Genomic DNA, 139,475 nt, shown 5'->3' on the forward strand with positions numbered 1-139,475 from the left:
TTTTGTGAACCAGAATTAGTTCGATCTCCATGTTATCAGTACTTTCCTTCATGTTGGATAATAGTATAATACCTTTGTTTCTTTAATTATCACTCTTGCGTCACTCTATTTATTACTCCCTACCTATATCTCATTCTCTTTCACTCACACAACTTATTATGTACGGTGCCATTACTGGTTTTTTGACATCAGGGTTACTTTCTACTGATAACCACCACATGTATTTCTAGCTCCTCACCTATTTTCTAAAGTTATTTTTTCATTATTCACCTCTCCTATTGTCTCTCATTGTCAATATTGCAAGTGTTAATGATGACGATGAAAAATACCCCATATATATTGACAATAGCAGAGTAAGAAATTTACTTGTTAGGGCCATGATCAAATTTCTGGATACACTGCACTAAATTTATATGGGATATGGTGGTATGTATTTGTCTTTTATGTGCAACCAGCAATCATAAGAATAACATGTAATATTTGGCAAATTGAACATAAAGACAATTTCAATAAAAAAAAATAGCAAAACCTGCCGCGTGCAGTTAATATATGGAACAAATTGATTGGTCAAAGTGTACCAATTGCATACATCAATATAGTATTTCTATTTAAATACTAAATCATCATCCATAAACTCGTGAAAATTAAAAATGCACAAATGTGTGATGCAATTAAGATGTCACACTTTTATCTCTCTCTCCATGTGTGTGTGCGTGCAAGCTTATACTCCCTCTATTCCTAGTAACCGAGGCGTTTCTTTTTGACCCAGAGATTAAAAAAAAATTGTGTTAGGTGAGTTAAGTAAAAGAAGAATAAAGTGAAAAATAAAAAAAGTAGAAAAAATAAGAAAAAGTACAGTAAGTGTGGAAAAATGTGTTTACTTTTACTAAAATGGAAAATGACTCTATTACTATGGAACGTACCAAAAAGATAAAATGACTAAATTACTATGGAACGGAGGGTTAATTTTTTCTCAAAATTAAGCGCTTTGGCCTTTGGCCCATCGTTTTCACATTCCAACGTTCACTTTAATTTTTTCTTTGTCTCTCTAATTTGTTTGTTTTTCAATCATGTTTCCCAAATTTAGACCTTAATCACACCTCAACTAACACTCTTTTATATTTTCCCTCACTATATAAATTTCTCCATTCCTCACAACTATCAAGAATATTCCCACCCTATCAAAATAAATAAATGGCTGAGCCGGCCGAGTCGACTCACGAGTCAGGCGAGAGAAAGAAGAGGAGCGGAAACAAGCACCCAGTTTACAGAGGGGTGAGAATGCGGAGCTGGGGGAAGTGGGTCTCCGAGATCCGCCAGCCGCGGAAGAAGTCCCGCATTTGGCTCGGGACTTATCCCACGGCCGAGATGGCGGCGCGGGCCCACGACGTGGCGGCCGCGTGCATCAAGGGCGACTCGGCGATCCTCAACTTCCCCCAGCTCACCGAGTCGCTGCCGCGGCCCGACTCGCTCTCGCCCCGCGACGTCCAGGCCGCGGCGGCCAAGGCGGCGGCGATGGAGGGCCTCGCCGGCGCGCTGCCGTCGCCGTCGTCGTCGACGGCGACGTCCGCCGGCGGCGAGGGGGAGGGGTCGGAGGAGCTGGGGGAGATCATTGAGTTGCCGAGTTTGGACGAGTCGACCGAGTCGGGGGGCGAGTTGGCGGTGGTTGACTCGGCGGAGGGGTGGCTGCAGCCGCCGTGGTGGGAGTTGGATAGGAGTTTTTATGAGTATTTCTACGACGAAATTGGCGGCGGCGGCGGCGGCGGGGGTTTGATCTCAGTCAGCTATGAGAATCTCTAGTGGACTTGCTAAATTTAGTAGGTGTGCCTTGTGCTTTGGTACTTGTACATTCTTGTTTTTTATTACTATCAAAATTTCTATATTGTTTATACTTTATAGATATATTACTCATTTTTCGATCTTTTTTCATTACTTTTCTTAATTTTTCTAGTTTCGAGTGGATTAGTATTTACTTGTTCATTTTGCCTATATGAGTGTATACCTCTTTTTCTCTATTTTTCATAAATAATTAGTACCTAAGAACGTATTTGTTTGGTTGGTTACATAGTTCTTTTTTTTTAACAGAAATAGTTAGTAGGCTTACTTTTTTAAGCTTAAATTATAATGCAATTTTAAGGTTAAGAAAAAAAATTGATTTATCAAGATTCATAAGCAAAATGTTAATGTTAATGATTTTTAGTTAGAAGTTGGAAAATGAGGGATGATGATTGTTGAACCGGTAATTACCTTATCTACTCTTTAACACGAATTAATTATAGAAATCACTTTTTATCGTTTCAGAAAATTCTTACATAAAAGGATCTCGTAGATAATATTGTTTATTTATTATCCTCGTATGATCGATATCTTTTCCTTTAATTAATATCACTACCGCATTATTCTAATTGAATTTCATAGAAAATTCAACCAAATTAATGTAAATTTTGGAAGTTAACCTTGACAGCTAGAAACCTCGATGACGTAAAATAATTTTAAAAAACAAAAGAAAAGGTTAGTGGTAAAGATATAAATAAAGAATTGTCATTTCTAAGATGTCTATTTTTTTGAAGATAATATTTGTAGGACTAATGATCGATGATTATTGACGTTTCCAAATTGCCGCCACGTAAACATTTCGTTTATTTGTCAACATTATTGGTGAAATAGACACTTCTACAATTCTCTTATTATTGGGCAATTCACATTATTTACCTCCTCGTGACAATTAAAGAAGTAGTCTTCACCGAGCATATAATTCATGGGAAAAGGGTATATGCCCGAGCACGGCGTGTACTCTGTACTAGTCTCGTTAGATTTTTTTTGATTGGGTACTTTCTGAGTACACGACTGAAGAACTTTTTAACACGAAATTGTGCCAGGTAAAACGTCATCAGATGCACAAGCATCAAATTTTAAAATATTCCGAGCACCTAAACATACTCGGAGACCAGTAATCAGTAACGTCCGGCTTTTTTTGCAAATTTGATAATTTGAAATTTTAGTTTTACCCCTAAATAAAATATTAATATGCTCTAAGATAATAGTATATGGAGTAACATATTAATGATAAGATAGTATATATAACATTTTTTCGTTGGCATAATAATGATCACTCACCTTTATATTCATTTTCCCAATAATTATTTTATATTTGCAATTGCAGTTATGATTAAGTTATAACACAACTAAATAAATGTTATTTTAGACAAAAATATGAAATGTAGACTAATTAGATCATATTCACTCACCTTTCTGTTACTCCTATAATTTTCCCACTAATCCTTCTTTTTGTTACCCTTCTCATTTTACACTTGTTATAATCAAATTAAGTTTACTTAATTGCACTTAAAAAGGCTAATTGATTGTTTTAGAGGGATTAATTTTATGTCAAAAAAAGGTCTCTCTCCGATCCCTTTCATCCCAGTGATTGTTGTTCTTGCTTTGAATTTTTTTCCTTTTTATAGTGTTGTATAATTACTTTTATTTTTTTGCATACTTGTTGAAAAGAAATTCCTAATATCTAAATATTTTATGAGTCGAATTTATCAATGGGGACATGCGCGTATTGTAATTATTGTTGTTGAAAAATGCACGATAGTTGGAGTAGATATTTTTTTTTTGTTATAAAAAAGTGATCTATTTTTTAAAAAGTTGTTATAGACTCATAGTAAATTCAGTTACTTTTATCAAAAAATGGTATTGGCTTAATTCGAAAAGAATAACAATACACCAATGAAAAAATTTAATAACAATAACAATACACTGAGCTGAAATCTAAATAGCTTATTTAGAATTCTAATACTCCCTCAGTCCCCGATTAAGAGTCACACTTTTTTTATTTTGGTTCGTTATCAATTAAGAGTCACACTTCATTTTTACCAATAGTAAGTAGGTCTCACGTTCCACTAACTCAATTCACTCACATTTTATTATAAAACCAATATAAAAAATGGGTCTCACATTCCACTAACTTTTTCAACCAACTTTTATTTACATTTCTTAAAACTCGTGTCCGGTCAAAGTGTGACTCCTAATTGGGGACGGAGGGAGTATATTACCATAAGGTAAGAAGCTCTATATTTAAGAATATTCTTTTGCTTGATAGAGATTAGAGATATTGAAATAAATAAATAAATAATTGATGAATTAAATGTGCTTTAAAATTGCGAATAGCTCATTCGTCCACCCATCAATCAATCGTTCTAAAAATGCTGGCAATAAGCTTTCGAGGGACATTCCACAATTGAGACCAATTTGAAAGTTACAATTATTTCTTTTTTTGGGTATTAGGTTGTTAACATCATACTAGTACTATTAAAAAAACTCAATTTTTATTTTCCCTTTCATCCTCATAAAATAATTCACGAGTTATTATCCACTTTTACTTTTTTGACCCAAGCTAGGTGAACATTGAGATTTGAATTTTACATTTTATGAACCCATAAGATATAGCTAGGTATTACTTCTTGGTTTTTTAGAAATTATTTTAGATTATTTTAACAATTTAAATTATTTTAGAAATTTTAAGTTAAAACTGTGATTATATAAAAAAAATATATAATTAGTTAAATATGAGAGTTATGAATTTGTTTCATATATGTGAAAACTTTAATCTTATGGCTAATTTATTTCTATATATTGGCTATTCCTTTTTAAATGTTAATTTTGAGAAATCATAAGAAAAATAAGTTGTTCGTTAAATAAACTATGAAATGATTTCTTGAGGTCCCAACTTTAAATATTTGGCTTTGTCATCATGCCACTACTAATAGTATTCATCACTTTCATACAAACGACAGAAGATACTACAAATATCATATCCTATTTCAAGCTCTGAAACAAAAAACAAATAAAAAAACAAAACAAAAAAAAAAAAGATATGCAAAATCCGAAAATGGAATATAAATTTGGTTGGATATATATAAGTTCATTAATAATGCAAAATGATAAGTTTTGGAATAGGAAAGCCTGGTTTTTCAATTTCTCTCCATGTTTGAGAAAAGTTATGGTTTAAATATTGGCCAACTTTAGGTAGAGTAAATGTTTGAGAAAAGTTATGGTTTAAATATTGGCCAACTTTAGGTAGAGTAAATGTTTAAGAAAAATATATAGGCACGTGGTAAATAAACATTTTAAATTATTTGTTTTATGAGTAAACAAATATTATTAATATACGATGGCCAGTCTTGATTTGTTGCAATTACAACCATTCCTAAATTCAATCGATTTGTAAGCTTTTGATATCAAACAAATAGGGTCAAGGTGAGGAATGTCAATGTATTGACATAAAATAAAATATTTCCAATCCTCAATAAACACGAAAATATTAAATTGAGTAAAATAAAAGTCCAAACCTGAATCACGTTCTAATAAATAATTCCAGACTGGAGATACATCGTATCATATGGGATATATCTTGGGATTTCAACAATAATTTGCATGAAAAAATCTTGGCGTTGACCTAATAATTAAAATACATAAGAATAAATCAGTTATTTAATTATATATTTGATGATAAAATTGATTTATTAATAAATCGCTCCAAACCAATTCATGATGAAGTAGCAACTATACAAAACATAATCAAATTATTTAATTTTGAAGGGTATGCAGAAAATTAAGGTTAAAACGATGTAATTAATTATCAATTAATTAAATGGAACACTATTAAGTATTAACCCCTAATTTACATCACCAACCAAACTCGGATGAAGTAATGCATGGCCATTTTACTTTTGACCAATTATTAAAATTCTAAAATCTAATTAATTCCAACCAATAACTGTGGCTAATGACAATTCAATTTAGTATTAGTTTGGTGATGACTTAGTCATTTCTAATTGCAAGGATTTGCAAGTTATTGAATTGTAACAAATAAACAATCTAGACTCCTAACTTTTTGCATCCACGAGCAACACAAATTATTTTCAATTCATGTTGTTTGACTAACCGACAACATAAAATTATTTTAATATTTTGAATAAATTATACCCATCTAGATCATAAAACAAAAAATATTTATACATACATGTGGTAGCAAAATGATTAGAAAAAGTCGTATTATAGTTGAAGTTTAATTAGCTGTCAAATTATAATTAGTCATAGTTGATAGTAAATAACAGCTCATGATTTGCTTATAATCTTTTGTATCATTATTTTGATTTGTTCAAAAATATGAGTGGAATGAGTTAGTGGGAGGTGAGACCTTATTACCATTTATCATAAAAGTAAACCGAAACTCCTATTTGCAGACGGACTAAAATGAAAAAACGAGACTCCACAAAAATAAGAGAAGAAAGAAAGAAAAATAGTTATTTTCCCTAAAATAACGTCGTTGAGCACAACTAAAAGGCATCATTTTATAAAAGGATGAGATAATTAAAAAAAAAAATTGAAACTTTGGAGCATGTTCACGTGGCTTAAAAATGACCACACAAAATCTATCTTAGATTTGTTTGGGTGATTAGTTTTCTTGTCAAATGTATTAAAAGACTATCAATAACTTAGCTCACGTCCATTAGTTAGAGTGTAATTATCATTAAGAACCAATTAATTAAAATGATCATGGTTTCTTGAAAAGACTCATTACACAAGCCACCATTTCTTATTTAGAATCATTCTCTTTTTTCAACTTTCTATTTGCGATGTCCAATAAATCTCCTAGTTAGTCTAATTAGTCATAGAATTTCTAGATTAATAGGACAAATTCTCTGATTGATTTAACGTTTAAACTCCCTTCTTCTATTATTGTATTTATAGTAATCCTCATTTCTTCATTATACTATACTCCATTCGTTCCACTTTAGGAGTCCCGGTTGAGTTTGACACGGGTATTAAGAAATGTAAAGGAAAGTTGGTGAAAAAAATAGTGGAACGTGGGTCCTACTTTTTTATATTAGTTTTATAATAAAATGTGAGTGGAAAAATGTTAGTGGAATGTGGAACCTAATACCATTTGTGGAATATTTTAACCAGGACTCCTAAAGTGGGACACCCAAAAATAGTAAATCGGGACTCTTATAGTGGGACGGAGAGAGTAATATTCGTCGCCTATTGAAAATATACCCAATCGAATTAATTTCGTGCCACACTTGCACATAGTTATCATTAAAAAATTAAGCATAATCGATTAAGGTTTTTTCCAATTTATGATAGCATTAATTAAATTGATTTTTACTCGATCTAATGGGCTAATATTAAAGGCCCAATATAATTCATGTATAACTTTAGCCCATTAGAAAGGCCCAACTTCAATGTAACCAAAAAACCACAGAAAAATCAAAACATTCAATCGAACCACAGTCGCATCCCCAATTCTCATCGGCGATTTCGCACACAAATTCGCCTTCTCCGCCGCGGATTCCCGGCGAGATTTGTTAATCCGTTCGATTTCTCAGCGCACCTTCGGAAAATCGTAGATCTGCTAAGTCCGATCGGAGAAGGAGGCGATGAATGCTTCGATATGGGGCTATTTTAGGATTATCTCAGGCACTCTAGTCGGTGGAATTGCCGGATTCTATTTTATGCACCGCGCTGAGCTCAAGTACAAGGTTTGTTTCTTACGTTTCCGATTCTCTTCGCTCTCGATCCATCGGTAATTCTGGTATATCTGTGTTGAAATTGCATCGATTTGTGTTTGCGTAGGAGATGTGGGAGGAGAGACTGAGGAAGTACGAAGAAGAGCTGAATAGGAGAAAGAAGATTGAAGAGGCGAATTCATCGAATGAGTTTTCTGAATCTCTGTAATTTGCTCTTTTTTCCATTTTAGGATTTTTCTGCTGTGTTTGTAGCTTATTAAATCATGCTTTGATTTCCAGAAATTTGAGTTTTTTGTTCTCATTTCATCTTTATTAAAACTATACTCCGAATATAAGAAATTTTGGCGAAGAATTCTTCATCTACTGCATTTTTATAAACAGAGGATTTTCCTAAAGAAAAGGCAAAATAAAATATATCAATGCTTTTGAATTATGCTCTTATTTTCTTATTTATTTTTTTCAGTTTTTTGTTTCCTATGATTTTGCATATATTGATACACTTTATAGTGTTGCTAATAATGTTTGTTTAATCATTCGTGAATTCATGACTCAAAACATCGAATTTCATGCTAAGTATGCCTAATTTAAAGTAGGGATATTGACATCTAATATCACGGAACTTTCAAAAAGTTGTGTTTTTTCCACGAACTTTAAAACTGGCAAATAATATAACGCACTTTATCCCGGGTTTGTTTTTCCCACGAATGAAAAAATTCATGTTATTTTAATAGATTGAAGAACAATTTTGGAGGGTGTGCTTCAAGAAAAACTATCTTCAAAGATTGAAAAACTTGAAGCTTTCAAAATTATTGTCGAGAAATTACGAAAAAAAATCCTTATCATAATATTATTTGTGGGAATTTTTTTATTCGTAGGAAAAACAAACACGGGGTAAAGTTCGTGATATTATTTGCCAATTTTAAAGTTCGTGAGAAAAATTCAACTTTTTGAAAGTTTCGTGATACTAGATACCAATATACTTTTAAATATATAACTTCAAATCCATTTTTCGGAAACTAGATGATAGTAATAAGGCAATTAAAACAAACTCAAACAGCACAAAACCATCAATAACGAAAAAACACATATCAAATATTCAAAACACAATTACAACAAACAAGTTAAATAAACACATTTTCCAAAAACACTAATTCACCAGATTAATACTACCAACTTAAACATGACTAGAAGCAGCAGCAACAACAAGAAGATAGAGCAAAACCAGTTGAGCCACAACCGATGTGGACCCCACAGCTCCAGACGGGGACGGTGCCCGGGGCGACGACCCGGAAATCGGGTGCAGCGTCACGACCTCCACGAGCAACCTCTGCCCGTTCTTGCAGTGGCCCGGATCTCCGCTCGCGAAATACGCCGGCCCGGTTCGCTCGAGACCGATCACCGTGTTCCCGTCCTTGAAAACCGAGGCCGGCTTGCTCGAGTTGCAGTGGTAGTATCCCGATTTCTCCACCACCATAACCGAATCATTCTTGTACACAAAACCTTACATGATTTTTCCAAACAAGATTAGAAGTAGCATCGTAACATATTTCATCAAATGTAGCATCTACTTACGTAGAGAATCTTGGACATGGAATCTCAAGGTTTCGGCCCACTTTTTGTACATGCCGGTCTCGTTGGCGACAGTGGGCTCGCGCCAGCCCTCGTCGCCACCGACCTTGAACTCGTCCGCCGCGGCGGAGATGATTAGTAGGAGCAGAGTGGAGAAGCAGGAAACCATAGGAGAAGCCATTTTTTGATCAACAAAATTTTGCAGAGGTTAATGTTAATCTGTGGAGTTTTGGCGTGGTGTAATCATAGTGGTGGTTGAGAGTTTCTGAAATAGGAGAGGGAGGTGGTGGAGCACGGCGGTTACTGGTGGTTTTCTGTAGTGGTGGAAGTTGTGAGTCATGGACCACAGAGCCAATGAAAATGTTAAAACCAAATAATTTAACATTTTAAAAATTGTTTCTGAAAATGAAAAATGGGAATCGAAACATCAGTTTTCAAAAATTTCCACATCTTCTTCAAATGGGCTACCTTTTTACTGGGCCGCTTCTTATTGGATGGCTCAGCCCAGCACAGAATATTGATTTTGAATTTATTTTATATTTATCTGAATAAATAAAAAAATACTACTACTTCTTTCGTATACAAAATACTAATCTATTTTGTTAAATTCTCCAAATCCTTGTTCCACATCGGCTTGCTGATGATCCTAGCTTCTCTATATAAGTGTGGATAACCTTCCCCCTTATAAGGCCTTTTAAGGGGTAAGTGGCTCATTTCTAATATGGTATCAGAGCAGCCCAAGTCGATGATAGTTTATCTCTTCTCTTGCCTACTCACGTGATGGAAGTATCCACCCTGGATAAGGGGTGCGTGACACATTTATAATATATTTTAAATTGTATAATACGAATTTCGATTGACATTTGTAAGAGATTATAGTGTCAGTGAAGTCTGTGAAGACTTCATTTTACTCCTTGATTTCATAATTTCATTTTTCCATAAAATCAAGTACTTTACTAGTAGTAATTAAGACTAAATAAAGTAATTATGTATATTGATGTCAAAGATCACAATTTCGAATTTTATGAACGTCTTTAGAGATTGATTCTGTGGCAACTGATTTTCAGATATTTACATCTAACGTGATTTATAGGCATGAACATAATTGGTGGTCTAGATCGTATTAAATAAGTACCTAACTAAACATAGGCATGTTATCGAACTAAGAATCTTAAATACTAGATATTATGAAGCATCAAGATTGAATATCTCAACAAGCACGTTTTTAACTTAAATGAAGGTAGATAGACAAGATGGAGAATCCAAATTAATAAGACATTTGGATAATCGGCAATGATACATTTAAGTACATCAATAGTTATAGCATCATCAAACGGCAACTGCCAAATCCGAATTATTGCAGGTTAATTTAGTAGTTAGAGAGGCGAACTACGTCGAGGACCACAGAAACGGCGAGCAAGAAGCACGTGAAAAACGTGAAGGCTATGGAAACCGCCACCCGGTCGCAGAAAACTTGCAATGGCTTGCAGAAATTCGGCAAGTCTGAATGGTGGATCCCCGTCCGGTTCAAGCTTGTCACACCTGATGCTGCTGATCCTGCGCTCATCGCCATGTATGCAAATATCTACAACAAAATATAATTTTGTATTCAAAGGTGCCATTTTTTTTATATTCCGGTGATTTAGGGCTATTTATGTAAGACGGCTAGATGAATCAAGATTCTAAGGATATCTTGACATGTCAGACCGTCTTAAAAAAGTTTTCAAGCTATGTAAATACCTGGTCTCCAGCAAAAATGAGCCATGCATGATTTCTAGACGGAACGAGAGGAGATTTACGTAGCATCCTCGTGACATTGATGAGCAATTGGAGCAAGGAATGAACGGCCACAGCTGCCGATACACCAACAAGATACCTATACATATCGTGCCACAAACATTGTTATTACTCCCGTTGTCCACGAAAAATAGTCCAATTTCATTTAAACTTTAAATATACCATCTCTAGGTATATTACATCAATAATTAAACTCATTTTACCATATATAGTAACATAAGTACACAATACATTACTAATTTTTATTAAAACTGAAGTAAGAAAAATTGGTGAATATAAGTCCAAACAAAATATTTGTACTAGCTGGTGGTTCACGGGCCCTTGTTTTTATTCAAAATCTTGCCGCGAATCTAGCAAAAATGAAAAAACTAACTGAATTTGTCTCCACTCAAAATAAACAAAGCCAAATAATAATGTTAAATTGTTTTACTCTTATACCACAATTTGTTCAAAGTATAATATTGGGCCTGAGTTCTACTTACCAATAACAAAACAAAAGGATTTTAAATTATAAACAACTTAAAATCATTTTTTTTTTTGAGAAAACAGTTATTTAAAAAATACTAGGAGTATACAGAAATATAGAGAGTATTCGTGATTTATTTCTAAAAAATAGAAATAATGGATAAAATAAAAGAAATATTAGTAGTAGTTCTTTTTGAATGGGACAGAGGGAGTAGTAGAGTTACTCGAAGGTAGAAAAAGAGTTTTCTTTACATTATTCTATCCCTTACTTTACTATTTTTCCACATTAACTATTTATTATCATTTTTACAAAAAATGAGTGCAGAAAAGTAAATGTGACAGTTAATGCAGGACGAAGGTAGTATTTTTTTTGAGAAAACAGTATATAAATATACTACTAGGACTACAAAAAAAATAGTAAGTATTCATATAATATTTCTAAAAATAGATAAAATCTCGTGTCACAAAAGAAATAATACTAGTTCGTTTAGAACGGGACGGAGGGAGTAGTAGAATTACACGAAGGAGTCGGCGAAGGACCACTTGGAGTAGAGCGGCAGGCTGAAGCCGTAGAGGGAGATGGTGGAGGCCTGCTTCGCCGTCGTCATCACCGCCAGCGCCGTCACGCTCGTCAGCAGGCAGACCAGCCGGATCACGCCGTGCATGACGTCGCTCCTCCGGCTGCCGGTGCTCGGCGGGGAGACCAACGGGCCGCTCTCGGCGGCCGTCTTCGCCTCCGGCAGCTGGATTGTCACCTCCGGCGCGTTCTTCATTGTGTTTGGAATGAAATGAATGAATCGGTGGATTTGATTTGTGTAGTTTGTTGGAGTGGAAAGGGAAGAGAGTGTTTACACTTTATAGAATGAAGGAATGGAGGGAGGGGACACGTGGCGGGCGGTGAGAGGGGAAGGAGGGGTCAAATGGATTTTGACTGCTGCCCGTGAACCTATAGTGCTCAATGCTCAGTGTGGCTTGTGATCGATGACACTTTGTTTTATTGCTTCTTTTCCTTATTTTGTTAACCTGCATCAACCATTGTTGGAGTGAGATGGGCTTGTATTTATTCAGAATAACTTGATTTGACAAGCACAAAAGTCGGAAGAGCTGCATTGCTTTCGTTTCAACGTCAGTGGTTTATATATTAGAGAGAAATAGAATTAACGGAGAAATGGGTGTGGTTGTAGAATCTACCATTTCTACAAAGATTGCAGGAGAATGAAACAAAAATTAGTTGCAGACCATGTGTATAGAAGACGAAGAGACGCATAGAGGGAGAGAGAAGAATTAAATGTAATTTCTTTATTACTATTTCACTTTAAGAGATAAAGTATCCAATAAATTTGAAATAAGAGTAATATAGCCATGAGTATTATATATTGGGTGAAGATTATAATTAGATTCAGTCATATTTATGCAATATATTGGATGAAGATTATAATCAGATTCAGTCATATTTATGCAATTACACGAATGGACATAGTGCTAGATATTTAGTTTTATATTTAACTAATAATATACTTATTTGTTTTATTTTCAAAAGAAATATTCTTACAAATTTTAAAAATCTGAATTTTATTAGTTCATTTATAAATTACTAGTACAAAAATATTTCGTAGTTTTTGCAATTACAAAGGACATTTTTGAAATTTTCAATATGGAAGAAATAGTGGATAAATCGTTTAAGAATTATTATAGATTAATAATCAACTAATAGATGTATGCGAACATTTTAGGAAAATGAGGAATTTTTTCTTTTGGGTTATTATGGAAATAAGCCTTTTAAATTGGTAAGCTTATTTTTTAAAATTTGGTAATTAAGGTTTATCATTTTGTGATTTTGTTAAAGCTTCATCTTCAACTTTCATCTATTTTTTACTGTATCTTTTCTTATTTTTACGGCCAAAATAGACACGAAATACCAGTGGGAGCGAACTCTCATAGGTTGAGGTCATACTATTATTTTATCGTGGAAACCCCTGCAATAATATAGATAGAGGTCATAGTATTTTTGTCATTTTTAAGCATGATATTGTGGTATTAAGGGTGGAACCTTTTACTACTAGTGGTTTTTTAATTGAACATTATCGTATGAGTTCGCCCCCTCCCTCTCGGGATCCTGGATCCGCCACTGGTTACTAGTATTGCTACCATATTAATACTACTATGTTGAGCAAGCAAGTTTATGAAAACACTTTTTTCATGCATGTGATGTGCTTAAAATTCGTGTATTTGCTTCCATCTCTTAGGCACAAGTGTGAGGCCTTGGGAGATAGGCTTCTGGAAGCCGGAAGCCAGTGGGTTAAGGTCTCCCCCTTAACGAGCTACTGCGTAGACTGATTGAACCCTCTCACATGATGTCGAGCCGGAATGTGGGGGCTGCCAAGGCGACAGAATAACCTTTTTTGATGAAACGAGGGTTCATTTGTTTGTCATGAAAGCAATGTTGCTCGGAAGTACTCCATATTTTTGAGAATCCATATTTTTGGAATATGATTTACGATGGATTTGTTATTGCTATAAGTTTTGAAATATGAGAATATTATTAATGCTCTCAAATTATATCGATTTTAAACTAAAGTAAACAATTTATTAATTAAATATAATAATATCAAAACACTACAACATAAATAAAATTCACAATTTATTTAAATTACATTAAAATTTATTATTATTATTATTATTATTATAATTATTAGTATGTATGATTCATAAATTTAAAATACTGTAATAAAAATAAGAATATAAAATTTAAAGACTAAGTTAGACAAAAAATAAATAATGTGATATATTAAGGGACTCAACTACTTGGTTGTGTCCAAATGAGGTTTGCGCGCATACTCACATTTTCCATTCTCTAAAAAGAACCAAGATGGGCTGAATCTGTGTAGATGTTGGTAAGGTCGACAATTGCATTATAAACTAGACACCAAACATCAAATCCGCAATTTTTGACACCATTGATTTTGCAGGAGTGGCCATGGTTCCAGAAGATTGCTTAGCATTTGAACTGCCATTCTGCAGATAGTATGGGTATGGAGAGACTTTGAAACCATTCGACTCCACGTTTCTATTGGAAGGGGCCGGTGGTAATGTCATGAATCCTTGATTGTTGAGTTTCTCATTTAGTGCTTGGCGCTGCCTTGGATCCACGGGCTTCACTCCGATGATGAGAACTCCATTTACTTCCGTTCCATTTTTGCTGAGGGCTCGTTGTGCATCTAACCGATTCTACAACAACAATTTACTATGCCATTTAATCACAGTGAAAGTAGGCAAGTCGAGATGATAAGCATAACAGCATGGCATTCTCTCATGAATAGCATGAAAAACAATGAAGTAAATACATAAATAAGCATATCAGTTATCTGGAGGTAGGAAAGAACCTGATACAAAATGTGCATCCAATTAGCATCACGTGGGCCAGGAACATGTTTCAAGATCACCCCACATTTTTCAAACTCCCGCAATATAAGATTTGTATCAGCGGGCAAAAACCTGGATATAAAGTTCGAGATTAACATCAAAACTCTAGATGAATAGTGGTTGGATACTTTATGTTTGATCTCTATGAGATCATAAATGAAAAGGTATTCTATTCTGAATGCAACCATGACACAAAGTTGAACATGGGACAAACAAGTTGATGCAATTGATAGTACTACTAAAAAGAGCTGCTTAAATGTATTCCTAAATGCTCATATTTCCATTGCATTTTGTATTAGATACAGGAAGATTCTTGTAGATAGTATTAGAACAGTCGACAAAGAAACATGACAGCAAGTGGGGAAATGACTACAATTACAAGAAACAAATTGTGTCACAGTAGCAATAGCAAGTTATTAAGATATATGCACTTTATGTCACAGAGGAAATGTGCATGACTAAGCTAATTTAGTTGTGCAACGGCAAGATATAAGTAACTATCAGAACAAAAAACAGTAGACCATTTTTATCGTATAGAGGTATTATATATCTTATGTATTCCCAGTGGTTCTTCAGCACCTAACCGGTTATTAGTCTAGCACAATTTCCACTTTAAAATTCAGTACACACAAACAAATAAAGGATTAAACCATACCCGTAGACAGTGACCCATTCCTCCTCATTCATGTTCCCATTCATATTCCCAACAGGTACAAGACTTTTCTGCACTTCAGGCCTTGCAACTTCCCTAGGCGGTGGCAGTGTTATCAAGGCACCAGGTTGAACCACACCATCAACAGGTGAACCTTTCCCTTTATCGTCTTTCTCAGCACTACCTCCAGTCTTGGCAGGTGACCACCAGCTTGAACTGACCATAGGGCTCTGCTGACTCTGCTGCTGTGACTGCTTGCTAGCTCCACCATATGAAGTGCTCGCATCCGGCTTGCTCTTAGGAGTTGAAAGATCCCTGCCAAAACTTTGTCCAGGGGTTCTAGGATCGGATTTTACTTCTGCTGACATAGGATAGTCAGAGATCCCTGACTCTGGAGTAAAATCAAAGCGGTCTTCAAGGGTGAAAATGGGAGGAGGAGGGAGATCAGAGTTGGAGAAATTTTCATGCCACAGCGCTGAAACAGCAGCCGCCTGTCCGGGAGTTGTGAAATTTCCCCCAGACCGTCGAGATGAGGGCGTTGCTAAATCTTGAAACAACAGGGACTGCCTCCCAGATCTGGGGGTTCTGCGGACACTTGAACTCATTTTGTCTATGTGCCTCCCTGCATAAGCAACATTCATAAAATCATACGGAGCCCAATATGATCGAATCATCGAGCAAAATCTCAATTATACCCCGTAATCATTTGTTTACCATGAATAATCACAAATTCACAGTAACTAAGTGCAGCATCACAAAATTAATCTCCTCGACTGATTCTTATACCATTTCACCGTACCACGAATCTCTATACCGATAGATTATTGAAGAAGCTAAATATAATCAATAATTTCCATCCACATCGCGCACATAACGAGCTATAACATAATTCATCAAGAAAAAAAATCACTATTACACGCTCCACGAAATCTACCTAAAAGTATGATAATGCACAAACATAAAATCTGAGCTGAAATAGATCCAAAACAATTGAAGCAAACATCTCACATAGCAAAAATTAGCAAACGGAAAGCCAGAAACTTGAAACCCAGCACCATTTCAAATTTCCAGAAATGTAATACTATCATCCAATCGAACACATTACGTGAATAAGCAAAAACACGATATCTAAAATGAATTGAACAGAGAATCGATTACCTGATTGTTGCAACGGCAAAGATGAGTGACAGGAATTTAAATTTGGAGGGTTTTAAGGAAGATTTCCCAAAAAGTATGATAAACCCTAATTTTATTTTAAATTATTTTTTTCATATTTTTATAGAGAAACGCGTGCGCTCGACGCCTAAATTTTTGAAATCTCACGAGTTTAGGTTAATTACTGAAATAACCTTCGTCGAAATATAATAACTCCCCTGTCTGCATACAACCAATTTGAGGGTAATTTCGTATTTACATCATTATATAACCGTTGTTGAAAATTTGGATATATGTGAATATTGAAGTGAATGAAACTAGTTTATGGATTATTTTGGTAATTATTTAACTTTGTCACAAGGTGTCATGAATTTGAAAATTTGATAGATTGAACTTTCGATTTCAAATACTCCTACATGTTTGTTTTGAATTAGTATTAAAATAAAACCAACTATTCTTTAACCAAATAAAATTGTAGTAATTGATAATCAAGTATAACCAATTTGATTATATGATTGATTGCAATCAAGTATTACTAACCATATTCTCCTAATAGTGAATATAGCGTTGTTGGAATCGTAACTTAAAATTAAATTGATTTCTATTTACAAGACAAAGACTTTGGTGCGTGCATCTCCACTAGTTTTTTCTCCTTGTCCGTCCTCGACTCCTCTTCTTCCTCCTCTCGAGATATATGTGAATTATATATGCTATGCAAATTTTTATTTGAAATATTTAGCTAAATGTGTTGACACCAACCAACCACATGCAAGTTTGCTAATTCTATATTATTAACTACTATTACTACTATCTAAAGGGGTAACTAAGCTTCTTGTATTGGCCCAAACGTTCCAAAACATGACAAGCACAACTATAGTAGTAATTATCTTCATAATATATATGGCCAAATAGGCCATGTCAATAGGCTTAACTAAGTAGACTTTTTAAATAATGACATTCCACTTTGCCCACAGTTTAATTTGACATTCTACTTTGTTCAAGGACCCTAGTTTTATTAGTGTGCACTCACACATATCTCCACATTAAAATAGGTTGGAGCCAAATAATATTCCATTCCATCATCTACGAAAAAATGATAAAAAGTAAAAAATTATCTAGCGGCAAATATCTTGTCACATATAGCCGACAAACAGTTAGAGCTTGTAAAGATCCTCCAAATTATTTGGTTAAATTATATAGTTTGGTCAACCACCAAGATGATAGTGCTAGCTCATATTTCCCCACAAATTTGAGTATTTTCCTACCATTCAACCCATGATTAAATATAATTAGTTCCACAAAACCATGTCAATTGTTCCTTCATTGTATATTCATAACTGTCAAACTAGCTTAAATAAAAAGATTGGACATCTTCACACCTCCTAAACTAATATTCACAAGGGATAGAAAATGAATTGATGGAAGTAAGTGTGAGAGGTATGAAGGTGGAGGCAAGAATAATAGCAAATAACATGGAAAGATCCCTAGACATAGACACACTGCCATTCCATTTGGATATATTATCACAACCATCATACTTCACACATAACTCCATGTGCTTCTCTTCCCCCACTCCACATGCATGTCTCTCTATACCCCCACCCCACCCCCCATACAAACATTATCTACAATTGCATGTATAGATATGAGTTTGTTGTATGCATATGTATTGTACTCATTTGGGTTCACATACATTGTACTTGCAAGTACATTAGTTTCTAAAGATTAGAAATGGCTAGTTCAACTAGTGGCACAATGTGTGTTGGAAAGGCAAAGATATATAGTGAAATAGATAGATTGCTTTGGATTTAGTTTAGATGTCCACTTGGAGTTATGTGTGATGTGTTTGATTTCATTGAGTTTAGGACAATATATATGTCACTATCATAAAAAAAGGAGCATTATTGCCACGGAACGGAGGGAGTATCATTGAAGAATCAATATATTAAGCTCCAAGGGAAGTGTATATGTATGTGAGTGATGTGAACTTAAGTATAGCTCATCCACTATGAATAAAGTTTAACTTTATTCACTTATAAAATAGATTGGTCCTTCCATCTCTATATATTTATAAATATTGAGCCCCTACTTTGATTTACACTAATTTAATTTGGCCTTTATATAACAAATTCACCCACTAGAAAAATGTAGAACCGAAATTGTGATGGAGTTCCTCGTGTGTAATTGCAAAAACTAAATTTTGAAGCCCATTAAGATGCCATATTGCCAATAATTAATTAAACTTCATTGCAAAAAAAAGTGTACACTTAACTTATATATACAACCATACTATAAAAACCTGATAAACCCAACTCATTTCCCTTGGAATGAGAAGTTATCTCATGAGTTATAAGTACATTAAATTGAAGTAAATTGATAGCACCACTTTATATTCTATTGAGTTTATCGAATGATTAACCGATTGAAAAATGATTATACTAGTAGTAAATTATCTACGCACATGAAAATATGATTATTTCTCATATTATCATATACGAATGTTATACTACTAATATAACGATAGAATCTGTAATTTACTATAGTAACTTTTCAATCAATTTTTTTACTATTACTATTTTCCAAGGTGGACATAACGGGCCCCACTGTAGGCAAATGTCTAGCAATGGGCAGACAGGTAATTTGGCCCAATGTTACTTCAAATCACTCCTTAGCTAAATCAATAATTTTAAATCAAGCAAGAAAAAAAACAAATATTACAATTTTAAATACCATCAAATACCTAAGCAAAATCTTTAATGCTACTAATATTCTTAAATATGTATCTCGAAATGTTCCCACGTTTGATTGTGGACGCACTTCCATGCACTATACATCGTACACCACACGATGTCCTTCGATTCTTTCTTAATTACTCTTCTAAGTAATTACTTTAATTAATCACTGAAATCAATGTTAACGTTTACTTTGTTAATACTAGTATTAAATGTATAGTGAGAAGATTAATCCAATGAATTAATTACACTTAATATTTATAGTGTATGTGCTGACGTGGCGGGAGAAGGTTGGAGGATTGTTGCCCATACTTGTTGGGAGTAACACATGGGGATAAAAATCTCGAAGAAAATGAAAAAATTCACTCTTTTTCATGTTTTTAATATTTTTTATCTTTTAGTTTGAAGCATTCTTTTTCTCAAAGCCAAAGAAAATGGCATGGGGGATGTGAGAACCAAGAAAAGTGCAAATCTTGGGGTAGAGAAAGTTCTTTAATTTAGAAAATATGTGTTCAAACGCCACCCTTTAATTTTTTCATATCCATAGAAATGAATTTTTAATTACATATATCCAAAATTTATTGCATTCATCATCTTGACTTTACGTAGTTTTCAATCCACCACACCGCCTGAAAAATGTACGACTATAAGAATCATTTACAAATACATTAGAATCAATTAAGAAATTAAATAAAGGATAAGTATATAAACGTAAACATATAATCTTCTAATCTTAGAACATAATAAATATACTATACTTGTTTTTTCTATGAGTTACTCAATAGTAAGTAGTAATACTAGGAGTAGTTGAAAGGTACATTGAACATAAACAAAAAAGGGAAATCATAACTTACTAGGCAAAATTCATTTACTTACAATCAAAATTAAAGTTTTTATGTCTTCAACATGGGGTGAATTGGTAGATTGTTAGCCTTAAATAAACTCATAAATACTAACCTTTAATCTTGCAGCAATAAAAAACTGAAGATTGAATTACTTGATTTGTTGGTTTCTTTTTCTTTTTGAGTGGTGGCAATAATTGGAAGCATTTATGATGAAAATATTGCTTGAAATTGAGAAGTGATTGTGGGATTGCATATTTGGTTGAGGTGAAGGGGGCATCCATGTGCAAATTCCCAAACTTTCAAGAAATAGACCCCTAAATGGTCCCATGCTCTCCTTGAGATATGCTCTACACCCATTCCCATGAATACAATTAGCATTAACTACATGCGTTGTCCGGTTGTCGTATGCTATGCGCTGAAGGTCTCGAGTTCGAATTTATCTGTAAAATTTTCAGTTTATTTACTCATCAAGAGAAAACTAACATCAACTACGACAAATTGTTGGTAAGAATTTGCATCTAACTAATAGGTCGAGGATTCGAGTCATCACATTGATGATAATAAATGTGAAATATGAGTATTTATTCATGATCTAAGTTGGTATTTCTTCATCCACACTTTGTCTTGCCCTCCAAAAAAAAAATATTCACCCTCTTACTTTTTCAACTAACTATTCTAAACCCTAATTTTCACCCTCTTTACTTTAACCACTAAGTTCGGTATGAACTAGTATGATTCCTCCGGACTCCAAAATAGCGATTCTCATTCTCAATACTTGATCAATATGAGCTCGAAACCTCCTTTGTATTGGCTTAATTTGTTCCCATGTCTCAAACTACATTTCACTAATATTGTTGTATTTGTACACAACCAACCATAGAAACTAAAATTGTGCAAAATCTAATATGGAAAAAGGGTAATTAAGTGTGAATTCAAAATTTAGGAACAAAAATATGCATTACATGTTCTACAATTGAATTGGAATTTGGAACCATCTCCTTCTCCCTCCAACTTCTGTTTTTTAAAAATTCAAATTTATCTAAAATTTCGGGGTTATGACTTAATTAATTAAGACTAAAAATTAGCAAGGTGGGGCCCACTAGATCACGTGCCTCATATCCTGGCCGTTGATGCCGCTCCGGTGATGGATGAGGAACTCATCGCAGCCGTTGAACACCGCGTGGCCGATCATCTGCTGCCTCTGCATCACATCCTTCTGCCGCCGCAGCTCCATCACCTTCCGGTGCGAGTTCGAGTGCCGCGCCGTGACGAACGTCGGGCTCGCGGCGGGCCGGTACTCGGGCACGAGCCGGCCCGACTTGAACCGGACGCCGCACGCGTTGCACAGCGTCTTCGGGCCCATCGGGCCCGTCCTCCACTGCGGCGTCTTCTCCGACGCGCAGTGGAGGCACTTCCGCCCCGGGGCCTCCGACTTCGCCGGCGCCGGCGCCGGCGCGGCGAGGTGGAGGAGGCGGCTGGACCAGTCGCACGGCGGCGCGCGGGAGCGCTTGCTGCGGGCTTTCCCCGGCACGGAGACGTCGGAGGGGAAGTGGCCGGCGACGGCGGAGGAGGAGGTTCCCGGTGATGCGGTTTTGGCGGCGGCGGCGGGGAGGAAGCGGTGGTCGCCGGTGGAGAATGATTCCTCCACGAAATTCGATAGCCATTCCAGCTCAGCTAAATCATCATACTGTTTTTTTTTTTTTGCCAAAAAAAGTAAAATTAGCCCTAATTCATTTCCGGAAATGAAATTCAATCGGAAAATTTCTAAATTACAGTACAATTAGTCGCCGGAAATTTGTCGGCGAGTTAAAAAAGAAAAAGGAAAAGGAAAAGGAGAAAAAAAACACACAATACTGGTGCACACGTTTCAAGGAATTCCATGCAGAAAAAAGCAAAAAAAAAAAAGAAAAAAAAAATCGAATTGAAAATTGGAAAAGGGGGAAATTAAATTACCGGAACGCAGAGCTCGTTGCCGGAGAATTGAGGCTCATTGTAGCTGCGGCAGCTGATATTGCCGTTGAATTGGCCGTCTCCGCCGCCGGAAACGGAGGAATTGCAGCTGTCTACCGCCGTAACAGTGGAGGAATCGCCGGAATTCACCGGCAAGCTCTCGAAAAATGCGTCGGTCATCGTCTCATCCTCTTTCGAAAAATCGAGCAAATCATCCACCGTGAAATGGACGCCATTGTTGAAATTGCCATTTTCCGCCGACGAGAATTCAGCGTAATCAGCGGCGAAATACTCCATTTCTAATCACGAATTCGAACAGTTTAAAAGCGGAGTAACGGTGGAGAGAGGTAAAGAGATAAAGAGAGAGAGAGAATTCAGCTTTGAAATGGTGTCTGTGTTGAAAGCTTGAAAGTGAAGGTGAGAAGTGTGGGTTTTTTATCAGTGAAAGTGTGGGGCGCAATCAAAAGTACATGAAAATACCGTGGTCGAATTTGAATTTATGGTTTCTCTTTACATTCTAATTTATTTATATAAAAAAAGATTCATTATTGATGAATGAATTATTTGTCACTTCACTTACTAATCCTGTAAAGTCAGTTGCTTCTGTTTCCTTTCCTTTTTGGTAAATTCCCATTTTTAGATTTTATCATTTTCATGATTCTTTTTCCTTCTTTCCAATTCTTGCTATCAATCTAAGCAAAGAATAACTACTCGAAAATAGATAAATACTAAACCATAAATTGCCTCGAATTTATACCAATAATAGTAAAAAAAGGTAGTAACATTATTTATCGCCATTCTACCCTTCGGAAAAAAATACTCCCTCCGTCCCATTAAATATGCAACATTTGGAAATCGGCACAGATTTTTATGTAGTGTTATTTTGAGAGTTAATGTAGAGAGAGTATAGCTTACAGATGAAAAAGTAGAGACAGAGATGTTTCTATTATAGGAAACATTTCATTTTTAATAGGATAAACTAAAAAGTAAAACGCTTCATTTATAATGAGACGGAGGGAGTATAAACGAATAATAAAATAAATAATATTGTTGGAGGAGTATTATTTATTACATGAATTTTTTTCTTTATTTAGATATAACCTTTTGAAAAAGAGCTAGCATTGGGATTCTCATTTTCAGAAGCCTATGATATGTGAGCAAACATTTTCTGATGAGTAAAAATATTAAAAAAATCATGCTTTATATGCTTTATTGATAAGGCCAAAATTTATTACAAACTTGCATGTTACTATTGCCATGTTCATGCATTACTGCTCTCTTTATTTAAGTCCAATATATATTAACAGTTATAAATAATAAAACAGTAAAGAGTGTCGCATTCACGATCATAACATATTTACTTCAAAATTTTATTTGATAATTCAAGTTTATAGCGATTAATTCCAGTTTCTCTCTCTAATTATTTTCTCATCGGGAATGGTGATTTGGGCCTATATTTTAAAATTTAATTTTTACAACCCCAACTTAATTTATTAATCCACAATTTGTACTTCACTTTTTAACCTCTATTAAACATGTTATTATATTCCTTAACCCACGTTTAGGCACGACGGATACAGCTCGGATTTTATCTTACGACGGCTACGATGGCGCCACGTGTCACCCCAAGGATTTGAAAGATTGTTACCTTGAATCTTTACTATGCTTTGAGTGGAGTTGGTTAAAATTTTAGCTTTAAGTGACATGCAATTATTTCATTGCCCAATTTTAACACTTGTAGTTGTATGTTGTTAAAAAAAAGGATAAATTGCTAGAAAAAAAACATGAATTTTGATTTATTTTGTAACTTTAAAGGTTATTCATGGAGTATAAATTATGAATTTTATATTTTTCAGTTTTTCACCGGGGTCTAATTTGGGTAAAATTGTAAATGTGACATCCAAAACTAAGAAGATACCATCCTGAATTTTATATATTTTTTTCAATAAATTAGTTATAATTTAACTATATTATTAATTTGAAACACACACCAAATCAGCAACATATTACACATAAGAAATATAAAAAAAATATTCATGAAAAAATTGAGAAAATGTAAAATTTATGGTTTTTACAATCGAATTTTAAAAATTGCATGACAGGTCGAATTTTGACTATAGACAAGTTGCCCTTATTATCTAATCCAATACAAAATGGTTGTAAGATTGCTTAATTGTGATACTATTAAAAATAAACACAGGCTCTATAGAGCAAATGTTCAACTTGTGAAGTAGGTGCTGAATTTGAACCCTCTTGATATCATTTGTAATTTTCTCCTTTATATAGAAGTTTATTTTAAAAAAAACTATGTAATAAAGTATAGCTAATTAATCAAAGGTTCAATCATGGGATTTGAAGTCGATCACATCTCATTTATTGCACTCACTGAAATCATGTATCAATAGTTAGTGTTGTTTCACTCAAATTGATAAAAAAAACATCACCGGTGGAAAGATAACTTTTCGTGTGGTCTAATGTAGCAATAGGGCCAAACTATTAGGCCAATTTAAGTCACATGCGTTATTTTTGTTATATTTTAGACCCTTTACAACAAAGGTAGAATTGATACGATAATGAATCGTTACAATCTTCAAATCATAAATGTAGGAATACCCATATCATGGTGAAGAAATATACAAATCTTCAAATTAAGTTGTTCAATGAAATGTATAATAGTAATTAATTTGGTGATTGTTCGAATTGGATATAGTACTATACTGATTGGTGCATGCATACGTATAAAATTTGGCAATTACTAATAAGACAAGTAAAAATTTTATTTCTATTAAATTTATTTTCGAATTTATTGCATAACAAAAATATTTGTAGTTGATATCAAAAGTGGATCACGTTGAAGATTTACCTTTATAAATGAGAACGTAGGAACACTTGTCACACATATATATTTTTTGCACTGTAAATATAAATCACGTTTTGCAAATTCAAGTAGACATACATTGTACATTCAGTGCATATCAATCCATTCAATTATCACATTCTCACTTTAAGAAATGATCTTACATGAACTTTTCCATCTATACAATCACATAAAAAACTCTCTTTTCCTAAAAACTACTACTACTACTAATCACTTAGTGACTTATAACTAATTAATATCATGCATATTAGTGCCATGTTATATGAAGTATCTACATATTTACTGTCATATAGAAACAAAATGTATCATGCAAACTGTATTGGCTATTATTTTATCTCTCCCATTCTATCTATTTAAAATTTAAGCTCTAGTAATTAAGCCTAAATGATTAGTGCAAATCCCAATATTAACTTCTTTACTGTCGACAGATGGATAAACTCTCATTTAACTAATTACAGCTAATCCTATAATCAGTTGGCAATTGTTTGTCAACACTCCATTTTTCTTAACTTTTTTCCTGCAGTCATATATTAAATCACATTCTAGAGAGAGATATTTTCCTAATTACTTACTAATCCACTTTGATATATTTACTTAATTTTATAAAGAGTAGTTCGTGGGGTCCAACCAAGCACGTGACAAAGATGAGCAGTGTTGTCAGCCAGCATGTGATAAACTTTTTAATAACTCGATTTTTTTTAATACTACTACAAGAAGGTTGTATGTATAGTTTGTAAGTACTCTAAGCATACTTAGTGGTACGCCATTCTTGTTCTAGCGGTGGTCAAAATTCCAATAGCTGGAAAATTCGAATCCCATTTCAGCATTTCTGTAGTGTAAATGAGCCTTTTATTTTATTAGTATTATATTTGTATTATTGTAGTGATTAAATTTGTAGTATGATATTTTTGGGGTGGCTATGTTAATGAGTTAGAGCGTCTTCTTTGATGCTTCCCACACGTGCGTCAACCCAGCGGCAATTGTAGAGGAAACGTGTTCGCACGTGTAGGGAAGTCACGTGGCTGGTGATCTCTTCACGTGCCTCTCTCCTTAATGGGTGGCCTAATTGTAGGTTATTGTGATTTATTTTCTTGAAAATTATAGGTTTATTCATAATTACTATAATTTATAGAGATTATAATGATGAGTGGCCCCTCGTGTGGAGTATTTGGCATTTTTAAATTTTATTGTTATCATTTTAATAGATTGTGATAATAGTATCGATTTGATATTATTAGAGGTACGAGAGATTTTAAAAGAATCAAAATTGGGAAATAAAATATGAGAACTAATGTCAACTCGTGTGGGCATGAGACTTTTATTTCATATAATGTTCAAATTTTGAACTTCATTTGATTGTTATAAAATGAATCATCCTATCACATAACAATCAAATATTATTATTTTGCCCATGAATCAACTTTTAATGAAAATGAAGATATTAAAAGTTAATACTATCATATATTTTTCCACTCGATGGCATGTTATCAGATTCATATCAAACATGTTAATGAAAATTGAAGGTTGTGTGTATCTGGAAATTATATGAGTAGATCACCTAGATTTATTACTCAACTGCGGTCACCTTCTGCCATTCTCCGTCTTCCGCTTCTTTCCACAGCGTCACGTTGTTTTGACCATCAGCCACAGCAAGGATGTTCCCGGTGAGTGACCACGACACCTTCCAAACGGGAGCTCCGAAATCATGTAGAACTTTTCCTTCCCATTGATCACCTTCCTTGGCCGCAATCCATATTATAACTTTTCCATCTTGAGAAGCGCTTGCAATGGTTGACTTTGGAAGTCCCAAATTTGGAGCCCAGGCGACATCCCTGACCCAATCAGTATGCATATGGAGAGCAGGGAAGCAGTCCATCCTCCAAATTCCATTGTCGAGCTTCCACACTTTCACTGTGTTGTCACAGCCACCGGATGCTAACTTCTGAACAGCGCCGAGTAGACCAGAACCCACGAGAGCACCAGGGGACGTTGAAGGGGCCCAGGAGACAGAGGTGACACCAACGGGATGGGCCTGTTCAATTCGAGATTTATCCCATCCACCGTCTGATCTTGCAGTAAAGACTGAGATGTTTCCATCTGTGGATCCACAGGCAAGACAAAGGCCCAGTTCATGAGGAGCCCATGCAATAGAATTGACAGAGGCTTTATGATCGTCAAAAACATGAGCCTGGGTCCATTCATTTTGATTACCCTCCTTCCAGAGTATAACCTTTCCATCATAAGAACAGGAAGCAAGGAGCGAACCGAACTTAGGATGGGCCCATGATGCTTGCCACACGGGTCCTTGATGACCAGTTAGAGTTGCAAGATGCTGAGATCCTGAGTTGCTGACTCCGATAATTTTGATAGTGTTGTCTGAAGATGCTGTAGCAAGGCGTTTACCATAATAATCCATTGCCACGTCGTGAACAACATCTTGGTGACCCGTTTCAATCTTTTGTCCAGGCATCTTTAGTTTCCAAACAAACACAAAATACAAATTCCACAAATATTCAATATCCCACCCACCACTTTAGCCTCCCGCGAAAGGACTTCACTTCAGCTAACCTGACGCCAACAACCCCAATTAACAAAAATAACCCCAATTACATTAAAAGCAACAACTGTTCTTAACTGTTGCCTCCAAATAAAGAATGGGAAAATGTAGAAAGAAAAGGTCATAGTACGAATCCAATTTTAATCTTAATGATGCTCAAACATGTAGAAACATTAGCCAAGAATGGATAAGCACAGGATATCTAACAGAGAGCTATAAATCAAGTAAACAAGGTCATAACATGGTTCGTTTACAAATGAGTTGTGCATTACATGTAGAACTAACAAATACGAGGAACATACATATAGCAAAATGATTACAATCAGAGCAGAGATTAGGTACACGGCACATCAGATGCAAATAAGAAGATATCACACATTCAAATTCAACGACTTCAGCCTAACGAGAATAACATTGTTAACCATACTATAGATTTGTGGCAGAGACGAGAAACTAAGAAAGCATGTTTTATAATCAAATCTGTGTGACAAAATAAATGTGTTGGAGACTTACAATTCAAGCCAAAAGTCGCTATTATCATTAATATATCTATTATTAAGAAAAAAAGATAAATTTATTTCCTAAACTTCCATACCAAAGAGGTAGTCTTGTGTAAAACTGTATATACTGTAAACACGACTTGAACAACTTGATATGAATGTGGAAACTTCACTGATATTGAGCAAGACTAACTACGATCAGTATTTCATGTTTAGGATTTACTAATTCTAATTTTGCACCTCTCATTGTCTACAGTCCAACAAAACAATAGAATAATTAACTCTGTTCACAGTTTGGTTTGCCCTATATATTCACATGTTTTATTTCCATTGGGAACAAGCATTGGCAAGAAATAACATCTAACAAAGACCGTACACATAAAATTGACAATTATGAGCAGCAAATCCAAATATGCATTTGCCTATTTCGAATTCTGTCAAATTTTCGAGTGGGCAACAGCTTCTTAAGCCCTAAAATCCCAAGGCTAAAATAAAAAAATCGCAGATCGGAGTGTAAGAAGACGAGAAGACTCAAAATAGAACGCATAATCAAATCGATTTCATCGAAAGTATTTCCACTAGCATTCTCTAATTGCTGAATAAAAAAAAAAGTAGATCAATCACGAAATCACAAACGGATGACGAGATCAAGAAGAACTAATCCAACAAAGAGAAGTGCATAATGCCAAACAAGGATGAAATTCAGAAAATGAAAAGCGATTAGAAACGAAGAGCAGATTGGGACTGACCTGTTGCGGAAGAGAAGGAGCTCTGACTGAATAAACTGGAATATTTTAATTCTGTTTTATATGTTAGTCCGCTGGAACGACGCCGTTTTAACATTTATATGGAGTAATTTCTTTTTTTGTAATGTGCTGAACCAGTTTTTACTTAATTAGAAAAATGTTGGGGATTAATCAATCAAAATTTTCAAACTATTCATTACAAAATGATAGTAGTAGATTAGTACTCCCTCCGTCCCATTTTAGGAGTCCTGATTTACTATTTTTGGGTGTCCCACTTTAGGAGTTTCGGTTGGAATATTCTATAATTGATAATAGGCTCCACATTCCACTCACCTTTTTCTACTCACATTTTATTATAAAAATAATATATAAAAATATGACCCACATTCCACTATTTTTTTCACCAACTTTTTTTTATATTTCTTAAAATCCATGTCAAATTCAATCGGGACTCCTAAAGTGGGACGGAGGGAATAGTAATAATCATTGTTATTTAGACATGCGCAATTCATGTATTTAGAATGTTAAAACTAAGTGAATATATTTAGTTCGGCAGTATAGGAATTAGGAACATGTTATGTATATTACTATTAACTATTCAAATCAATACTACAACAAATGATCCAACTATCAATTCTACTGTTGTTCTAACCATTTGCAACAGACAAAAACTAATCTCTTTACTCTACCAGTCTACTGTTGTTATAACCATTTGCAGCAGACAAAAACTCATCTCTTCTTCAACTGTACAGCTAATCCCTTGTTTAACCAAATCTCTACACACGTTTACAAGCACCCTTTTCCAGTCTTGTGTGTATCGATCAGAACAAACTGCGTCCCAGTAGAGATCTTCGGGTTTCCACAGACTAGAGTCACAGACAACAAAATGATACACAGTAAGGATAAGAAGCAGGTACAGCAAAGAATCTCAGAAATACAAGGCAAAAATTAAGCTAGATACATGAGTCATCTAGTTGTCGGAATATTATTCCTCAGGACCCACTCGGAGCCTTGAGACACACACAATTCCTGCAAGACCTGCAGAAAGCATGGAAGATTATACAGAGTGGGAATTAACTTGCAATATTAGATATTCATTATGTAATAATCATAAGTCATTAAAGCTCACTGATCACCTTTTTATACGCAGCCTCACTCACGTCTTTAAGTTTCATATTTGCAGCCTCGATTATGTGAGCCTTTCTAAGTTTTCCATCTGGTCCTTTAGCAAGAAAAAGATCAATGACAACTTTCCTGCAGACAAAAGTACCATGCATTGATGTATACATGAAAATTATACGGTCAAGATACAAGTAGAAAGGTTTGAGGTGCAAAGAGCAGAGGAATGACCTGAGATCATCATATTCTGGATGATCTGGTGATGATTTTGGAACACAGATGCCATGAATGTTAACAGCTACTTCACTGATGATTTCCCGAAGCTCGTGTGGAGAAGCATTTGCTGCAGCCTCAGACTCTTTTACAGGTCCTTTTGACCGCATCCTATTGTCAATTGCCATTTCCCTTAACCGCTGGCTGATTTGTTCAAAACTACAAAAGCGTAAAGTACAATTTTCCCTTCATTAAATCAAAATAAATTCAGGATAAAGCACTCTTGATCAATATACAGAAAATGGATACAACAACACAAAGAAAGAGAATACTACTTCTGGGATTCATTGTGGTTAACAATCACAGTATTGTTCCAATATTAAATTATTGGAAATTTAGCAATATCTCAGAATTCAAGAATCAAGACTAACTTAATGACACAGGTGTAACAAACATACTATTATTTTAGGATATACCCCTACCACTCATTATGGAATCTATGTTCAACTCAATATCAATGACGACTTAAGTAGGAAGGGTGATGGCAGCTAAAATCCAGACATTTTCCTTTTCATTTTTTTTATTATATTACAACACAGACTTTTGTGGCAGAAAACAAGTGCTATCAGCCTAAAAGCATACATGAGAAACCCAAATTGAAATAGAACCGGATTACATCGGAAACACATGATCCGACTAACCTGCAAGTCTTGTTAATTTTAAAAAATTTCAGAAGGGCATTCCTTGTAGCCTTACGATCTTCTTCTGACATCACATTTCTTGGTGTTGATCCACTTGACATCCCTGCAGCTGGTTTAATGGAACCTTTTGATTCTACAGGGTTTGCCCGAGTACTAGAGTCGGAGGGCTTCACAACAGGCCCATTCTTTCCTCCAGGGACACGTGCATCAATATTTTTCTCCAAGGTTTCCCAATTTTCTTGTTGTTTCTTTACAATGGCAGGATAGAGTTTTATGAAATCAGGATCTGGAAGCTCTTTAAGTTTCCAGTCTCTTAAGGTAGGTCTCCTTGTTGCAAATTTAGGCAGGACTTGAGTCATTGCTTTAGCCAGTGCAGGCACTTTATTCTGTATTTGATCATCCTTAATTATCACATCCTTGCTAAATAGAAGAAGAACAATATTCCTGGCTAAACCATTAAATCCCTCTTTATATTCTGTATACAACGTCGTTCTGGGAACCCAAAGTCCTTGAACTAACACAGCAAGTTCTTGCAAGACTGCTAATACTTCTTCGATGGGCTGATCTGGAGCTACGTGCATAAGGGTGTCAAATCTGTGAAGTGGAGGGCCCTGTTCCAGAAACTTCACAAAATCAATTGATGGCAAGAAATATGGAACAGATTCCAAGAAGGAGACATTGAAGGAAGGAAATACGATAAAATGGACGGAAGAGGGACTGGAAAAGGATAATTATGTAATCTAGCTAGTGCCAGATAATACTATTATGGCTGTCAAAGTGGCAAACAAGTAGTACAAGACTTGTTTGATGAAAAAGAAATTGTTTACATGTGCATAACAATAAGATAACAATAATAACTGCTGTGTACAATCTCAATATAAAGGTAATTGGTCACAGACCTCAAGAAGCCAAGTTTCAAACCGTTCTTTTAGTGGTTTTTCCAGTAAGGACCTGCAACAACATCACAATATAAGATGAACACAAGCATCACATGTACAGGTTCCCTTAATCTACTCAGGAACAGGAGGTAAAGCTGACTTTTGCAACTTAGGTATCCTAATAACTTAGATGAAGTGCATGTCAGCAATAGAAACATGGAAACACTGGACTAAATATTGCAATAAGGTTATAGTCGGGGTGTGTGTTGGACAAGAAATGCTGAAAAAGTAATGAGGAGAAGCAACAAAATGGAATGAAGCACCTTACACGATTAATAATTGATGATCTGTCATCCAATGCAGCAAAAGGTATGCATGAGAGTGAAAAAGAAAAAATTTCAAGGATAACAGTATTCATAAATTAAACACCATGTCACCCCCTTCACCCATTTGACTCAAATTGGCTTCATCAGAATATTTTTCATTTCTCATCCGCACTTAATCTTAGAAGCTTATTTATTTATGTTTGTAGGGAGACAAAACAACCATGTAAAATAGGAAATGTTTTTAAATCTATTTGCTATATTGCTAGTAAAAATGCTCTTCACAAGCAAAATAAGGAGTAAATATTAGAAGAAGACCATAGATATAAAAAGATTTTTTTGGCGCCAAAAGCTCTACAATGAAAATGGACTCTATAGAGTTCAAAGATATGTAATATGATTAGCACAAGAATGCACTGTAGTTGGGCAACAACTGAAAATCAGCAAATTATAGCTTCCACCTTCTTAAACAGAAACAGAAACAAAAAGGCTCAAACAATTTGCCTACCTTCCTATAGGAACTTTGGAACTCAAACTGTCACCAGAAGAGCCAGGGCACAAGCTATTCAAATAATCACCCCTTCAAACAACGAAAAGAAATCAGAAATGCTGAAATTGTGAACATATTAACCTAAGAAGCATCAACTAAACATTCAGAAAAATGGGTACATGTACTTACGAGCTCATGGAAAATGAAATCTCTGAGCCTTGTCGTGCTATCATTTTTTTAAGATATCCTTCTGATATGCCACTATTCACGCTGTGGTACTTGAGCGGAATCCAGCTCTGACAAGGAAAGAAAGAACAATGATTAAAGTAGGCATAAAGAGTTCTAAACCATTGGACTTCTTCGGCATTCCCTTCCCACAAACTATAGAACTATAGCATCATGGAAGAAGACGGATGCGCAGACCGTTCTGTAAGGATGCTGGTTTTATATCGTTATAGAGAATGGAAGTGAACTTTAATACCTCTTCTACACTATCCTTGGCCTCCTCTGGAGCTTTCTGCAAGAAGTATCGATTCAGTGGGTAACTAAAATCATAGTATGAAGTTAATGTGATAGAGGCAATCTAGGAATGCAAATAATAAAACAACAATAAGCGTTCTGTCATGTTAGCTAAACAAGGAAAAATACTTAGAAACTGAAAATAAGATGATTATAAAACCTCTCATCAACTTCAGCAGAGAAATATAAGGAGAGACAGAAAAGGAGATGCCGTAAAGATGTGTAATCTAATCTATATAAACTATGTATGTCAAAGAATTAAAAGTAACCTGTTTCCTTGACATCCCAGAAGCTTTCGCTTCCTGCTGTTCTTCTATCTTCACCACATCGTTAACTTTCTTTGACGCGGCAGTCTTCTTTTTAGATTCCGTCTCACTAAGATGACGCATTGATGGTCTAAATTGTACAGCAGCATGAATAGGATTCAAGTGTAACTGCACGAGAGAAAAAATATAAACGAACAACTCTTTCAGTAAGAAACATTAAATCAAAGGGACTCAAAAGCATGTACCTTATTTCCAGTAAGAACACCAATTGCGCGTCCATTGGTTTGACGTGGCATCCATGACTGTACAAGAGTCTAGCCAAGGAAATATAAGGATATATTGTAAACATGACTTCTTCATAACAAAATTTTTGTCAATTGGAATTTGGAACATAAAAAAGAAAACCTGTTTCTTGATCTTCAATTGGGGGTCAGCATCAGTGTCATAATTTTCGGAGCCAACATCAATGGTTAAATCAATTTCCACTTCTCTACTACTTGTTTGCTTCACTCTCACCTGAAATACTTCACAGTTTCTCGCAATATTACAAACATTACCAATTCAGTCACCATTTGCATATAAAAATTTGTGCATACCTCTTCGCATCTCTCATCTAATTCATATGGCCGCCATAGCGGCCTGAGTGGAAATTGAAACAGATATAACTGAGAAATAAAATCAATTGCACCATAATTAGAAACAATGAAATTCATCAGCAAACAATGTGCATAAATAAATGAAATTCAACAAGAAGAAGATCAATTAAGGCTACTTACCCGAGTCTCGTCATCAACCGAAGGAGAAAAGTAGACATCGATTTCTCGAACAACTTCATCTTCCTCTCCCTGCTCAGCTTCAACCTCCGCTAATTCAGTATCCATTGATTCACCTGCCACCTCCAATTTCTTCTCGCTGGGGTCAATGTCCATCGCAGCTGCATCGTTGTCGTGTTCGGGCTCTATCTCGGGCTTGACATCGACTTCTTCGCTCTTGGACGCCGGCAGTGACACCGACGGCGGTTCCGTTTTTGGCTTGGGTTTGGAATCGGGGTGGGATTTAGCGCCCTTAGGCGCGTAGCGAGAAGCACGGGTCCGGGCTTGCTTCGGGCCATCGTCGAGATCGTCGAGATCGATGTCCATCTTTGCTAGTTCAATTGAAGGAAAGCAACGAGTGTTGTGCTCTGGAAATGTTCGACGAAATGCGTCTTCGGCGCAGTAGTAGTAGTTTCAGTTTCAACGCCGTCAGAATGAATTCCTAAATTTCATAGCCTTTGTTTCTCACTTTATTTATATAGTCATGTATAATTTTTATTTATTGTGCTAATTTATTTACTTAGTCATGTACTTACTATAATTTTTATTTATTGTGCTAATTTATTTTTATTTATTGTGCTATTTTATCATTGAAGTGCTCTAATAAGTAGACTCGTTTTATTACCACTCTTAGGGCTCGTTTGATAAGAAATATGAGATATAACAATATTTGTTAAATAAGATAAGAAATGCAGGGCTTCGTTTTAAGATAAGCTTGGATGAAGGTTGCTTCATTGTTGTTTGATAGATAAGAAATTATCTAGAACCACTTAGAAATAGTCATACAAGTATTTATATCTAGGCATTACTAACTTATCAAACGGGTCCTTATAGTTTAGATAATTAATTAACTGCAATTGTCTAACTAAATAAAAAATAATAATTCTACGAATTTTTTCTAATTTTATAATTTGAATATTCGGATTCGAATTATTTTGGGCTATTATTATAGAATCGCATCCTTCCCACGATAAAAAGTATTACCATCCCCCAAATTCCCTTTTTATTTTAGCATATTTTCTTCTTGTTTGGGCAAATATTACCCCAACTTCACTTTTTCTTGATGATTTTCTTTAAATAAATGTTGGGTCTAAAAGAAAAAAAATAAATTTTATTATTCTCCAATTCCACAATAATTGTTACTCTTATCGTGGGCACGGGTACTAAGAAATATAAATTTAGAAAAGTTAGGTTGAAAAAGTTAGTGGAACGTGAGATCTATTTTTTTATATTGATTTTATAATAGAATGTGAGTGAAATTAATTACTGGAATGTGAGACCTACTTACTATGGTAAAAATTAAGTGTGACAATTATCGTGAGATGGATCGAAATGGAAAAGAGCGACAATTATTGTGTGACGGTATAATTTTCTCTAAGATTTGAAAATTTAAGTTTTTAACTAAAGTTCATTAAAGGCAAGATTCTTTAAAGGAGATTCCCTTTAATTTAACATCTTTTTTTTGCAAAAAACTTCCCCCCAATTTCACTTCATTCTTGGTGATTTTATCTGTTTGTTCTTTAGGCCTAAAAGGAAAAATTTATACTCATGTTTATTACTCCCTTTTTTTTCCTAAGAGATAAGTGCACATCAAACCAAAGCTTTAACCCGAGACGATGCAAAGTTCAAATCTAAAAAAGTTCAACAATAAAAAGTTCAAATATAAACAGAAACAGGTTGACAGAGCCTTTCAATCATTAACCTGAGCAAAATACAATACCAATTGTTCCAACTCCAATGTCGACTTCTACTCCATTTGTCAATTGTCATTCTCGTTTTATTTATTTATTCGATAGTACAAGACTACAACTACACCTACAACTATACAATTAGTACTATACCGGAATAAAATTAAAAAAAAAAAAATCGGCATTGAACCGGCGGTCCGAACCGGAACCTCCCCGGAACCGGCCCGGTTAGTGGAAAAAAGTTAGAGGAATAGATGTCACACTTGTATATATTAGTTTTAAGTGAAATGTAAGTTAAATGAATTAGGTGAAGGTGAGACCCTATTACCATTTATGGTAAAAGTGAACCGGAAGAGTAATATACACTAATTTTCCTAGAAAACAACCCTAATAAAGTACAATTGTAAAAAGGGTATTAAAAGTGGGCAAGAAGTAGAATCAAGGAGGCGCATGCAGAATCCTCATCATGATGTCTTCTCTCTCCCATCCCTTTAAATATTTTTCTTGCTCCCCAGCTTCCCATTTATGCCACCTCCAACCACACATTTTTACCACTTCCCAAATTTGTGATCAATACAAACATTGTGTTTTTGCAGTTTTTGTGAAAATTAAAAAGAGAACTTCAAGATTTTACTGTTAAAGAACGAATTTTTATGCATCTGTAAATTGTAAAATTGATGGAGATTGTAAAATTAATGTTTGTGTAATTGAGATTCATGAAATATTCCGAATCCAGACTGTGTCTGCTTGCAAGTATCAGAGAGAATCTAATGGCAGAGATTGGATAACAATAACTAGGAGTAAAAAGCAAACTGCCCAATGGAAACAACACATTGAAAATAATTTTTTTTTTAAAATAGCCAGGAAAATAATAAAGGCTCCACCAAGCACTATCTGGTCTCTCTCCTTTTATCCCTTCTGTTTTTCTTCACCAACAACTCATTTTCAGCTTTCATTTCAAACCCCCATCGATCCATATTTGAATGCATACATGTGTGCTTATGGGATGTTGTTATCTGCGGTGTTGAAAAAGTTTTGAATTTTAGAAATCTTGGAAACAGCTATGGGATGGTGTTATCTGTGGTGTGCTTATATATGTTGGGAGTCTCAAAGCTTCAATCTTTGCGTGAAATAGGATTGCTGTCGGGCTATTGCATCAGTTATTATGAAGGATAATTGGTGGGATTGGAGGGACGTTTGGTGGATTCAAGAAATGAAGATAAGAATTAGTGTTTCTTGATTTTGTAACAAGGGGGATTTAGTCACCGTTACGTTTCAGCTGTCTTTTTGTTTGCTATGCACTAAGTTTCTTGATCAGTTAGATTTTACATCTTTAGAATTCTCCATAGGCAGAATCGGGTTTAGGAATATTCTCCACTTTTAATTCTACTGTTTGGTGTAGGATAGTTGTTTATCAGCAAAGCAAGTTTTAGTATCTTTTGACTCTGTTGGAGGAAAGGGCTCTTGCAGAGAGACTGGAGTATTTAAGCTGTTTAATTAGGGATTGGGGGAAAAGGATTGATTCATCATTTGTAGTACTTGAGTTTGTAGTTGAAGATGGCAATGTCCTGCAAAGAGAGTGCAAAGGCAGCTGCGGCCGCGGCTGCAGCTGCAGCCATGGATAATGGAAAGTATGTGCGTTATACGCCCGAGCAGGTTGAAGCCCTCGAGAGGCTATACCATGATTGTCCAAAACCAAGCTCCATTCGTCGCCAGCAGCTCATTCGTGAGTGCCCCATTTTATCCCACATTGAGCCTAAGCAGATCAAAGTCTGGTTCCAGAACAGAAGGTATATATGCAGATTGTTCTTGCTGATGCCTTTTAGCACTACAGTTGATTGGTTAGGTTAACTTTATTGGAATCTTTAGAGAGGCATGTGAAGCATGAGGGTTCCTTCTAAATGATGTTTGTTGCGTTCGTGAGGTAGAATCTTGAACTGGTCTCTCTTCGAATACAGATGCAGAGAGAAGCAAAGAAAAGAAGCGTCAAGGCTTCAAGGTGTAAACAGAAAGCTGACTGCAATGAACAAGCTGCTGATGGAGGAGAATGATAGGTTGCAGAAACAAGTATCACATTTGGTGCATGAGAACAGTTACTTTCGTCAGCATACACCGAATGTGAGAATCTTGCAATTTAGTCCAATCTTGTGCAATATGAAATAGAGGCCTTGGTAAATTGACAGTGTTAATTATGTGGTTTGCAGAATCCACTTTCTACTAAAGACACGAGCTGTGAATCAGTGGTGACGAGTGGTGGTCAAAAGCACCACTTGACGCCTCAGCATCCGCCAAGGGATGCAAGTCCTGCAGGGTTAGTTGGGGGTTTTGTTATTGTATGGTCCAATGAACTTTCTCTATGTGTGTTATAATGGTGTCTCACCGAGTTTTATTGTCGTTTGTATTTTCCTAGACTTTTGTCCATTGCAGAAGAAACTTTAGCAGAGTTTCTTTCAAAGGCTACTGGAACTGCTGTTGAGTGGGTCCAAATGCCTGGAATGAAGGTATTCAAGTTCTCTCAAACATCAGTATCTGCAATAACTCGTGTTATATGAACTTGTGGATTGATATAATCTGTTTCATTAGCTTAACGTTTTTGCTTTCTGCAAATTTGAATTAGCATTCCGACTAAATGTTTGTGTAAATATTTGTTAGCCTGGTCCGGATTCCATTGGAATCGTTGCTATTTCTCATGGTTGCCCTGGTGTGGCAGCACGAGCTTGCGGTCTGGTTGGTCTAGAACCCACCAGAGTAAGTAAAACTACGCTTTTCCTTTTTTTCCTAGGTGTCATCTTACTTAAGGTTTAAGAGTGTTGCCTTTTACCCAATTCATATCGCAGGTCGCGGAGATCCTGAAGGATCGACCTTCCTGGTTCCGCGATTGTCGAGCCGTGGATGTGGTAAACGTGCTGCCTACTGCCAATGGTGGAACCATAGAACTTTTGTACATGCAGGTAGAATTTATATTTATATATAGGTCATTTGGTTATTACCTTGTTTCTGTATGTTACTCATGGGCATATGAATTCGAAAATTAGATATATGCGCCAACTACTCTGGCGCCTGGCCGTGACTTTTGGTTGCTGCGCTTTACCTCAGTCATGGATGATGGCAGTTTGGTGGTATGTGAACTTTGAAATTCTTTTACACCTAGTTTACGGTTTTTATATCCTGGAAATTGATTAAATTAAAAGTTTTGCATTCCTTTGGTTTCACAATGTGTGCTTAGGTCTGTGAGAGGTCACTCAGCAACACCCAAAATGGTCCGAGCATGCCCCCTGTTCAGAACTTTGTCAGAGCCGAGATGTTGCCTAGTGGTTACCTAATCAGACCTTGTGAAGGAGGAGGCTCGATCATCCACATCGTAGATCACATGAATTTGGAGGTAATTGTATTTGACATTTCTAACACCCAACATCTGTTTCGATCTTTTGTTCATTTTACTTTGTGGAGTGGTTTATTCATCGTAAATCTGTTCTATAAGTATATGTAGAGCATTAATATGTGTGCCACATGGTGTTTTTTTTGGACTTTTGTCGAAAAACATTTATCTATTGGCCAATTTTTCTGGAAAATGATACCTTCTGTAACTCGGTATTGCCATTCATTCATCAGGCATTGAGTGTTCCCGAGGTGTTGCGCCCACTCTATGAATCGTCGACAGTGCTCGCTCAAAGGATAACAACTGCTGTAATATCTGAGCTTCATTCTCAACTCACTAAAACATTTTGACAAAAAAGAAAGCTTATTCCGTGCTGTGAATGATCGTTTCCTTCTTTTGTCTCTAAATGTAGGCTGTGCGCCATCTTAGGCAGATAGCTCTCGACATTTCACAGTCCAGTGTGAACAACTGGGGCAGAAGGCCAGCTGCTCTACGAGCGCTTAGCCACAGGCTGAGTAGGTAAGATATTCTCTCCTTTCCTCCATCTGGTGTCTGCATTCTGTTCCGTGGGGTCCTTGCATGTAACCGTTTTGATTATTTATGCAGGGGATTCAACGAGGCTCTTAATGGTTTTGGTGATGAGGGGTGGTCGTTGATAGGCAATGATGGCGTGGATGATATCACCATTCTTGTCAACTCGAATCCAGAAAAATTGATGGGGTTGAATATCTCTCCCACAAGTGGATATAACTCCATTTGCAGTTCGATCTTGTGCGCCAAAGCCTCTATGCTTTTACAGGTCAGTAAGATTTGTCGTTGTCGACCTACTATTAATGAGCATTCATGTTTGAGCACGGGCTGTAAGCTTAATAAGAGCATTCGTTTGTACGTGCTGTAATTATAATAACATAATCTTAATTTTTCTGGTTCAGAATGTGCCTCCTGCAATACTGCTACGGTTTTTGCGAGAGCACAGATCAGAATGGGCGGACACCAACATCGATGCCTACTCAGCTGCTGCCGTTAAAATTGGTCCTTGTACTTTCTTAGGTCCTCGAGTTGGTAATTACGGGGGCCAAGTTATGCTTCCTTTGGCTCAGACGATTGAGCATGAAGAGGCAAGTGCATAGAATTGTCTTTTCATTTAATGCTACACTACCTTCATATCGTTTTAACTCGATATATCTGTTGCTTAATAGCTGCTGGAGGTGATTAAACTCGAAGGTATTTCCCATACTGCTGAAGACGCGATGATGCCTAGGGAAGTATTGCTCTTGCAGGTATATTTCGTTCTTGCTTTTAAAATGGGAATCGAGAACATGATTTCGGTAATTTATCATCTTGATGTTTGGCAGCTCTGTTGTGGAATGGATGAAAATGCAGTGGGCACATGTTCTGAACTCATATTTGCCCCTATTGATGCCTCTTTCGCTGATGACGCTACACTGCTGCCGTCTGGTTTTCGCATCATTCCCCTTGATTCGGGCAAGGTCAGTTTTCAGTTGCTGCTTTCGTCGTTTCTTGCCCTCTAAGTGAATGTACAGATGAGTTTCTAATCTGTTTAATTTCCATTGATAGATTTGTTATTGTTGGATTGATTTGATTTAGGAAGCTGGCAGTCCGAATCGAACGCTGGACCTTGCTTCTGCTCTGGAAACTGGGGCAGCAGGGAACAAACCACCCAACGGCCTCTCTGGTAACAGTGGCGCTACAAGGTCCGTCATGACAATCGCCTTCCAATTCGCGTTTGAAAGCCACATGCAAGATAACGTGGCGTGCATGGCCCGGCAATATGTTCGCAGCATTATATCATCAGTTCAACGTGTCGCGTTAGCTCTGTCCCCCTCTGGTGTCGGTCCTCTTCGCTCACCACTTGGGACTCCCGAAGCACATACCCTCGCTCGTTGGATCTGCCAAAGCTATAGGTAAACTTCACTTTACACTTTCCTTCAACCTCGAGCATTGTTGTTTATCGAGTTAATGAATTTGTTTCTTTCTAGGAGCTTTATGGGTGTCGAGCTTCTCAAATCGAGTGGTGGAGGGAACGATTCCATCCTTAAGGAGCTGTGGCACCATTCGGATGCCATTATGTGCTGCTCTATGAAGGTACTTTACGACACTCAGATATACGTCGTGTATTGGTGGTTGCCAACATCTTTTTATTTGCAATGCTTCTGCAGGCAGCGTCGGATTTCACGTTTGCAAACCAGGCCGGCGTAGACATGCTGGAGACGACCCTCGTTGCGCTTCAAGACATCTCTCTGGAGAAAATATTCGATGATCATGGGCGCAAGAACATCTGCTCCGAGTTCCCACAGATAATGAATCAGGTGAGCAACCTAACACTTGTTACCAATGATGCACTTTTTCTTGACACAGAAAACCTTAAAAACATGTTTTAAACGGCAGGGTTTCGCCACTCTCCCGGGAGGCATCTGTTTGTCGAGCATGGGCAGGCCCGTCTCGTACGAGAGAGCTGTCGCGTGGAAAGTCCTGAACGACGATGAAAATGCTCATTGCATCTGCTTTATGTTCGTGAACTGGTCGTTTGTTTGAAGTAGCTGGAGATGTTCGTTTGAATGATTAACAGCACCAGTAACTATGTTGTCTTGATCATGTCTTGTTTCTATTGCAGGAAAATTGATGTTTGTATTTTGCTTAGATACTAGTTTTTTCCTTTTTGGGGTTGATGCAGTTGTTTATGAATGATGACTGGTTTGGAACCTTACTTCTTTTAGTAAATATTAGACCTCCTTTGAACATTAGACTTCCCTATTTTTTCACATGTTTCTTGTTTCATTAGGCTTCTCTGTTTTTTGACATGTTTCTTGTTTTGATTTTATGATGTTTGTATATGGATCTTTAAAGAGAATCAATAATGGTTTTGACTCGAACATATGACTTATTGGTTGTAATACCAAGACCTTCGTACTACTTTGCAAACCCGTTTTTTTCAGAGTATAGGAAATGAAATCATAAATACATTGTATATTTTCGTTGCACAAACCATTATTACTAGCTATGGAAACTATAAAACAAAAATTCGATCTCCTAAATTACATTTTCTTGTACATTCCTTGAACAAAATACACCTATAATATTTCTAAATACATCATTTTCAATATTCAATATGCTTCCATTTTTCCATAAAAAAAGAAAATTAAAATCAAGAAGCAAAAGCATTTTGCTTCTTCAAATCCCTATAAAACTTGGTGATGAACTTCTCCGCAGCTTCATCAACGCGATGATCTTCTTCTTCGATCTCCCTCACCGGAAACGGCGAGTCCGTCACCCTCACCGCCGCCGCCCTCCCGAACCCGGGCAGCGCCGGCGACGGCGCCACGCTGCTCGCCATCTCCACCGCTGCCTCCCACAGCTCGCCCTCGCTCGGCCGCCTCGGGCTGCCGCTCTTCCTCTTCCCGAGGTGGAACGGCAGCCGAAAAGCCGGGCTTCGGCTGCAGCTGAACTCGTACTCGGCCACCTGTGTGGCCGAGTACGAGTTCAGCTGCGGCTCTTGGGCGGCCGCGCCACGGCCACGGCCGCAGGCGCAGCCGTGGAGGTGGTGGTTGAAGAGGAGGTTGTGCATTGCGGCTTTTCCGGCGATCTTGCCGCGCTTCATCATCATGTTTAAATCGGATAATAAGTTGGACTTTGATATGCCCTTTCTCAGCATGAAATAGGCCACTTTTACTATGCTCCAAAATTTCTTGGCAATGATTGGTAGATTTTGCTCCATTTCTTGATTCTTGAATTTGGGAATGTTTTGGTGTTTGGGTTTGATTGGTGGTGGGATTTTGATTTGGAGTGTTTTTGTTGATATGAAGAGTGGATTTTTTTGTTTAATTTGAGCAAGTGGAGGGATGTATTTATAGGGAGAGGAGGTTGTACCTTGGGCTGATGAGGAAGTACAATGCTTTCACCTAATTATTGTTTGGCTAAGTTAGTTGGATATCTATAGGCTGTCTACAATTGGGAAAAATTAGTTATGGTTTCATAGGCCTCCATAAGCTCACAACTCAATTAAAACTCTTTACATAATTACATCCACATTTTTTTTGTTGCTAAGTCATGTTATTTAATGCAATGATGAATGATACCTAAATCAAATCATGATATGGCTATATGATTTTTGTTGAATGATTAGATGAAAATATCATGTATAGGTAACTTGATAGTAAGAAATGTGGGAATTGTTGAAGCTCCTTTGTTAAAGTGGCCGGCTCAATCACTTTCTTAATTTTAGCCCTTTTCAACTTTATTTACTTTCACGTTTCTTCTTATTTTAGTTTTTATTCAAATTTTCATAGCTTTGATGCATTCCAAATTGCAACTCAAACAACGTGTCCATTTTTGTTAGTTAAATGGTCACATCCCATTTGACCTAGAAAAAAGAAGAGAAATATACAGGAAAAATTGAAAAGGACTATAATGTGGATATTTTATTTCCTTACTAGTAATATGTAACTTACTCCATTCAACTATTGATTGTGGATTATGAAATTTATTATTTTTTTAATAGATAAGTAGAAAAAATAAACATGACAGATAAACCTAACTTATTTTCACTGGCTTATTGTTGATATTGTGAAAGGGTTTAGAAATAAAGAAGAAGAAAAATGAACACTCAAAAATGATTTTTAGAATATATATAATTAACGTTTTATTTTTTAATTTCAAAAAATGAAAGAAATCAATGCAAAAGGGATCCACTCTAAAAAAGTGTATAGTTAATGGTGAATATAAAGAATGATTCTCTCACTTTCATAGGTTTCTTTTGAAGCCAAACAAGTTCTCTCTCTCTGGTTTTTAACTTTATTGGTTTCTGCCAATGGTGGTTTACTTAGCTACAAAGGTTGCCATATAATTTGGAATATAAATAAATAGAAAAACTATTTTCACTTGGCAAAATACCAAATCCCACTAACCTATTTGGGTAAGGAAAAGGAAAGTGTTCCGTGGCAGCATCAATCATTGGATTTACTATGAATTCCAATCTTTATCTATTTTATTACATGTCACTTAGAAATAGGATTGATGCCTTATATATGTGAGATGTCAATTTTTATTGAATGAATGAATGATTATTTCAGTTACTTACAAATATTAGAATTGTGTTTTTCAAATTTTCAATTGTTAGAAGTTTCTTAAAATAATCACAAGTAGTAATTTTTTATCTTGCATATGCATGTATGTAGTGTCCAATTTTGACTATATACATATAATTGTTTACTTACATGTTAGCCTATTCTACAGCTAATAAACTCATATGTTTGAAATTTTCTTTGGATTTAATTTGCCATATGATTAACTCATTGTTTGAAATTCCAAATGTGCTAATTAATCAAGAAAGTTTAGTCCAAGCCGACATGTTATTCAATTCAAGAAAGCCCTTTTTGCATATTCAGCTAATGAAACATCAAATTCGTGGCCTAAACTCCTACTTTTTTCCATTAATAAATAATTCTTTTTCCATCTCCAACTACTTGAACTAAAACAGCTTTGTGCTCGCAAAATTCAAATTGAAGAGTCTGGTTAAAAGCATTTTCCAAACAATAATATTACCTTAATTCGAGAAACACAAATGCGAAGTTGGAAAAGTATTTTGAATGCTTCAAAAGAATACAAAGTGAGAGAGTAGGGCTAGAGCTTAATTAAGCATTCATAATTAGAGCATAAAAGCAAACAAATTAGCACACATGCTTGATTTTATGGGTAATGGAGAGGCTCTTATTTCCCCATGTTTTCTTCAATGTTGTAAACATTATCTTGTTGGTTAAGAATCACCAAAACTTCTTCATTTTATAGATTACCCATGCTTAATTACAAGAAAACGACCTCCTTTTTTTTTTTTGGTTCTTTTACGCATACACTCCCTTCGTCCCACAGTAATTGTCCCCCATTTCAGTTCGTCCCACAATAATTGCCACACTTCATTTTTACCATAAATTGTAAGTAGGTCACACATTACACTAATCCACTTCACTCACATTTTATTATAAAACCAATATAAAAAAGTGGGTCTCACATCCCACTAACTTTTCCAACCAACTTTTCTTTATATTTCTTAAAACCCGTGCCCACAATAAGTGTGACGAGTATTGTGGGACGGAGGGAGTATTCAGCAGTTACTCAAGATTAAATTATTTAAAGATTGTTCAAAATCGAATTCACCAGATATTATCACCAACCAAAACTAATTCTGTCATAGGTCATAGTAGCATTATCCGAGAATAACTACCATATCTGTCTAACTGAACAACATTCATAATTAAGACACAATCTTATCTAATCTATCAAACTGAACACCACCCGAGTGTATTAAATTACAACCATTATTAGCTCAAAAATTGAAAAAGTAGAAGATTAAAGAGTGTATACATGTGAGTATTTCAAAGAAACATGAAACGCATGATCCACAGAGTGTACGTAACGTCCTATATCCTCTTTTTATTTTTCAAATACTCCAATAATACCTAACAAATTCCAAATCAAAGGAGCTCCAATTATTAAACAACGTACAACTCACTAAAGCATACCTTCTCTCTCCAAATCCCCTTTAAATACCACTCTTCACATGAAAAAAAAATTCAACCAAAAAAATCATCTCTCTCTAAAAAAAAAAATGGAGCAAAATATGCCAATAATAGCAAAAAAATTCTGGAGCGTAGTCCGAGTTCTCTACTTCATGCTGAGAAAAGGCATCTCCAAAGCCAAGCTATTATCCGATCTCAGCACGATGCTGAAGCGCGGCAAAATCGCCGGAAAAGCCGCGATCCACAACCTGATCTTCCACCACGCCGCCGCCGTCACCGCCGCCGCCGCCCCTCGCCGCCGGGATCCGATAAACGAGTACGAGTTCAGCTGCAGCAGCAGCCCGGCCTTCTCCTTCCACCGCGGCAAGCCGCCGCCGCAGATCGACGGCGAGATGCTGGCGGCGGCGCTCGAGGTGTTCAGCAGCGCCGCCGCGTCGCCCGCGCTGCCAGGGTTCGGGCCGAGCCCGATGGTGCGGCAGCTGCGGATCACGGACTCGCCGTTCCCGCTGTGCGACGCCGGCGAGGACAATCGCCACGTCGATGAGGCGGCGGAGAGGTTTATTGTGAAGTTTTACAGCGATTTGAAGCGGCAGTGCTCCAAATCGCCGTCGCCTTTCTCGTGATTTGGGGATTTAATTAGGGTTTGTGTTTATTGATTTTTATGATTTCGTGCATGGTGCTGTACATGCAATAATGGTAAAGTATTGGGGTAAAAATGAAAAAAAAAAGTTACTACTCCGTATTGTGTTTTTGGTTACGAAAAATGGAGAAAACAAATTAGCGAAAGGATTAATCAAGTGTTGCCCGGCCTTAAATCCTTGGGCCAGTTGTTCGACCTTTCAAGGATTCATCGACACAATTAATTATTGGGTATGTCGATGAAAATCCGAGTCACACCAGAACTGAAATTAATCACTTGAGTGTTGCGAGCAACCTTAAATGATTAAATCCGTGGTTAATTGTTCCACCTTTTGAGGATCTTACAAATCATCGACAATATTAATCATTGGGTCTGTTGACGAAAATCTTGATCGAACTAGAAATGAGTATTTACTATTGTAAAATGTGAATGTAAATGTGTGTGAAAAAGCATTTAGATTGCCAGTATATAGTACTCCCTCTGTTTTATAATAATAGAGTCATTTTACAATTTTGGTACGTTCTATAGTAATAGAGTCATTTCTCTTTTTAGTAAAAGTCAACACATTTTTCCACACCTACTTTACTCTCTCTTACTTTTTTTTCTCTTCATAACTCTACCTTTTTCATTTTCACTTTATTTTCCCTTTACTCAACTCATCTAACACGATTTTTTTTAATCTCCATTATGAAAAGAAACGTTTCTATTACTATGGAACAGAGAGAGTATTACTGTGTGGGATTAGTTGGAGAAAAATTTAGCAAATGTTTTGTTTGGTGAAGATTTTATTTGAATTTTAATAATGTTTGGAGAGATCTACCTACTCGTCTTTACTAATATTGAACATTTTATTTACGTTACATGAATATTTGCATAGTACTACAACTTGTACAAGGCATGAATTTAATTTTAGTTTATGGACAATAAATATCTCTTAACTCCAAAACTCCGATACTAGAGAAGATTGATTAGTGGGAAACAATTTAGTACTAAGAAAAAGCAAAAGTAGATTTAAATTAGATTCTAAATAAAATAAATACTAACTTTAAAGTTGTGGCTGCGTGAATATGCATAAAATTCTGGTTAAGGAGAAAATGAGCTTTAACTAGTGGGATATGAGAAAGGCAAAAATCACTGACCTGTCTTGATTCCACTAAGGTAAAGTGGATCTCTTTTTTTATTTGTTATACTCCTATTTTATTATTGATTTTAAGAAAATTCTAAGCCTGGTTTATAAATTGAATCGTAAGATGAATGATATATACTCCCTCCGTTCCACATTTGGAGTCACTTATTGTTATGGCTAGAATTTTAAAAAAGAATTGAAGTGTGTAATAAATGAAGTGAGATTTTGAAGTGTGTAATAAATGAAGTGAGATGATGGAGTTGGTTGAAGGTGGGTACCTTTTGACTTTTGATTTGATTTATTTTAATGTAGATAATGGTATTTTTATGTAATTTTGATGAAGAATGGGGTAAAATTGTATGACCAAATATGAAAAATTCTAAAAGTGACTCTTAAACTGAGACGGACTTTTATGGCAAAAAATGACTCTTAATCTGGGACGGAGGGAGTAGTGTTTTTTAGGCATTTATGAAATTTTGTTAAATTACGAAATTTGGATTAGCGAATGATTTTTCCGACTGATTTTTTAAATTGCAAGATAAATCAGAATTGACTATATTTCATTATACTTATTCACAATTTGTATAAATTTTTAAAGTGAAATGCTTGAGTGATTGAATGATTAGCATAACTATTATATTACTCCTTTCACCATTAAGTATCATAGTATATTGCTATTTTCGGGATTTTTTAATATTAAATATCTCATTGATTTTTACGTTTAGTTATGTTTGAATAATTCTTTTAGCTACTTAATTTTTTTTATAATGTGACATTTATTTATGGATGGAGGAATATATTTTTGTAAAGCACATTTTGCATGGGCACGTACCTGTCGTGGAGGAGTGACTCAGCTGCTTCGTGACTTCATTTTCAGTTGGACAGATAATTTTCCCAAATTCAAACTTTATAGTATATGGAAAAATAGGACGAAAATTGAGGAAATAAACGCCAATAATTCAGGTGTGTGACATTTGGATTTGACACTTGTCGCCTTTTGTATTTGCCATTTTTTTTTACCAATTTCTTGGAGCTGCTTTACAAAATTTTCCCCACTTTCACTAAGATGCATCTTTTGAGAAAGCAAACTCTTCTTTTCAAATTTGTTTTCATTTACACGTTTATTAAAAACTTGTTTATTGGTTTGAACCCAAGAAGCAATGTTACCTCAATTATTATCAAATAGACCTTAAGTTTAATATTTATGAAGATTCTATCCAAGTATCTTCGTCTTTTAATAGACTGTTAACTAAATTCGAATATTTTTCAATGATTATATAAGAAGTGATTCTGTTTTTTCAACTGAGTCCTTGTATAATTTATCGAAGAGTGGCTTGATAAGCCCCAATTGGATACATTATAAATTTTAACTAATAACTAAAATTCCTTATTTATTTTACACACATAGCAAATGTGAGTTATTTCGGATGAACTAAAATTCCGTATTCGTTTTACACACGTAGAAAATGTGATCGAATATATAGTAGTAGTAGTATACCATAAAGTAGTTAAATATAGGTGCAATAAGTATCTTATTTAAAAGATTTTGCCCTTTTGAACTAACCCTTTCGTCCAATTCAAACTCAAACATTTTATTTCCATATTTTAAATAATTACAATCCCATTCCACCTAAAATTCTAGGAAATAATTACAATCCCCATTCCACCTAAAATTCTAGGAATTCGTTGAGAGTTAGAATAGATTCGTAGACCAGGTCAGCTGATGCATTTTAGATTTAACAAATTTCTATAGGGTCTTTTTATATTCTTGCTACGTCGCAGGGTTAAAACAATTTTTTTTTTTGTTTTTTTCTCGATGTTTTTTGACGTTTTCGATAAAACCTTCTCCAAAAAAGTATTTTAACAATATTTTCGGTAATATTAGTAGATGCTATTTGAACAACTCTTTTTCTATCCAGAATTAATCGTGTACGTAAGTATATACTCCCTCCGTTCCACAGTAATAGAGACATTTCATTTTCTGCTCTCGTTTTGAAAAAATGATAAATAGTTAAAGTGAAGGGAGAGTAAAGTAAGAGAGAGAATAATGTAGAGAAGAGTCTTATCTGCAATATTTTCTCTCTTACTTTATTTTTTCTCCACTTTAGCTATTTATAATTATTTTTTCAAAATGAGAGTGCAAAATGAAATATCTATTACTGTGGAACGGATTATTTTTTTCAAATAATTACAGGTGTGTGTGCTTAGTGGCGTGCAAATTTTAGTAATTAGGCCGTGATCAATATAATTAGATTAAAGCGACTTTAAGCAAACTACCAAAGCAACGTCCATGAAAAGTGACCCAAAGAAAAGTAAGAAAAAGGTAGTGCACTGGTGAGGGTTAGTGCTCAATTATTGAATTCTTTCTATTTAGATTTGGATTCTCAACATTATGAATTGATCCATTTATAATCCTAAATATCCGAAAATTTAAAAAATTTGGTCCAAAACTTAGCTTCGGATCCTAATTATTATGAATTGATTAAATACTAGAGCATAGTTCAAGTGGTGTTAATATATAGAATCATTAAAATAATTAATGAAATTTCAAGTTTTATTGAAATGGAAACCCACATTATATAAATGAGTGTCAAGACCAATTGACCCACAAATCACAATCTAATTTGCAGTTGCAAACTAAAATGCCATTAAATCCATTGGGAAGCAATATCCTTCCAAATATTATTTTATTGATATAAAATTCAAATTGAAAAATTAAGAGAATTTGGAATTGGAAAACATTTTTTGTGATATCAAACAATGAAATTCAATGGAAATGAAATTAAAATTGAATGCTCCAAGTCCAAATCCAAGCCTACCATTTCATTTCATGGTACTACTAAACGGATTCTTAGAATGAACAAATCAAAGTCTTACATTTTCCAATTCTTTTTATTATTTATTTTATAAAATGTATCAACACAAGAATATACTCTATGGCTACTTCCTATGTGAAGTTTTCAATATTCATTCCGTTTAATATTTTTAATAATTTCGGCCTTCATGTATATGGGCGTATTTTTTAAAGTTAAGGCTTTTAAATCTTAGTTTTCATCATAATTTGTGGGTTTGTACAACCAAACAATATTATTCATGTATATATATCCAAACCTAATCATCCTAATTAACTGAACATACGGAAAGTACTTTAAATATTAATTCTTTATATCCACCAATTATATCCCATATAATTGAGAATTGTTAATTGTAATTTATCCACAAATCATAGACATTAATTCAAAAGTCTGGCACCTTTATATCAACTTGTAGGAATTTATAAACTTAAATGATCCATATCTGCAATAGCAATATCTTAAAGTACCTCTCACTGTCTGCAAAGATCTGCAAATTAAAGTTTGTATCAATTTGGATCAATATTAATTTTGTTTCAATGCAAAAATAAATTTAATTAGTCAACCCAAATTGTATAACAAAGAATAGGCGCAAAAAAAACTAATTAGCCAGTCGTCCATTTTCTCAATCCAACGATTTAGATTTGATCTTAGTTCTGTATTAAAAAATTGCTAATATTTTAAATAATTTAAATACACACACATATATATAATCTATACTCAATCATGGATACTTTCAAGACCTAAATTACAATATTAATTGTATAGTACTATACATACACTTTGCTAGTGTAATTTTTCTTTGCTTTACTAAATTAAAGCTGATAAAAAATCTTTATTTTATTAGTTAGCTTTAAATTTAAGTCCCACACTCACTTCCAATTGTACCTTAATTTTATCTATTTAATTTTTTGTGGAGGATAATTGAATTGTACTATATGTTTACTTTACTTGGATGCGACAGTTTTTAGTGTACTTAGTAATCTAGAACTCATTGCAACAAATCTAATGATATTTTAATTTTAAATTTGTCGTTTTAAGTAAATAATTTATGTATGCACTACACCCGAGGACTTTATTCTTTTTTTTTTCAAAATGGGCTTTATTTGTTTCTCTTTAGTTATAAATATTTTATTTGTCTAAAATATTTGTTACGGAGGAGTATAATTTTATTTATTGAGGCCCATGAGCTTGTTGAAACAAAAAAAACATCTCTTATTCAACAAAGAAAGCCCTAAAAATGAATTAAAATAATTGCGCCTACCGTGGGGCTCGAACCCACGACCACAAGGTTAAGAGCCTTACGCTCTACCAACTGAGCTAGACGGGCTTACAACTAATTATCACATAATTATCATGGACTAAGTTGCAAGATTCAATCCAAATAGCTCAAGATATAATCTTGCGAACCGAATAGCTAGAGATTGAATGGTTAAAGAAAGAAATCAAAGACTAAAATAATATCTGAACAAAATTAGGGCTTAATTCATACCCTGTTTCGACTTAATTGAAAGAATGGCATCCTTTTACCATCTTCTTCATTGTGCATTGTAGCAGCCTCAGTCGTTGCATCTTATTGTGTATGCATTTAAGCCATGTAAGACTTTTGCGATTTTGACCTTGAAATCTACTAACTTTTTAGGCCGTTATTTGGGAAAAAATGAAACAAGGAGAAGGAAATGGGGTCGATCACTTTGCTCGTATCTCTTTGGATGTTGCATTATTTGGTTTTGTGCAATGTGTGAATGTAATATGTGATTAGGAAGGATTTAATTATAATGATAGCATTCCAATTCTAATTTCACAAATTAGACGGTTTTGTTTTTCTAGAATTGTGCTGATGAATTGGTCATATTTCTCATTTTGCTGGCTGATTCAGTTTGTGCTTGATGGCGAAAACAAATGAACTGAAGATGAATTAGCTGGAGACGAAGGTATGTTCCTTTTAATTTCTTCTGTGTATCTGTTTTACCTGATACTGTTGATTGTGTTAACATTGCTAGCTGAATCAGAGCTTGTCTTATCACTCAGTTGTTCTTCAGATTTACAATTCAGATTTCTGGATGTAATATACTTATAAGAATAGACTTAGTTAAGCTTTATCTGCCACTCACAAGTACTTTAGTTAAGCCTTAAACTTGTCCCATCCCATTTGTTCTTTGGTATCTGTTTCTAGTTGTTTAATTTCAATGAAAGGTTGGCTCTGTTTACTCATTGGTTTGAGTGATCTGATATGCTTTGAATAATAAATTTATTAGACCCATCCAGCTATTTTAAGTTTTAGAGTCTGATACTGAGAAGGGGATTAGGGTCGATTTCATCAGCATTTTGGTTTGATGGGAGCTGAAGATAACTGCCTCGATTATTCTACTATTGTAAAAAGTAAAGTTGTCATTCCTGGTTAAAGAATCTTGTTTTAGTGGAAAAGGCTGGCTGGCTGAATTAATTGGCAAAAATGAGTAAATGCATATTGCCAAGCTATATATGAAGTAGTCGCGTTTTAATGGTTGGCGACACGAGATATGACTTTCCGATTCTAGCCTTGTGCGTTCCAAATTGAAAGAAGGAATTTAGGGTTTTTTCGCCGCCACTGCTTCTATTCAATTTACATAGCAGCAGAAGAGGTAAACATTCCCCCCCCCCCCCTATGTTTTTCGTTCCATTACAATTAGTTTGTTTGATCTTCGTATCGAAATAACTGGTCATCTATTTTTTGGTTTCTTCGTTTGGATAGAAGCTTGGAATCGGAGATTTTGTTCACTTCTTACCGAGAGGTTTCTTTAAATTCTCTGTATTGATTTATTGCACAGACTGTAACAATAGATTAGTTAGACCTGGCAATTCATGATGTCGTGTATCAACTTTTCATGTTTTGGTTATCCATTTTGTGCCTTTCCATAATCTCCTACCTCTGTATTCATGATTGGTATTGTCTTGTTTAGATGTTGCTATCATGATGTCGTGTCGAGGATTGTCTGTGTCTTGAACTTAATTTATGGTTTGGGAAGTTTATTTGACTGTAACGAAGCCAACTTAGTCGAATTCATGTCTGATTTTTCTTGTATAGTTCGTGCAATTGTGTCTGCACAAAAAGGCCAACTTAGTTCACAATTCATGCACAATTTTGCACAATTCACACTGTCTAATGTGTTTTTTCAGTTGAAATCTGTCACTGTTTTACATCATATTGGCCGTTATTTGAAAAAAAAATGAAACAAGCGAAAATGGAAGAAGGAAATGGGGTCGATCACTTTGCTCGCATCACAGAGGAACTACTCTCGTTGATATTAAGCCGGTTTGAAAACCTAAAGCATCTGTGTGGATACTCCCTTGTCTCGAAGCGTTTTGCTTTGGCTATTTATGAATTGAAATCTGTTCATTTGACTCTTCCAAGTACTACACACTCTACTGAATCAGCTGATGAAATCTGTGAACTTCTCCCTAAGCTGGCAGACGTCAAACTGGTTCTTCTCTGATTTGATTTTATGTTAATTTGGTTTGATATTTTTCTTCATCTGTGAATGTTTCTATGATTTTGTACTTTGAACAAAGACTTAATCAACATATGAGCTACTTTCGCACTATTTTCGTACTATTTTTTGCACTATTTTTGCACTATATTTGCACCATTTTACTCTTTTTCTTATCACTTTTTGTTATTTGAATCTTTGTATTTTTTTTCTTCTCTGATTCCTTGTCTTTTCCCCCATTTTTTTTCTCTCATCTCACTCTATTTTCCATTTTTTGGTACTATTTGAATCTGCGAACTTCTCCCTAAGCTGGCAGGCTTTACCAGTGAAGAAATGAGTGAATTCATCAAGTTATCACCGATTAAGGAGTTGGGGTTCTTGTCATTCCTTCGGAACTTCAGGGAACTCAGATCTATTTCGTTGGACTTCACATGTCCTCGCAGCATCTGCAGTTCCTCACTTTGGAAAGTGAGGGTGAAATTCAGCAGTGGTGGAGCCATGGTGGAACTCTTTCTAGAACTACCAGCTTTTGTGCCTTGGGAGTATACTGGGGACAAAAAGGACTTGCGAGATCCGTTGTTGGAGTTTGTAGGTAAATATAAAGAATCATTTCCTTACTACTGATCCAAGTTTAACTATGCCGACATCAAACTGACTCTTCTCTCGTTTAGTTTAATGTTAATTTGGGACTAAGTTTGATATTTATCTTCATCGGGGAATGTTTCTATCTATGGTTTTGTACGTTGCATTCTATTTTCAAATGGATGTTTCATGTTTGTATAATAATATCTCTGTCGTACTTTTTGCACTTTTTCGCACTATTTTCCCACTATTTTGCACCATTTTGCTTTATTAGTTCACTTTTAGTTTCGATGGAAGGTTGGCTCTATTTACTCATTGTTTTGAGTGAACTGATATGCTTTGAATATTAAATCTATTAGATCCATCCAGCTAATTTAAGTTTTAGAGTCAAATATTGAAGGAGAGTGAGTCGATTTCATCAGCATTTTGGTTTGATGAAAGATGGAGATATCTGCCTCCATTATTCTACTATTGTAAAAAGTAAAGTTAGTCATTCCTGGTTAAAGAATCTTGTTTTAGTGGAAAAGGCTGACTGGCTGAATTAATTGGCAAAAATGAGTAAATGCATATTGCCAAGCTATATATGAAGCAGTCATGTTTTAATGGAAGACAACACGAGATATGACCTTCATTTCTTATATAAATACGCCTTAAGCGTTCCAAATTTTATTACAGAATATAGGGTTTTTCGCCGCCGCTGCTTCTATTGCATTTACATAGCAGCAGAAGAGGTAAACATTTCCCCCGTGTTTTTCTTTCCATTTCTTTCCATTACAATTAGTTTGTTTGATCTTCGTATCGAAATCTCATCTCTCTCTATTTTTCCATTTTTTTGGTACTATTTGAATCTGCGAACTTCTCCCTAAGCTGGCAGGCTTTACCAGTGAAGAAATGAGTGAATTCATCAAGTTATCACCGATTAAGGAGTTGGGGTTCTTGTCATTCCTTCGGAACTTCAGGGAACTCAGATCTATTTCGTTGGACTTCACATGTCCTCGCAGCATCTGCAGTTCCTCACTTTGGAAAGTGAGGGTGAAATTCAGCAGCGGTGGAGCCATGGTGGAACTCTTTCTAGAACTACCAGCTTTTGTGCCTTGGGAGTATACTGGGGACAAAAAGGACTTGCGAGATCCGTTGTTGGAGTTTGTAGGTAAATATAAAGAATCATTTCCTTACTACTGATCCAAGTTTAACTATGCCGACATCAAACTGACTCTTCTCTCGTTTAGTTTAATGTTAATTTGGGACTAAGTTTGATATTTATCTTCATCGGGGAATGTTTCTATCTATGGTTTTGTACGTTGCATTCTATTTTCAAATGGATGTTTCATGTTTGTATAATAATATCTCTGTCGTACTTTTGCACTCTTTTCGCACTATTTTCGCACTATTTTGCACCGTTTTGCTCTATTAGTTCACTTTTAGTTTCGATGGAAGGTTGGCTCTATTTACTCATTGGTTTGAGTGATCTGATATGCTTCGAATAATAAATCTATTCGATCCATCCAGCTAATTTAAATTTTAGAGTCTGATAGTGAAGGAGGATCGATTTCATCAGCATTTACTATTATATTCTACTATTGTAAAAAGTAAAGTTGTCATTCCTGGTTAAAGAATCTTGTTTTAGTGGAAAAGGCTGGCTGGCTGAATTAATTGGCAAAAATGAGTAAATGCATATTGCCAAGCTATATATGAAAAGGGTCGATCACTTTGCTCAACTACTTTCTTTGATATTAAGCCGGTTTGAAAACCTAAGTCATCTGTGTGGATACTCCCTTGTCTCGAAGCGTTTTGCTTTGGCTATTTATGAATTGAAATCTGTTCATTTGACTCTTCCAAGTACTACACACTCTACTGAATCTGCTGATGAAATCTGTGAACTTCTCCCTAACCTGGCAGTCTTAAACTAGTTCTTCTCTGATTTGATTTTGTGTTAATTTGGTTTGGTATTTATGATTTTGTACTTTGAACAAAGACTTAATCAACATATGAGCTACTTTTGCACTATTTTTGTACTATTTTTTTGCACTATTTTTTCACTATAATTGCACCATTTTACTCTTTTTCTTATCACTTTTTTACTATTTAAATCTTTAAATTTTATTTTTCTCTCTGATTCCTTGTCTTTTCCCCAATTTTTTCTCTCATCTCTCTCTATTTATTAGATTTTGCACTATAATTGCACCATTTTGAAGGAGGGTCGATTTCATCAGCATTTTGGGTTGATGAAAGATGGTGATATCTGCCTCCATTATTCTACTATTGTAAAAAGTAAAGTTAGTCATTCCTGGTTAAAGAATCTTGTTTTAGTGGAAAAGGCTGACTGGCTGAATTAATCGGCAAAAATGAGTAAATGTATATTGCCAAGCTATATATGAAGCAGTATGTTTTAATGGAAGACAACACGAGATATGACCTTCGATTCTTATATAAATACGCCTTAAGCGTTCCAAATTTTATTACGGAATATAGGGTTTTTCGCCGCCGCTGCTTCTATTGCATTTACATAGCAGCAGAAGAGGTAAACATTTCCCCCATGTTTTTCTTTCCATTTCTTTCGCTTACAATTAGTTTGTTTGATCTTCGTATCGAAATAACTGGTCATCTATTTTATGGTTTCTTCTTTTGGATAGAAGCATTCAAGCGTGGGATCTTGGATTCGGAGATTTTGTTCACTTCTTACCGAGAGGTTTCTTTAAATTCTCAGTATTAATTTATTGCACTCGACTGTTATAATAGATCTATGCATAATTAACATTGTTAATGTGTATCTTAGTTAGATCTGGCAATTCATGATGTTGCGTTTTATTTTATATATCATCTTTTCATGTTTTGTGTTATCCATTTTGTGCCTTTACATAATCTCCTTCCTCTGTATTCATGTTTGATATTGTCTTGTTTAGATCTTGCTAGCATGGATTCGTGTCGAGGATTGTCTGTGTCTTTAACTTAATTTATGGTTTGGGAAGTTTATTTGACTGTAATGAAGCCAAATTCATGTCTGGTTTGTTTTGTATAATTCTTGCTATCGTGCCTTCACAAAAGGCCAACTTAGTTCACAATTCATGCACGATTTGCGCTGTCTATTGTGTTTTTTCGGTTGAAATCTGTCACTTTATTATTGCCTCAGTCCTTATATCATATTGGGTGTGTATTTAAGCCATGTTAGATTGTTATTATTTTTACCTTGCAATCTATCCTTTTAGGCTGTTATTTGAAAAAATGAAACAAGTGAAAATGGAAAAAGGAAATGGGGTATCTTTTTCTAGTAGTTTAGTTGCCTCTGTTTCCTCATTGGCTTGAGTGATTTGACATGCTTTGAGCAATAAACTTATGAGATCCATCCAGCTATTTTAATTTGAGTCAAGGATTGTCTGTGTCTTGAACTTAATTTATGGTTTTGGAAGTTTATTTGACTGTAATGAAGCCAACTTAGTCGTATTCATGTCTGATTTTATCTTGTATAGTTCGTGCAATCGTGTCTGCACAAAAAGGCCAACTTAGTTCACAATTCATGCACAATCTATGCACAATTCACACTGTCTAATGTGTTTTTTCAGTTGAAATCTGTCACTGTATTATTGCCTCAGTCCTTACATCATATTCGATAAGTATTTAAGCCATGATTGATTGTTGAGATTTTGACCTTGAAATCTAACTTTGTAGGCCGTTATTTGAAAAAAATGAAACAAGCGAAAATGGAAGAGGGAAATGGGGTCGATCACTTTGCTCGCATCCCAGAGGAACTACTCTCGTTGATATTAAGCCGGTTTGAAAACCTAAAGCATCTGTGTGGATACTCCCTTGTCTCGAAGCGTTTTGCTTTGGCTATTTATGAATTGAAGTCGGTTCATTTGACTCTTCCAAGTACTACACACTCTACTGAATCAGCTAATGAAATCTGTGGGCTTATCCCTAAGGTGGTTGGCTTCACCAGTGAAGAAATGAGTGCATTCATCAAGTCATCACCGATTAAGGAGTTGGGGTTCTTCTCATTCCTTCGGAACTTCAGGGAACTGAGATCTATTTCGTTGGACTTCACATGTCCTCGCAGCATCTGCAGTTCCTCACTTCTGAAAGTGAGTGTGAAATTCAGCAGCGGTGGAGCCATGGTGGAACTCTTTCTGGAACTACCAGCTGTTGTGCATGAGGAGGCTTCATCATCTGACGAGTCTTCTTCATCTGATGACGAGGACCCATGCGCTGCACTAACAGACACAGGAATGCATGCACAGTCTCTCTTTCGATGTTGTTGTGTTTGGTTACTTGTGCAGTGTTTGCTCAGAAAATGCCACCCTTCACTTGCGAGTGTCACCATCACAAATAGCGAGAAAGAGGGGGGACAATTTGTGAACAATATAAATCTTCTTTTTCGGATAAACAAGTCGAATGAAACAGAACTATGCTCATTGAATCAGACACTTGTTGGATGTGTGACTCAAAAATCCCGGAATCAGGATAACTGGTGAAAGTGGTGAATCATGCGACGTTAGATCCGGTGGATGAACTAGATTCTGATCCAGGCGCGTTGGATGCGATGATGTAGTGACTTGGGAGTATACTACTGGGGACGAAAAGGACTTGCGAGATTCGTCGTTGGAGTTTTTAGGTAAATAAGGAGAAACATTTCCTTACTTATCCACGTTTAACTATGCCGAAACTATTTCTTCTCTCATTTGATTTAATGTTAATTTGGGACTACAGTTTGATATTTATCTTTATCTGGGAATATTTCTATCTATGAATCTGTACTTAGAATAAAGACTTAATCAGCATTTAAGATACGTTTGCACTATTTTTGCACTTTTTGGTACTTTTTTTGCACTATTTTGGTACTATTTTTGCACTTATTTGGCACAGTTTTACTCTTTTTTTTTTAATTACTTTTTTGTTATTTTAATCTTTATATTTTATTTTTCTCTATGATTCCTTGTATCTTCCTCCATTTTCCCTCTCATCTCTCTCTAGTTTCAATTGCTTGATTTCATTTATTCTATGTACTCATAAAATTAAAGACCACATCAATAACTTTAATTTGATATAATTTTAAAAATAAATAAAAAATAAAAGATTATAAATACTATTAAAAATATGTTAAAGACTGTTTTATAAAAAACGGTGTATTTAATTGTAGTACCTAAGTAGTAGTAATATTCTTATACAGTAATTTTTTTATTGACAAAAAATACAATAAACTATATATAGCTGTGATAGACCGGAAGATCAACTTTCCTTTATTTTTAGGTTGACATACATTAATCAAAGCCATTGAAGAACAAGGAGTGTTTTGGGCATATTACACCTACTTTCAAATTTGTTTAGCTTCTTATGGATTTCTTTAGCTATACTTTGCCTAGATTTTGTTGATGAATCTTGTTTGAGATTAGATATGTTAAGTAAGCGATGGATATATCTAGATTCCTGTCTGATAATGCTTCTAACTGTATCTTCCAACTACAGAGAGGTTTCTGACTATGCTATGTGTGAATGTGTGATTATGATGGATTTAATTATAATGTTAGCATTCCAATTGTTATTGCTTGTATGGGAAATCTGTTTCACAAACTAAACTGTTTTGAAATTTCCAGAATTATAGTAGTACTTGAGTTTGCTGATGAATTGCTCATACTTATTATTTTGCTGGTTGATTCACTTGTGACTGAATATAGAGTTGCAAGAGACAAAGGTATGTTCCTTTTAATTTCTTTGTATATCTGTTTTACCTGATGCAGTTGATTGTGTTGACCTTGCTAGCAGAATCAGAGGCTCAGAGAATGTCTGTTTGTTTGTTTTCTTTACCCCTTCATTGCACTAGTCCCTTTGAAAGTATGGTTTTCTTGAGGAATGTTTTGGAAACTCTGTGAAACAGGTCTAGCTTTATCTGTCACTTTAGATAAGCCTCAAAAATTGTTACTCTGTTCATATTCATTACTTGTCCTAACTGTCTCTAGTAGTTTAGTTTCAATATACTTTGAACAATAAACTTATTAGATCTATCCTGCTATTTAGAATCTGATATTGAAGGATGGTCGATTTTATCAGCATTTTGGTTTGATGAAAGCTTGAGATATCCGCCTCCATTGTTCTACCATGTATAAAAGTAAAGTTGACATTCCTAGTTGAAGAATCTTGTTTAGTTGAAGAAGGCTGACTGGTCGAATAAATTGGCAAAAATGAGTAATCGTGTTTGAAGACCTAAAGCATCTGTGTGGATACTCCCTTGTCTCGAAGCGTTTTGCTTCGGCTATTTGTGATTTGAAATCGGTTCATTTGACTCTTCCTAGTACTACACACTCTATTGAATCAACTGATGAAATCTGTGAGCTTCTCCCTAAGCTGGCAGGCTTTACCAGTGAAGAAACGATTGAATTCATTACGTCATCACCTATTAAGGAGTTGGCCTTCTTGTCATTCCTTGGGAACTTCAGGGAACTCACATCTATTTCATTGGACTTCACATGTCCTCGCAGCATCTGCAGTTCCTCACTTTTGAAAGTGTGGGTGAAATTCGGCAGCGGTGGAGCCATGGTGGAACTCATTCTAGAACAACCAGCTTTTGTGCCTGGCGAGGCTTCTTCATCTGATGAGTCTTCTTCATCTGATGACGAGGACTCAGACGATGCACTAACAGACAGGAATGCGTAATGAGACACAATCTCTCTTTGGATGTTGCTGTGTTTGGTTACTTGTGCTGTGTTTGCTCAAAAAATGCCACCCTTCGCTTGAGAGTGTCACCATCACAAATAGCGAGAAAGAGGGGAGACTATTTGTGAGCAATATGAATCTTCTTTTCCGGATATTAAAGTCGAAAGAAGCAGAACCAGGCTCATTGAATCAGACACTTGCTTGGTTGTTAGACTTGCCAAATTAAAAGATTGATTTGCGTCGAGTGTGTTTGTGTGTGTGTGCTTGTAGAAATTTATGAAGTCTATTTATAGATGAAGTTTAGGTCTCTTTGGTTGGATGGTTTATCCATCGTTAGATGCGTGCTCTTAATTTCCCTCTTATTTTCAACTCAATGCACCCCAACAAGTTGGATTGAGTAATATATAGTTTCACATACTAGTCGAGTAGAAGAAAATCATTACTTAGTAAGAGATGAATCGATCTTTATTGATAGTATTAAGGAAGATGGTTACAATAAACATAGTATCAAACGAACAGCACGTAAGATACATGGGAGGTTAGTAATTAACCTCTGAAGTTGAAAACGAAGATGAAAAAGCAAAGGTGATCGATGATGTTGATGTAGACGTCCATGTTGAGATCGATTATTCGACTACAAAGTCGAAGTTGTAATAACTGACTCCCTGATATATACCATCAGTCTGATCCTCATATGTAATTTCACCGGTGGTGGAGCTTTGATCTTGTTGAGTGTAACTGTAAGGGACATTGCAAGTGCCCCTTGTCCCAACATAATGAACTGTAACCGTACTGTTTGCCGGCACAGGAACCGAGCCCTGAGCCGTGACACTAGTCGTAGTGGTTGTGGTGGTGTCCCACTGAAACGACCCGCTTATCTCAAAAGAAACTTCAATCTTACCCTCGGCTACGAAGGGCACCCCTGTTTCGATGGTGGCGGTCACCCCTGCTTTCAGCGAAAAGCCGCGGCTAAAAGTATAAGATTTCTGGTCTTGATATGTGATCTCCACACTCATGGTATCCACTTGATCCTTGTTGTTGGTGAGGGTAGTAGTGCCGGCCAAAAAAGGAGTCTCGCCATATATCCTCGCGTCCCCCATCCGATAAATCACGTTGTAGATCTTCCTGTGCATCACCAGCTCCTGCACTTGCATTCTCGACGATGTCCGGATGTAGTCGGCCCGTGCAGCTAGACAGTCGCTCACATTTGCGTCTGAGTAACGTATGCAAAAGTCATTGTTGACCGTGCTTCGAAGCGCTATGGTGTTGTCGTCGATTTTAATCGGCTGGAAGATAGTGGTATAAAAAAAATTCGGATCATCATTAAAATCGCCGTATACCAAACCGGAATCAGAATCAGCCATTAACCAGAACTTGCCAAAATAATCCGAATGTAGCCGCACGTGTCCGTCGGGCATCAGTGTCACAGTGTGGGCCGATAATTTATCGGTTGCATCGTTGGATCCGAACTGTAGGCGCGCGCCATATCTTTCGATAGCTTTGAGGTACATCCCGTTGTCTCCTTTCAGGGTTATATGCTTAGGCATCTTAACCAACGCATCCCCATCCGTCATCCCAAATGTCCCGGTGCCAAAGTTTCCGCCGATGTACAAACTGCTGGGAACGTAGATGTACAGCACGGGCAAGCCGGTCTGGACGTGGGTGAACTTCACATGACCCGGTGTCACGCTCGGCTCAAAGAGTGTGCAGAACGGGTCCGTCGTGTCCTCCACTGGCTGGTTTGATGCCGTGACGAGGTTGTTGTTGTCTCTGGATTTTTGCCAATATTTGTTGTTGTAAGTAAATCGGAGGTGAACGTAGTTGTTGTTCACTGTTGATTTTTCGACTGCGATCTTCACGAGAGGGCTGAACACGCTTTCGTCTCCGTAACCAAGGTAACCGTCGGCCTGGCAGCATAAATAAGACTTACTAACACCAGCTGGGATGAGGAGCACAATGAAGTTGGGGATTGCCATGTTTCTCCAACTTCATCAAAATTAACATATACATCAATTTTTATGAGAGTAATGTACAATCAAATAAAAATAAAATAATACTACTACTAAAATGTAGAGTTGATCACTTACCAAAGTAGAAATGCCAAAGCTTAATTTGCGTCGAGTGTGTGTGCTTGTAGAAATGTATGCAGTCCATTTATAGATAAAAGTCTAGGATGTGACATTTCTACACTCACTACTATTTAGCGGTTTAGTTTAAACCTATGTTTTAAGGCTTTATTTTTGGTTGGATGGATTTCCAATAATGTTTGGTGTAAACCTGTGTTTTAAAACATAATCTTTGGTTGGGTGGTTTCCCATCATTAGAATTTAATGCGTGCTCTCATTGGATTACTTTATCCCTAATTTACTTTGTTAAATGTATCAACACAAGAATATACTCTATGGTACCTAGCTATATGAAGTTTTGAATATTCACTCCGTTTAATATTTTCATAATTATTCAACTCTAATCTAGTATGTTATGCGATTGTGTTTATATTGGCTGATTTGTTCAACGTGGTGATCAAATCTATAATGTAAAGAGCGAAAAGATATATACAATTCAATCACACATCTATCGATTCAATAAAACAGTAAATCAAGCTAACTATTCATACACACATGCATAGTGCTTTCATCACTACTAAATGTTAATGATCAAGTAATGCTTAGTAGTAAATGCTAATGACCAAGTAATGTTATCCTTGGCTAATATGAGTATATATATAGGTGGTGTTCGCGGTGGCGGATCCAGAAATTTCAGATTGGGGGAGCCATAAATAATTATCAATTTGAAAATTTAAAATTAAATTTCATTTTTTGCTAAAAAGTAAGAGAGAGAGAGAGAGAGCAAAAGTAGAGAAGTAAAAAGAAAATAAAGTAGGTGGAGAATAAAGTAAAAAAGATGCATTTTTGCTAAAAAAGGAAAAATGCTTCACTTATAATGGGACATCCCAAAAAGGAATATGACTCGCTTATCTTGGACGAATGGAGTATAATAGATATTTTTATTTTAGTTTAGAAAGAGTTTTAAATATTGAAAATACTTTATATTTTCTATATTATCTCAAATATGTTTTACAATATTATGTAAAAAACAAATGAGAGAACATATAATAGATTATTGTATTTTATAGATTAATTAGAAACCATAAATAATAAAAATGATTATATACAATGTATAACAAAAGTAAAACATTTGGCAAATTAAAATAAAAATATATAAGAAATACTCCATTTGTCCCCAATTAAAAGTCACACTTTTCCATTTCGGTCCGTCCCCAATTAAGAGTCACACTCCATTTCTACCATAAATAGTAAGTAGGTCCCACATTCCACTAACTCAATTCACTCACATTTTATTATAAAACCAATAAAAAAAAATAGGTCCCACATTCCACTAACTTTTTCAACAACTTTTCTTTACATTTCTTAAAACCCGTGCCCGGTCAAAATGTGACTTCTAATCGGGGACGGAGGGAGTATTAGCGAAAAAGAGAGGGAAAACGCACTAGAGAGGAATTGAACTTAGATTCTTTACTCTAAAAGATTAACATTTTATCACTAGGCTATTTATGGTTTTGGGATATAGTTATACCCCTTATTTTTAATTCTATCTGTTATTGAGCGTTCAGTTTTCTAGATAAAATAGCACCAAGATGTAATCCAGGCATAACTTATGAGATTATTTTAGTTCAAGTGAGTTTGCTATGACTAATTATCACGTAACTATCCATTTATAACTAAGGTGTGAAATTTAATCTCCTGAATAATAATACAGTATTCCCTCCGTTCCATTATAAGTGGGACATTCTATTTTAGGTTAAGACATTTCTTTTACTTTATCATTTCATCTATTTTTTCTCTCTATTTTTTTTCACACTCTTACTTTATACTCTCTTCATTTGAATTTAACAACTATCTAAAAACTTGTTCCCAAAAGAAATGAGTACAATACTATTTAATTATGAGATACTTCATCCGTTCCATGATAGATATTATACTTTCTGTTTTAGTTTGTATCATAAAATATGTCGGATCTCTTTTTTTTTTAGATTAAGCTCTCTCACATCAATATTAAATAAAATCTCATGTCATTTACCGAGTGTGCCATCTATAATTTTACAAACCAAACCTAGGTAATTGAGAATGAATTGTTAAAGAATGAAATCAACGTCTAAACTAAAATTATTATTGCTTAACAAATTAGGACTTAATTTACCTTGAATGGTTCAATAAAGTCGAAACAGAGTGATGCGTAATTAGATTAGCTGAATCAGCTGATGCAATTAGTGAACTTCTCCCGAAGCTGAAGAAACAGAGTGTATTCATTGAGGAGTTGGGGTTCTTCTCATTCCTTCGGAACTTCAAGGAACTCAGATCTATTTCCCTGGAATTTAGTGAAATTCAGCAGCAGTGTGAATGTAAAATGTGATTAGGAATGATTTAATTATAATGTTAGCATTCCAATTCTAATTTCACAAATTAGACGGTTTTGTTTTTCTAGAATTGTGCTGATGAATTGGTCATATTTCTCATTTTGCTGACTGATTCAGTTTGTGCTTGATGGCGAAAACAAATGAATTGAAGATGAATTGGCTGGAGATGAAGGTATGTTCCTTTTAATTTCTTCTGTGTATCTGAGTTTTACCTGATAAAATTGATTGTGTTTACATTGCTAGCTGAATCAGAGCTTGTCTTATCACTCGGTTGTTCTTCAGATTTACAATTCAGATTTAAAATAGCTTCATCTGCCACTCACAAGTACTTTAGTTAAGCCTTAAACTCACAACTATCTGTTTCTAGTTGTTTAGTTTCAATGAAAGGTTGGCTCTGTTTACTCATTGGTTTGAGTGAGCTGATATACTTTGAATAATAAATTTATTAGATCCATCCAGCTATTTTAAGGTTTGATGAGAGCTGAAGATAACTGCCTCGATTATTCTACTATTGTAAAAAGTAAAGTTGTCATTCCTGGTTAAAGAATCTTGTTTTAGTGGAAAAGGCTGGCTGAATTAATTGGCAAAAATGAGTAAATGCATATTGCCAAGCTGTATATGAAGTAGTCGCGTTTTAATGGTTGGCGACACGAGATATGACTTTCCGATTCTAGCCTTGTGCGTTCCAAATTGAAAGAAGGAATTTAGGGTTTTTCGCCGCCACTGCTTCTATTCCATTTACATAGCAGCAGAAGAGGTAAACATTCCCCCCTATGTTTTTCGTTCCATTACAATTAGTTTGTTTGATCTTCGTATCGAAATAACTGGTCATCTATTTTTTGGTTTCTTCGTTTGGATAGAAGCTTGGAATCGGAGATTTTGTTCACTTCTTACCGAGAGGTTTCTTTAAATTCTCTGTATTGATTTATTGCACAGACTGTAACAATAGATTAGTTAGATCTGGCAATTCATGATGTCGTGTATCAACTTTTCATGTTTTGGTTATCCATTTTGTGCCTTTCCATAATCTCCTACCTCTGTATTCATGATTGGTATTGTCTTGTTTAGATGTTGCTATCATGATGTCGTGTCGAGGATTGTCTGTGTCTTGAACTTAATTTATGGTTTGGGAAGTTTATTTGACTGTAACGAAGCCAACTTAGTCGAATTCATGTCTAATTTGTCTTGTATAGTTCGTGCAATCGTGCCTGCACAAAAAGGCCAACTTAGTTCACAACTCATGCACAATTTTGCACAATCCACACTGTCTAATGTGTTTTTTCAATCACTTTTTAGGCCGTTATTTGAAAAAATGAAACAAGCGAAAATGGAAGAAGGAAATGGGGTCGATCACTTTGCTCGCATCACAGAGGAACTACTCTCGTTGATATTAAGCCGGTTTGAAAACCTAAAGCATCTGTGTGGATACTCCCTTGTCTCGAAGCGTTTTGCTTTGGCTATTTATGAATTGAAATCTGTTCATTTGACTCTTCCAAGTACTACACACTCTACTGAATCAGCAGATGAAATCTGTGCACTTCTCCCTAAGCTGGCAGACGTCAAACTGGTTCTTCTCTGATTTGATTTTATGTTAATTTGGTTTGATATTTTTTTCATCTGTGAATGTTTCTATGATTTTGTACTTTGAACAAAGACTTAATCAACATATGAGCTACTTTTGCACTATTTTTGTACTATTTTTTTGCACTATATTTTTCACTATAATTGCACCATTTTACTCTTTTTGTTATCCCTAAGCTGACAGGCTTTACCAGTGAAGAAATGAGTGAATTCATCAAGTTATCACCGATTAAGGAGTTGGGGTTCTTGTCATTCCTTCAGAACTTCAGGGAACTCAGATCTATTTCGTTGGACTTCACATGTCCTCGCAGCATCTGCAGTTCCTCACTTTGGAAAGTGAGGGTGAAATTCAGCAGTGGTGGAGCCATGGTGGAACTCTTTCTAGAACTACCAGCTTTTGTGCCTTGGGAGTATACTGGGGACAAAAAGGACTTGCGAGATCCGTTGTTGGAGTTTGTAGGTAAATATAAAGAATCATTTCCTTACTACTGATCCAAGTTTAACTATGCTGACATCAAACTGACTCTTCTCTCGTTTAGTTTAATGTTAATTTGGGACTAAGTTTGATATTTATCTTCATCGGGGAATGTTTCTATCTATGGTTTTGTACGTTGCATTCTATTTTCAAATGGATGTTTCATGTTTGTATAATAATATCTCTGTCGTACTTTTGCACTATTTTCCCACTATTTCACTCTACTGAATCTGCTGATGAAATCTGTGAACTTCTCCCTAACCTGGCAGTCTTAAACTAGTTCTTCTCTGATTTGATTTTGTGTTAATTTGGTTTGGTATTTATGATTTTGTACTTTGAACAAAGACTTAATCAACATATGAGCTACTTTTGCACTATTTTTGTACTATTTTTTTGCACTATTTTTTCACTATAATTGCACCATTTTACTCTTTTTCTTATCACTTTTTTACTATTTAAATCTTTAAATTTTATTTTTCTCTCTGATTCCTTGTCTTTTCCCCAATTTTTTCTCTCATCTCTCTCTATTTATTAGATCCATCCAGCTAATTTAAGTTTTAGAGTCTGATATTGAAGGAGGGTCGATTTCATCAGCATTTTGGGTTGATGAAAGATGGTGATATCTGCCTCCATTATTCTACTATTGTAAAAAGTAAAGTTAGTCATTCCTGGTTAAAGAATCTTGTTTTAGTGGAAAAGGCTGACTGGCGGAATTAATCGGCAAAAATGAGTAAATGTATATTGCCAAGCTATATATGAAGCAGTATGTTTTAATGGAAGACAACACGAGATATGACCTTCGATTCTTATATAAATACGCCTTAAGCGTTCCAAATTTTATTACGGAATATAGGGTTTTTCGCCGCCGCTGCTTCTATTGCATTTACATAGCAGCAGAAGAGGTAAACATTTCCCCCATGTTTTTCTTTCCATTTCTTTCGCTTACAATTAGTTTGTTTGATCTTCGTATCGAAATAACTGGTCATCTATTTTATGGTTTCTTCTTTTGGATAGAAGCATTCAAGCGTGGGATCTTGGATTCGGAGATTTTGTTCACTTCTTACCGAGAGGTTTCTTTAAATTCTCAGTATTAATTTATTGCACTCGACTGTTATAATAGATCTATGCATAATTAACATTGTTAATGTGTATCTTAGTTAGATCTGGCAATTCATGATGTTGCGTTTTATTTTATATATCATCTTTTCATGTTTTGTGTTATCCATTTTGTGCCTTTACATAATCTCCTTCCTCTGTATTCATGTTTGATATTGTCTTGTTTAGATCTTGCTAGCATGGATTCGCGTCGAGGATTGTCTGTGTCTTTAACTTAATTTATGGTTTGGGAAGTTTATTTGACTGTAATGAAGCCGAATTCATGTCTGGTTTGTTTTGTATAATTCATGCTATCGTGCCTACACAAAAGGCCAACTGAGTTCACAATTCATGCACGATTTGCGCTGTCTATTGTGTTTTTTCGGTTGAAATCTGTCACTTTATTATTGCCTCAGTCCTTATATCATATTGGGTGTGTATTTAAGCCATGTTAGATTGTTATTATTTTTACCTTGCAATCTATCCTTTTAGGCTGTTATTTGAAAAAATGGAACAAGTGAAAATGGAAAAAGGAAATGGGGTATCTTTTTCTAGTAGTTTAGTTGCCTCTGTTTCCTCATTGGCTTGAGTGATTTGACATGCTTTGAGTAATAAACTTATGAGATCCATCCAGCTATTTTAATTTGAGTCAAGGATTGTCTGTGTCTTGAACTTAATTTATGGTTTTGGAAGTTTATTTGACTGTAATGAAGCCAACTTAGTCGTATTCATGTCTGATTTTATCTTGTATAGTTCGTGCAATCGTGTCTGCACAAAAAGGCCAACTTAGTTCACAATTCATGCACAATTTATGCACAATTCACACTGTCTAATGTGTTTTTTCAGTTGAAATCTGTCACTGTATTATTGCCTCAGTCCTTACATCATATTCGATAAGTATTTAAGCCATGATTAGATTGTTGAGATTTTGACCTTGAAATCTAACTTTTTAGGCCGTTATTTGAAAAAATGAAACAAGCGAAAATGGAAGAAGGAAATGGGGTCGATCACTTTGCTCGCATCCCAGAGGAACTACTCTCGTTGATATTAAGCCGGTTTGAAAACCTAAAGCATCTGTGTGGATACTCCCTTGTCTCGAAGCGTTTTGCTTTGGCTATATATGAATTGAAGTCGGTTCATTTGACTCTTCCAAGTACTACACACTCTACTGAATCAGCTAATGAAATCTGTGGGCTTATCCCTAAGGTGGTTGGCTTCACCAGTGAAGAAATGAGTGCATTCATCAAGTCATCACCGATTAAGGAGTTGGGGTTCTTCTCATTCCTTCGGAACTTCAGGGAACTGAGATCTATTTCGTTGGACTTCACATGTCCTCGCAGCATCTGCAGTTCCTCACTTTTGAAAGTGTGGGTGAAATTCGGCAGCGGTGGAGCCATGATGGAACTCTTTCTAGAACTACCAGCTGTTGTGCATGAGGAGGCTTCATCATCTGACGAGTCTTCTTCATCTGATGACGAGGACCCATGCGCTGCACTAACAGACACAGGAATGCATGCACAGTCTCTCTTTCGATGTTGTTGTGTTTGGTTACTTGTGCAGTGTTTGCTCAGAAAATGCCACCCTTCACTTGCGAGTGTCACCATCACAAATAGCGAGAAAGAGGGGGGACAATTTGTGAACAATATAAATCTTCTTTTTCGGATAAACAAGTCGAATGAAACAGAACTATGCTCATTGAATCAGACACTTGTTGGATGTGTGACTCAAAAATCCCGGAATCAGGATAACTGGTGAAAGTGGTGAATCATGCGACGTTAGATCCGGTGGATGAACTAGATTCTGATCCAGGCGCGTTGGATGGCGATGATGTAGTGACTTGGGAGTATACTAGAATCGTTGTTGAAGTTTTTAGGTAAATATGGAGAAACATTTCCTTATCCACGTTTAACTTTGCCGAAACTAGCTCTTCTTTCATTTGATTTAATGTTAATTTGGGACTACATTTTGATATTTATCTTTATCTGAGAATGTCTCTATCTATATATGATTTTGTACTTAGAATAAAGACTTATCAACATTTAATGTACTTTTGCACTATTTTCGCACTAATTTGATAACTATTTTTGATCTAATTTTGCACTATTTTTGCACTTATTTGGCACATTTTTTTTTATCACTTTTTTATTATTTTAATCTTTATATTTTATTTTTCTCTCTGATTCCGTGTATCTTCCTCAATCATCCGTCTCATCCTCTCCTCCTCCTCCTTCAGCATGGCCTCCTCTCGGATCAGCTCGCACACCCGCTCGTGTTTTCGTCACGGAGAATTCGCGATTGGACACCCTCCGATTGCTCGTGCTTTCGTCACTACCAGATCGCCGCGGAGCCATTTAATGATCAAGTAATGTTTAGTGGTAAATTAATGTCAATGATCAAGTATGGCTAATATGATTATGATATACTAATATATAGGGGATTGAAATTGAAAGATTGAAGAAATAAATCCTAACACTAAAATTAAAACGATTAGGGTTTGATTCATACCCGCGTCAGCATAAACTTTGGAAAGGAAATAAAAATAAAACAAAATTTTTACAAATCATAGTCCGCTCCGATTTGAAACAAATGTTATTGCTGCAACTGCAAAACAAGGCTAAGGGAATGACCAAAAATACACACATGGAAATTTCTCCCAATAACTTATGTGAATTATGTGTATGTATATGAGTCATATCTAAACGAAATCTCTACAAATGTTACGTTAAAGTGATGCCATAACTTTCACCATGTTCTCAAACCATCTCGTCATTACTCATTAATCATTATCAATCAAAATATTTTGACCTAATTAAATAAGAAGTTATTCAATCTATAAAAAAGTAAAAAAAATTGAAATTAAATCATACTAGTAATATGTTAACAAAAATTGAAGTTATAGCTGAACTTTATAATTTGTAGAATATAGATTTATAGGGAAATGATATGCTGAGCACCACCTCGAAGCACGTTTAACATTGTTTGTTTTGTTTTAATTGATTCTAATATATTTAAAATGTTATTAAAATTTTTAATTTCACAAAATATATATAAACAATACTCGATTTGTTCGTTTTCTCCGTAATTTCAAATAAATGAATAAAATAGCAAATCTAACTTTGATTTTTCTGAAATTAAATTTTTTAATAACATTTATTATTTTTTAAATTTAAATTACAATCCTTCGCATTATCTCTACTAGATTTTCAAATCCAATAGCTAGGAATTGGGGTTAGTTATGTAGCATTGAAAATTAGTATCACATCCCTGATTAATTGTACAGTATGGGAGTCTAAAAAATCTAGGACAAGTTAATGAATGATTTAAGATTCATATTGAAATAGAACTATTTATATTGATCTCTCACTCAATGAACACAATAGGCACATTGTAATTTGTACATCCATTTATATTGATCTCTCTCTCGATGAACACAATAAGCACATTCTGCATCCATTTAAATATCTTATTCCATTATTATCACACCTAGCTACGTGCCTCACTTTCAAAAACATCAAGAAAGACAGAATAATTACAGAAAATGCTCTCCCTGTTGATCAAGAATAGTATTCCCTCCGTTTCAATCAGAAGATTCAGAACTATGATCACATGTAAAAATGAACCAACATCAAATGTAGAAGAAGAAGGTCACATAAAATCTTGAACAAATCATGAACCACCGGAAACACTGCCGCTGAAAATCTCAATGGTATCCCCCGGGCCCACATGATGCCACCGGAAAGACCTGTCATCATCCATCACATTCTGCTTAAAAATGAAGAAATACCCTTCCTTGGGCAGATTCATCTTCTGCAGCTTCTTCCTCAGCTCCCCCACATTCTCCCCCGGCCCCACCTCCACTCCCACCTTCTCCGCCCCATACTGCGCCACCACCCTCAACAACCCGCCCGCTCCGCCCGGGCCCATCCCCGGGCGGAGCCCCACGGCGACCTCGGAATTATTCCCGAGGTCGCACTCCCCGAGCGTCTTGTGGTCGGGAAGCTCGTTCCCGACCACAATCCGGGAGACGGGAGCATTCAACAGCTCGAGCTCGGTGATTTTTTCCTTGAGGCGGCGGACGGTGTCCTTGGCGTCGGCGTCGAGGGCGACGAGCTTGGGGGAGGAGGGGAGCTTCAACAGGAGGCGGAGCTTGGAGGGGGGGTGGTCGGGGGGGAGGAGGAGGTGGATGCGGGAGCGGTCGAGGATGTCGGAGTGGTGGACGTTGAGGTCGTCGCGGAGGATGGCGCCGTTGAAGACGAGGGTTTGGAGGGGGGCGGGGAAGCCGTGCTCCTTCTGGATCTTCTCCTTGATTTCGAGGACGGTGTCGAAGTAGCCGACCTCGAGGCTGAAGGGGTTGGCGCCGTTGCTTCGGTAGAAGATGAGATCCATTTTCTTGGGAGGAAGAGGAAGAGGGTTTTGGAGTAGAGTAACGGAATGCGACGGTTATGGGAATGCAGGTGGGCGTGAGGTTTAGTAGTGTTTTCCATTTATTTCGTGATTGCCAACAAATTTTTATTTTTATAATTTCATCGAGGCAAAAGCTCAATTGGACGTTTAGAGCTCTAAATTCTTTAAAATATGCATTTTTTAGGAGTATTTATTATGGTTAAATATAATTTATGGTTTGTTTGATTAATTATATTCTTCAATTGGCACTTTAACTTAATTTATTTGTTGAATTGTGATTTTTATCAAGTCTAAGTTGGCACTATACTTTTGATTGTCTTCAAAATCAGAACAAAATTCATTCAGAGTAGTTTGGTAATTTATAGGTGAAAGTGAAGAAGTTATGTACTCCCTCCGTTCCATAGTAATCCATAGTAATAGAGTCATTTTGTACTATGGAACGAAGAAAGTATAAAATAGTTGTATACTTAAAGTATAAATAGTCTTTTTGTCCTTATGTAGCATACTATATAGTACTCCATGTAATACTTGTAGTTGTATTAAGAGCCCTCTCATTTAAAAGACCTAGTGTGTATTCTATTTTGTTTATTATTTGTGGCTTTCATTGAATTGGTTTACAAAAGTAAAAACATATAGCCACCAAAAAACTGCAGACATATTTTAAAATTGAATGTGGATATTTATAAGAATAAAATCAGCCCAACGGCCTAATTTCCCGTATTCCACCACAAAATTCAAGCCCAAACTAGTAATCCATTTTAATCGGGGCGGGTCGGATCCGACAGAAAGGTACAGGTGGACGGCCTAGATTGAACAATTCCAAATTCCTTATTCACCCTCTCTTTCGTGGCAGATAAACAAAACACGGAGGGTGTTTTCGTCTTTCAAGATTTCTCCATAAATCTCCCCTTCAAAACAATTTGAGGACTCAATCCTAGCCGTTGTTTTTTCGAATCGACGGTCAGATTTTATACAAGGAGGTATTTTAAAATTTTAATAATTATATTACACTCGCATCGCTTCCCCTTCTCTCCGCGAAAGCAAAATCGACTACTGTTGTTTCCGATTCTGTCTCTTCTTTGAAATCCAATCACTTTCTCAATTTTTCAGATCCCTAAATTTTCGCATTCTGTTTCAAAACCCTAGCGATCGGCTGCTCAGCTCTCGTTTTTTTCTCAGTGCATTGCGCCGATCGCCGCTTTGTTTCTGGAATTCAGTCCCGATTGATGATTCCTGGTATGTAGTGCTTCTTTAATTGTTTGCTACAGTGGCTGATTCAATCCTGATTTCGGTGGACTGGATAGTGAAGCGATATGCACGCGCCGCGCACACATTTTCGCGCCAGAATTGAGCAATTTGTGAATTCGTTTCAGTGAAGGGGTGATGCGAATTGGAGGATGAACGATGCCGGTGCTGCGTGGCAGAGGCCGGAGAGGGAAGCAGCAGCTGGACCACCCGCAACTGCCGATTAACAGTAATCGGAATCGGGGGAATAAGAGAAATCGGCAGGCGGCGGAGGAAAACGCGGCGATAGCTACGCGTACGAGGAGGAGGACGGCGGCGGCGGCGGCGGTGGTTGCGGCACCCGTTGAGGAAGAATTAGTCGCTGCACCTGTGGTTGAAGAGGATAAGCAGGTTCTGGAGGAGGTCGGCGAGAAACCGATGGATAGCGGCGGCAAAAGCCCAGGCAAAGGGAATATGCCTGAAGATGATTTTGCTTCCCCTCCTCTCCCTGAGAAGGTGAGAATTTTTAATTTTTTTCACGTTGATTTTTCTTGCTAGCTTGCACTATGGGAAGATGATGAATAGATGATGATGGTTTATGCATGGATGTATTTGATACTATCATTGCTGGTTTTAAGTTAAAGATTGAAGCTTTTTAATGGCCGAGGAAAGTGAAGATTTAATTTTTATTGAAGATTGCATTGGCTATCTCAAAATGTTTAATTGGTTTTGGGCACTTGTTAATGTCTGCTGTCGCCATTTATGTATCTGATTTTATGTCAATATTATCTGGTATAAGAAACATTTTTGCACTTTGGAAGTCACCAGTGGCACTCACACTTTACATAAACCTGGTCAAAAAATCACTAGCTTCTATTGGACTCGTCTGTTTAACCAATGGATTCTTGTGAAACATGCTGGTGAATGGTGATGGATTTGGTTATCTTAGTTTTTCACGATATCGTGGACAATACTGGAATCTTGAAAGATCGCCATTAGAAGCATTTATTAGGAGAAGTAAACTATTGGGGATGAAGCACCATCTGATTAATAAAACCTGAAACATGAAAGATATATACTAGAGGCACTGATAGTAAGTGGAGTACGGTATTCAGATGATACAAAGCCATCTAGTGGAACCAATTGTTTGATAAATGTATGAGTTTTCCCTGCTTTCAGTCTATGCTGGTTGACAATTATGGCCAATTTTATTTGATAATTGAAGACATTGATATGACTGTTAACTGAAAAGGATCAAAAAGCATTGGTGTAGTAATATGTCTGCCGTTTGCATGTGAATTATATAGGTTCAGGTTGGTGGTTCACCAACATACAGACTTGAAAAAAAGCTGGGCAAGGGAGGTTTCGGACAAGTGTTTGTTGGTCGCCGTATCTCTGGTGGTAACATTAATGAAAGGACGGGTCCTGGAGCCGTAGAGGTACATATGTGCGCATTTTATGTGTGTGAAATTATAATTGACCAAATGTTTTCTTACTCTAAAATTCTTGATCACCATAGGTGGCCTTAAAATTTGAACATCGCAACAGTAAAGGATGCAATTATGGTCCACCTCCTGAGTGGCAAGTTTACAAGTAAGCATTTATGTTTGTTCTGGGTCAATTAGATGGTCGATGTATATCTTTTCTTATCTTTTGTACTGCATCATTAATAGTACTTTGGGAGGAAGCTACGGTGTTCCACGAGTCCACTACAAAGGCCGACAGGGTGACTATTACGTTATGGTAAGCATATGGTATATATGGTCCCTTTTTTAATTTACCTTTCCTTATAGGTTCTATATTTTTAAGCGGCACTTTGGGTTGGACAGGTCATGGATATGCTTGGACCAAGCCTGTGGGATATTTGGCATAATAATTCTCAAACGTTAGTATGTTCGTTGGTTTTTCCATGTTTTGGTTATCCTAAAATTCTGCATATTAAACTTGTAATTCGTCAAATTGCAGTATGTCGGTTGATATGGTGGCTTGCATCGCTATAGAATCAATTTCTATATTGGAGAAAATGCACTCAAGAGGGTGAGGTTTCATCTCCATGTGCAAATGTGGTTTCTCTGTTGTTAATTTACTTTCTTTGGCTGCGTATAAAAAATTGTGTTTTGCATGTTTGGTTATTTATTACGTACTGTTTCCATGCATTTGTGTTTCCACAATGGCTAAATTTCAATGGCTATCATAGGAGCTGTGTACAATGTTTGATATTTGTTATGTGGTGAGGGAAACTAGTATTGGAGAAATGGCAGGGTACTCGCTTCTGATGCCGGACTCACCAACTTACTGATAATTACTTTACTTATAATCTTATATAGTGATGCTGAATTTGGCAGGTACGTTCATGGAGATGTGAAGCCTGAGAACTTCTTGCTTGGTGCTGTAGGGAGTCCTGATGAAAAGAAGTTATTCCTGGTTGATCTCGGTTTAGGTAAATGTCTTGATCCTTGATGAAAAACATATATTTATTGTTTTGGGTATATTTCGTTACTAAGAGCAACTTGCATCAGCCGCTAGATGGAGAGATGGCAATACGGGTCTGCATGTTGAATATGATCAACGGCCGGATGTTTTCAGGTACATGCATGGATCACATTGAGTTTTTAAGGACATCTCTATAATTCTCTGCTTACAAATTTCTCCCCTTGGTTTACCTGATCTTAAGAGTTTAAATACGAGTTTCAGGGGTACTGTTCGATATGCCGGTGTTCATGCTCATTTAGGTAGAACGGGTAGTCGGAGAGATGATTTAGAATCTCTTGCTTATACACTTGTCTTCCTTCTGCGAGGGCGTCTTCCTTGGCAAGGATACCAGGTCTTCTTTTGTTTACCTTTTGGTGTTCAAAGTTTAAATTGTGGACTCTCCAGACCAGACAATTACTTATGTCAACATTCCTTTTACCCCTCTGACATGGTTCTGCTTTACAATAGGGTGAAAACAAAGGATTTCTTGTTTGCAAGAAGAAAATGGCAACATCACCAGAGGCACTTTGCTGCTTCTGTCCTCAGCCTTTCAAATCATTTATGGAATATGTGGTAGATTTGAAATTTGATGAGGAACCTAATTATGCAAAATGTATATCTCTTTTTGATGGCATAGTTGGACCAAATCCAGACATCAGACCTATTAAAACTGAGGGTGCTCAGAAGGTGCCTATTATCTCTTACTTTATACCTCACTGAATATATCTCTTGAGTCGCTTTATATAGCTTTGTTCGCGGCTGCATGTCTATTGTCTAATTCCCCTGTCTTTGTTGGAAATTAAGCTTATTTATCAGGTTGGTTACAAGAGAGGCAGACTAACATTTGAAGATGAGGAAGATGAACAGCCTAAAAAGAAAGTACGAATGGGGATGCCTGCAACGCAGTGGGTTAGCATCTATAATGCTCGTAGACCTATGAAACAAAGGTATTTGTTCCTTAGTAGTACTGCACTTGGATTCTATCAATATTTGCACTGAGTTCTTCTCTTGTATGTTGTGATTTCCTTTAGAATGTAATTCATCAGTTAGTTTGCATGTTAATGATTTACAGTTAATTGGATGTGGGCTCTTTTGTTAAATCCAAAATTATTGTTTATTTTGATTGTATTGAAGATATCACTATAATGTGATGGATGTGAGGCTTTCCCAGCACATTGATAAGGGGACGGAAGATGGCTTATTCGTCAGTTGCGTAGCATCTTGCCAAAATTTGTGGGCATTGGTTATGGATGCTGGTACCGGCTTCAAAGCTCAAGTATATGAACTGTCACCTTTCTTTCTTCACAAGGTACATGCTGGTCGTTTACGCACTGTTTATTTATTGCTTGTTGCACTCTTTTTTGTGCGTTCTGTTCGATTCTATATAAAGCTGTTTGCACAATAACACTAATTTATTCTGCTTACAGGAATGGATAATGGAACGATGGGAAAAGAATTTCTACATCAGTTCAGTCGCAGGAGCTTCAGACGGTAGTTCCTTAGTTGTTATGTCGAAAGGTGAACTTTTAGTCTGAGTTTTAAATGTTCAGTTTTCTGCTATAAAGTATTACATGTTCATTCAGATACATAAATTGAATTCAGGGACACCGTATTCACAGCAATCCTACAAAGTTAGCGAATCATTTCCATTCAAATGGATAAACAAAAAGTGGAAGGAAGGTTTCTATGTGACCTCCATGGCTACATCTGGGACTAGATGGGCTGTGGTTATGTCTCGTGGTGCTGGATTTTCGAACCAGGTTTTCTCACGGCCCAGAAACACTTTACCCATCTGCCCCCATATTTCATTTGTGGCATTTCCTAATTATATCACTGGAATCCAACAGGTTGTGGAGCTTGATTTTCTCTATCCAAGCGAGGGCATCCACCAACGTTGGGAGAATGGATACCGTATAACTGCAACAGCAGCAACTTCCGACCAGGCTGCTTTTGTCCTAAGTGTGCCTAGAAGAAAGCCGGTGGATGAAACACAGGAGACACTGCGTACATCCACGTTTCCAACCACACATGCCAAGGTTGGTCCGCCTTCATTTACTACACCCCTACATCGATTGTGTACATGTTACTGAATCTGATTCATTACAGGAAAAATGGGCGAAAAATCTGTACATTGCCTCGGTTTGCTATGGGCGTACAGTTTCTTAGAGGGTGTGACGACTTGAACATCCGAATCACATACAGGAGGGTAAAGGTGGTGTCGGAGTAGCTTTCCGGCGAAACCAAGCGTACTAGTAGTTGTTAGGATCGGTACAGAAGATAGTGTTAGGATCTTGTTTTGGTGGCTTTTCTTCTGTTATCTTTCCTCAAATGTGTCTAGTCCTCTTTTAGGTTTACTCTATTTCTGACACACCAGTTTGTATTGCTCTATATGGACATCCATACTTGTCGGAAATTCATTATTTTCTTCATGTTCACAACTCTCTTTGTGTGTGTGTGTGTGAGAGAGAGAGAGAGAGAGAGAGAGAGAGAGAGAGAGAGGAAACACTCAATTCTCACACTTTTATCCCCTTTCACAGGGAAGTTACATAGGTGACAGAATAGAGTAGTTGATAAAAATTTGGTCTAATTTAGATCAGTTAAATAAGTTTTCAATCAAAATTTTAAATCACGTTGTTTCAATTTTTTTCGATTCAATTTTTCTCGATTGTCTCAATAGTATACAAAATGACATTTTTTGGTGACATTTAATATAACATTGTTCAAGTAAAATAAGAAGGTAAAGAAAAAAGAAACAAACTTATTTTAATGAAACAAAAAAAAATTGTTTTGAGCATATTCTGTTTTCAGTTCTTATTACACGGACCAAAATTTGACCAAATTTCGTAATTTAATCGACTATGAACCAATTTAAAATTATTCAATCCACCAGAATGCGTAATCGATTAGCCACCAGCACGCATAACCCGATTAGTCACCCTCAGAACAGCTGCAGCAAGCTCTGTGCTCCGCCGGGCTGCAACGGCACCAGCTTAAGATCCCCACCGTCTTTAGCAGCCGGTTTCGTCGGCCTGTAACACAGTTTCTCAGCTGTAATCTTCCCCTGCAACCAACATAAATGAAAATATTAGGATCTCAACCCAATAAATGCAAAACATTTCCAGAATTTGCACTATTTCAACATGAACATTCTTTCTAGGAACCCTTTACACCTCAAGCCCGTCGTGCTCCCAACGAACTGCAAAAAGGCACGTGCATATGCTACTGTCGTGCACCATCCTCTCGATTTCCACTACGCGCGCGTCACAGTAGAGTGCATGATCCTCGCCTTCCTGATAATTATCAAGTCACCGAAAAGAAGAAGACTTTGCCATTATTCATCTTGGAAAAACAGAAAAACGAGAATAGTATAGAAATGAGGTTGGTACCCTGAAGCAAAGAACGAGATCACCGACACTGACTTTGTCGCATTCAGAGTGTTCCAAAGGGATTGAGCGCTCGCGTACTGCCTTATGAACGCTCACCCATTCGTCTTCATCTTTCCCGAAGCCAGAAAATCTCACACGAACAAGCTGTCGTAGATTTGAAACATAAAGCTCAAGACACACTACTTGCATCAACAGTGTCAGTTGCAAGAATATGATCAACGAGTTTTCATGAGATTTACACATAGAAGAAGAAACAGAAGAAAAAAGGGAGTATCTTACTAGATCCCCCAAGTTCACCCCCGCGTTCACGACTCTGTAGCCCAGGAAGGAAGCAACATCAAACCTGTGAATCGAGAAAATGAGATTGTATGGCTATATGACTAAATATGAAAAGGCGTTACTCTAATAAATAGCGATAATTTCCCGAGCACAGGCTTATCCAAATGAACCAGAAAGTGTTTTTTTTTTGACATACGATATCAATGCACGTACAACATATATTAAATGCTCACCAAGCAGAATCCTTAGCTGATTTAGCTTCGAAAATCAAGGTTTGGAGCTCGACAGCTGCTTCACTTGCGGTAATTGTTGGCACTGCGTAAATTTGCACAGTTCATTATCTCAAAACTGTCATAAATGAAATTTTACGAGAGTGCTTTCATCGAGCCCATTAGCTAACTAGGAAGTCTCACATAGCTAGCTTCTGTAAGAATCACTCTACTTCTAGTTTTCAGTTCCACCAGTCCAAGATCAAACGAGACGATTGCATATTTAACGAGATTGACAAGAGCTTTGTTTTACATTTTGTATGAATGAACATAATTAATATGCTGTGAAGGAACATAAACAGCAACCTTTAGTCCTCTTTTTTAATATAGCCATCTTTGAACCTTTCTTGGGTTTAAACGGAACAACAACAGTTGCTGTGTTTGTTTGCTTATCGCGGAACCAACTTTGCACCTGCAATACAAGAAACACCAACAGCAACACAAGTTCAAAACAATGAACAGATACAAACTACTATGAATTATACACACAAAAAGCTCCAAAGAAAGACCTGTTCCCATTTAACAGGCGGTTTTTCAGCACGGTGAATCGAACCACTGCATAAGAAACATAGAAAAAAATGGAAAACCAACCAGCCCAAAAGTTAAACAAGTTCCTTATTAAGTCACAAATCCATCAGTAAGTTAGTATAGCAAAATGTAACAAAGTGCTCACTTGAATTTAATGGAAAGCTCCTGACAGAACTCTTCTTCGGTCGTCTTGTCTCTCATTTCCTTAAATAAGTTCTCCATTTGGATTATCTGCTCACAGGCAGCCAATCCAAACATCTCAAACTCATTTCACCAGCAAAAGATCATAAATTTTCCCACAATTTGCCAAATTTCATTATTTTATACATCTTCCCATCACAAGGAACAAATTGTAAATCAATTATTAGCTGCAAAGGCAATGCCTTTCCTCATTATTAATACTTCAAACAAAGGATTGCAACACCAATTCACATAATTCACACACACTCACACACACACACACAAAATATAGCAATTATCTTGGACAGGTGCCAAAATTGAACTACAATACCCAAATAGCTGATGAATTACATTGCAAGAACTCATTTTTCCAAAACCCCACAAAGTAAAAAGGCCATTAAAATAAGAAAAAGGCAAATTCATTTGAAGGAAACGATCTTGATTGTTGATGTGTCAGCATGCATAGGATTATATTCGGATAAAACAACGGAAAAATGAGAAGGGGCCATAAAAAATGGTGCTTGGACATCTTAAACAACTAAAGGTGAGATTTTTAAGAATACCAACTTCAAGAAAAAGACAGAGCTCAAGAAGAAGAAATATTCCACATTTGAGCATCAAGAAACAGCAAAAATTCACCTCTGCTAATGTGAACTCAGGTGAATTATCTTCATCTTCCATTTCTATCTCTGTGTGTGTTTGTGTGTGTGTGTTCTTACTGAGTCAGTGCCTCAGTCAGTCAGTCACTCACACACACAGATTCTTGAATTTAATGCCTCATTGATTTGTGTGTGAAAAGAGGTTTTGGCAGAGAGGAGGGCGTTCTCTACAGTGAGAGATTGGTGCAATTATGTGAGTTGTTGGGCAGTTTGATTTTCCTGATCTTCTAGATTAATGTATAATTAATGAATCTTTACTTCATTTTCTCAATCACCGGATTTTATGCATCTTTTGTAGCCTTTATTTCTATTTTTATTTTTATCATTTTGTTTGGTGAAAGTAATGATTTTTAACATTAAAGTAGAATGAAATGATTCGGATAAGTCATTTTCCGCATCTTATTCGTTTACATATTTATTTTATTTATCAGTATAAATATGTGTAATTTATTTGGTGGAAGAATTATTCTATGTTGCAAAAATGAAGTAGGAGTATAATATATAGTGTCAATAGATTTATCTCATTAGATACTATCCCCGTCCACGAAAATTCATCCCGGTTTGACCGGGCACGAGTTTTAAAAAATATAATGGAAAGTGAATTGAAAAAGTTAGTGGATTGTGGATCCTACTTTTAAAGTATTAGTTTTATAATAAAATGTGAGTAGGAATGGGTTAGTGGAATATGAGGTCCACTATCAAAAATGGTAAAAGTGAAATGGGATAAATTTTGGGGAACGGACGGAAATAGAAAATAGGACAAATTTTCGTGGACGGAGGTAGTAGTATCTTAGTTTGACTTGACTGCTTCGTACACATATTATTTATTGATTCTAAAAATTAAATACTAGAATATTCAACTTATTTTTGGGAAGAGAAGATCCCACTTGATATTATCATATTACCATAATATGAATACTCAAAATACAATCAACTCAGTAACAATAAAAAAAATAAGTACTCCACAATCTGTTGAGAATAATTAAATCAACTCTAACTCAAAACTCAAAATTACTCAGAAAAAAAAAAGAAAAGAAATAAATAGAAGATCTTGGTCTGGGCCTAACAAAGATCATGACTATACAGCCCAATAAAGTTTAAAAATGGCCCACTCTTTATGGACTCAGGGGCCCATTAGTATTTGAATTTCTATATAAAAAGGTGATAAATAGAAATTAAAAATCGGTAAATAAGAATTAGTAATACACACAAAATGAATTGTTGGGAGATAGAAATGGTAAAATCCTCATCCTCTTTGATTGAGTTTATGAATTTTGGAGGTGAATATAGAAATGCCATTGAAATATTGGACTTTTCATTTTCACCTTTGAAGAATGGCCTTCCTATAACATGCTTGTATTGTCCTCCACTCCACCCCTGCAAAAAGTTTTAAATTAAAAACAATTAGGATTGTTAATTTTGGCATGATGATTTAAAAGGTCATAATTAGTAAAAATAACTGAGATGCAAAAGACACACTAGTATTAATTTTTTAGTATTTTGATGTGCTCACAAGATTAATCTCTTACCAATTATGGCATTGTTTCCTAGTGATCCACCATTTTTTCTCTTCACCATATATTTATTAAAATACTTTTACAATAAGTGTATTTTTCACTTGTAAGGTATAAATACCTTTTACTAATTAAATTCGTTCCACATTTCATTAAGTTTAGTTTTCAGGAAGAGAGTGAATAAAATCTCATAGAGAAGCACTAGACACTTTATGCAACTTACCATTCCTTTTTCTTTATATTATTGTCTTCTTTTTTCTTTTTCTTTATTGACTATATTTAAAAGGTGTTTGATGGCCCCCAAATCACATTTTTTATATACTACTTTTTTTATAACATTATTTTATTTTAAACCACCCCACACACCTAATAAAGCTTTCATTGCATTTAATTATAATCAATACTAGTACAAGATATTAAGACACTATCATGACATTCCATTTGCATCATTCTATATTGCATGTGTTTGTTTGTCGATCATGAAATGGCCCAAATTTTGGGGTAATTATGACTATAATCGACTATCAGAACATTCGTGTGTATTGTGTAATCATATTTATTTATTCATTTAAATGCATTTATTTTGCTTAATTTTATAGTAAAAATTATACATGTAGCTTACTTGTTATTTTGGGTATGGGTGTGATGCAATTAAAGTTATTCTATGAAACTTCTATTTTAAATTAAGAAATAATATATTCAATTATGAAATTCTAATAAAATAATTTTGTTTTGTATCAATAAGACATTATTTTATAGGTCGATCTCTGTGACAATCGAATAAAATTTTAAGTTTGTAAATTATTAGTATTTTGATATCTTGTAGACTAACAAGAATTTGACAATACATCGTGATTTAAAAGACCATTATCCATTTAAATAACGATGCAAGAATTACGAAAATTACCTGCAATTTATCTCCAACGGTGACGACGATCGAATTTCTAGCCGGAGAAAATGAAACCCAACCTTTCTTGGAGTAAACATGGAAATCAGTAGTTCCACTCCACACATGCAAACTCAAAGCATGAGAAAATTCAGAGCCCTTTATCAGCATTCTTATCACATCATATCTCAATGAATTCTCCGATTGCTCGCCGCCCATTTTCTGGCCATGTTTCTGTATATAGCATACTTTTCCGGCGAGTTCTTGCTCTTCCGGCCACCCATTTTCCGGCAATAACTTCTTCGAACTATGTTGCTGCAGAAAAAGCATAACTCTTCTACCCACTTCTTCCATTTGCTTCGATAGCTTCCTCATTTCTTGGCTGCAAAGTGCATAATCATATTTTTATTAGTCACCAAAACTATTAAAATTTTATGAATTTGAATCTTATTTTAAATTTTTATTAGTCTTGATAAGGAGGATACACAATTACAAATGTTGTGCAAAATTGGTACTAGTATAATAGTACTATTAAATATGCGGTAGAAAAACTGTTTGAAATTTTTATACTAGTTGAAAATGAGATCTATCGCACTAATTTTTATAAATGATCCAAAATAAAAGTTAGAAAAACTACATACATTATTAATTATTGACATAGGGAATTATAACATCAAATTTCAATTTTGCAAATTCGATACCAATTTTTTTTTCGACAGCTGATTACTATGTGTATTAATATTGAATAAACTCAACGTGTCAATTCTTTTTGTCACTAATCAAAAAATCACTGTATATTGCAACTAATGAAAATTGAAATCAGATCAAATATCATGTTTTTTAAAAGTGAATTAACCTCATATCAATCCATAATTTTTATGCAAAAATAAATAAAAAATCAATTTTTTTACCTAAAATTTGAAAATCCAAACGGCCAAATTCCCTCCATTTCCAGTTTCATAGCTTCTTCATCGCACCACAAAAATTCTTCACCCTGATCTCTCATCTCCTCCTCGCCGTGGATCTCCTCGAACCCGTATCGCCTCTCCGGCGACCTCGCCGCCTTCTTCTTCCTCTCCGGCGGAATCTGAAACATCCCGCCGGCCAGAAACAAGACCAGCCCCATCAAATCCGGCGAAATCCCATGGTTGATCACTTCCAAACACCCAATCTGCGCGATCAGATCACAGATTCTGAATCCCATTTCGGTTTCAATCGAGCCCAGCTTCTCAAAATCGAGTCTTGGCGGGTTTTGGGCCGATTTCTGGCGGGGGAAAGCCCGGTCCGGAAGAACCAGGTCGGGGACTCTGAGAGACTGCTGTAGGTATTCGGTCAAAACGTCGTCGTTTGCGAAGGGCGACTGCCTTCCCGGCGCCACCGGAGAGGGCGGAGGAGCTCGGAAATCCACGGCGTTGATCCGCTGCAGCGGCTCCGGCGTTGCTGCCATTTTTTTTTTTTTTTTTTGTAGAGAGTATTGATCTAGATTTATTTGGGATGAAAGATTTGGTGTGTAATAAAGATGGAAAATTAAAAGAGGAAAGGAGGCAGCAATGATGGGATGTTTGGATTTTGAGCTACATTTGGAGAATAATCAAGCATGTTGTTACTTTTTATTTTTTATTTATATTTGCTTTATTTTTATTTTTATGAGTTTTTATTTTTTGCTTTACAGATCTACAAATTGTGCTGCTAATTATTTCTTGATGTTGAGATAGTACAGCTGCCAGCTTGCTATATAGCTTTTGATTTTATTGTGTTCAAGATAGATTCAACAGTGATGTTAGAAAAAGATAAAAAAAAAAAAAAAAAAAACTTATCCATTTTATAGGAATTTCTACAAAATGAATTCTACTATAGATGGTACTAATTCTTTTCCTTTGCTCTTTGGATTGGCAGAAAATTCTCACATGGAATTTTGTCCAATTGTGTCGACGGTCTACGGGCTGGTCGTGGAGACGATGAGGACGAGAATCAGAGTGGAAGCGACATCCCTCAAAAAAAGTGCTATGTTGAAGAGCATTTTGGATACAAGCTAGATTTCATGGGAGTAGATTGTATAATGTTGGTAGGTTACAATCTTGTTTATGTTTTTAGTTTGTAAAGTCGAGTGCCACACGTAATAAAGTCAGAAGCACAAAAGCGAAACCATAATGAAAACTAAAGAAAGACAACAAACATAAATCCTACCAGCATACCAATTTAAAGGTAAGACTCGCACATCATCTAAGCAGAGAGAAAGATGAACAAATCCATGAAGTTGCAAATTCCCCCATCTTTACTTCACCCAAATTCATACCCATTTGTCTCACAATATAAGAAAATTTTGGACACCAATATGAGTTTCTTCTCAACATGCCACCTTGATTCCATCTTTTGAAAAATAGCTTTATTTTAAGATACCAACCACAAGATTTTGCATAATAGAAGAGAGATCTTTGTATCCTCATGACATCTATGTAGTATTCGTATTTGGAATATAGATTTTACTCCAAGATTTTTTTTTCTTGGATGGCACTAATAAATCATTTGATCCAACATATATTTATATTTCAATCCAGGCTTTTTTTCATGGAAGCCTCACTTAGATGGAGTAGTAATTTTTTAAGTATGTAGAACCTCAACCTATTGGACTGGACCACTTGTAAGTTGTAATAGAATAATATTGGGCTTTACTGAAATGGGCTCAATGATCAGCATACTAAACCTCCATCATTATCAAAATCCAAATTATCAATTAATGGTGGGTTTCACTTCAAGAATTGTGCATTTTGGGCTATATTGGATGTCCACAAAAAATATGCAACTTTTCAACATAACAAGACCCATAATTATACTAACTGTCTAATTCAACTTTAAAAACATGTCTTATTTACTAAAATTCACAATTTTCTATATGACACCCATAATTTTGATATTTATCAACTTAAAACGTATAAACACTTTTCTCAACCTGTTTTTTTAAAAGGGCAAGTTGCGAAAAAGTATATGAATTATGGCAAAATTCTGGTATGGATAAAAAACATAGAAAATCAGCCTATATCTGATATGATAATTGAAAAATCTATGCAGAAATTACTGCCAATAAATTAAACAATATTATTTGCACATAATAAAAACATCATAATTTGATTGAAAAAATGAACAATAGTATAGCAAGTAGATGATCAGAACTCTTTAATATGAGACAAATAAAGAACAAATCCAAGTATCATGATTTTTTTTATTTGATTTTCAAAATTGTGAGATGGACCAGAATTTAACTAAATTTTCTGATTTTTTTTTACAATTTAAACTCTTAAATTTTTTTTGACATTTTAAACTCCTTAACATCTTAGTACATACTCCATATATTTCGAATGGACGGATGAGAATAATAAATTCTAAAGTGACATATTGTGTATAAATAATTTTCAAATCTATATAGAGATGCTACACCAAATGTGTGAAGAAAATCGGTACAATAGTTACCTATCGAAAATGCTTTTAATACTTTTCAAAATGGTGTTATCTCGACCGGTGCATCTTATTAGTGGCGTGTGACATATTTTTATGTCCCCACACCAACAAATTAATACTATAAAATAAAATAATAACACAACACACAAAATCGTGTGTTACTATACCTGTGCGGCGAGCCGACAACGCGGTTTTCATTTTCAATCCATTTTACTATAAGTCATCTGTCTTAATTAATGATTATTGCTTCTCACTAATGTAAATTAGAGGTGCCCACGGTTCAAGAACCGACCGCGAGGGTGTTTCGCGGATACGGTTCCGGTTCCAAAACTGACGGTTTCGGTTTTGGTTCCAAACCGATAGTTTTTCGGCGGTTTTTTACGGTTTTTTGTGGTTCTGGCTTGATTTCATGGTTTTCCGGCGGTTTTTCGTGGTTTCGGTTTGAAACCGCGTGGAACCGGCGGTTCCAGCATGGTTTCGGTTCGAAATTTTTTGAACCTGAACCGAACCACGGTTTAAAAATCGACGATTTCGGTTCGGATAAATTCTCACGGTTTCGGTTCGGAATCGTAACCGATGGTTACAATTTCGGTTTTAACCGCTGGTTCGATAAACCTTAGGCAGTTCTAATGTAAATGAATTAGCTATAACTATCGTTTCAATTAAATAAATTGAGCCGATTTAGCAATTAATTAGTCGAAGCATAATACTATATTACAAAATCGAATGATTATAATTGGCATGGTCAAATTTTATGAAAAAATGAGACTTAAAAAAGAGTTTTTGATTTATTTTCTCAAAAACAATCTTTCTTTCTCACCAAATCTCTTCATAAGTCAAAATTATTTAATTAATGGTACGAATCAAAGTAGGACAATTGTAACATTACGTCTCAAATTTAATAAGCAGACCCCTCCCCCAACAATATAAAATAAACCTAACCAAAACAGCTACAACCACATTTTCTTTTTTTAGGCAACCATTATTTAATTATTCTTTAACTCACTCGTTTATTATGTGGATTTTGGTGGTTGCGTTGTGATCATTTGCCCAAAACTTGTCCATCCAAATGATTACTACTCCCACCGTCCCGCTTTAGCAGTCCCATTGACTTTTCTGCACCCATTTTGTAAAAGTGATAATAAATAGTTAAAGTGGAGAAATAATAAAGTAAAAAATAGAATAAGGTAGATAAGACTCTTCTCTATATTATTCTCTTTTTTATTTTATTATTTCTCCACTTTAATTATTTATTATCATTTTTACAAAATGAGTGCAGAAAAGTCAATGGGACTGCTAAAGCGGGACGGAGGGAGTAATAAATAGATGCAAATTTAAAATAAATAAAGACAAAAAGTAGCCAAAATTTATTCACATTTTCATTTGAAAATTAAAAAATTATTTAGCTATTTTATTACTCCTACATCGGCATACCCGCCCACCAAACTGTTGTTGGAATATTTATAACGTATTTATTGCCTTCAAATTAGGATATGCTCTTAATTTTGTTTTATTTTGAACAAAGCAAGATTAAATTAGTTTAATTATACTATCTTCTTTCGGAAATAGTTTAACTCAAGTATCTTGGATATTCGTTCTAGTTTATTTTTATTAGTAGCTAGTATTTTTAATCAGAGGAAATGTCACAGCATCAAATTTAATAGTATTGCTCTGTCCCAAAAAATTGACTACTTTAAAAATACTAATAAGATCTACATGACACAGGTTGTTCCACGTTAGTATTTCAAAGAAAATTAATTAGAATTCAATGTAGGCGTCTGAAATAGTAGTTGGGAACTACTATTCAAAAGCACGCACGAGGGCACGAAGGCACATGAAGAATATGCTAAATAAAAATATTAAATAAGTACTAATATCAATTTTGTTGAAATAGTAGTAATATTTCCAATTTTTCTAAAGTAGAGGCATTTCATTTTCAATACACACAAAAAATATGATAAATATCAATCCGTCTATAAAAAATAATAGTAACATTTTGTTCTTTTGATATGTTAATTAAAAATAGTCCGATTTCTAAAAATGAAAAATTTTACTTTCATACTTTACCAATTTCTCATTAATATCTATATCATTCACAAGTGAGACTCCGTCTTCTAAAAATATAAACTTTCTATTTTAGAATTTCTTTCTTACTAATGAGATGAGACTCATTTTTCACCATCACATTTTTATTTTTATTTTTCTTTTACTTTACCAATTTTGCATTAAAAACCATTTCATTATAAAAGTTTCTATTTTGGACATAAGAAGGCAGTAGTTAAAATGGAAAAAGAATATAATAAAAAAGAATAATATATAGAAGATTATTTTCTATATTATTATTGTTATTCTACCTCTTACTTTATACTTTCTTCATTTTAATCGTTTTTTTAAAATAAGTGTTTCTAATATAGGGATGAAGGGAGTAGTATTTAATTAAGGCATCACATTCTTTATTTTAAAAAAAACTAGTGTTATTATAATTATGAACTTTAAAAATACACCACTATACGGTTCCTTTTATATTTTGGCTATCATAATATTATCAAATTTTGATTCATTACAGATAATAGCTAGTATTAAAATAGTAAATATATTTAATTAAATTCTGATTAACAGTTTGAAGATAATATTACTCCAGATCACAAAATTCCATAATGAAAAAAAGTCATGTATAGTATTTTATCTAAATAACTAGATCATCGCTGTCCGTTTAAACTAAAACTTAATATTTCGTGTTTTTTTTTCTTAAATAAAATATTAAAATTTCATCAATATAAACATAGCGTGATTCAGGGAAATGAAATATACATGTAGCGAGATTTAGAAAGAAACAAAAGAAGTAGTAGTAATAATACTACTAACTCCGTCCCCTAAATATTGACACACTTTGACCCGACACAGATTTTAAAAAATGTAATGAAAAGTGAGTTGAAAAAGTTAGTGGGATGTGGATCCCACTTTTAAAGTATTAGTTTTATAATAAAATGTGAGTAGGAATGAGTTAGTGGAATATGAGGTTTACTACCCAAAATGGTAAAAAGTGAAGTGTGTCAAACTTTCAGGGACGAACCTAAATGGTAAAGTTTGTCAAACTTTCAGGGACGGAGGTAGTACTATTTGTTTGAATTTTCCCCAAAAAATAATCCTATTTATTCATTTTTAATCAACCTTCACTAATTTTGTTATCATTTTTATAATAAATAATTTACCAATATTCTCTTAATTTATTTAATTTATTTTCCATAACTATAAAAATTGGAAGAAGAATGCGAAAAATTGAAGCCGAAGAGAGAGCTATAAAAGGAGAGCAAACCTCACCAAACTCCCTATCTTTCCTTCGCCTCCTTTCTCTCTCCTCTTTACTCTGCTGAACACAGCAAAATTTCCAGATACAATGTTTTCATTAAACGGAAGCTCCTCTCCGGTAAATTCTCTACCAATTTCCTCTTGTTAATTGACTAATCTTCCAGCTGTTTTTCTCCATTTCGTGTTTCTTAGCTCTTTACGTTTCACTTCACGATCGCTGCGGCGTTCGTTTTATTGATTGTGTTTTTTTCCGATCCAGATTGCAAAATCAACATATCTTATAAGTTTCTGATTATTTGTTTTGTTTGATGAATAGCTGGAGAAATTGAAAAAGTACTAATGCCTGTTTTTAATTTCTTATTGAAATCTGAGGATTTGGAAATTTGTATGGTTTGATCTCGTGCAGAGTGTTTCTGTTTACGGCGTTTCGAAGAGCTTGGCGCGGAGGAAGATCGGAGCTCCGTTGGTGGCGGCGGCGGCTGCGAGCTCGAATCGCAGCCAGGGAGATGGAAATGTCGTTTTGATGGAGAACAAATTGAATGTGGTGAGAGAGAGTGCTCCGGCTGCTACAGCACCGGTGACTGAGAAAGACTCGAAATCCGGCGTGGAAGATTTCTACGGGGAGGATGACGTCTCGGCGGATCAGAACGTCACGCCGTGGGCTGTCACCGTTGCTAGGTGATGAATCAATCTGTCTTTTTCTAGTGGTTTCAGGAGTTTTGGCATGATTGATAGTATATTGTTATGTTTAATGGTAACAAAGATGGTTTGATCAGAGTGAATACTAGTAGTATCATTTTATTGATTAATCTGATGTTGTAACATCTTGGCTCACTGGTGTTTTATGGTTTTCTTAGTTAATGATCACTGTCCTTTTTGAATATCAATGCTTGATTAGTTGATTATACCCAATTTCCATATTAATAGGAATGAGGTGATGGTGGCTTAATAGCCATCTCAATTAATTTGACTTGAGTTTCCAAATCTTCACATTAAAATAGGAGAAATTGGATTTATTCATCATTTTTTGGAATTCTTCAATGTTTTCTTATATATTTGTGTTCCTTTTTTCATTTACAGTGGATATCCGCTGTTGCGGGATCCCCGCTACAATAAAGGCCTTTCCTTCAATGAGAAAGAGAGAGATGGGCACTTTTTACGCGGTCTACTGCCTCCGGTGGTCATAAGCCAAGATCTTCAGGTTGACATCATACTTACTCCCTATTGTCTGATTAAAGCCTCTTGCTATTTCCTTTCTTTGCACGACTTCTCTAAACTGTTTGTGCCTTTTTGCTGAGAAGGTTAAGAAAATGATGCACAACATTCGCCAATACCAAGTACCGTTGCAAAGGTACATGGCCATGATGGATCTTCAGGTGATTAAATATGTAATTCATGTGGTGTAATTTAGCTATTCAAATGCACAATAAAAAAACATTAATTTGTCGAAGAACAGTGCCTGTTTTTGTTTATGTTCCATCAATTTGGCCATTATCTGACATGCTTGTACTTCTTTCTCATTCTCATCTTTTAGGAGAGAAATGAACGACTGTTTTACAAGCTGCTCATTGACAATGTTGAGGAGCTGCTCCCAGTTGTCTATACTCCAACTGTAGGTGAAGCATGCCAAAAATATGGGAGCATTTTCGGGCAGCCTCAGGGTCTTTTCATCAGCCTAAAAGAAAAGTATGTTATGTCCTACTAGTACAATTGATCCTTCTTGCTGGAGTTTCTCTTTCAACATCTTAAACTTATACTGGGTAGTAATTTGCAGGGGACGGATACTCGATGTATTGAAGAACTGGCCAGAGAAGAAAATTCAGGTGATTGTAGTGACAGATGGTGAGCGAATTTTGGGACTAGGAGATCTCGGGTGCCAGGTAAAAGGACGGTTTCTTTTTCCTTGCTTCTCGCTTACCATTTTGATTTTGCCAAGTGGTTTTCATCACAAACATGAGTCATCTAACACTCTTCTTAGTTTCTTACTTTATGACACTGTTGATCTCCTCAGGGAATGGGGATACCTGTAGGAAAGCTCTCATTGTATACGGCTCTTGGTGGCATCCGTCCTTCTGAGGTAGTATCTCTAAATGCTTTTACCGTTTCCTTAAGAGGTCAGATCCAAACAAATATTCCTTTTGTTCCAATTATCTCATTTTCCGTGCATATTGGCTGATATAGCAAAGTCTTATTGGCCTGAAATATATGTCATTTGCTGATTAGTGGATGAAAGTAAGATGCACTCTTCCTTATGGTACCACTTTATATCTATTAAGTTCTGGTTGCAAAGTATGCACATAATCTTGACTTCTGCTGAGTCGTTTGCTGCTTGGGTAGTTACTGTTTTCATAATCCCAAATATGAAACATGTAAAGGTGATTACTGATAAGTAATAATTTCACTACTGTGCTTGTTTTTTTGCCATTCAGTATTGACGGTAAATTAATTGTTGTGTTGTCTCAGTGCTTGCCCGTGACAATTGATGTGGGCACAAATAATGAGCAGTTGCTCAATGATGAGTTCTATATTGGACTTAGAAGGAAAAGAGCAACAGGACAGGTTCGTGATTGGTTACATAGCAACTAGCAAGAGATGCTTTCTCATTGTTAGGTATTGAAGGCAGCCAGTTCTCCCTAACTTTTACTTAAATGTTCATCTCGATCAGGAGTATGCTGAGCTTCTGCATGAGTTCATGTGTGCAGTGAAGCAGATTTATGGAGAGAAAGTCATCATTCAGGTTTGTATACTTTGAATATTTGTTTCTAGTCATCATTCAGTTTGTAATATTTTGAATATTTTTGTCCACTGATGTAATCTGACATTTCTCCCCACGATGAATGTGCAGTTTGAAGACTTTGCAAATCACAATGCTTTTGATCTCCTTGCAAAGTATGGATCTACACATCTCGTGTTCAACGATGATATTCAGGTAATTTTTCCTTCATTACCTACATGTGGTTTTTTTCTTATTTTGTACTTCTACCGGCATGTTATTAAGTTAGTGTTTATTATTGATGTTTTGATCATTAACGTAGACATTTGCGCTTTTTTGTTTACATCAGGGTACAGCATCAGTGGTCCTTGCAGGGTTGATTGCAGCACTTAAGTTAGTTGGGGGAACCTTGGCTGACCACTCATTCTTATTCCTTGGAGCTGGAGAGGTATGTTTTATCTGATCTCAGCACTTTTTTTGTATTGTTTTTCTCTGAATTTGAATAAACGAGTATGTACCTGTTTTCTGTTAGTGGACATCTTTGTTCTTAGTTTGATAGGAGGTGTTGTGTTTTTCCTCATTATGCAGGCTGGTACTGGTATAGCAGATCTCATAGCTCTTCAGATATCAAAACAGGTCAATGATAGCATTTTTCTCAATAGAATGATTGTCACTTCTTTGCTTAATCTCTCTCTCTCTCTCTCTCTCTCACAGACTGGTGCCCCATTGGAAGAGGCTCGTAGGAAGATTTGGCTCGTGGACTCCAAAGTATAGACCATCTAATAATTTCTCATTGCACTTCCTCCGAGACTTTGATTTCCACCTCTGGTCTCATTGCTAGTGATTTGGTGTTGTAGGGGTTGATTGTCCGTTCTCGTATCGATTCACTTCAACATTTTAAGCGGCCCTGGGCTCATGAACATGAACCTGTCAATAATTTGTTAGACGCTGTGAAGGTAAGAAGCCCCGACATATTTTATCTGTAGTTGCGTGTGAGCACACGAAAAGATGAGCTCTCTCTATACAAAAATGTGGCTTCTTATCTGCCTTGCTATGACAGGCTATCAAACCAACAGTACTAATAGGATCATCGGGAGCAGGACGAACATTTACAAAAGAAGTGGTTCAGGCCATGGCATCGTATAATGAGGTATTTACAGCTGTTGATATGTGTTAGAGTTCCTAGCAATGTGGACACATGCCTTACTCCGATAGCTTGTTTCAGAAACCTGTTATTCTCGCGCTCTCCAACCCAACGTCGCAGTCTGAATGTACTGCTGAGGAAGCTTACATGTGGAGTGAGGTGACTTCCTGCCTGCTTCAAATCTGTATTTGTTTAGTTCTAATGTTTCAAGCGATTATCCTTCCTCTCGTGCTAATCTTGACTTCTTCTGTCGTTATCATGGTTCAGGGCCGAGCCATTTTCGCCAGTGGCAGCCCCTTTGCCCCAGTCGAATACAATGACAAACTTTATGCTTCCGGCCAGGTAGAGTCTAAACACACCCCTCCGTCAAGAACACAGTTTTTCTTAGCACTAACTTCATCACTATTTCATGGTTTAGTCAAACAACGCTTACATCTTTCCTGGATTTGGCCTCGGTTTGCTAATTTCTGGAGCAATTCGCGTCCATGACGACATGCTTCTGGCTGCTTGTAAGTTCTTCACACTTATCATCTGCACACCATGAAAATTGAAAACACAAACACATTAATTATCATAGAGCCGGTTGTAGATTTAATCAAACACAATGCTAATACGTGGTTATGAAACAGCGGAAGCATTAGCAGCACAGGTTAGCCAAGAGAACCTCGAAAAGGGACTCTTATATCCACCATTTTCAAACATCAGAAAGATTTCAGCTCAAATAGCAGCCAAAGTAGCAGCTAAAGCATATGAACTCGGTAATATCCTTATCCTAGATGTGTAATGTGTATGAAATTTGATTAAGGTCTGATATTTTGTCTTGATCTCGTTGCACAGGGCTCGCGACTCGGCTACCTCAACCGCAAAATCTAGTAGAATATGCAGAAAGATCTATGTACAGCCCCAAATATCATAACTACCGCTGAAGCGATGGAGAAAGCCTTCAATTGGTCACATCCAACTGCTAAGTATTTTTTTTATTCATAATATTTTCTGCTCGATTTTTTCTTCTAACAAAGCTATTGGTTCAGACACTAGAACTAGGTGTTTGAATTTAACATGTAGAATGCTGAAACTTATATAATTGAAGTTAAGATTGTTTTCTTGGATTTGTACAAGTTCTGTGGTTCCATTTTTAATTAATTATTATATCACCAAATATGGAGTACTATATAATTAAGCCGGCCATATTTTTGATTATAGAGCTATTTATTTATAATATTTTTAAATGAAATCCTTAATTGTCAAGAATTGGTACAATTATATAGTACTCTATTATAATAGACCAAAGTTACTGTACTTATTAATCAGTGATTAAGACTTATCAAAGAGGGTTGAGGAAAGGTCACCAAATTATTTAAAGAATAAAATTAAAGTATAATTTTAGTAAAATAATTATTGAATTTATAACAAGACAATCCAATAAAGACACAAACACATTAATTTCTAGTGTTATTTGTGTTGAACATTGTCAGTTTTTCATAAAACCAGTCACATCTCTTTTTAGCATTTTATCGAACAGTCTACAGGTTCGATGTATTTGTCTAGAATAATAAGATCTATCGTTATTATAATCAATTGAAATCAATTATGAATTGATAATTCCCTCATTTACTTTGTTTATTTGGGAAGTAAACTTCTCATTCCAATCATTATACTCACATCATAAACATCAAATTCCCATAGAATTTTCGAGATTAAAGTTGGTCAAATAAGCAAACAAATGGGATATGAATCGTTCAAAAGTTACAATAGCTAAACTCACGAAAATCAAGGATTAAATTGATAATAAATGGCTCTTCTTTTAATGCTTTTTTATATTTTAGTGGCAATCTTAGTTACCCAAAATCTAGAGACAATTAAAATATTATAAAAAGGATTAGATTTCATTTGAAAAGCATGGGCAATGTAGTTGGTGGCAAAATATTGGCAGATTATTTCAAAATAAAGTACTCTCCTGTCCCACAATAAGAGTCATATTTGTTCATTTCAGTCCGTCCCATAATAAGAGTCTTATTTCACTTTTACTATAAATAGTTATTTCAATCACATTTTATTGAGATTCATATTCCAATAATTTATTGTATCAATTTTTCTTTACATTTTTTAATATCATTTCCATAACTAAATAGGACTTCTATTACATGACGGAGGGAGTATATTCATATTTAATGAGATAATTAATTTAAAAGAGACATAACCATGCTAATCTCATCTATAAATAGAGCCACGAACTAGCTCTAAGCAAAATCACACAAAATTCATTTCTACTTTTCTATTTCAGTAAAAAAAACTTCTCATCGTCCTTTGATTTTCTTTTAGTCTCAAACGCTACTTCCTACAAATCGTCGTTAAGTTGAGTTGCTCGTTGGGCTAATTCGTCCCTACGTTCCTGTCGCAGCCTTCGGGTTGCCCGCGAAAAACGGTGTATATAGTCTCGTTCAACTAAATAAATTAATTTGGGCAGATGGCTGCTCGCTTTTTTATTAATTATCTCATCAGCATATTTCAGTCGGCTATATTGGACTGCACAGTCCAATATGGCGGGCTGTAATATGCCGATGAAATAACTAATAAAAAGAGAGGGGCCATCTGCTCAACTTAATTTATTAGCTGAACGGCTATAACTATGGAGAAAAGATTTACGAATGGTAAGCTACCTATCTATCGTGTTTATTGATATTTTAGTTCCTCATTCACATTCTAGAAAATGTGTGGTTGAATGCTTGAAACTTGAAAGTAACAAATCCAGCTACTTCAACTTCAATTGATCATACACCAAAACTGTTCGATGAAATACTTTTTAGAGATTTGAGTGAAATTATGGATGTGCTGTGCTTTTTTAATCCAACGTAGAATATATATAATCCAAAATATCCCTTATCCTAAAATCTCTCTCGGTGGGTAACAACACCGTTCATTTTCGAGCAACAGATCCAGCTACTTCAACTTCAATTGATCATATACAAAACCTGCTCGATGAAATGCTTCAAAGAAATTTGATATAAATTCAGACTGCAGATATAAAATTTTATCGGACATAAATTCAGACTGAATATATAAATTCAGTCTGAAGATATAAAATTTTATATCTAATTGTGTATAATATCGGACATAAAATTATCTCTACTTTTCTCTCTTTCTTACTTTACTCTCTCTTCTTTAACTCACAAAACAACACTGCATAAAATCCTGTGCCAAAAAGCAAACGTTTCATATTTATTGGGACGGAGGGAGTATATGAGAAACAATGGAAACAATGGCGAAATTGAAAAGCGAAGGATGATTAATTATGAACCGAAACCCAACATTGAATTCAATAATAAAATTGGATAAGAGTTGGAATATATAAACTAATTGATATTGAAAAGTAGAATTGATTTTTGTGTGTGTTTTGCTTCGAGCTTGTTGGTGGATTTCTTTTGTTCTTTATATGCAAAAGCTCATTTTTTAGAGCGTGTCACTTTTATTGTGATGGATGTAGACATGCTCTTTACAGTCCACGATAAGGAGTCTCGTGTTTTCGACACGAGATTTAAAAAGTATGAGTTGAAATAGTTAGTTGTATATAGGTTTACTTTTATATATTAATTTTATAATTAAATGTGAGTAAAAAAGTTAGCGGAAGTGAGTGTAAGATATACTTAAATTTATAGTACTAGTGTTATAGGGTTCCGATTGGTGGACGAGCCGAAATAGAAAAATGAAATTTGTATTACTGGAAGGAGGTAGCATTAATCAAGGCATTGCATTTGATCTCTACCTTTATCTGATGTTGGTCTTGAAACTGTTTGGTGAAATGCTTGAAAGTTACTGTTTGATTGATCGTACCCCAATACTGTTCGATAAAATGCTTGAAAGATATTTAATGGTAAAACAAAATATTTCACCTATAAGTTGTATATCAGCCATCATCATACCAACTAGATTGAGAAGAATATTTGAGGTCTCGATCATTTATTTACTTAATCCACAAAAAATAGGTGTTTTTGTATCATTTTAATGTGCTCATTTTCTACTCATTTTATCCACTCACAGTACAGTTTAAATGACTATTTTTAATGATTAAATGGAGTACACAATTAGATATAAATTCAGACTGAAAATACAAAATTTTATGTCCAATATTATAATTTCCTGTTCAAGTTTGGATAAATTTAAGCATTTAAATGGAAAAAAAATATAAATTTATCAATATTTCAATGATGAATATGTAAATTACTGAAATTTGTAGGTGAAAATTGTAATTAAAAATATTTATGGCTATGTGTTGCATTGCGTAAATTAACTGTACTAAATTAGTGCAGTCTAAATATTATTTTACGACACTTTGAAGTGTCGCTTTACACTGTTTTTCATGTCAATTAATGTAATTAGAGAAATTATGTTCTTACTGTTTGTCTATTATTACTGTTTTTTTTCTTACACTTGCTTCAAGTGCTATTACAGATGAACATGCTACAAAAACATATATCTGTTGACAGTTTAATTGTCATGACTTGTTGATTTCTCTAGTAGTGTTTTAATTAAGCTTTAATGGGTAACATAGTAAAAATTGTTATTACAAGAGATACACTTCGAAAATATTCGATATTACAGTTAGATGGATAAGATCATTTCTCGAGAAATTCAAGAATTGGTGGGTTAATACAAGAAATATTAGAATTAAATATAATATTCGACAATATTATTGATGATAACCCAAACTAAGTTTGATAAGTTTGTCGTGTCTAATTGATAATATGATATTCCATCCATCCGTCTCTAAATGTCTTATATTGGTTTTTTGAAAATATCTTTTTTTAATTGTTTCGTTTCATTTTTACTATTCTGGTAAATTGATCACATAGTTTACTAACTTATTTTTTTTTTCCAGTTTTATAACATAAGAGTAATATATATATTTCACTAATTTTCTATTCACTTTTCTTTATATATATATATATATATATATATATATATATATTTTAAAATCCATGCAAGAGTCTAAGTTGGAATTTTATTCATGATTGTTTAGATTTTCTTGTTTAGGTGAAGATGTTTAACTTTTAATGGTCAATTGATTTTATTGACAATTTCTCACTCCCTCTGTCTCATTAATTCGAGGTAATCATCTTTCTTTTTTTCCAACTAAGATGACCACTTTTTGTCTCTATTCTCTGTCGCCACATATTGTTTTCACTTACGATGCATATTAAATATTCTCTTAATGGTACTATACAAAAACGGAGAAAACATGTTTTGTGTAAAATATGAGAAACAAATAAAACAAAATAATATAGATTAAAATATTATTTATAAAAAAATAAAATTTTTTATAATTGTCTTTTTTCGATAATTTAGGAATGGTTGCAATATTTTGTAATCTTTGATTTTTCTTTCTTTTGTACTAAAAATATTTTTTTTCTTCTAATTTTATGTTTTAAGCTAGATTATCTTTTATTTTTTATTTAATTAAAATTATTTCCGTGGGCACTCTTATACTCTAGTATAATGTATAATTCTGAACTTTGATGGAATTATACACATGTGATATCAACTAACCCTAAAAAATAATTAGGGGAAAATAAGATTCCCTACATTGGTCAACGTGAAATTTCAAAATTATGGAGTAACTATTTTCTCGTTTAGGAGAAGAGGTGTATAATATGATTATGATATTCAAATACTAGTACTACTACTTGTCAATGGATGCGACAAATTCTATCTACACTTTTGCCGGCCATATGTAATTGTAGTAGTAATATTTTAATAAATCCACCAATACTTTAATTTCTCAAGAATCGATGTTACCCAACCAACCACAATATTGTATCTATTCAAATGGCAAAAATATTAAGGTTTTTCAGGGCAATTTAAAGTAATAAGAGAATATCTGTTCTTACTTTGGTCTATTATTACAGATACTTTCTTACATTTGCATCAAGTGCTATTAAAGATAAAAATGCTATAAAAACGTATATCTGTTGACAGTTTAATGTCATGACTTGTTGATTTCTCTAGTAGTGTTTTAATTAAGGTTTATTGGGTAACATAGTAAAACTTGTTATTACTCCCTCCGTCCCACAAAGATAGTCCCACTTTGACCCGACACAGGTTTTAAGAAATGTAATGAAAAGTGAGTTGAAAAAGTTGGTGGGATGTGAGTCCTACTTTTAAAGTATTAGTTTTGTAATAAAATGTGAGTAACATGAGTTAGTGGAATATGAGGTCCACTATAAAAAATGATAAAAGTGTAATGGGAGAAACTTTGTGGGACAGACGGAAATGAAAAAAATGAGACAATCTTTATGGGACGGAAGGAGTATAATTTTACACTTCGAAAATATTCGATATTATAGTTGGATGGATAAGATCATTTCTCGAGAAATTCAAGTACTGGTGGGTTAATACAAGAAATATTAGAATTAAATATAATAACCCAGACTAAGTTTGATAAGTTTGTCGTGTCTAATTGATAACTAGTGAGAAATATGATATTCCATCCATCCGTCTCTAGATGTCTTATATTGTTTTAATGAAAATATCCATTTTTAAATGTTTTGTTTCATTTTTACTATTCTGATAAATTGATCATATATTTCACTAACTTTCTTTTTTTCAGTTTTATTACATAAGAATAAATTCTACATTTCACTAATTTTTCACTCACTTTTCTTTATATATATTTTTTAAAATCTATGTTGAGTCTAAGTTGGAATTTTATTCATTGGTTAGATTTTCTTGTTTAGGTGAAGTTGTTTAATTTTTAATGGTCAATTGATTTTAATGACAATTTCTCACTCCCTCTGTCTCATTAATTTGAGGTAATCACATCTCCTCTTTTTTGTTTGTTCCGATTAAGATGATCACTTTCAACTTTTGAAATAAACTGTGTGTTCTCTCTATTGCCACATATTGTTTTCACTTATGATGCATATTAAATATTCTCCGAATGGTACTATACAAAAATGGAGAAAACGTGTTTTGTGTAAAATACGAGAAATAACTAAAACAAACCAATATAGATTAAAATATTATTTATAAATAAATAAAATTTGTTATAATTTCCTTTTTTTGATAATTTAGGAAATATTTTGTAATCTTTGATTTTTCTCTTTTGTACTAAAAATATTTTTTTTCTTCTAATTTTATGCTTTAAGCTAGATTATCTTTCATTTTTTATTTAATTAAAATTATTTCCGTGGGCACTCTAATACTCTAGTATAATGTATAATTCTGAACTTTGATGGAATTAAACACATGTGGTCAACCAGCCCTAAAAAAATAATTAGTGAAAAACAAGATTCCCTACATTGGTCAATGTGAAATTTCAAAATGATGGAGTAACAATTTTCTCGTTTAGGAGAAGAGGTGTATAATATGATTATGATATTCAAATACTAGTACTACTACTTGTCAATGGATGCGACAAATTGATCAAAATTAGTTTAGACTATCTACACTTTTGCCGGCCATATGTAATTGTAGTAGTAATATTTTAATAAATCCACCAATACTTTAATTTCTCAAGAATCGATGTTACCCAACCAACCACAATATTGTATCTATTCTGCAAAAATATTAAGCAATGACGATCTTGATCATTTAAATATATTTTTATAAATCTAAATAAAGTTTTTTGGAGGTAAAAACTTGTGTGCATCCGTATACATGACTAACTAACTGAATTTAAATTTTATTCATTCTTAAGTACAATTTAAATAACATTTTAATTAGAATGAATATACTCTATTCTAGATGTTATTTTAAATTTTAGATGGTTCATCATGAAATACATAAGCCAATTTAGCCCAATCAAAAGCTCAAACCGAGGCTCTCTAGCCCAACCCATATGGTCCTGGCCCAGTTGGATCTGAACCTGGTTGAAAGCCCATGTTATGAGCTGGGCTCTATTTCGGCCCACCCCAGCTGGGTAATTTAAATCCTTGCATTAGTTGATGCATTTGAACCAAAAATTATTACTCCCTCCGTCCCAGATAATTCGGGACACTTTGACCCAGCATAGGTTTTAAGCAATCTAATGGAAAGTGAGTTGAAAAGGTTTATGGGATGTGAGTCCTACTTTTAAAGTATTAATTTTATAATAAAATGTGAGTAAGAATGAGTTAGTGGAATATGTGGTCCACTACCAAAAATGGTAAAAGTGAAGTGGGACAAATTATGTAGGACAACACGAAATGGAATACTGGGTTGAATTATCTGGGACGGAGGGAGTACTGCAGTACAATTTAAAGTATCTTAATTTTGTTTCACATGATGGGTCACAATACAAACAAATCCAAAAGACGGTGAGCATTAATTTACCTTTTCTCTATTTTAACTATTTAAGACTATTATTTTTTCAAAACGAGCGCAAAAATGAAATGACTAAATTACCGTGGAACAGAGGGAGTAACAAAAAATTGACAAAATTAACACTGTGTCAAAAACAAACAGTCTATCTAAAATCATTGCATAAGAAAGTAGTGCAACATCTTTGGCATATCAAAGGGTCTCGCGATAGTTCCAAGTCGAAAGAGAAGTTCCAAATAACAGTCGCAAAACACATGACAAAACACTCACCAACCACGGAAAATGAAGGAGAGAAGTTCCAAAGGTTGTATTTTACCGAAAGAATTTGTGTAAAAATTGAGAGAACAAATTCGCTCCAACTGAAATGAGAATATATGTATCTGTAAAAAGGTTCACAAGAAAGCAACCTTTAAAGCCACAGTTTATATGATTGCATTGCATCGATTCGTTTAAAGGACAAATTATTGGATTATTCTCTATAACGTACCACATTCTTCATTGAGTATTGTCCTTTCAAACAATTTTAAATATCACAAATAAATCATATATTTAGGAAATTGATTGCAGAAAATATGTGTGGGTAATGATTGGTTATTGGAATTTGGTGAGACATACAAGGAACGGTTGTGCTTCAACTTTATTCTATTTATGTTGTTGAAATCTACGTCGTTAAAATTAATACTCCACGCATATAATTTTCTTATTTTTATGTAACTAAAAATGCTTAGAGCCGCATATATATATTTGACGAGCTAAAGGTCTAATTGTAAAAAAACAATAAATTAAAGATGAAAAAACATTAAAGAATGTCGAAGGCACACGTACAATGAACTAGGGCAGGCCAATCGTGCGGATTGGGTCGTTATCGGGTCAACCTGATAACGACCCAACCCAATAAGGCCAAACCTGAACCCGACCTGTTAAGCAAACTGTAAATCCGAACACGAACCTAACCTGCTACCTTCAAATCTGAACTTGACTGGCACCCAACACGTACCCGTTATAGACACGATATAATATGGGTTGACACGACACAATAACGACCCAAACCTAATATTATACAATTAAAACCTGATAATGCACGATTAAACCTTATTTTTCAACCTAATTTACACGATTAAAATTCATTTTATACTAATTAAACCTAATTTACAAGAAAGTAAAAATTAAAGTAATATATATATTTTAAAATAATAATAAAAATAATGATATTATTTCTTAATGCGTTATCCATATCCGACCAGCATCCAACCCGAAATTATCGAGTTCTTAATGGGTCAACCTGATAAGGACATGCACCAAATAAGACTTGACCCCAACCCAATAATTTCGTGCGGCTTCGTGCTGGATTATCATGTCAAAAATTGCCAGCCCTACAATGAACTATTTATGCCCGAATATAAGAAAAGCAACAGAAAAAATGAAGTAACAGCGAGAAGACCTCTTACAACAATCAACAAATAATCACGAGAAAATAACAGCAACAGAACATAATCGAAACATAATTTTTTGATCCATCAATTATTCATAAAAGTCTCATACATGGATTGAAAAAATTGAATTTTTCAAAAAATGCATACGAATGAATTAATATTAGGACATGTATGTCAAACATAACTTATATTTTTTGTTTGCTTTCTCCGCCACTTGATAAGAGTTGTTTCTCTAGGGAAAATAGAAACTATTTCTATTTTCTCAAAGGAATTATAATTCATTTATATATAAGGGGTATTTGTGACAAACAACAAAACTTATTCCCGAATTTGACATATTCTAGCTATCTTTTTTCATTTTCTTTTTTTTTTCCATCACTTTTAATATTGTTTTTGTCGTCCAATTCTCAAAAAAAATAGTATTATATTTTTTACTATTATAACTTAAAGTGTTTCATTACTCCACTAAATTATCGATTCCTTCATTATAATTATTTTTGGGGTTGATTACAAAAAAATGAGTCTAGTGATGGATTTAATGCCGTAAATTAATTTATAAAGATTGAGATATAAAAAAATTGGAATAGAAACCATGATTATATTTTTGCATGAGTTTGAAGTTGAGATTTTTAGACATTCATCTATTGTTGAAATTCATTGAACCGACGTCGAGATTTTGATCATGCAATGGTGATTGGTGTGTGGAAGGTGAGATTCTTATCATCAAGATTGGTTGGAGATGGCGATAGCAAAACAGAATCAAACCCCATAATCTCATTACAGCTGCTTACTTTTTCTGGCTGCTTTTTACACACAAGAATCAGATGTGAAATAAATAATAATTAATAATATTCATCATATTATTGTGGATATAATTATTTATTTACGGATATAATGTTGGCACGAATTAACTATTTTAAAAGTAGGTGGTACTATAGCCTAATTAATAATATGGGATCCATATATATTCTCAAGCCTTTCCTACGAAAATTTTATCCTACATTGGATACTACTACCTCCTAATAATACCTTTTGGTTTTTAATATAATTTTAGGCTTTAGATCCTACAAAATTGTCTAAAAAATTATGAAGTTTAGTTAAGTTATGGTTTGTCCCGCAATTTCAAAATTCACCAGGAAAAACTATGATGATTGAATTTGTTCGCAACTATCCCACGACAAAATATTTTGGTAAAGTTGTAGTATCTGATATGATTGAGAAGCATCAATAATATATTATGCGTAGGCGGCTAGATTTTTTCGTCTTGAAATCAAATTTCATGGTTTTTTCGGTAAAACAAACTTCAAGATTTTCCGATAATTTACCATTTTTTAATTCCTCAATTAAAAGAGTAATACACCTTTTATATAATTAAAACAATATATATTTAGAAAAGAGGGATGTAGGTCGAATTAAAAAGCTATCTTTTGCTTTCTCGTGGCAGAGGAATAAAGATGGAATCTCTTCTGCAACACATAATCATTTTGTTTAATTTAGAAAAAGATTTTTTTGCTGGAATTATTGTAGAAAGGGGAATGGAAGAACGTAGAAACAAGACATGGATTTGTAAATGGGCCATCAAAATTGAAAGAGATCATCTCTCAATCATCATTAATAAATTAAAATTATATTTTAATATTTAACTTTTTTTCATTTCCTTTTATGGCTACTAGTTGATACTTCCTTATTGGCATATGTAATCTATTCTCCTCCACCCACTCCCATTTATATACCTTACAAAAGCTTATTTCTTTAGTGGAAATAATATGATTTAACCATATATCAAAATGATAGAAGCAAATTTTTGTAAAAATACCTAGGTTGCAACAACAATTACCTATAATCAATCATCATATTTTGGTCACTTTGGGGTCCATTGAATATTTTTGTGGCAAAAAGGTATCATGTTTGAATTACACCAATATCTCATTACGTCTGAGACAGTCATGCTTGATTTTAATGTATGTTGTGGTTTACTCATCCTGTGTAGTTAACATGCTATTTCACGCGAATATGTACTTAATTTAATTAAATAAAAAATTCTAAGGAGCACCATATAATTAAAATGCAACTTTAGAAGTCCTAAATTAAAATTATAAAATCTAAAAACCTATTGTAAGCAATATGCTAGTAGTACTTAATATGGAGGATTTCTTGCAATTATGATAAAGCATCCTAGTACATGGAAACTTGAATAAAATGTGCTACTTTTAGTATTTATGGAATATGATTTGCCACACAGCAAGTTGGATCATTCTAATAATTATTTATTAGTTCGGCAGAATTTAGTGATCTGTCCCTTCTTGAATATGTGCATTTTTAGTGATTTGAGAGTTTTATGCTTTTTTTTCCTTTAAGAGTAAATTCTATGAAAGAATCATATTGCAGTTATATTATAAGCATGCTTTTTTAGGTGGCACAAACTTTTGGTTTTATTTTTTGGATCAATTCTTTCTATGATGCTAGAGAATGGACAAATAACACACTCTAAGATATAATATTATATGTTTGGATATGACACAATTCAAATTTAATGTCCTATCACTTTTGAATCTAGAAACGCATTAATTTTTTAAAACAGTCATTACGCATAATTTTTATGCTTAAAGGATATTAAAATTCTTACTAAAAGTAGCTGTCCTTTTTTGTTCGATGAATTAGGAGCCATATATTATTACTCATCATGTCTCTATTGGTTACCAAAGATCATACTAGTAGACAAAATATTTGATTTTTTAAAATAATTGTATAAATCTTGTGAACTACTTACTCTACTTATCACAAATTAGTTTGTAGTTTATAATCTCATGAACATCTATTGAAGTATCAGATTAGGTCATCGAATGTGATATGAAACTATAAGGGTCGATCCAACCCGATTAATATAAAAGTCCAATACGCTTTGAAGGTATTCGAGGTCATGAGCTACTTCACTTATCACCAACTGATTTTAATAATTACAATTATGTCTCTCATAAATTATAATCTAAATTTGAAATTTAATTAATTCATCTAATTTAATTATTAGAAAACAATGACAAGGATTTACTTTTTTTTTTTTTTTTTTTTCATAATTCAGTACTGGCCTCTCAAAGTAGACAGTATGTGAAGAAAATGATAATGCTAACGAGATCCAAATTAAGATTTGTGTGCCTTTATATGTTATCAATATTATTCTAATGTTCCGAATGTAAAAATCTAGTGATATATATGCTAGCGACACTTTTCAGACAGAATCGTATTTTAGTTTTGCGCCAATAACTTTAATTAGTGATTGATGAAGATGGAAAAAGTAGGGTTTTGTCATCATAATTCTGATTCCATATCATATCATAAATAGGTGTCATCTTCCTACCATCTTCCTAAACTATTCTACTCCAACTTTTTAAATACACTAAGAAAAGGAAATTAATGTCGCATCAAATTGTAATTAGTGGAATGTGTACCTCTCGCCAAAAATTGATTGGATGTGTCCATTTTGATGGTATATAGCAAGAGACAAAAACTATTCATGTATTATTGTTGTGCATTTGTTCGTTCATGCATAAGTGTACGGATAAAATTGTTTGTGTACTAGTGTAGCATATTATTTAAAATGATTGCCCAAATGCATCAAAAAATTTAAGGGTTTATGTTTCTTATTATAGATTTCCCTTTTTTTTTAATTTACTAAATTAATTAAACTTTCTCTTTTTCCTTATCTTGGTTTTTGACATTGTCGAATTTTTAGAAATTATTAAAAATTATCTTCAACCCTTACTAAATCAACGTTATTCAAAATCAAGTTGCATGAGAAATAAAAAAAACAAAGAAAAAACTTAACTTCAAAATATAGGCTTCAGAGATGAAAGAAAATGTTAATTACTCCCTCCGTCCCACATAATTTTACACACTTTGATCCGGCACGAGTTTTAAGAAATGTAATGGAAAGAAATAGTTGATGGGATGTGGGTCCTACTTCTAAAGTATTAGTTTTATAATAAAATGTGAGTAGGAATGAGTTAGTGGAATATGAGGTCCACTACCAAAAATGGTAAAAGTGAAATGGGTAAAATTATGTCGGACGGCCCAAAATGGAATACTGGGTAAAATTATGTTGGACGGAGGGAGTAAAAAATAATCTTTACGTTAATCTAATCAAATATATTTACATATGAACATAAAAAACAAAGATTTACTAACATTTTTTCTGTGTTCGCCCCTATGTAGCTGCCTGTACTATAATCGAATATGTATTTTTGGCACCATTGAGAAAAATATTAAATAATACGTGGATGTATGTTGATTAGAGGGGGGCCAACAGCCAAACTCCCTTTGTCCCAACACCTATATAAAGCCTTCAAATGCTAACCTCATTCCAATCCCATATCCATAACACACCAATCTCTCTCTACCATCAATTTTCTCTCTAGGTTCAAAATTTTGCACCCAAGAATCATGCATAGACAGCTAGCTAACATGAAGCAAACCCTTTTTGATCAGGTAAATATCCAACACCACTAATTCCTATCTTTCACCAATTAGCTGCATTCCATTGTAATTTTGTAAGGTCCAATCAAAATTACTTTGAATAATGTTCACATCCATGCAAGTGGATACATGTCATAGACATCATTTTTCACATATATTCCTATGTCATGTCGATTAATCTAAGTGTATTTTGCATAAATGCAAAAAAAAGAAGGAAATTAATTTACTAGTGTTATTTTTTTTTCCTAATTCTTGATTTTGAAATTAATTTTGTGCAGGGATATCTGGATGAACAATTTATTCAGCTTGAAGAGCTACAAGATGATGCCAATCCGAATTTCGTCGAAGAAGTTGTGACGTTGTACTACCGCGATTCGGCTCGACTTATCCAAAATATAGAGCAAGCCTTGTGAGTTTTTCATAGTCACACTTTGAAATAGTAATAAGATTATCATAATTTCTAGCTTATTAATTCATTTAAATTGATAGGGAGAAGAGTCCTCTGGATTTTTCGAAGCTGGAGTGCTTGATGCATCAATTTAAGGGCAGCAGTTCAAGGTATATACATGACAAAATTTAATTTGTAAAAATAAATAAAAAAAGTTACTCCTTATAATTATTAATCCATTATGAAGATAGATTCTTCAAGAATTTACAGTCCTGTGAGGAATATTCTCTCTTTCTTTTTTTGGAGTGATAATAACCTTTTCCGTACATGTGATTTTACAGCATTGGAGCTAAAAGGGTGAAAAGTGAGTGTACACAATTTAAAGAGCACTGCAGAGTTGGAAATGCTGATGGGTAATAATTTTGCTATATTTACATTTATATTCCATTTATTCGGGACCATAAAAATTAATTTCTTTTTATATATGCCTCACAATATATTGCTCTTAATATGTCAACTTATGACTTATATATCTTCCTACTCTATAGTTATCACTTTATCCACTTACAATATATTTTTAATAATGGTTAGATTAGTTGCCTTTAATATGTGACTAGTTTTTCACTAACAATACGCTGGTCACTTTAATTAAAACTCGTGTAGCACTACATTATGTCTAATTTTAACACGGCGGGAGTATATCTCAAAGTTCTCTTTTCATATAAGAAAATTGTCAAATTAAAACTACACAATTTCATATGAGAATATATGGAAACTGATGATCTTAAATTGTGATTGATCAATTATTTGTTGTTTTTGCAGTTGCAAGAGAACTTTCCAGCAATTGAAAAAGGAATATGCCACTCTGAGAAAGAAAGTAGAAGTCTATTTTCAGGTCCCCTTTTGTGCTTTTGTTCCAATAAGAGAAATTCTATTCACAGTTTCACACACCCACATGTGTATCTGTGTTTTAGTGACTCACTAATGAAGTGATTATTTGTTAATTGTGTGCAGTTTGCGAGACAAATTGGGCCTGTTGAGAAAGCTTGTCGCTCAAAGTAATGGATAGATTTATATATTTTAATTATAGGCTTCAATGTAATTGGTGTGGTTTATATCTTAGCTTAGTCTAAAACTCACCAAAACCCTTCTCAGATGAAATAAGAGAAGGCTTCTCTCTCTCGATCTATCTCATTGTTATGATAATATTTTGACTTTGCAAAAGATATAATTCTCTCCTTAACTTTTTTGTTTTTATCTTTACGCATTATGTAGTGTGTTTTTAGTTGCATATGTTTTTCCTCCATCCGTTCGACAGTACGAATGTGAGACCCATTACCAAAATTTTTAAAGTAAAAGGTGATAAATTTTTAGGGATAGACGAAAATTGAAAAAATGACAAATTTTCAGGGACAGGGAATACTGTTAGTAATCATTTTAAAAGAACGTATTCACAGCCCATTTATAAAAGAGGAAAGAGAAGCCCGTAGTGGAGCCCAATAGTAATGGGCTGGCAAACGATGGCCCAGTAAGCAGTAAAACAAAACTAAAAATATACTCCTTCATTACTAATAAACAAATATGGATGGCTACTAAATTCCCACTTTAAAACTTCAAATATACTCTCAAAACATTTCAATAATGTTTAGAAAATAAGGCTAAATAACTAGATCTAAAAATAACTCATTTCAAATAATTATATACTTCCAATCTAAGCCATTAGATCTTCATCTAAAAATAACTCATGATCAAATAACACTCTCTCCATTTCATAGTAATAGAGTCATTTTACTATTTTGGTATGTTCCATAGTAATAGAGTCATTTTCCTTTTTAGTAAAAGTCAACACATTTTTTCACACATACTTTATTCTCTCTTACTTTTTTCTCTCTTCATCTCTCTACCTTTTTCATTTTCCATTTTATTCTTTCTTTACTTAACTCACCTAACACAATTTTTCTTAATCTCAATGCAGAAAATTTTTGCCTCCATTACTATGGAATAAAAGAAGTAATATACTTCCAGTCCAAACCATTAGATCTTCATCTAGATGGTAACAAAAACGTTAAACACAGGTTGAATTACATCTCTTTAAAAGTTTCATCGTGTTAACATTTTTAATACACTACATTAATGAGTTAGCAAGTTAAGAAAAATTAGCAACGGATGACAATCCCACTTATAAAAAAGGGAACTAAAAAGAAAGAGACTCACATAATGGAGCCCAATCAATAACAATGGACTGGCAAACGAAAGCCCAATAGTAAAGCATAAAAACAAAAGGATAGAGAAGACATTATTGGTTTTCTAGCCTTAACGAAAATAAAAATATCTTCATTAGTCAAATAATATGGATAGTTGCTGAATTATATTCCCTCTTTGAAAATTCAAATATACATTAAAAACAATTTCTATAATGTTTGCCAAATAAGGCTAAATAACTAAACTTACATACAGATAAACAATCACTAGATTCACTACCTATTTTAAGAGAATATATATGATTGTCTATTAATTGTATATATTTGTGTGTATGAAAATTATGTTTTTTTTCTTGTGTATGAAAATTATGTTATGGATGCATAAATTGTGCGGGTGTAGTATAAAACTGGTCATGCTAGAAATTAAAGATGTGATGCGAATGTGTATTCACATTTAAATTTATCCATACATTTTAAATTAGCAAATAGCGAAATTTACTTATTTTTATTATTTAAAATGTATGGATAAATTTAACTTCATATATTCAATTCAATTAGATCTTATGAGCATTGGGTCTGTTCGGTTTGCAAGATTGTATCTTGGGATTAAATATGTACTCCCTCCGTTCCACAAAAGATGTCACACTTGTGGGACGACACGAGATTCTAGGAGGTTTTATTTTGTGTGTTAAATGGAGTGAGAAAATATAATTTTTATATTTCATGTGAGAAAGAAATTTTTCCAAAAATGGAAATGTTACATCTTTTGTGAGACAAACTAAAAAGAAAAGTGTGCCATCTTTTATGGGACGCAAGGAGTAATATGTTTGGTTCATTAGATTGATCTCACGACTCAATTTTAGATGGATAATTATGTGATAATTAACTAGTCCTCCAACTAAAATAATCTTACTACTCAATCATAGATTATATCCGAAAACCACCAATGTGTATTCGGATGCGGATAAGTTTTTACCTCGAGAATATAAATGATACTACTCAGGATTAATAAAATATAGCTTAAATAATGAAGATCGTCATTACATATAAATCTTTCATTTTCTAGTTGGTTGGATATGATCGTTCTTGAGAAATGAAAGTATTAGTGAGTTTATTCCCAACCAATCTTGATACGTTTGTCGAGGGTTGGATAATCCAAACCAATCTTGATACGTTTGTCGAGATAATATCTACTTATTAAAACATTTCTCCTAAATAATAAATTATTTTACTACTGAAATTTCACGTGGCCTATGTAGAGGGAATCTTATTTTTCCTTTTATTGTTTTTAATTGGTACGTCACATAATACAACATGTGTGATAGGATTTACTACGGAGGTACGGAGGGAGGGATGTAATCAATTGCTAACTAATTACCAATTCCAAATTGAGACCAATTTTCAACTATTAGATTAAAAAATTTTATGGTTAATATAATGTCAAGTGTAATATATTTTAAATTTAAATAATTATTAATTAAATTAAAAGGGTATTAATGTCACGTAGTAATTAACTACTTTCTCTTTCCTCAAAATCATCTCAAATCTTTAAATTTACGTAACTCTTTCAATTTAAATTATTTTTTTCGCAAAAAATATATCAAATTAAAGATAATTTAATAAGGATTCCAACGAGATCTCAATTGCATATGTTCCGACGATGTTCGGGTGATGAAATTTGATAAATTATATTTCAATTTTCGTACATGTTGATAAACAGCTTTTATCAACAAATGCAACAAAAAATCTCAATATATTTTAGGCAAAATCTCAATATTATGCATGTCCAATCTCAATAAAAATGTGTTGATATTTTCTTGTCCTTGTATTGATATTCTAATGTCATATTGTTGATATTTGTAATACACAATGTTGATATAAAAAAACACCCACGAAAATTATCATATGATAACATAATGACGATATTACCCTTTTGTTGATATTTTGTCTACTATTTATTGAGATTTGTGAGCTTTAATCTCATCCACTCATTTTAAAATCCAAGGATGGAGATTTAGTCTTGATTTTGGATTATGCTGCTATAAGCATTAGAATAAGACCCTACTACGGAGTACATAATTTTTTCGAGAAATTCTATTTTAACTAATCTATAATCAATTTGATAATTCTAATGCGTAACGTGATTCAAACATAATAACTATTGTAACATTTTCGACAAAACAATTGGTTTTAACATCTAGAAATTAAAGATTTTTTTCTACTTTGGTGCACCACTCTTATACTTGTCAAGATTGATTGAGGAGAGCCCATGTGCCCAAAACAATTTATTTGGGCGAACTATAAAAAATTATGTCAAGATAATTAATTAAAATAGAGAGCCCATGTGCCCAAAATAAAATAACAATTTATTATTGTAATCATAAGAATATATGAAGCTACTTTAACAAAATAATCCGAGTTTCATAAGAATAGGATTAATTCGTAGTATCTCATTGAAGTTATGTACAAAATGGTCACTTTTTTTTTTTTGGAGATAACAATGAGAGAATATGGTTATTCCACAAGTTTTTGTTCTGTACTCATGTGCCAAAGGAATCTCTTTTATCATGATTTTTTTAATGAAGGAAGATGTTATCGAGAGATCAAATGCAGATATGCTACTAATAAATAATTAAAAACACAAACAATTAATCATGTGCCCAAATTAATTAATTATTGATGCATTTGTACAAAGACACACAAACACAAACACAAATAACCTCAAGCTTTGGCATTTCTACTTTTCAATCTTCCAAATAAGGAAATGAGACATTTAATGGGGAGCGGAATGAGTATTTTGATATTACTAACCGTAATTAATGATTGTTAATTTTTTGAAGTTGGAGAGACATGGCAATTAAACCGCTTCCAAACTCCATTGTGCTCTACGTCCCAAGCGTAGAGAAAAACCCTTTTGTGTACTGCAAGGACGACGGCACCATGGGCGACGGAATCGGCAGCATGTCCGACCCGGCGGTCATGGTGGCAGTGGAGCAATCAGCGGCGGACAGCAGATACGTGAGCCTCCGGTTCACCAACAACAACAAATACTGGCAAAAGAGCGCAAGCGACAACTCCATCATGGCCGTATCGAGCCAGAAAGTCGAGGACACCACGGATCCGTCGTGCACGCTCTTCCAGGACACCTAAATTATTAATAGTATTTAGTTGGATTAAGAAGCTTATAATTTGAAATGATAGTAGTTCATATATTTAATAGACGCAGAGTAATAATATATGGTATTTGCAATCAAACACTTTTACTATCCTCAAAAGGCAGTTTTGCTTCGTAGGCACTTTCAAAATTAACCGCATCTCTGGATATGATTCAAGTAATTCAAATGTAGCCCGTGTTGCTTCATAGTCAAAACAAATAGCTAGGTTTAGATTTTTCCCAAGTTATTATCGTAGCGAGGCTCTTGGTACCAATCATTGAGACTGAAAAGTTTGTTGTGATCAATTGAAATATGCAAGACAATTAGTTTAGCCTAATAGCTATTCTTTTATTATATTAAGACATGAGGAGACGTAGTATACTATTTAGGAGTCACTTAGTTACATATTAAATGACATGACTCTTGACATAGACCCCGATCGAGCGTATTCTCTGTATCTTGATGTGCAATTCTAGTCAGAACGCCGGGCAGGTATTTCTTCGCCTAGAAAACACTCGGGCCGGCAAATTCTCTGTATTAAACTCGTTTTAGACTTGTTTTTGTATCAAGATTTCGACACACTCGTTAGCTCTAAAAATAGCAAATAAATGGATGAAACCTTAAACTTTATACCTCAAATCACTCAACAACTTGTGTTAATCACCCCTCTTAGAAATCCTAAAATTACTATATGAGTTTGTCATTGACAAAGACCCGTATTAAAATGAAAAGGATTGAAATTAACGCAAATAGTAGCTACTCCATCACATGCCAAGGAATTTGAAAGAAAAAAGACATCGATCTTTATTAAAGGAAAAAGGTGGGTACAATACAAATAATTTCAAAGACAAGGCGTGAGATGCATAGGAGATTATTAAAATGGAAATTAAGGAGTGAAACAGAAACAGCAGAGGTGATCGATGCGATGCAGGCAGCACACAGAGATGGAGCAATCAAGCTGGTGTGACTTGGAAGACGAAGTTGTAATAACTGACACCCTCGTAGATACCATCAGTCTGATTATAATAAGTAATTTCGCCGGTGACAGAGCTTCGGTCTTCTTGAGTGTAAGTATAAGGAAGATTGCAAGTGCCCTTGGTCCCAACATAACTAACTGTAACGGTACTATTGGGAGGCACAGGAACAGAGCCCTGAGCGGTAACTGAAGTTGCAGTTGTGGTGGTGGTGTCCCAATCAAACGAACCGCTTATCTCAACAGAAATGTCAATCTTTTCGTCGAAAATGAAGGGGAGTCCGGCTTTGATGTTGACATCCACCCCTGCTTTCAATGATGCGCCGCGGCTAAAAGAATAAGATTTCTCGTCTTGATAGGTGATCTCCACAGCCATGGAATCCTCTTGATCTGTGGTGTTGGTGAGGGTGGCGGTGCCCGCTAGAAAAGGTGTCTCGCCATATATCCTAGCGTTCTCCATCTGATAAGTCACGTTGTAGATCGACCTCTCCATTACTAGCTCCTGCACCTGCAATCTCGCAGACGTCTGGAGGGAGTCGGCGCGAGCAGCTAGACAGTCGCTCACGTGGGCGTCGGTATAACGCAGGCAGTAGTTGTTGTTGACTTTGCTTTGAAGCGCTATCGTGTTTTCGTCGATTTTAACTGGCCAGAACACAGTGGTGTATTGGCTGCCTGGATCTGCATTCCAGTCGCTGTATATCCAATCAGAATCATTAGCAGCCATCCACCAGAACTTGTTGAAATGATCCGAAAGTATCTGAACGTGTCCGTCGGGCATCAGCGTCACTGTGTGGGCCGATAATTTATCGTTAGCATCGTCAGATCCGAACTGCAGGCGCCACCCGTAGCTGTCAAACGCTTTGAGGTACATTCCATTGTCTCCTTTCAGGGCTATAAACGTAGGCAGCTGAACCAGCGCATCCCCATCCACAAACCCTAGACTCGTGGCGTCCCCGTTTTCGTCCACGTATAACGTGTTAGTGGACTTGTTAATCAGCACGGCCCAGCCCGTCTGGACATGAGTCAAGGAGACCACCCCATCTGATTGAAGGCTTGCCTCGAAGAGCGTGCACGACGGGTCCGCTGTGTCCTCTACGGGGGTGTTTGAGACCGCCACGATGGAGTTGTCGTTAGCATTCTTCTGCCAGTACTTATTGGTGTAAGTAAAGCGGAGGTGAACGTATTTGCTGTCCACTGTTGCTTGCTCCACTGCGATCTTCACAACTGGGTTGAACACGCTGTCGCCTCCGTTGCCCACCGACCCGTCGTCCTTGCTGTATACGTAAGGGTTTGTAGCCGCTGTTGGGACGTTCAGCACCATCGAGTTTGGAAGCGCAGTAGTTGTCATGTTTTCCAACTTCACCAAAAATAATACTTCATTAATGTAAAGCTTCAACTAAATAAGAAATAGTAAGTAGTACTCACTTACCAATCAAGGATGAGCAGAGAAGATCACCAGAAATGCCAAAGCTAAAATATTGGATGAATTTGTGTGTGTGTCTTTTTGAGAAATGCATCCAATCTATTTATAGATGTGTACTTCTCCATATGCCTAGCTGCCCAAACCTAATAAATTAATTTTTGCACATGCTCGTCTGTTTCTTGTTTTTTTCAAATAAAATTAATTACTAGTACTGTGACGGGCCGGGATAGCTAAGCATATTTCCATTTCATATCTTAATTAATACTCCTACTACAATATCGAATATTTTTGTACTCGGAAATGTATATAGACAAATGTATTTCTACCACTATCCAATTTTAACTGTACTCATGAATCACATCCTATGAAGCTCTCTTAATATTAAATTCATGTGGCCGGCCAATTAAGAACAATAATTGGACAATAAGATTCCCTCTATGGGGTGTCTCAAATAAAATACAATTTCCGTCGGTAAATTTGATTTTTTTTTTTGTAGTGTATGGAATGTCTCAAATAAAATAATACATTTAATTCTTCCTCGTGAATCACATAGTACTAATTAAATTCATGTGACCGGCCAATTAAGAACAATAATTGGAAAATAAGATACTTATAATATTTTCTTCTTGTTTAGGAGAATTGTAGTATAATACCATCATATATATCCAATTAATTACACAACAAATTACCCACCAATAATACTTTAGTTTCTCAAGAATCGATCATATACTACTAACCACAATATGGAATCTTTTCTAAATGAAAGATAACATAAAGTAACGACGATCTGCATTATTTAAATTATACATTTATAATATGAATTACATTGTACAAACTTTGCTGCATTGGGATACCTCTAATCGATCTCTTCTGTCCCAAACAAAATATACTACCTCTACTATTTAATATATCCTCGTGAATCATATCCTATGAATTCTCATGGTATTAAACTGAAGTGAGTCATTGCCAACTATTTATGCAATTATAATATTTTGGGAATAAATCCTTTAGTTTCTCAAGAATCGATCTTATCCTACCAAAGTACAAGATCGAATCAATAAAAAAATAAAGTATGGGAATCATTTGATTCTCGCAAGATTTGGTACATTTCATGCAATTTACGTAATAATGATTTAAACCCAATGTTATACTGAAATTAATTTAATGTTATGCTGAATCATATACTCAAATCTCTAATTATAGCTAGCATAATCAATTGTAACTGATCTCATCAGCGACACAATAACATTGAGAAAAGATATCCCACGTGCCTAGCGTACTCGATCGTATCTATAAAAACAAGGTACTATATTCCGCCTCATCCGACCTCAAACAATATATAGTCTCATTTCGCCATTTTTAGAATGTCCATGAAAAATAAAACGAAATTTTTTCTTACTCCTTCCGTCCCGGAGTATTAGACTCACTTCTTTTGGGCACATGATTTAAGGAATTGATATTTAAATAGTTAAAGTGGAGAGAGTAAAGTATGAGAAAGGGAAAAAGTAGGAGAGATAAGAGAGAAAAAAGTAGGTGGAGAATAAAATAAGATAGATTTTTTGCTAAAAAAGAAAATAAGTCTAATATTTTGGGACATCCCAAAAAGGAAAGTTGGTCTAATACCTTGGGACGGAGGGAGTATATTTTATCTACTTCTCTCATATTTTTTTCTCTTTATCTATATTTTCTCTCATCTCTCTTACTTTATCAATTTCTTATTAAAATCCGTGACGTTCACAAATAAGACTATTTTGTGGTCGGAGGGAGGAGTAGGAAATAATTTGTTGGCATTCATTATAATTTCGGTGATCTTCTCTCCTCATCCTTCTTGGGTAAGTCTTACTCTCGGATAAGTAGTACTTTCTTCGTCTTATAATAGATTTAAGTTAATTATAGGCTTAAATGTTTTTGGTGGGGTTTATCTTATTAGCTTAGTCTAAAACTCACCAGAACCCTTCTCAGATGAAATAAGAGAAGTCTAAAACTCACCAAAACCTTAAACACAAGTTGAGTTACATCTCTCTAAAAGTTGCATTGTAGAGAGATAAACTTGGTAGAAACAAATAAATTTAGAGAGATTAAATAAGGGATGCTGTGAAAATTAAGGCTGTAAATCCTACTATAATTGAATACCACACATATTCTTTATAATGTAATTATTATGGGGCATAAGATGCTATATTTATCAAACTGTAATTCATTGCAGCAAATATAATGTATTATTGTTTATGAAGTGCAACTATAATTACATCTTTTACACATTTTTAGTAATGCACGTAAAAGTTGTAAATAAATTTAAATAGAAAATTATTATTTATCACCTTTAAAGAAAAAAGCAAGATAGATACAGGAAAATATCCAGTCCATGTATAAATAGAATACAACTTCACTGGTAAGATGTTTTTCCTCCATCTAACCGGTTGAGAATTTGAGTTATCACGAAGATAAATAAAATATTATTAATAATCACCTTTAGAAAAGACTAAAAGAGCAAGATAGATGCAAACTCATACTTTGATCTATTTATGAATGAAGTACAACTCCATTATTAAAACGTTTCTTCTTAATGGAGCCCAATCAATAACAATGAACTGTCAAACGAAAGCCCAATAGTAAAGCAGAACAACAAAAGGATAGAGACGACATAATTGGTTTTCTAGCCTTAACAAAAATAAAAAATATCTTCATTACTCAAATAAATATGGATAGTTGCTGAATTATATTCCCTCTTTGAAAATTCAACTATACATTCAAAATAATTTCTATAATGTTTGAAAAATAAGTCTAAATAACTAAACTTACATACCGGTAGATAAATGATCACTATATTTACTACCCATTTTAAAAGAATATATATGGTTGTCTTTTAAGTGTATATATTTGTGTGTATGAAATTTATGTTTTTTTTTGTGTGTACGAAAATTATGTTATGGTTACATAAATTGTGCGGGTGCCGTATAAAACTGGTCATGCTAGAAATTAAAGATTTGATGTGAATATGTATTCACATTTAAATTTATCCATACATTTTAAATTAGCAATTAGCGAAATTTACTTATTTTTATTTAGTTAAACACTTGAAATTTAACTTCATATAATCTATTCAATTTGATCTTAGGAGCATTGAGCCTATTCGGTTTGCAAGATTGTATCTCGAAATTAAATATATAGTATGTTTGGTTCATTAGATTGATCCCACGACTCAATTCTATATAAATAATCATGTGATAACTAGTCATAACCAACCCCGCCAACTAAAATAATCTCACAACTCAATCATATATTACATCTTGCTACCACCAAGGCACCAATGTGTATTTGATCGGACAAGTTTCCATCTCGAGAATATAAATGATACTCAGGATTATAAAAATATAGCTTAACTAATGAAGATCGTCATTACATATAAATCTTTCATTTTCTAGTTGGTTGGATATGATCGATTCTTGAGAAATGAAAGTAACTATATAAGCGTAAGTAGCTGGCAAAAGCATGGATAATCCAAACTAATCTTGATACGTTTGTCGGGATAATATCTACTTATTAAACAGTTCCCCTAAACAATAAAATATTATACTAATTCAGAAATTTCACGTGGCCTGTGTAGAGGGAATCTTATTTTTCCTTTCATTGTACATCACATAATATAACGTGTGTGATAAGAAATACTTACTACATAATTTTTTAGAAATTCAATTTAATTAATCTATAATCAATTTGATAATTCTAATGCGTAACGTGATTCAAACAAAATAACTATTTTAACATTTTCGACAAAACAATTGGTTTTAATATTTAGAAATTAAAGATTTTTTTCTACTTTTCAAGATTGATCGGGGAGATATAACATCTTGGGAATAGGCCCGTTTGAGATACTAGTAATCTATACAATTTAGATACCTGCAACATATTCAAATTAGATCTAGTAAAATAAGGCGGGCTGTAATATTTCGAGTGACAAACTAATTAAAAAGAGAATGGCCCTCTGCCAAAATATAATTAATTATCTAAAAATATCATAAGTAGTACTCCCATTACAGGAAGAGATCATGCGCACAAATTAAATACTCCAATTGGTCAAGCAAGAGATTGGATCAAATAAAAAGCATTAGAGTATTAGAGTGAACTACAAAAATATCCCTGGACTATACATTTATCTCGCCAATGAACCCTGAACTTTAAAAATATCCTCAGACAACCCTGAACTAAGCGTTTATCTCGAAAATGGTCCTTTTTCACTGTTTCGTGACGAAAATACCCTTTTGGGGGGTTTTGAGGGGTTTGGACAATTTGGTCTTTTTACATTTTAAATCTGATATTATTTCATTGATGTACTAAATCTGATATTATTTTAAAATTATCATTCTTCTTCCCTTTTGTCATCCTTCACTTTGTTTCTTTGTTTCAATATTAGATTTAATTTTATAAAATTAAATTTTAAATTTTAATTTTTAAATATCAATAATTTTTTTTAATTATTAAAATTACTATTAAATAGTAACAAATTAATAGTTTTAATCAATAGTTGATAGTCTCTAATATTTAAAATATGGTACGACGATGTCTTAGTTTTAATCAATATTTAATAGTTTTAATCATAAATATATCATATTACACGATTTATTCCGAATTAAATATGCATATAATGTAGAGGAGAATTTGACTAAAAATATTATGAAGTTGACTAAAAATTTGATATAGGAGAATTTTTGTTGAAAATTTTTAGTTAATTTTGATTGTTTTCAAATTAATAAGCGAAAATTATATTAGTCTTACATTAGATGCATATTTATTTCGCAATAAATCATGTTATATGATCTATTTATGATTAAAACTAAGGTGTCGTCGTACCTTATTGATTAAATATTAGACACTATCAAATATTAACTAATACTATTAATTTTTTATTTAATTGTAATTTTAATAATTCAAAAAATTTATTGATATTTAAAAATTAAAAATTAAAATTTAATTTTATAAAATTAAATCTAATATTGAAATAAAGAAACAAAGTGAAGGATGACAAAAGGGAAGAAGAATGATAATTTTGAAATAATATCAGATTTAGTACATTACTTGAAATAATATCAGATTTAAAATGTAAAAAGACCAAATTGCCCAAAGCCCTCAAAACCCCCCAAAAGGGTATTTTCGTCACGAAACAGTGAAAAAGGACCATTTTCGAGATAAACGCTTAGTCCAGGATTGTCTGGGGATATTTTTAAAGTCTAGGGTTCATCAGCGAGATAAATGCATAGTCCAGGGACTATTTTTGTAGTTGCATTAATATGAAGGAATAGAAAATGAGTCTATTACATGGATATTTTTATTAAGAAAAAAAGATGAATTAAATGCACGATTTAGAAAATTTATAGTATTATGAATGTGAAATATTATATATTTAAAATATTCTCATTTTACATCATTCATAATTAATTATATTGAAAAATTTAGAGTTTATAAACAAAATAAAAAATTTAGCAGATTTTAGTTTCTCTATGAATGATACTATATATCACTGGATTAAATTTGAAGATAAAATCAATATTCATTCTTATTGGAACAAATTACTCTTATTTATTCCACCACGGACTATGAGAAACTTTTTCATCACCATTTATCATGAAAATAACAGTAGCTCACTGTATGTATATATATATAGAGAGTGTCTTGATAAAATTTTTTTACTACATGTATTACGAAGAATATCATCACATTAGACATTAATTATAATTTATTTATTTCAAACTAATTTTAACCAGCCAAAGTACTTTTTCACGGGTGTATACAATTTTAAAAAAGTGTAATTTAATAATAAAATTTCTAAAGAACTGCTGTCTGTATATCTAGGGATGTCAATTGGGCTAACCCGCTTGGGTTCGGGCCAACCCACTCGGGTTGTCGGGCTATTTGGGTGTGGGTTATTCGGGTTGTAAATTTTTCGAGCTATAAATTTTCGGCCCTAGCCCTAAATCTTCGGGTTTCGAGTTAACCCACGGGCTATTCGGGCCAAAAGTGATCTTATGTGTTACTTTCTATCCAATCCAATATTCTAACTTATAAAAAAAATACTACATATTATTACAAATAGTAAAGTATTATCAAAGTGATTAAGAGAAATAAAATAATAACAACTGAAAATTGAAACAAAATACATAAACATATCACTAATCAGTAGAACACGTGAATCTGACTATAATTAAATGGAAATCGTGCATTTAAAAGGAGTTGAATTGCATTCTTAATTATATACTCATAAAATAAATTCTAAATAGTTAAAAAAGATAGTATAGATAGCAGTGCGTCAAAATAAATTCTATGAAGTTAATGACATTATTCTATATCCTTTTGAAGCTTCGACCGAATCATTCTCTTCGAGAGGAAAGACGTAATGTGGCATTTAATATGAGTAAATATCAATAACATCTATATTCCATATGACCTTAACTTTCAATTTGAGAGAGAATACATAATTAACATACATACTTCAAATCATTGTTGCTTTTAATATTGTAATTACCATATATACTTCATATAAGTATATAACCCAAAATTTTAATTACATTTTTATTTTAAATGCTCAACCCATGGGCTAACCCGCAACCCACCAGCCCACATAACTCGCTGACCCGAACGGGTCAACCCGTGTAGCCCTATTCTGTAACTGAGTTGCGATTTTCCGGCCCTAACCTTATGATTTTACCGGATTATTCGGACCGACCCACGGGTTTCGAGCTAGATTGACATCCCTACTGTATCTTTAGAAACCAACATCAATCAAATAAGATAATGGTAAAATAAGGCGGGCTAGATCTAAAATTCCGATTACCTATCTAAAAAGAGACTTGGCCCTCTGCCCAAAATAATTTATTTGGGGGAACTATAAAAAATATGTCAAGATAATTGATTAAAATAGAGAGCCCATGTGATCAACATAAAATAATAAATGATTCGGGTGAATAATCAAACAATATCCCAAATAAATACTCCCTTCGTCCCCAATTAATTGTCACTTTTTTCCATTTCGATTCGTCCCTCAATAATTGTCACACTTCCATATTATCATAGATGGTAAGCAGGCCCTCTCACATTTCACTAACTTTTTCAACTAACTTTTCTTTACATTTTTCTAAATCCGTGCCCGGTCAAAGAGTGACAATTAATCGAGAATGGAGGGAGTAAATAATAGTACTATTCAATATGGTGGGCTGATGGCCTTTCAGTCTCAGATACTAATACTACTCTCTACGTCAGTTTACAGTCGAGACATTCTTTGGATATGAAATTTAAGAAGTTGTATTAATTGAGTTAATCAAGAAGAAAATAAAGTAAAAAAAAATAATAAAGTCAAAAGATGAAGAAAAATTAAAGTAAAAAAAAAATGTGTTGTTTTTTGTCAAATAAAAAAATGACTTAATTAAAGTGAGAAGACTTGCAAAGGAATTCGACCTAACTACATAGGGACGACGAGATCGAGTACTTTACTTCTTTTATTTTATATGGTGAATCTTATTGATAACTATGCGTGTACTCTCTCCGTTTTTTTTTTTATTTTTAAGATTTGCAATGTTTCTTCCCACTTATTTTGGGAAAGAGAGCTCGAACTCGGCACCTCATACAATAATCTCTAAGCTCATTGCCACTAGGATAATACTCTCTTCATTCCATTGTAAGTGAGCCATATTTTTTTTGGACCGTCCCACTACATGTGAGGCATTTCCTTTTATAGTGTACAGTGGCGGACACAATAAGGAGGGAGTAAGGGCTTAAGCCCTTCCCAAAAAAAGAAATTTCTGTTTTTTTCTACTTCAGTTTTTTTTAATTTTTCGTGAACTCGCTTCAGCCCTTTCAAGTTAATACTAGTAAATCATTAGAATTAGAATGGTAAAAGGGGTTGAATTTTGGAATAAAAAAATATGCAGAGGTAAAATTACGGCTGCCTCGTTTGAAGGAAGGAGAAGACGCCCTTTTTTATAAAATTAAAATGAAATTATTTTGATTATAACATGTCTCCTAGTGTAGAATATGTGGACTAGTTGAGCATTAAATAACCACTATGTCAATATTATATATGCATTTCAACTAAAGTACAGCCTATTTAAAAATTTTAATCGTCAAAATATTTTTTTTTGTAATAATAGTAATAGCGCTGCTATTAAAATTGAATGTGTTCAATTTTCATTTAGGGAGTGTAACAAAATTCTAATTTGATAATATATCTTTTTAGTTTAGTACTCCATTTATCATTCTGAAAGTATATGCTACCGAAATTTCAATTTAGTACTCCCTCCGTCCTGGATAATTTGGGTCACTTTGACTGAGTACAGATTTTAAGAATTGTAATGAAAAGTGGGTTAAAAAATTAGTGGAATGTAGGTCTTACCTTTACATATTAGTTTTATAATAAAATGTGAGTAGAAATGAGTTAGTGGAATATGAGGTCCACTACCAAAAATGGTAAAAGTGAAATGAGACAAATTATGTGGGACGGACCGAAATGGAAAATTGAGACGAATTATTCGGGACGGAGGGAGTAGGTATTAGATTTTTGTTGTTAATATGGATGTTTGTGCTAGCTACATCAATAATACATTATTGATACTAGTAATTTACTCTATTGAATAACTTATAATTTTGTGTCCAACAGAATGTTTTAGTATTATTATTTGCCATTATATTTTCAGTTATTTACAAAAAATTGATAAGTCTATTTATAATAATGTAAATTCTTTTTTACTTTCTTTAGGTGAATTGGTCGACTATTTATTTGAGTTTAAGATGTTAGATTGGACATTTTTTTTTTGTTGGATTCCTGACTTTAGTTCAAATTAGATTCAAATATTGTATACCTTTATTTTTTATATTTACGGCATGGTAATATTTTGATTTATGCATTAGAATAATTTTATGTATAAAATATGGGTGTATTCATTTTTATAGTTGTATTTGTTATTTTTTAATATTTTATTTATTTATTTATTATTGGATGTATAGGAATAAGAGTAATTCTTATTTCATTGAAGTTATGTACAAAAACGGTAACTTTTTTTTGGAGATAACAATGAGAGAATTTGGTTATTCCACAAGTTTTTGTTCTGTACTCATGTGCCAAAGAAATCTCATTTATCATGATTTTTTAATGAAGGAAGATGTTATCGAGAGATCAAATGCAGATATACTTTGGTATGCTAGCTAGTAATAGTATTAAGAACACAAATAAGCATGTGCCCAAATAAATTAATTATTCGGTTAAACAGCTATACCAAAGAAGTAGCCATCTATAAATAGAGTTGATGCATTTGTACAAAGACACACACAAACACAAACAAACTCAAGCTTAATTTGGCATTTCTACTTTTCAATCTTCTCATCCTTCATTGGTAAGTCTAATTTCATTGAAGCTTTGGCATTTCTACTTTTCAACAATTTCTGTGATCTTCTCTCATACCCCTCTACATTAATATTCCCTCTGTTCCATAAGTTGAGTTATTTTGCCATTTTAATACATTCCATATTAGTGGAGTCATTTCCCTTTTTAGTAAAAGTCAACACATTTCTTCCCATTTACTTTACTCTCTCTCCATTTAATTCTCTTCCTTTTTCATTTTGTACTTTGTTCTTCGTTTATTTAACTCACTTAACATAATTTTTTTTAAATCGCATGCTGAAAAGAAATGCCCCCACTACTATGGAAGGAAGGGTGTAAGTAGTAGTAGTATTACGATACTCATGTTTCAATTTTTCAAAGACAACTTTTGAGTAGAAATGAAATAGTAGTAGTAGTAGTAGTAGTATTTGGTTGCACATTGCTAATTTGCTATTACCAACCCTAATAAATCATTGTCGATTTTTTGAAGTTGGAGAGACATGGCAATTACTTCGCTTCCAAACTCCGTTATGCTCTACTTCCCAAGTGTAGAGAAAAACCATTTTGTGTACCGCAAGAACGACAGCTCGGTGGGTGACGGAATCGACAGCGTGTTCAGCCCGGTGGTCAAGGTGGCAGTCGAGCAATCAACGGCGGACAGCAGATTCGTCAACCTCCGGTTCACCTACAACAACAAATACTGGCAAAAAAACGCAGGCGACAACTCCATCGTGGCCGTATCGAGCCAGAAAGTCGAGGACACGACGGATCCGTCGTGCACGCTCTTCGAGGCGACCGTGCAATCCGGCGACGAGGTCTACTTCGTCCACGTCCAGACCGGGTGGCCCGTGGTGATCAACAACCTCACCCGCACTTTGTACGTCGACCAGACCGGCAGCGCCGCAGCTCTAGGGTTTGTTGATGGGAGTACAATAGTCCAGCTGCCGACTAACATAGCCCTGAAAGGAAACAACGCGATGTATCTGAAAGCTTACGCGGAAAATAGCTGGTACCTGCAGTTCCAAGAGAGTGATGCTAACAACGAATTATCAGTGCAGACGGTGACACTAATGCCCAACGGATACGTCCGGATACTCTCCAATCACTTTGGAAAGTTCTGGTGGACGGACACCTCTGACTCTGATCAATGGGTACACGCTGACTGGGATGACAGCAAGGGAAGTGAAACCACCAGCTACTTCTGGCCTGTCAAAATCGACGATACCACAATAGCGCTTCGAAGCGCAGCCAACAACAACTACTGCAAGCGTCTCACCACGGACAGCACCATGACGGACTGCCTAGCTGCTGCAGCCGGAAGCATCACGGACGAAGCGAAAATGCAGGTGCAGGAGCTGGTGTCCCATAGAAAGATCTACAACGTGGCGTATCGGATGGAGGACGCGATGATATATGGCGAGACGCCTTTCTTGGCGGCCACAGCCACCCTCACCAACAACAAGGATGAGGAAGCTTCCATGGAGATCACTGTCACATATCAAAGCGAGATCTCTTATACTTTCAGCCGCGGGACTTCGTTGACAGCAGGGCTGAGTGTCACCATGGAAGCGGGGATTCCCTTGATTGGGGACGCAGGGATTCAAATCTCTTTTGATATAAACAAGACGCTTGATTGGGACACCACCATAACGACTAAAACTTCAGATACGGCTACGGGCACGGTTACTGTGCCCGCTAACTCTACTGTAACTGTTAAATATGTCGGAACACGGGGCACGTGCAATATCCCTTATTCTTACACTCAGGAAGACATAAGCTCTACCACCGTTGGAACTACAATTTATCAACGGATTGATGGTATCTACAACGGAGTCAGCTGTTACAACTTCATCTTTCAAGTCGAACCACTTCAGTCTACCTAAAATATGGGACATGCTTTGCCGGCATCGATCACCTTTCCCTTTCATCTCTGTCTCTGCTTTATGTTTTCCGATTTCCGTTTTAGTACTGTCGTTTGAAGTTATTTCTGTTGTACCCATCGACTTTCCTTTTGCTTCATTTCAATAAAGATCAATGTCTTCCTATTAATTTTTTAACTTATACTACGCCATCTCCCTCCCTTCGTGGTTATATTTTATGCGCACCACCTATTTGTAGAAATACTTCAGCTAAGTAAATTTCAGTTTTAGCGTTGCTTTTTCAATCATTCACCAAATCGTGTAAGACATGGATCTTTATTGGAAATTATGAAAATGAAAGATGGAGATGTCGTATACGTTTTTCGGCCAATATCTGTTGTTGTAAGTAAATCGGAGGTGAACATATTTGCTGTCTACTTTTGCGTTAATGTAGCATTTGGGACGATGAGCACGATGGACTGTGGAAAACCTGTACTTGTCATGTTTCTGAAAAATCATGAAAATTTAAACTAAATTTTTGTTAGGATTAATATCAATGCACAATCAAGATTTATGGATTGGAAAGTATACCACACTTAAAAAATTACTGTATCAAAATTTCACTATATCAGCAAAATTGTACCAAATCTTGCGAGAATCAAATGATTCCCATACTTTATTTTTTTATTGATTCGATCTTATATTTTGGTAGGATACGATCGATTCTTGAGAAACTATTATAATTGCATAAATAGTTGGCAATGACTCACTTCAATTTAATACCATGAGAAATCATAGGATATGATTCACGAGGATTTATTAAATAGTAGAGGTAGCATATTTTGTTTGGGAAAAAGATCGCATAGAGGTATCCCGATGCAACAAAGTTTTACAATGATATTCATATTATAAATGTATAATTTAAATAATGCAGATCGTTGTTACTTTATGGCCATGTTTGGTTGACGGAAAGTAAAGTTTCCAAGGAAAATGGTTCCTGGGAAAATGAATCCCGGGAATATGATTCCTAGTAACTTTACTTTCTTGTGTTTGGACAATATCAAGATTTTAAATTTATATTTAATTTAAACACCAAACTAAAAATATACTTAATATTTTTTTATTTATAAAAAAGAATAATATTGTAAAAAATTTCATAAATATTTAATTATAAATAATAATAATTATATTATTATATTTATTATTACGATGGATTGTTTAATATGGATTATCCATCATAATATATGCTAATATAATTATAATTATAGTTACATGGAGTATTATACTCATTTATTATAATAATAGATATAATAATTATTATACTATAATTATAATATTTACAGATATTATAATTGAATAAATTTTATAAATTAAAATTGCACTATGACTTTATTGATTAATTATTAACTTATAAAATATAATAATTATTATTTATAATATAATTTATATTACATGATTATATTTTAATTATTAATTATTAATAAATTATCAATTACTATTATGAATTATTATAAAATATAGTTGTAATTATGATAATTTTAATTATAGTTATTTATTATAGAGAAATTAAGTATGATTTATAATTTTAAAATATTTTAAAAATATTGTACTCCCTCTGTTTCTTCATAGTTGAGGCGGAATTTTTCGGCACGGAGTTTTAGAAATGAATGTCGGGTGTGTTAAATAAATAGATAAAAAAAAGTAAGTGAGAGGAAAAGGTAGAGAGAAAAAGGTATAAAGTGAATAAAGTAGTAAGAGTAAAGTAAGAGAGAGTAAAGTAAGAGAGATGGAAAAGTTACCATATAAGGAAATGACTCAACTATGAAGAAACTTTCCGAAATGGTAAAATGACTCAACTATGAAGAAACGGAGGGAGTAATTAATAATAATAATAATAATAATAATAATAATAATAATAATAATAATATGAAACTATACTATATTGCTTATATATGTAAAAATCTTAAAACTGGGAGAAAGAATACCAATGAAAAGTTAGGATTCAGAATACTGGAAAGTTGTACTAACTTTCTTTGTTCTCGAATTATGATTACTTTCCCACTTTGATTAAAAACCGAAACAGACACATGAATTTAAAGTATTATCGATAAATAATTATGATAGTAGGGGAGTGATCAATTGCTAACTAATTATCAATCCCAAATTAAGACTTTAAATTTACGTAACTCTCTCGATTCACTTCATTAAAATCATCTTAAAACTTTAAATTTACGTAACTCTCTCGATTTAAATTATTTTTTCGCAAAATATATATCAAATTAAAGATAATTTTATAAGGATTCCAACGAGATCTCAATTGCATATGTTCCGACGACGTTCGGATGATGAAATTTGATATTTTTTATTTTAGTTTTTGTAAATGTTGATAACTTGATTTTTATCAGAAAATACATAAAAAAATCTCAATAAAACCATGTAAAAATCTCAATAAATATGTGTTGATATTCTTATGTCATATTGTTGATATTTTTTAATACACTATGTTGATATAAAAAAACATTTACGAAAATTATCATATGATAACATAACGAAGATATTACCCTTTTGTTGATATTTTGTCTACTATTTACTCAGATTCGTAAGATTTAATCTCATCTACATATTTTAAAATCTAAAAATAGAGATTTGATTTTAATTTTGGATTAGAGTCTACATATTTTAAAATCTAAAAATAAAGATTTGATCTTAATTTTGGATTAGGGTGCTATAAGCATTAGAATTTATACCATTCTCCTAAACAAGAAGGAATTATTATAAGTATAATTCTGAAGTTTCACGTGACCCATGCGGACTTGTAGAGAGGGAATCTTATTTTCCAATTATTGTTCTTAATTGGCCGGTCACATGAATATAATTAGTACTATGTGATTCACGAGAAAGAATTAAATGTAGTATTTTATTTGAGACACCCCACACACTAAAAAAACATCAAATTTATCGACAGGAAATTGTATTTTATTTGAGACACCCCATATATAGAGGGAATCTTATTGTCCAATTATTGTTCTTAATTGGCCGGCCACATGAATTTAATATCACGAGAGTTTCGTAGGGATGTAATTCATGAGTGCAGTTAAAATCGGATAGTGGTAGAAATACAATTGTCTATATACATTTCCTGAGTACAAAAAGATTTGATATTGTAGAGTACTATTGTAGTACTTCTATTAATTAAAGGTATGAAATGGAAATGTGCTTAGCTAGCCCGGCCCGTCACAGTACTAGTAATTAATTTTATTTTAAAAAAAAATAGAGGACGAGCATGTTCGCAAATTAATTTATTAGGTTTGGGCAGCTAGGCATATGGAGCCCTACACATCTATGAATAGATTGGATGCATTTGTCCGGCATTAGAAGTAACATATGAGTTCGGCATGATATATAACAAAGTGAATGGGAAAAAATAGTGCAACGTGAAATTCATTTTTAATATTTTTTTATAAAAATGTTAGTGAAATGAGTTAGTGGAGTGTGATGTCTATCACCATTTTTAATAAAAGTGAATGGGAACTCCTACTCACGTATGGATTAAAATAATAAATCGGATGTACCAGTGGCGGACATACAGAGGGGCTTGGGGGTCTATTGGAACCCCCAACAATTTTGAAAGTTCCTATATATTACATATTTATACTGTGCTTACCAAAATTCGACATAGCCCAGTTGGTTAATAAGTTGCTTTATTACCCAGAGATTTGTGGTTCAACTACCAGTGCCAAAAATAGGTCCATTTTGTTATGTTTTTCAGCTTTCTCATTTCTCTATGTTTTGATATTCAATTATGTTTTTCAATTTTCTCATTTCTTTATGTTTGCTTTTGGTAGATTTTCAATTTTGTATTTTAATTTTCACGTAGAAGTAGCTTTTTCTCATTGTTTGTTATACGTTTATATTTGTGCTTTTTGTGGACTTTTAATTATTAAGCCTCATCAAAATATACTCTCTCCATTCCATATTAATGGAGTCAATTTTCTATTTTAAAAGTTTCAAAATAATTAAGTCATTTCTATTTATGCCAAAAAGTTTCTATCTTTTTCACCATTCACTAAATACACTATTCTTAATCTCCGTGTCCAAAAAAAGTGTCCCAGTTAGCAAGGAACAGAGATATTATACTATAGTAGTAAATTTAATTTTAAAGTTATATTTTTATTTTAAAAAAATATTCTTCAATATTATTTAGCCTCATAAAAATATAGCATATATTATATTGTTCGTATTGGGATAGTTTCTGTCTATATTGACACCAAAAATATGTATCAATTGTTACAGTAGTTTGGAACCCCCAGTATAAAAATCGTGCGTCCGCCACTGGGATCTACTAATGCCAAACAAAGGAAGTAATAGTAAACGAAGAAAGTACTTAATAAAAGTGAATAGGGACTCCTACTTTTTTAAAATGGTTTGAATTCGACAATTAATTGTGTCATCAATATCGTACAATCTGCCCTCTCTCCACGAGAAAAAGTTCATTTATTTTGGATAGTTCATGTTCATATGCGCCAGTGGTATTTACGTTCAACCCCATATTAAATAATAAATTAAATGGATTCGCATTTGATCTCTCAATAATTATATTAATGATTATGGGGACATGCTTGTCTGTCTTTTTAATAAATCAATTGAATTCGCATTTGATATCTCAATTATAACAGTACTATATCTTATTGTTTGTTTTGAATCAATAAGTGAAAAAAAAGTAAAGTAAAAAAAAAAAATTTAAGTATGAATTGTTAATGTTCATATTATTGCCATAAAGGCAAATGACTATACAATTATGTGTTTTAATTAGGTATTAAAATTATTAATGTACATAAATCTTGTGAATTTAGACCAAATTTAAGATCTTGTGAATTTAGACTAAATTAGGGTTAAATCAGGTTAGTCTCAATGAATCGATTTCAATCCAACACCCAGTTAAAAAATAAATCAATGATTGTAAGATAAAAACCAAAATTCAAATATTACAGTATTGAAACTAATTAGTCGAGACACAATCTTGAAATATCTGACTTCTTATATAGAATTAATTGAGATAATAATATTTCTAAATAATCATAGCTATATATTTTAATGTTGGTTGGCCACGATTCACGAGACATAACATGCATAGGCGGATACACGTAGGATGAATAAGGTCAGTTGGATATCAACGATTCTTGAGAAATTAAATTATTGTGGGTTTATTCCCAAAATATTATAATTGCATAAATAGCTGGCAAAAATATAGATAATCTGAACTAATCCTGAATCCTGATACGGTTTTGCGTGTCCATTGATGATTAACAAGAAATATACTAAACAATTCTTCTGAACAAGAAAATATATAATTCTGGAGTTTCACATGTGCCATATAAGCTGAGGGAATCTTATTTTTCTGTTTATTGTTCTTAATTGGTGGGTCTCATAAATTTATACTATGAGAGTTTTATAGGATGTGATTCATGAGTACAAATTAAATGTCTTTTATTTGAGACAAAAGATCATGTGTACAGAAGGAGATCATGCATACTACGTAATATACTAGTTTGGTTATTCACGAGATAGAGTTAGTGAAAGAAAATTATTCAAGAGGGAGTTATGATAAAGAAAATAAAATATATTATAAAAAATATCATTACTCATTAAATATATATATAAATTATTTAATTATTTCATATTCATTTCGAATGCATTATATACCAAATTAAAGAACTTCATGGTCTTTATTTGGCAACCATCTCTAAATTACCAAAAACGACATTCGTTGCAAGTAGTTATTTTTAGTACTTACTCCCTCCGTCCCTTATAACTTTACCCACTTTGACCCGGCACGGGTTTTAAGAAATTTAATGGAAAGTGAGTTGAAAAAGTTGGTGAGATGTGGGTCCTACTTTAAAAGTATTAGTTTTATAATAAAATGTGAGTAGGAATGAGTTAGTGGAATATGGGGCCCACTACCAAAAATGGTAAAAGTGAAGTGAGTAAAATTATGTGGGACGGCCCAAAATGGAATACTGGGTAAAATTATGGGGGACGGAGGGAGTATTAAGGGTATCCACCGGCGGATACAGTGGTATTTTAGTCTGAAAAACCTCATTCATAATTACTCCCTCCATTCCCGATTAAGAGTCACACTTTTCCATTTCGGTCCGTCCCCAATTAAGAGTCACACTTCATATTTACCATAAATAGTAAGTAGGTCCCACATTCCACTAACTCAATTTACTCACATTTTATTATAAAACCAATATAAAAAAGTGAGTCTCACATTCTACTAACTTTTTCAACCATTTTTTTTTACATTTCTTAAAACTCGTGCCCGGTCAAATTATTCATATTTATTCCACCATCCAAATCAAGATGATAAAATAAAAATATTTTTTCATCTCATCATATGTTTATGTTATAAAAAATAAATATAGCGCATTGTTTTGATATAAAAAATCTCATATAGTAGTATGAAAAATATCATCACATTAAATATTGATTATAATTAGGAGTATATTTTAAATTAATATTCATATGAAGACATACCCATATTTATTCACGTGAAGTCAGTTTCTGAATATCTGATTTTGTAAAAGTCATTTAATAATAAAGATTTTAAATAATCAGATATAGTCCAATAAGGCTGGCTGTAATATTTTGATATGAAATAGTACTATACTGTATATAGTACAATAAGAAAAAAATTAAATTGATTTATTTGGAGCCTAGTAAAACTATATACAAAGGGAAATCTCTTTTACTATTTCTTCCGTCCCATAATAAGAGTCACATTTTGTCATTTTAGTATGTCCTACAATAAGAGTCACATTTCATTTTTATCTAAGTGGTAATAGATCTCACGTTCTATTAACTCACTTCACTCATATTCTATTATAAAATCAATATAAAAAAATGGACTCATTATTCCACTAATTTTTCCAACCCATTATTCTTTGTATAACTTAAAACTCGTGCGTGCATACACCGAATGTGACTCCCATTATAGTCGTAGCGGTATGAGAGTATCATTTTTGAAATCGTAGTGGACGGAGGGAGTAACTTTTTTTTTTGGAGCTCTCAATGCGAGAGTTTGGTTATTTTACAAGTTTTTGTTTTGTAGTGTATGAGAAAGGGAAATTTCTTTTATCAGTTTTTTTAATGAAGACAGATGTTATCGAGAGATCAAATGCAGATATGCTTTGATATGCTACTAATAATTAATTAAAAACACAATGTGCCCAAATTAATTAATTATTCGGTTGAACAGCTATCCCAATAATTAATGGAGCCTAGACGAAGTGCGTAGGCATCTATAAATAGAGTGGATTGATTTCTACAAAGACACACACAAACACAAACAAACTCGAGCTTACTACTTTTGAATCTTGTCAGCCTCTATTATTGGTAAGTCTTGAATGTAGTTGACATTTCCGCCTACTTTTCAATTTCTGTGAATATTTCCAATAGTGCATGGTAGCAATAGTAGTAGCTAGTATGATGTTTGTATTTTACTACTCCATTATTGCTTATATCTTGCACATTTATTAACAAATTATTGTTAATTTTGGTGAAGTTGGAGAAACATGACTACTACTTTGCTTCCAAACGCTATCGTGCTCAACGTCCGAACTGCAGCAACAAACCCTTATGTGTACTGCAAGGATGACAGCTCGGTGGGTAGCGGAAGCGACAGCGTGTTCAACACGGGCGTGAAGATCACAGTTGAGCAAGCAACGGTGAACAGCAAATACGTCCACCTCCGATTCACTTACAACAACAAATATTGGCAAAAGAGCACAGACGACAACCACATCGGGATCCGTCGTGCACGCTCTTCGAGCCGAACCTGCTATCAAACGCGGTGGTGTCTTTCACTCACGTCCAGACGGGGTGGCCCGTGGTGATCAACAACTCCACCAGCAGTTTGTACGTGGACGAAAGCGGCAGCGGCAGCGCCACGGCTCTAGGGTTTGTGGATGGGAACACAATAGTCCAGTTGCCCACTCACATAGCCCTGCAAGGAGACAACGCGATGTATCTGAAAGCCTACGACTCACCAGGTGGCAGCTGGTACCTGCAGTTCCAAGAGAGTGATGCTAACAATGAATTATCGGCGCAAACGGTGACCCTAATGCCCAACGGATACGTCCGGATACTCTCCAATCATTTTGGAAAGTTCTGGTGGACGGACACCTCTGACTCTGATCAATGGGTACACGCTGACTGGGATGACAGCAAGGGAAGTGAAACCACCAGCTACTTCTGGCCTGTCAAAATCGACAATACCACCATAGCGCTTCGAAGCCTAGCCAACGGAAACTTCTGCAAACGTCTGACCGTGGACAGCAACTTGTCCGACCGTCTATCTGCCTCGGTCAGCACCATCACAACTGAAGCGAGAATGCAGGTGCAAGAACTGGTGTCCCAAAGAAAGGTCTACAACGTGACGTATCACATGCAGGATGCTATGATCTATAACGAGGCGCCTTATGTGGGGGGCTCATCCACCGTCACCAACTACAATGATGAGGAAGCCTCCATGGAAGTGTCCATCCAGTATCAAAACGTGATCTCTTATACTTTCAGCCGCGGGACTTCGGTCACAGCTGGGGTGAGTATCAGCATAGAAGCAGAGATACCCTTAATTGAGGATACAACGATTGAAACTTCTTTTAGCATAGACTCTACACTTCAATGGGACACCACCACAACTACTACCACTTCAGTTACGGCTACAGGCACCGTTCCTGTGCCCGCTAATTCAACGGTGATAGTTAGTTATGTTGGGACAATGGGCACCTGCAACATCCCTTATACTTACACTCAGGAAGACGTGAGCTCCACCACCGGCGAAATTACCTACTACAGTCAGACTGATGGTATCTACAACGGAGTCAGTTGCTACAACTTCGTCTTTCAAGTCGAACCAGTCCAACCGCTTCAGTCTGCCTGAACATTCAAGTGCCTTGCACATCGATCACCTTTGCCTTTCATCTGTCTCTTGATTGGTGCTTTATGTTTTCCCGATTTCCATTTTCCAGTACTGTCATTTGATGTTATTTCTGTTGTACCCACCTACTTTCCTTTTGCTTCATTTCAATAAAGATCGATGTCTTCCTATTACCTGTTTGTAGAAATACTTTAGCCAAGTACATTTCAATTTTGGTGTTAGCTTTTTCAATCATCGCAATCACTCACCAATTTTTCTATCATTGATAAGGTTTAAGAGAAGTGCAATAGATACAAATCGTATAAGACATGGATCTTTATTGGAAATTATGGTTCGAAAGTTAGGGTTCAAAAAGTGGAGCGTTATATATTTATTCCACCACGGAATATGACAAACTTTTTCATCGCATCGCACCATTTATCATGAAAATAACAGTAGCTCACTGTATATAGATAGAGAGAGTGTGTGTCTTGATATAAAAAAATTGGCTACATGTATTATGAAGAATATCATCACATTAGACATTAATTATAATTTATTTAATCAAATATATTTTGACATAGAGTAACAGTGATAGTACTTTTTCACGGGTGTATACAATTTCAAAAAAGTGTAATTTAGTAATAAAAATTTTAAATAACTGCAGTCTGTATATCTTTAGAAACCAGCATCAATCAAATAAGATAATGGTAAAATATGGTAAAATTTTAAAAAGAGACTTGGCTCTCTGCCCAAAATAATTTATTTGGGCGAACTATAAATAATGTCAAGATAATTTATTAAAATAGAGAGCCCATGTGCCCAAAATAAAAAATATAAATGATTCGGGTGATTTATTAAACAATATTGCACAAATAAAAAAATAAATAATATTCATATGATGGGCTGATGACCTTTCAGATACTAATACCTCTCTATTCGTCCCTTTATAGTCTAAGACATTTATTTGGATATGAAATTTAAGAAGTTGTGTTAAGTGAATTAAGTGGAAAGAAAATAAAGTTAAAACATTGGACATGCATTGCCGGCATCGATTACCTTTTCCTTTCATCTCTGTCTCTGCTTTATGTTTTCCGATTTCCGTATTAGTACTGTCGTTTGAAGTTATTTCTGTTGTACCCATCGACTTTCCTTTTGCTTCATTTCAATAAAGATCGATGTCTTCCTATTAATATTTAACTCATACTACTCCCTCTCCCTCCCTTCGTGTTTATATTTATGTGCATGCACCACCTGTTTGTAGAAATACTTCAGCTAAGTGCATTTCAGTTTTAGTGTTGCTTTTTCAATCATCGCAATCATTCACCAAATCGTGTAAGACATGGATCTTTATTGGAAATTATGAAAAAGAAACATGAGTAGATAATAATTAAGTATTTAAAATCCGTATTTCTTATTTTGCCTCATTTTTTCTCTTGTTTTGTTTGAGTACAAACAAATAGTACTACTAATTAAGTTTTGGGGAGCGCAAATACTAGATATTATTACTCTTCGTCCCTTAAATATATTGTCGAAAGTGTGTTTTTGTATTCATTGGACTTCTACTCAATCACAATATACACACACTATTTAAATAGACTAGGGATTAGGGTTTAGATTTACCCTAGTCACAAAATAAGGAATTATACTAATTTCCTAATTACCGTGATCTACAAAATCTTCACACTCCTCAATTGATTTTTGAAGTGCTATGGTTTTTTCCCTAGGTTTTCATATGTAATTCGGAATGCATCCAACTTATCAGGAAGAGATTCCCGACCCAGCTGAGTTGTTGGTATGACAATCGGGACCTGGCTTCAAACAAGTTTCCTCAACCCACTTCTATTGATTAGTATATTAGAGGTAAGGGTTGAATCCCACAAGGATGGACACGTTTGGATAACTGCGGTGACTTTCCTGGGTGTTTTTGGTTAGC

General features: G+C 34.5%; 21 protein-coding genes, 1 long non-coding RNA gene and 1 other non-coding gene across 35 annotated transcripts; 10 read left to right on the top strand and 13 right to left on the bottom strand.

The window, feature by feature from the left end:
- Nucleotides 1–1,111: 1,111 nt before the first annotated feature.
- LOC125208261 (ethylene-responsive transcription factor TINY-like) lies at nucleotides 1,112–2,063 on the top strand. The gene has a single exon (XM_048107844.1). The coding sequence runs from the start codon at nucleotides 1,195–1,197 to the stop codon at nucleotides 1,798–1,800; it is 606 nt and encodes a 201-aa protein (XP_047963801.1). The 5' UTR covers nucleotides 1,112–1,194; the 3' UTR covers nucleotides 1,801–2,063.
- A 6,513-nt stretch (nucleotides 2,064–8,576) lies between these two features.
- Nucleotides 8,577–9,356, bottom strand: LOC125203534 (mavicyanin-like). Its single transcript, XM_048101900.1, has 2 exons — nucleotides 9,111–9,356; nucleotides 8,577–9,038 (listed from the first exon to the last, which is right to left on the bottom strand). The coding sequence occupies exons 1-2, from the start codon at nucleotides 9,286–9,288 to the stop codon at nucleotides 8,713–8,715; spliced, it is 504 nt and encodes a 167-aa protein (XP_047957857.1). The 5' UTR covers nucleotides 9,289–9,356; the 3' UTR covers nucleotides 8,577–8,712.
- Nucleotides 9,357–10,261: 905 nt separating this feature from the next.
- On the bottom strand, nucleotides 10,262–12,331 carry LOC125208492 (CASP-like protein 3A1). Its single transcript, XM_048108124.1, has 3 exons — nucleotides 11,889–12,331; nucleotides 10,848–10,983; nucleotides 10,262–10,692 (listed from the first exon to the last, which is right to left on the bottom strand). Exons 1-3 carry the CDS (start codon nucleotides 12,140–12,142, stop codon nucleotides 10,477–10,479), a joined length of 606 nt encoding a protein of 201 aa, XP_047964081.1. The 5' UTR covers nucleotides 12,143–12,331; the 3' UTR covers nucleotides 10,262–10,476.
- A 1,798-nt stretch (nucleotides 12,332–14,129) lies between these two features.
- Nucleotides 14,130–16,704, bottom strand: LOC125204454 (nuclear pore complex protein NUP35-like). Its single transcript, XM_048103117.1, has 4 exons — nucleotides 16,603–16,704; nucleotides 15,448–16,066; nucleotides 14,753–14,864; nucleotides 14,130–14,597 (listed from the first exon to the last, which is right to left on the bottom strand). The coding sequence occupies exons 2-4, from the start codon at nucleotides 16,047–16,049 to the stop codon at nucleotides 14,289–14,291; spliced, it is 1,023 nt and encodes a 340-aa protein (XP_047959074.1). The 5' UTR covers nucleotides 16,050–16,066; nucleotides 16,603–16,704; the 3' UTR covers nucleotides 14,130–14,288.
- Nucleotides 16,705–21,082: 4,378 nt separating this feature from the next.
- On the bottom strand, nucleotides 21,083–22,528 carry LOC125204407 (GATA transcription factor 4-like). The gene is made up of 2 exons (XM_048103066.1): nucleotides 22,130–22,528; nucleotides 21,083–21,863 (listed from the first exon to the last, which is right to left on the bottom strand). Exons 1-2 carry the CDS (start codon nucleotides 22,421–22,423, stop codon nucleotides 21,276–21,278), a joined length of 882 nt encoding a protein of 293 aa, XP_047959023.1. The 5' UTR covers nucleotides 22,424–22,528; the 3' UTR covers nucleotides 21,083–21,275.
- A 3,915-nt stretch (nucleotides 22,529–26,443) lies between these two features.
- On the bottom strand, nucleotides 26,444–28,857 carry LOC125203719 (protein transport protein SEC13 homolog B-like). The gene is made up of 2 exons (XM_048102138.1): nucleotides 28,811–28,857; nucleotides 26,444–27,572 (listed from the first exon to the last, which is right to left on the bottom strand). The coding sequence occupies exon 2, from the start codon at nucleotides 27,472–27,474 to the stop codon at nucleotides 26,572–26,574; it is 903 nt and encodes a 300-aa protein (XP_047958095.1). The 5' UTR covers nucleotides 27,475–27,572; nucleotides 28,811–28,857; the 3' UTR covers nucleotides 26,444–26,571.
- Nucleotides 28,858–29,371: 514 nt separating this feature from the next.
- LOC125204756 (DNA-directed RNA polymerase III subunit RPC5-like) lies at nucleotides 29,372–34,583 on the bottom strand. Of its 2 annotated transcripts, none has more exons than XM_048103483.1 (14): nucleotides 34,093–34,583; nucleotides 33,913–33,981; nucleotides 33,722–33,832; nucleotides 33,562–33,630; nucleotides 33,320–33,484; nucleotides 33,013–33,048; nucleotides 32,721–32,827; nucleotides 32,550–32,621; nucleotides 31,740–31,791; nucleotides 30,841–31,451; nucleotides 30,158–30,358; nucleotides 29,944–30,061; nucleotides 29,769–29,845; nucleotides 29,372–29,673 (listed from the first exon to the last, which is right to left on the bottom strand). In XM_048103483.1, exons 1-13 carry the CDS (start codon nucleotides 34,453–34,455, stop codon nucleotides 29,774–29,776), a joined length of 2,046 nt encoding a protein of 681 aa, XP_047959440.1. In that variant the 5' UTR covers nucleotides 34,456–34,583; the 3' UTR covers nucleotides 29,372–29,673; nucleotides 29,769–29,773. The 2 variants fall into 2 exon arrangements, with proteins under 2 accessions (XP_047959440.1, XP_047959441.1); XM_048103484.1 differs by having other exon boundaries at nucleotides 33,722–33,840; nucleotides 34,093–34,172.
- A 2,126-nt stretch (nucleotides 34,584–36,709) lies between these two features.
- Nucleotides 36,710–41,957, top strand: LOC125204755 (homeobox-leucine zipper protein ATHB-15-like). The gene is made up of 18 exons (XM_048103482.1): nucleotides 36,710–37,606; nucleotides 37,775–37,934; nucleotides 38,021–38,127; nucleotides 38,227–38,317; nucleotides 38,469–38,564; nucleotides 38,654–38,767; nucleotides 38,852–38,935; nucleotides 39,043–39,198; nucleotides 39,429–39,503; nucleotides 39,608–39,714; nucleotides 39,802–39,994; nucleotides 40,128–40,313; nucleotides 40,395–40,475; nucleotides 40,551–40,685; nucleotides 40,804–41,120; nucleotides 41,196–41,301; nucleotides 41,376–41,525; nucleotides 41,605–41,957. Exons 1-18 carry the CDS (start codon nucleotides 37,374–37,376, stop codon nucleotides 41,749–41,751), a joined length of 2,538 nt encoding a protein of 845 aa, XP_047959439.1. The 5' UTR covers nucleotides 36,710–37,373; the 3' UTR covers nucleotides 41,752–41,957.
- Nucleotides 41,958–42,361: 404 nt separating this feature from the next.
- On the bottom strand, nucleotides 42,362–42,931 carry LOC125206920. The gene has a single exon (XM_048106134.1). The coding sequence runs from the start codon at nucleotides 42,929–42,931 to the stop codon at nucleotides 42,362–42,364; it is 570 nt and encodes a 189-aa protein (XP_047962091.1).
- Nucleotides 42,932–45,755: 2,824 nt separating this feature from the next.
- Nucleotides 45,756–46,466, top strand: LOC125204858. The gene has a single exon (XM_048103610.1). It carries the CDS (start codon nucleotides 45,770–45,772, stop codon nucleotides 46,349–46,351), a length of 582 nt encoding a protein of 193 aa, XP_047959567.1. The 5' UTR covers nucleotides 45,756–45,769; the 3' UTR covers nucleotides 46,352–46,466.
- A 5,137-nt stretch (nucleotides 46,467–51,603) lies between these two features.
- Nucleotides 51,604–51,676, bottom strand: TRNAK-CUU. Its single transcript has one exon. It is a non-coding gene; the product is annotated as a tRNA-Lys (tRNA).
- A 164-nt stretch (nucleotides 51,677–51,840) lies between these two features.
- On the top strand, nucleotides 51,841–70,635 carry LOC125206073. 11 transcript variants are annotated; one of them, XM_048105367.1, is made up of 12 exons: nucleotides 51,841–51,943; nucleotides 52,226–52,280; nucleotides 54,133–54,408; nucleotides 55,074–55,129; nucleotides 55,266–55,548; nucleotides 56,864–56,919; nucleotides 57,032–57,087; nucleotides 66,778–67,048; nucleotides 67,240–67,522; nucleotides 68,384–68,439; nucleotides 68,552–68,607; nucleotides 69,586–70,635. In XM_048105367.1, the coding sequence occupies exons 3-12, from the start codon at nucleotides 54,150–54,152 to the stop codon at nucleotides 70,385–70,387; spliced, it is 2,178 nt and encodes a 725-aa protein (XP_047961324.1). In that variant the 5' UTR covers nucleotides 51,841–51,943; nucleotides 52,226–52,280; nucleotides 54,133–54,149; the 3' UTR covers nucleotides 70,388–70,635. The 11 variants fall into 11 exon arrangements, with proteins under 11 accessions (XP_047961324.1, XP_047961319.1, XP_047961322.1 ...); XM_048105362.1 differs by lacking the exons at nucleotides 51,841–51,943; nucleotides 52,226–52,280 and adding exons at nucleotides 52,287–52,970; nucleotides 53,081–53,120 and having other exon boundaries at nucleotides 54,126–54,408; XM_048105365.1 differs by lacking the exons at nucleotides 51,841–51,943; nucleotides 52,226–52,280 and adding exons at nucleotides 52,287–52,970; nucleotides 53,081–53,120.
- LOC125206075 lies at nucleotides 59,908–61,379 on the top strand. Its single transcript, XR_007173901.1, has 2 exons — nucleotides 59,908–60,084; nucleotides 60,408–61,379. It is a non-coding gene; the product is annotated as an uncharacterized LOC125206075 (long non-coding RNA).
- On the bottom strand, nucleotides 61,483–63,160 carry LOC125206074. Its single transcript, XM_048105369.1, has 2 exons — nucleotides 63,131–63,160; nucleotides 61,483–63,029 (listed from the first exon to the last, which is right to left on the bottom strand). The coding sequence occupies exon 2, from the start codon at nucleotides 63,017–63,019 to the stop codon at nucleotides 61,670–61,672; it is 1,350 nt and encodes a 449-aa protein (XP_047961326.1). The 5' UTR covers nucleotides 63,020–63,029; nucleotides 63,131–63,160; the 3' UTR covers nucleotides 61,483–61,669.
- A 1,663-nt stretch (nucleotides 70,636–72,298) lies between the features above and the next one.
- LOC125204248 (ubiquitin domain-containing protein 7SL RNA1-like) lies at nucleotides 72,299–73,018 on the bottom strand. The gene has a single exon (XM_048102849.1). The coding sequence runs from the start codon at nucleotides 73,016–73,018 to the stop codon at nucleotides 72,299–72,301; it is 720 nt and encodes a 239-aa protein (XP_047958806.1).
- Nucleotides 73,019–74,065: 1,047 nt separating this feature from the next.
- LOC125207102 (casein kinase 1-like protein HD16) lies at nucleotides 74,066–79,167 on the top strand. The gene is made up of 17 exons (XM_048106316.1): nucleotides 74,066–74,272; nucleotides 74,410–74,776; nucleotides 75,568–75,699; nucleotides 75,780–75,853; nucleotides 75,934–76,003; nucleotides 76,090–76,145; nucleotides 76,226–76,297; nucleotides 76,606–76,700; nucleotides 76,780–76,846; nucleotides 76,955–77,084; nucleotides 77,201–77,419; nucleotides 77,537–77,679; nucleotides 77,867–78,041; nucleotides 78,160–78,250; nucleotides 78,335–78,492; nucleotides 78,580–78,768; nucleotides 78,839–79,167. The coding sequence occupies exons 2-17, from the start codon at nucleotides 74,441–74,443 to the stop codon at nucleotides 78,896–78,898; spliced, it is 2,067 nt and encodes a 688-aa protein (XP_047962273.1). The 5' UTR covers nucleotides 74,066–74,272; nucleotides 74,410–74,440; the 3' UTR covers nucleotides 78,899–79,167.
- A 307-nt stretch (nucleotides 79,168–79,474) lies between these two features.
- Nucleotides 79,475–82,251, bottom strand: LOC125207583 (protein SAWADEE HOMEODOMAIN HOMOLOG 1-like). The gene is made up of 9 exons (XM_048106984.1): nucleotides 82,014–82,251; nucleotides 81,340–81,425; nucleotides 81,176–81,221; nucleotides 80,973–81,078; nucleotides 80,631–80,712; nucleotides 80,398–80,461; nucleotides 80,119–80,262; nucleotides 79,903–80,022; nucleotides 79,475–79,793 (listed from the first exon to the last, which is right to left on the bottom strand). Exons 1-9 carry the CDS (start codon nucleotides 82,053–82,055, stop codon nucleotides 79,671–79,673), a joined length of 813 nt encoding a protein of 270 aa, XP_047962941.1. The 5' UTR covers nucleotides 82,056–82,251; the 3' UTR covers nucleotides 79,475–79,670.
- An 878-nt stretch (nucleotides 82,252–83,129) lies between these two features.
- On the bottom strand, nucleotides 83,130–86,014 carry LOC125204716 (leucoanthocyanidin dioxygenase). Its single transcript, XM_048103431.1, has 3 exons — nucleotides 85,345–86,014; nucleotides 84,455–84,815; nucleotides 83,130–83,410 (listed from the first exon to the last, which is right to left on the bottom strand). Exons 1-3 carry the CDS (start codon nucleotides 85,878–85,880, stop codon nucleotides 83,183–83,185), a joined length of 1,125 nt encoding a protein of 374 aa, XP_047959388.1. The 5' UTR covers nucleotides 85,881–86,014; the 3' UTR covers nucleotides 83,130–83,182.
- A 5,257-nt stretch (nucleotides 86,015–91,271) lies between these two features.
- On the top strand, nucleotides 91,272–96,164 carry LOC125205209 (NADP-dependent malic enzyme, chloroplastic-like). Its single transcript, XM_048104032.1, has 20 exons — nucleotides 91,272–91,316; nucleotides 91,605–91,876; nucleotides 92,279–92,399; nucleotides 92,500–92,574; nucleotides 92,733–92,884; nucleotides 92,973–93,078; nucleotides 93,210–93,275; nucleotides 93,662–93,757; nucleotides 93,864–93,935; nucleotides 94,044–94,127; nucleotides 94,261–94,359; nucleotides 94,500–94,547; nucleotides 94,626–94,679; nucleotides 94,769–94,867; nucleotides 94,972–95,061; nucleotides 95,137–95,214; nucleotides 95,323–95,397; nucleotides 95,474–95,564; nucleotides 95,685–95,813; nucleotides 95,893–96,164. The coding sequence occupies exons 1-20, from the start codon at nucleotides 91,287–91,289 to the stop codon at nucleotides 95,979–95,981; spliced, it is 1,926 nt and encodes a 641-aa protein (XP_047959989.1). The 5' UTR covers nucleotides 91,272–91,286; the 3' UTR covers nucleotides 95,982–96,164.
- A 12,944-nt stretch (nucleotides 96,165–109,108) lies between these two features.
- Nucleotides 109,109–110,900, top strand: LOC125208518 (histidine-containing phosphotransfer protein 4). Its single transcript, XM_048108152.1, has 6 exons — nucleotides 109,109–109,265; nucleotides 109,532–109,662; nucleotides 109,743–109,811; nucleotides 109,983–110,054; nucleotides 110,464–110,536; nucleotides 110,656–110,900. The coding sequence occupies exons 1-6, from the start codon at nucleotides 109,221–109,223 to the stop codon at nucleotides 110,701–110,703; spliced, it is 438 nt and encodes a 145-aa protein (XP_047964109.1). The 5' UTR covers nucleotides 109,109–109,220; the 3' UTR covers nucleotides 110,704–110,900.
- Nucleotides 110,901–115,776: 4,876 nt separating this feature from the next.
- LOC125204671 lies at nucleotides 115,777–117,463 on the bottom strand. Of its 2 annotated transcripts, none has more exons than XM_048103378.1 (2): nucleotides 117,400–117,463; nucleotides 115,777–117,327 (listed from the first exon to the last, which is right to left on the bottom strand). In XM_048103378.1, the coding sequence occupies exon 2, from the start codon at nucleotides 117,316–117,318 to the stop codon at nucleotides 115,951–115,953; it is 1,368 nt and encodes a 455-aa protein (XP_047959335.1). In that variant the 5' UTR covers nucleotides 117,319–117,327; nucleotides 117,400–117,463; the 3' UTR covers nucleotides 115,777–115,950. The 2 variants fall into 2 exon arrangements, with proteins under 2 accessions (XP_047959335.1, XP_047959336.1); XM_048103379.1 differs by having other exon boundaries at nucleotides 117,396–117,455.
- Nucleotides 117,464–126,713: 9,250 nt separating this feature from the next.
- LOC125204991 lies at nucleotides 126,714–128,809 on the top strand. The gene is made up of 2 exons (XM_048103771.1): nucleotides 126,714–126,773; nucleotides 127,251–128,809. The coding sequence occupies exon 2, from the start codon at nucleotides 127,261–127,263 to the stop codon at nucleotides 128,641–128,643; it is 1,383 nt and encodes a 460-aa protein (XP_047959728.1). The 5' UTR covers nucleotides 126,714–126,773; nucleotides 127,251–127,260; the 3' UTR covers nucleotides 128,644–128,809.
- Nucleotides 128,810–135,972: 7,163 nt separating this feature from the next.
- Nucleotides 135,973–137,727, top strand: LOC125208517 (natterin-4-like). Its single transcript, XM_048108150.1, has 2 exons — nucleotides 135,973–136,014; nucleotides 136,184–137,727. The coding sequence occupies exon 2, from the start codon at nucleotides 136,643–136,645 to the stop codon at nucleotides 137,561–137,563; it is 921 nt and encodes a 306-aa protein (XP_047964107.1). The 5' UTR covers nucleotides 135,973–136,014; nucleotides 136,184–136,642; the 3' UTR covers nucleotides 137,564–137,727.
- The last annotated feature ends 1,748 nt before the right edge of the window (nucleotides 137,728–139,475 follow it).

The sequence above is a fragment of the Salvia hispanica genome, chromosome 2 (assembly GCF_023119035.1).
Source record: "Salvia hispanica cultivar TCC Black 2014 chromosome 2, UniMelb_Shisp_WGS_1.0, whole genome shotgun sequence".
NCBI classification, from domain to species: Eukaryota; Viridiplantae; Streptophyta; class Magnoliopsida; order Lamiales; family Lamiaceae; genus Salvia; species Salvia hispanica.

Bases quoted from the DNA above. Each gene is read 5' to 3' on its own strand.
- LOC125204756 (XM_048103483.1), bottom strand. From the start codon at position 34,455: ATGGACATCGATCTCGACGATCTCGACGATGGCCCGAAGCAAGCCCGG. The intron at 33,631-33,721 runs GTTTTCTTTTTT...TTCCTTGGCTAG, and splicing joins AATTGAAGATCAAGAAACAG to ACTCTTGTACAGTCATGGAT. The intron at 30,359-30,840 runs GTTAGTCGGATC...ACGCTTTTGTAG, and splicing joins AAAATTAACAAGACTTGCAG to TTTTGAACAAATCAGCCAGC.
- LOC125203534 (XM_048101900.1), bottom strand. From the start codon at position 9,288: ATGGCTTCTCCTATGGTTTCCTGCTTCTCCACTCTGCTCCTACTAATC. The intron at 9,039-9,110 runs GTAAGTAGATGC...AAATCATGTAAG, and splicing joins CCATGTCCAAGATTCTCTAC to GTTTTGTGTACAAGAATGAT.
- LOC125204991 (XM_048103771.1), top strand. From the start codon at position 127,261: ATGGCAATTACTTCGCTTCCAAACTCCGTTATGCTCTACTTCCCAAGT.
- LOC125208261 (XM_048107844.1), top strand. From the start codon at position 1,195: ATGGCTGAGCCGGCCGAGTCGACTCACGAGTCAGGCGAGAGAAAGAAG.
- LOC125204858 (XM_048103610.1), top strand. From the start codon at position 45,770: ATGAAAAAAAAATTCAACCAAAAAAATCATCTCTCTCTAAAAAAAAAA.
- LOC125204716 (XM_048103431.1), bottom strand. From the start codon at position 85,880: ATGGCAGCAACGCCGGAGCCGCTGCAGCGGATCAACGCCGTGGATTTC. The intron at 84,816-85,344 runs GTAAAAAAATTG...TGCACTTTGCAG, and splicing joins TTTGGATTTTCAAATTTTAG to CCAAGAAATGAGGAAGCTAT. The intron at 83,411-84,454 runs GTAATTTTCGTA...AACTTTTTGCAG, and splicing joins CCGTTGGAGATAAATTGCAG to GGGTGGAGTGGAGGACAATA.
- LOC125207583 (XM_048106984.1), bottom strand. From the start codon at position 82,055: ATGGAAGATGAAGATAATTCACCTGAGTTCACATTAGCAGAG. The intron at 81,426-82,013 runs GTGAATTTTTGC...GCCTGTGAGCAG, and splicing joins CTGAGTTCACATTAGCAGAG to ATAATCCAAATGGAGAACTT. The intron at 80,263-80,397 runs GTAAGATACTCC...AATCTACGACAG, and splicing joins GGGTGAACTTGGGGGATCTA to CTTGTTCGTGTGAGATTTTC.
- LOC125204248 (XM_048102849.1), bottom strand. From the start codon at position 73,018: ATGGATCTCATCTTCTACCGAAGCAACGGCGCCAACCCCTTCAGCCTC.
- LOC125206920 (XM_048106134.1), bottom strand. From the start codon at position 42,931: ATGGAGCAAAATCTACCAATCATTGCCAAGAAATTTTGGAGCATAGTA.
- LOC125208492 (XM_048108124.1), bottom strand. From the start codon at position 12,142: ATGAAGAACGCGCCGGAGGTGACAATCCAGCTGCCGGAGGCGAAGACG. The intron at 10,984-11,888 runs GTAATTCTACTA...CGATATGTATAG, and splicing joins TCCTTCGCCGACTCCTTCGT to GTATCTTGTTGGTGTATCGG. The intron at 10,693-10,847 runs GTATTTACATAG...ATTTTGTTGTAG, and splicing joins TCATTTTTGCTGGAGACCAG to ATATTTGCATACATGGCGAT.
- LOC125204755 (XM_048103482.1), top strand. From the start codon at position 37,374: ATGGCAATGTCCTGCAAAGAGAGTGCAAAGGCAGCTGCGGCCGCGGCT. The intron at 38,768-38,851 runs GTAGAATTTATA...TTCGAAAATTAG, and splicing joins TAGAACTTTTGTACATGCAG to ATATATGCGCCAACTACTCT. The intron at 40,476-40,550 runs GTATATTTCGTT...GATGTTTGGCAG, and splicing joins GGGAAGTATTGCTCTTGCAG to CTCTGTTGTGGAATGGATGA.
- LOC125204454 (XM_048103117.1), bottom strand. From the start codon at position 16,049: ATGAGTTCAAGTGTCCGCAGAACCCCCAGATCTGGGAGGCAGTCCCTG. The intron at 14,865-15,447 runs GTATGGTTTAAT...CTTTATATCCAG, and splicing joins GAATGGGTCACTGTCTACGG to GTTTTTGCCCGCTGATACAA. The intron at 14,598-14,752 runs GTTCTTTCCTAC...TTGTTGTTGTAG, and splicing joins GGATGCACATTTTGTATCAG to AATCGGTTAGATGCACAACG.
- LOC125204671 (XM_048103378.1), bottom strand. From the start codon at position 117,318: ATGACAACTACTGCGCTTCCAAACTCGATGGTGCTGAACGTCCCAACA.
- LOC125206074 (XM_048105369.1), bottom strand. From the start codon at position 63,019: ATGGCAATCCCCAACTTCATTGTGCTCCTCATCCCAGCTGGTGTTAGT.
- LOC125207102 (XM_048106316.1), top strand. From the start codon at position 74,441: ATGCCGGTGCTGCGTGGCAGAGGCCGGAGAGGGAAGCAGCAGCTGGAC. The intron at 76,701-76,779 runs GTAAATGTCTTG...AACTTGCATCAG, and splicing joins CCTGGTTGATCTCGGTTTAG to CCGCTAGATGGAGAGATGGC. The intron at 78,251-78,334 runs GTGAACTTTTAG...AATTGAATTCAG, and splicing joins CTTAGTTGTTATGTCGAAAG to GGACACCGTATTCACAGCAA.
- LOC125208517 (XM_048108150.1), top strand. From the start codon at position 136,643: ATGTATCTGAAAGCCTACGACTCACCAGGTGGCAGCTGGTACCTGCAG.
- LOC125206073 (XM_048105358.1), top strand. From the start codon at position 53,571: ATGGAAGAAGGAAATGGGGTCGATCACTTTGCTCGCATCACAGAGGAA. The intron at 53,811-54,125 runs GTTCTTCTCTGA...CTTCTCCCTAAG, and splicing joins AGCTGGCAGACGTCAAACTG to CTGGCAGGCTTTACCAGTGA. The intron at 68,608-69,585 runs GTTTCTTTAAAT...CTAACTTTTTAG, and splicing joins TGTTCACTTCTTACCGAGAG to GCCGTTATTTGAAAAAATGA.
- LOC125205209 (XM_048104032.1), top strand. From the start codon at position 91,287: ATGTTTTCATTAAACGGAAGCTCCTCTCCG. The intron at 91,877-92,278 runs GTGATGAATCAA...TTTCATTTACAG, and splicing joins TGGGCTGTCACCGTTGCTAG to TGGATATCCGCTGTTGCGGG. The intron at 95,215-95,322 runs GTGACTTCCTGC...ATCATGGTTCAG, and splicing joins AAGCTTACATGTGGAGTGAG to GGCCGAGCCATTTTCGCCAG.
- LOC125208518 (XM_048108152.1), top strand. From the start codon at position 109,221: ATGCATAGACAGCTAGCTAACATGAAGCAAACCCTTTTTGATCAG. The intron at 109,266-109,531 runs GTAAATATCCAA...AATTTTGTGCAG, and splicing joins AGCAAACCCTTTTTGATCAG to GGATATCTGGATGAACAATT. The intron at 109,812-109,982 runs GTATATACATGA...GTGATTTTACAG, and splicing joins TTTAAGGGCAGCAGTTCAAG to CATTGGAGCTAAAAGGGTGA.
- LOC125204407 (XM_048103066.1), bottom strand. From the start codon at position 22,423: ATGGAGTATTTCGCCGCTGATTACGCTGAATTCTCGTCGGCGGAAAAT. The intron at 21,864-22,129 runs GTAATTTAATTT...AAAAAAAAACAG, and splicing joins GCAACGAGCTCTGCGTTCCG to TATGATGATTTAGCTGAGCT.
- LOC125203719 (XM_048102138.1), bottom strand. From the start codon at position 27,474: ATGCCTGGACAAAAGATTGAAACGGGTCACCAAGATGTTGTTCACGAC.